Source organism: Zootoca vivipara, chromosome 3, assembly GCF_963506605.1.
Source record: "Zootoca vivipara chromosome 3, rZooViv1.1, whole genome shotgun sequence".
Lineage (NCBI taxonomy): Eukaryota > Metazoa > Chordata > Lepidosauria > Squamata > Lacertidae > Zootoca > Zootoca vivipara.
In genome coordinates, this window is record NC_083278.1 from 52,581,656 (window position 1) to 52,725,834 (window position 144,179).

Genomic DNA, 144,179 nt, shown 5'->3' on the forward strand with positions numbered 1-144,179 from the left:
AGTTGTCAATCTAGTGCTTGGAGATGCTTGCTGTGGCACCCACGAAAAGTCACAGGAAATGTCCTGTCACAATCCACAATGCATGAGAGGCTGCACTTCCTGTTTACACTGCCTTGCTCTCTCCAACACGGAACCCCACCCTGATTCAGCATGCCCACATTTCAATAGATGCTAGGATTGGACACTAACCCTTCTGTCTGCTCTGAACTGAAGAGAGGTGCAAAAGCTTCTCTCGGTAAGGGAGCACGTCCATGCCTTTCTCCTGTTGATTGGGGGGGGGTGTACCTGCATCGTTTTGTATTCCCATCTCTTTTACTGCTCCTTTTAAAGATGTGACAGTGTATCACATCCCCACAGAAGCCATTTTGTGTTGTGATTAAGTTCCATTGGAAGCAGTGGGACTGCCTTCTTCAATACATTCCTCTCAATGTGCTCCCATCATTATCCGAGGCCCTGCTCTAGATCCCTTGACCTTGTGAAGAAACAGAGTGGGTGGCAACAATGGCCAGAGCATTTTCTGTGGATAACCCATGGAATGCCTGGTCAAGCGAGTGGCACAATGCCCCATCACTCTATGGTTTGAAGTAGCAGGAAGAGATGTGCTTTTGCAAAAAGGACTTGGGCTGATTATCTTTCTGCTTGGTGCTTGGCAGTGTTGGAACTATTACTGAGCTTCCTTTTGTTTTCAATTTGAAGATAGTTTGTAGTTGAAATACTGTTTTGGTATTGTGACTTCTTACCTTCCTTGAGTTCCTTTGAAAGTAGGTGGGATATATGCTAAAAACAAATAAAATAAGTGGAAGGTGACTTGATTGTGGCTCCATTAAATTCTATTGATTTCAATGGAATTAATCATCATTTGCTGGATTTTGGCCTCTGTAGACAAAACAAAAATTGTCTGGTTTGGTTGCTACTAACCACTTTATTAGCATCTGATCATCATACTACCTTTTGTTGGCATATTGTTTTTATATGCCCCCCCCCCAAAAGCATAGAGTGCGTTTCTAGATGGGAGCTTAAATACTGCAGATGGGTCATTCAGATATCATAATTTATGTTTTTAAGAAGGGAGGGGAGTGAAATCTGAATTAAAGGGGGGGGATATGGGCCAGCATTCTTATGCCAATGATGTTGGGTGAATCTCATGCAAAATTTGCATGTATGAATTGTACCGACCCCTCAGTAAAAGCCCATTTGGAAGCACCCCTAGAGTGCACTGGTATAATAGCAATGGAATAATAGTAATTCTTTCAGTGAGTCAATAGTTAAAACTATGCTTAAGTGTAGCTCTTTCTTGCTCACTCTTTCTCTTTGTCAACATTTATGCATTTCAGTTGCTTGCTTAATGCTGCTCTTGGGCCACACACCGAAAGTTCAGAAAACTATTGCATAATCTTTGTTCAGTCAAAGGAAACTCATGCAGAGTTTAATAGATGAGGAGATTGTGTCCTGCAAATGTAAACTGTGTGAGGGGAGACTTATTATCTCATAAGCCCAAGGGCACAATTTCTTTTTACAGCTCCTCCTATTCTCTCAAAATATAGATCCACCACTACATCGTACACAAATGCTAAGAGAATGAACACATTTGCCACTTATTAATTCAAGCACAACAGAAAACAAGCACAGTTCAACTTCGTGGGGGGTTGAAGGGAGGGGGCAGACTCTGAACTTACTGCATTAAAGCTTGGTGTTGCACTAATCTAATGAGTTTTCCAACAAATGAGGCATGAAATATAATGCTGGAATATATACTCAGTAAAATATCCAAATTACTGCATAATGCCACTGTGTGTTTTATCGTGTTGGAGGACCTAGTAATAAATGCATTATTCTTAAATTTCCACTACCAGCAGAATAAAAGGGGGTTGACACACAATAACCCAACACCTTATTTTATGAAGTAATTTGCTATTCGTATATGTTGCTAATAAATGCACATTACAAGCTATCCCTATGCGAGAAACATACCTGCACCATTTTCAGGAACACACATTTAAGACTTCAGTTTGGTGTTTTATTTACAATTCTTGTTTACTTTTCTATGTCATGAGATAATCTTCTCTAACAGAGAACAAAAGGTACTTGTTTTCTCAGATTGCCTCATGCAAATAGGAACTTTTGCAATGCACACTGCTAGCACTTTTGTGGAAAAAAAGATCCCAGATGACCAGTGTATTCCTTCTGCTCCCCTATATTCTGTGGTTGCTAATTCAGCCTCCCCAAGAAATAAACTGGTCCTCTAGTAATATAACATGGGTTTCATTTATGCAGCCCTTAGACTGGGAATGGGTATCCTGTGGCTCTCCAGATGTGTCACACTATAACTCCCATCATCCCTTACTGACGGTCATGTTGGCTGGATCTGATGGGACAACTTATGGAGGGCCACAGATTCCACATTCTCAGTCTAGATCACAAAAAGGGATTGGTGGGCTTCCAAACTCTAGTACTGAGAAAAAAAAAGAAATTAGCCAACTCTGCCAAAACTCTAGAATAGATCATAGAAAGGCTTTCACAGTTAGCTAGGGAATAGTGTTGTGGTGGCCTCTTGTTGCGTCAGAGAGTCCTTGGATTGTGAAGCAATTCCTATCCTGGTAGCTCTGTTGCACTGTGATGAGAGGAGCATTTTGGATTTTTAAAATCTACATTTCCTTGCTGCGTAGTAAATGGACTCTCCTAGCACTCCACATGCTAGGAAGAGAGGCCCCCAGATCGCTAATGTAGGGATGGGTAACTTTTTTTTCAGGACAAGGGCTGCATTCCCTTCTGGGTATGCCAAAAAGTGGGTGTAGAATTTAATATGAACTTTACCTTTATACAGCAGGTTACTTTCTATACACACTTCTCAATCCTCCATCCATCCAGGCAAAAGGCATTTTCAGGGTTCAAGGACATATTCCAGGATGATGTGAAGCAGGGATAATAGGAAGTGTGGAGAGGGTATGACCTGGGGAGAGTCTTGGGGGGGGGGTCAGAAAGAGAGGTCTTAGGAGGTTCCCCATACTTGCAGTAAGGGTTAAGTAATTAATATCCTCTACTGTTGTCCAGATCAGTGGTGTTGGGAGGAGAGGATGGGCTTAAACACAGCCAACTATCTTTGTCTTGATTGTTTGAGGAGCACTTAAGAGCTTGTGTGGACAATTCTCCGTAGAATGCAAGGACAAAAGCTTTAATTTGAGTGTGCGTATGATTAGAATGTCAAAAGCAGATAATCTCTTCAACAATAGTGCTGATGTCACGATGGGACTTGTATGATAAACAGAATCAGTCGCAAGAGTGTTGGGAGATCTTGTATAAATAAAAGAAAAACCAGTGAAGGTTAATGCTGAAGCATATGGATTGTTGGGGGTGGTGGTGGTGGTACCTCTGGTGGGGGACATGTCATGCTCCTTCTGGGGTAGTTTGTCTACCTTTGGTCCCCACCCTACACTCAGCTCTCATCTGCGGCTCCTGGAAGCTGTCAGATTGCAACAGCAGCCACACCCCAGGTAACAGCTTTGACTGGCTGGCTAAACCAGTTGAGGGTAGCCGATGGGTCTCAAACCCTCAGTGAGTTAGGGACTTTTTCTGCATGTGAAAACAGGCTCTGCTGCCTTGCATGATATCTTCAGGGGAAGAAAAGGCTAAGGAGTAAGCCCCACACTAATCCAGTGGAGTCTCTAAGATGGTTGGATGGCACCTTGTACACTTCCTTCCAGCAACTCCTGCAGCCAAGCTGGTGCCAAACATATTGCTCTGCTTTCCTTTGAACCACATCAGCAAGGCCAAGAGGGGGGTGTCTTGTCATCTGGACAGCCCAGGACCTCCATTCACACTGCCCAGGTTTGTGTCCCAGGGAGGTTACTTTGGTGCTGCTAATGCAGAGGTTTGGCTTCACTCCCAGAGGCACTCTTTTGAGACAGACAGATGCCAACAACAACAATGCTGAACCATATAATATGCATTCACTTCAGATAATTAATATTCCATTGCAATGGGATTGAGTTAAATAGAATGGTGGTAGGATGAGGTGTATCTAAGAAATAAAAGTCAACTGCATAGTGTTAAAAAAAGACTGAACTAGATTATTCATAGTTTTTAAGAAAGACCGACTGAAGGTTACAGGAAGGTTTCTCTGAGTCTGGAAGTTCCCCCCCGAAAGATAGCAGTTACAGCTGCAATTACAGCTGCAGTTACAGCCCATCTAAATGGGAAGCTTCTGGTATATTGTGGCAAATTCATCTAGCTAAAAGAGTGCCAAACCAACTGCAATCATATATAGTCAGTTTGGAAATGTACTTGATGTACTGCTGTTTAACTTTGGGTCACTAGTGCCACTCTGAGATCTTCCAAAGAAAAAAATAAAGATTTTCCCAGGAAGATAGATCACTGAAGACAGTGGACTTGACCTCTGCGTAAATATGGACATCAAAAATACTATTGTTTCAATGGATAAAAATATGGTGAAACTCCCATGGAAGCAGAATTGGATAGTTAGGACTCAAGCTTAAAAAAATGCAATCTCTGCATCAGTTTTACTTTGGGAACAAACAAGAAGCAGGGACAAAGTGATTTGAGACAAGGCATGCACCAGGCCCCCTTCATGGATCACTGCTTTGTTGTGGCGAAGGGGCTTGAATAACTCCAAGAAGCTATGAGCTATGCCATGCAGGGCCACTGAAGACGGACAGGTCATAGCTGAAAGTTTAGACTAAATGTGATCCACGTAGAGAAGGAAATGGGAAACCACTCCAGTATTTTGCCAAGAAAACTCCATGGACATAAAAAATAATATAATAATTTATTATTTATACCACGCCCATCTGACTGGGTTTCCCAGCCACTCTTCCAACAGAACACCGAAATACAATAATCTATTAAACATTAAAAGCTTCCCTAAACAGGGCTGCCTTCAGATGTCTTCTAAAAGTCTGGTAGTTGTTTTTCTCTTTGACATCTGGTGAGAGAAGCTTTGAGAAGAAAGTGAGAGTTTCCAAGGCATGCTCTGGTTCATGGGGTCACAGAGAGTCGAACACAACTAAGACGACTAAACAACAACAACAGGCACCAGGATCAGTATTGGAGGAGGAACAGAGCAGCCACGATCTCCAAGACCCTGCATATTTGCTCATTTGTGCTAAGCCACACCTTAGCTTAGTCTTAACTATGAATTGGGCCTATGGTATGAATTCATGAAATGCTGACTAAGATGGCAAACATGCCGTAATGGTGATGCTGCTGTTTCCCACCCGTTGTTGCAGAGCAAGCTTGATCATGTACTCCAATTCTTTCGCGTCATTCTCTACAATTAAATCCTTTGTACTACTTTTATTGGAAGGATACACAATCAAAGGGACCGTGGGCGACCCTGAACGGGAGTCCACCCAGGCTTAGACTCATGCTGTGCAAGCGTGTGATAAAGGAATAATTGCTTTGGAACAACATCCTTAGTTCTGTCTTTGAACAGTAGGCATGATCATATCCAGTCCAGCATCAAAACAAATAGATTTTCTGTATATCCTGCTAATTGAAAACAGAGTTTTAAATGTTGTTCCCCTGCAGTGAAGTGTTTCATGCCAGTTTCATATAAAAGCCTCTTAAGTAGCGCCATCTCACAGCTAGCTTTGTTCAACATTTCTATGTGGGAAAACTATATATATGAATATTAGCTCCTTTAGCAGAATAAATGGTTCGTGAACTTTTATACTTGGAACAATCACTGGTGTGGGTATCAGAATTCGAGACTAGCTAGTTGAAATCCTTGTACAAATCAACATATTTCAAACAGAACACCAGAAATATAGAATGCGTAGAGCCTTATTGGCTTATCCTGTGATTTAGAATTTTATTTTCATAGAGAAGTTAGGTTTTCTCTTTCCTGCTCAGCACAATGAAAATTGTATTTTGCAGTAACAGTAATTGCCTTTGTGAGCTTTCTGCTTCATCTGGCATGATATCATGCATTCCAATGAGATTATTTGAAACACAGGCATTTTCCTTGTTTTTTATATGACGATGGTTGCATTTATAGGCACCCCACCACAAATAATCCTGTGCATGGCTGTAGGCGCTACATTCATATAAGGAGAATGTTGGACAATTTTGAAAGGATTCAGTGGAGACATAAAAGGATGATGAATGATGTGGGTAGAAAGTTATTTCGAGAAAGGCTGGAATTACAGAGTATGTATTTTAGTTTGAAGAAAATGCTGTGTGGGTCAAGAACACAATTGTTATCCACATGCAACAACGAATAGGATAAAAGTGCTGGGCTTGAATTACAGACAGGGGACTGTTTCTCAACCATTCAGCAATAGAACAAGCTGGATTCAAATGCTCTGCTATGGACCTCGTAGACCAACTTTGAAGCAATCTCTCATGAAGCCTATTCTACCTCACAAGGTTATTGTGAGGATGGGAGCAGGGGAGACAATGAGCCTTGAACTTTTCCAAGGCTGAAAATGCAATTAATCAATTGACTTGGAAATGAAGTGCAATCCTAAGGCTTTTTATTGAAAAGTCCCCCTGAGTTAAAGGTAAAGGTAAAGGGACCCCTGACAGTTAGGTCCAGTCGTGACTGACTGGGGTTGCGGCACTCATCTTGTGTTATTGCCTGAGGGAGCCGGCGTACAGCTTCCAAGTCATGTGGCCAGCATGACAAAGCCGCTTCTGGAAAACCAGAGCAGCACACGGATATGCCGTTTGCCTTCCTCCTGTAACGGTCGGTACCTATTTATCTGCTTGCACTTTGACGTGCTTTTGAACTGCTAGGTGGGCAGGAGCTGGGACCGAACAATGGGAGCTCACCCTGTCGCGGGGATTCGAACCGCCAACCTTCTGATTGGCAAGCGCTAGGATCAGTGGTTTAACCCACAGCGCCACCTACCCCTTGAGTTACATGAACCCTATTAAGGTGTTGTTTTTTTGAGTGTGTAGTCTTAAATGCTTATTTGGCAGAGCAATGCCCTCTAATTTCTCTGCAAAGTCCTTAACTGCAAGGTGGCCACTCTCTGCAGTGAGTGGCACCACAAAAGGGGGTATTATGCAGCATAATCGGTCCCTGGGTACCAAGACTGGCCTTTGCCGGGAGCATACTGGATCAGGAGGCATGGCCCATTATCTCCCCTTTACAGAAGTTCCCCTGAAGCTTTATGAAAGATGCTTGCTTTGTATTTATAGATCAAAAAGCAATTGTGCTAAATGAACCTCACAAAAACATTTTCCCTGCACTTGGGTATTCAGTACGTTGTTCTGAAGGTCAGCCCCATCACTGACATTTAGCTAAATGCATGGCAGACTCATATTTCATAAACAAATTACCTTTGGACAGCAGAGGTGGGCACAATTGGCAAAGCACATTGCCCTGCGTCTCTTGTTGCAACACCATGCAAATGTGTATAAAGCAGATCAGGCCTCACAACATAGGGTTCCCTAAATGATGTTTCCTGCTCTCCCCCACCCCAGTCCCAAGGTGAGGTGCATAGATCCCAAAGCCAGTTAAGTAATTTTGGCACCTGAGGCAGAAAATCCCACATGCACCCCCCCCCGGCTGGCAGTGAATACAATAGCAATGAATTAAACAACTCACAGTTTGTTGCTCTTTTATAAAGTCAGCTTCATAGGGTCGATCAAGAGGCTGCTATGGAGTGCAGAGAGGGATAACAGTTAATAGACAGAAAAACAAATGCTGGGTTAAAATGGCAAAACAAATATACTCCAGGTACTGATGTGACCCTCCATAAATACATTAAAATGGCCCTCGGAGTGCTTTGAATTGTCCACCCAGCAAGTAGATCAACAGGAATTCTCCATCTTCAAATACAGCTCAATCAATAGTCTATTTCTGTAGTTCGAATCCTACTGCTAACGTGTGTAGTTCATCAGTGTTTAAATTAGGCATGTGAGGAGCAAGAACTGTTACCATCTGTTTTTTATGTATGGAACACACACACATATAGGCCATATTCTCAGAAAGGCAGGTTCCCAAACCATTGTCTCTTAGGGGAGCTTAAAGTTGCTAACTAAGATTTGGGGGAAACAGTGTTGCTGTTGTTTTGGTGTTTGGTTTGACTGTTTGCTTTTTCTTATAAGAAACCGTTTCATTCCAGTGCCTTATTTATGTTGCATTGTCTTTCAATACTGGCACAAGTGCCTAGTGCTTAGGATAAACCAGGGGTCAGCAAACTTTTTCAGCAGGGGGCCGGTCCACTGTCCCTCAGACCTTGTGGGGGGCTGGACTATATTTTGAAAAAAATATATGAACGAATTCCTATGCCACACAAATAACCCAGAGATGCATTTTAAATAAAAGGACACATTCTACTCATGTAAAAACACCAGGCAGGCCCCACAAATAACCCAGAGATGCATTTTAAATAAAAGGACACATTGTACTCATGTAAAAACATGCTGATTCCCGGACCAGTTTGGGGACCTCAGTTTGGGGACCCCTGGGATAAACCTTGCAGTGCTTTGGTGATCCAGCCTAGCATTCTGTTCCCGGGAAACATCTGCAAAGTTAGATAAGAATTTCCAAAATACTAGTTATTTTTTTTAAAGGGTGGTGGTGATGGGTGACCCGGTTAAATTTCTCTAGGTAAAGTTCAGTAAACAAGCCACACAGATAATGTTTGTGCAAGCCAGACTGAGATGCTCCATTACATATGGATGCTCTTAATTATACAGTGCAATGTTTCATTATAAATTATTGTAGGGCAATATGAGGATTTTTTTTTAAAAAAGTTAGGTGTTTATGTCTAAACCTCCAATTCCTGGTAATAAAAGCTTTCAGAAGTTCAAGCTCTGAAGGGTGGAAATGTTCATTATGCTTGTCAGATAGTAATTTCTTACTAGAGTGAAAAATGTCATGACATGTTGTTCATTAACAGAGAGAAACAAAAAGGAGAGACGTCAAAGAAGCAAAATGTACATTGTGAGCAAGATATTGTTTGAATATTGTGGTGTGTGTGTGCTTTGTGGAAATGCAGCTTCTTTGTCATCACCCCTGGCACAACAAAACCTAATTGGCATCAATTTGTGGATATTGTTATAGGTTTGTGTGTGCTAAATGCCTGGGCTCAGTAAACGTTAGAATTTAATCACAGTTTGTGTGTTAAAATGGCATGTCAGACCTGTGTGTCTTAAGATATGTGTTAGAAGCTTTAATCCTTTGATTACATTAGGCAAACTTATGACATTGTGTATTAGACCTTTTCTAATCCTAAGGAATCCACATGTGAAAGGCTAATTAAGCGAGGACTAGCCTCCTGCAGAGGTGTTAGCACGAGGGTGCAGGGTCCTTAGCAGGACACAGGAGCAAAGCAAGTTAGCAAGCAGTTTGCTGGCTGGAGAGGCAGAGAAATGGCTGGTGTCTGTTGAAAGCCAAAGCTGTATTTATGGAGGAGGCAAAACCCTTGTGTAATGCTGGGTACCCCCCCCCCCCCCGCTCAGGTGTGTGTGTAAATAAACCACATATCACAAAGACATATCACATCCTCTTCAACTGCCCCCCAAATGCCGGGACTGCCAGAAAAACCATTAAGCCACCATGGCGTCTCACTTTGTCACACGGAATCCTGAATTTCCATTTTTGTTGAGGTACACTAACTGGAAATGGCTTCATTTGGGGGGAAGCGGAGGGAAGAGGTACTTGCTGACTGAGGCCACCTCCTCCTCCTTTGCCACCTCCTTTGCTGCCTCTCCCGGGAGTCGGAGAAGGTGGGGTGGACGGAATAGAGAAGAGTCTTACTCTGGGTCTGAAGGAGGAAGCCAGGCAGGCAGGCAGGCAGGCAGCAGCAGCACCAGTAGCGGCAGAAGGAGGAAGGGGGAGCAAGGCAACAGGGACGCCACCAATGTCTCCACCATCCCTGTTGTAGGAGGCTCTGGCCTCGCAGGCCCCCAGCCACCCATCTAGCTGGCCATGCCAAATAAAAACAAGGAGGAGAAAGTGAGCCAGGTTAAGCCTGCAGAGAGGGCGTCAGCTGGAGGAGACCCTGGGGAGAAGCAGGCCCTTGGGTGTGGGTGTGGGGGTGATGTGGAAGGGTGTAGCTGACAAGGTGCAGGCAGGCCTGTTGGGGCTCAAGTTTGAGGGGTGGGGGCAAAGTGGTTATAGGGGTGGAGGGTGGGTGAGGGAGCTAACTGGGCTTCAGTCGGGGTATTGTTTGTATCATGAAAAACTTTAATAAAACTTAGCCTGCAACCCCCCCCCTCAAAAAAAGCAGTGTTACTGTTGTAGAATAGAATGTCCCTATTTTCATCGGTGGGTATGATATCATAATACATATGAAGCTCTGGAATCAACTGGTGCTTGGAGGTAAGATTCAAATGCTATTGTCCCAGCTGGTTTGTCCCTCCCTTACCTGGCCATCCCCTGGCAACACCTCCCCAGGCAGGATTGGATGCCAGGCTTGAGTAGGCGGAGACCCCTGGCATCCTACCTGGGAAGGCGGTGCCAGTCCTGAACTTCCAGGGAGCCGCCCTCTGGGATCAGGGGGCTGCGCGCGTCCACACAAAAAGGGCCCCCCATTGATGTTTGGAGCAGTCATTATCCTCTGTTATAGTTGCCCTTTCTCCCTTCCTGCCTCTCCTGCTGAAGAAGGGAAGGGATTTCTCTCTCCCCACCCTCTGTTTGATTTCGTGCTTCTGTGTGAATTGATGGTTCTTTAATGCAGCTGGAGCAGGGAGGCTTCAGGGCTGGAATCATGGAGCTGGATGGAAGGAGCAACTGAAAACATGATAATAAACAACCAGGAACCAAATTGGGAATCAGCCAGTTGAGATGATGTTCACAAATTATGTCACAGTGAGTCTTTCTCAAACGAAAGAAAACAGCTGGAGTGGGGCCTCTTCAGATGTAGCTAATAAAAAACAAGCACACCGATGACTCATTGACTGGCAGTGCTCATTCTCATTGTAGAACCGTAGCCTGGTAGAGCAAAGGATATAGGCCTTGAGTTTTGTCCTCAGTGTCAGAGTAATAACATCTGCTATATCTTATTAGCTAATGCATCAACTTACAGCATTACATTCATGGTGTATATTGTGAAGCTAGTCTTAGTGCTTTTGCCACCCAGCATACAGTTTCAGTTCCTGCTCCCTGGTGGAATCTAAAAAATGCTGTGAAAATGTTTTTTTAAAAAAAACGTTTTGAAAAATATTGAATTTGCCATAAGCTCACCATCACCATCTAGTGTCAAATTTGTATAATGCACTTAAAACGTTATACTTGCAGCTGTAAAACTGAGTCCCTAGCTGTGGTGCACTTGACAGTGGATTGTGTTGGCACCCTTGTTGGCTGGCAGGCTATGGCATCAGGCTACCATGTTCTGCCCTATCCCCTCTCACACAAGAACATTCTATTTCCCTCTGTGGAATACTGCAGGATATGATACCTTGACTGCTCCAGAAGGTAAGAAGCATGCTCCCTCCTTTCCTGCTTCAGTCAAGTGCAGACAGGAATGTGAGCTGTATTGCTCTATTAAGTACAAAGTGCGGGTTGCTGTCATTCACCACTGAGTCACTTTCTGTGCAGAGACACATAAGCAAACTAATTCCAAAGTCCATTAACTTACTGGAAAGCACTAAAGCTTTTTATAATAGGCAGATTATCTCACCTTCAGAATGCAGAAATAAACCATTTCAAACCTATTGCCATCATATATAAAAAGCATCCAGAATTCAAGATCCAGGAACAGTCCTTAGGTAGAAGCTGCCTTAAAACTTTGCGTTGAAAATCTTCCAGTTTTTAGTATAGGGAACAGTTAGGTACGTTATAATGTATAGAAGACAACATGATTTCTCTACCTTTCAATTTGTCCCTAGCAGATTATTAACTCATGCTTAATTTGTTACATATTATTCATTTCTTTCAAATATTTATGCATCACCCTTTAGCAATGTATCCAGAGTGGTTTGCAAAGACATGATTTTTAAAAATCAAACAAAAAATGTAGTTAATTGTAGGATGTTAAAATGATAATACATAAAGAAGCTTGGGAATACAAAGCATCTTTGCTTGGCGCTGACAATGTTGTAGCATTGGTGCCAAGCAAACCTTTTGGGGAGGGAATTCCATAAATGAGGTGCCACCACCAATAAGGCCTTTTCTCTAGTTGCCACCTGCCTCACCTGAGATGCTTGGGGCATCTGGAGGAAAGCCTCTGCAGATGACCTCAAGATTTGGGAGCATCTGTCTCTTCAGGTACTTTTTCTCTAAGGAATTTAAGGCAATGTACACATTTCTCTTCTTTGTTATCCTTATAGCAACTCTGTGAAGTAAGGTGGGCTGAGAGATACATTAAATAGCTCAAGGTCACCCAGTGAGCTAAATGGTTGACTGGGGATCTGAATCTGGATGTTCCCAGTCCAATATAGCAATCTCACTACACTGATGGCCAAATTTCTTCTCCATCCACCTGGCTTAGAGATCAGTCACACTCTGAGCATGAGGAAAATCCACAGTTTATTCAAAGCAATTGTATTGGGTGCAGCCTCTGCTTTAGAGCATCCCTCAACCTTTCAGAAGTGCAAAGGAGAGAGGAAAGGAAGGCGGTGTTCTGTTGCACAAATGCAAGTCCCTTCTGCTGGAAGATGGATACCATTGGCTGTCATTCAGAAACTTGTATGGTGCAAAAAATTATGCATTTTTATTTGGAAGAAAATCCCATTGAAAATCCCATTGCTTCCGAAAACACAAGTTACCACTGACCAGTTGGGAAGGAAAAAAAATGCTTGGGGTATACATTAATCTAGAAAACAGCCCCCAAAGGGGAATTTTGTACGTCCCAGTTCACGTTTGTGCATCTTTGGGCATAACCTGGTGTTCTGAGAATGCTAGCAATAGAGTTGTTTTAGCTGTTTTCAGAACTACATCTGGAGATCAACCCACTCTAATCCTCCTTTGTCCTTGAATATATTCACTCCACATTAATACTATATGTATGCATGCAGGGTTCCATAAAAAAGATAGCAAAGAAAATAACTGGAGACTCTATATACCGGTATGTTAAAATACAAAACAGAAAAGATATGCTATTAGGATAAGAAGCTGAAAGTTAGGCGGGATAACTTTGATAATGTAATACAGACAGACAGGAATAGGATGCCATGATTATGTGCTAAGAAGGTAAAAATGTTTTGAGAGGTGGGATGTGAGCATTGAGGCAGGGCATGTGAGTTTGCAAAATAATAGGATAGCGCAATGGGAGGAGAAAATCAGTCAGGATTGTAAGTAAATGAAAGCTTACAAAATAGCAAGAGTTGGTTTAAATTCTGCATTGTTCTGCTAATAGTCTTTGACAAAAGTGGCTTGGAGGCACCTGAGGGTTTCATAAAATCCTATCCGCCATTACCCGAGGGCTTGAAAGAATCTCTCTTTTGTTCAGAACAAAGGTATTTTGTCACACTAAAAATAGTACAGAATAATGAATTAAGCAAAGGTAAGATGCTCCGGCACAATTTAAAGCATTTGTGCCTTCCTGTTTTTCTTGGGGAAAAATAAGATCCAGAGGAGTGTTAAAATGATATGCAGACAACATTATATGTGTATAGTATTATAGGTAAAGGTAAAGGGTAAAGGGACCCCTGACCATTAGGTCCAGTCGTGACCAACTCTGGGGTTGCGCGCTCATCTCGCATTATAGGCCGAGGGAGCCGGCGTACAGCTTCCAGGTCATGTGGCCAGCATGACAAAGCCACTTCTGGCAAACCAGAGCAGCACATGGAAACGCCGTTTACCTTCCCGCTGTAGCGGTTCCTATTTATCTACTTGCATTTTGATGTGCTTTCGAACTGCTAGGTTGGCAGGAGCTGGGACCAAGCAACGGGAGCTCACCCCGTCACAGGGATTCGAACTGCCGACCTTCTGATCAGCAAGCCCTAGGCTCAGTGGTTTAACCACAGCGCCACCTGGGTCCCCTAATAGTATTATAAGAGATTATTAAATATGACTAATGGTAGTCTCAGGGGTAGGCCAACTGGTGCCTTCTGGATATTGTAGGATTCCATCTTCCACTGTCCCTAACAATTAGCCATGCTGGTTGAGCATGATGGGAGTTGGGGGCCAAGACAATCTGGAGGGCACCGTGTTGGCTATCCCAAAATATAGGTAATATTATCGCCGTAATTGGCAGGGTGGGTTTCCTTTGCCCTCTGTCACCATTACCACTACCCTCGTAAAATTGCAAGGCTCATTTCTGGAGCAGGAAGCCTTCCCTACTCATGTAGGCGTCCAGCACTGTTTAGAACTTTGGAAAACCAGGAGTCTAAATCATGTAGGAAGCCTATGAAATCAGGCTCCCCACTGCAGAAGTTCTCTCTCCAAGAAATGGAGGGCACCAGGGAGTAGAACTAACATCACATGGCAGATCTAGAATGCCTGAATTAAACTTGAATGTGGCATTTGAGCCACAGACTGAGCCTTTCCTTGTTTACTCATGAGTAGATCACATCATGGTTCCTAATCCCAGGTAGGTGCGCACATGATTATATATGTAAATGTTCTGAAAAATTGAAAGGCAAAACCCTGTTGTTGTTGTTGCTTTTTTTAAAAAAAAGGAGTGGCAGAAATAAACACTTGGCCCTATCAATAGCTTGGCAATAGATTGATCTCCATCACTGCAGAGTTACTTTATGGAAGAGATCCAGAAGAAGGCATTTAATAGTTGGAACATTATGTGTAAAAGAAAAAGGTAGGTTACATCACCTGGGGATTTAGTATAACATAAAATAAAATAATATATTTTCAACAAAAAGGTACATTGAAAACATGCCAACAGTCTATGCTTAGCGTCTCGAAGAGACAGATATTAAAACTGAGTTGGGGATGTCAAAAGTTCAAGCATTTCCTTCTCAATTAAAATGCTAAGATGAGCATTCCCATGTGAAGAGCACAAGTGGAACTTACTTATGCTATTGTTTGCGTTGGGAACCTCAGGCCTGTGGCCTGGAATAGGTCTCAATTTTGCCTGTGATGCTCTTTCAACCGAACCATGCCCACTTGCCCAACACCTGATGTCATATGTCTGGATGGCTACAGGGTCTAAACTCTGGCACCTGTTTTTAGTGCCAGGGCATGGGGAACCTTGCAACCAGGAATTAGAGGGGAATCATCTAGATCAGGCATGTCAAACCTGCGGCCCTCCAGATGTTTTGGCCTACAACTCCCATAATCCCCAGCTAGCAGGACCAGTGGTTGGGGAAGATGGGAATTGTAGTCCAAAACATCTGGAGGGCCGCAGGTTTGACATGCCTGATCTAGATCAACAGGTGCTGTGTCAGACAAAACAAACTTGCGTCCTGCCATCTTCCCTGCACCCTATCACATAAACCAAACCTTGACAACAAGCTTAGAAATACAACTGTGGTCTACCCCAATAACTTACAACCTGATCAAAGCCATGTGTTAATGACATTTACTAAGGAAGATATTTCTTTCTTTCTTTCAAATAACCCTTTCAACACAGAAGGGGGCCTTGTTGGGGTTCAATGCAAATGTCATGAAAGCACTCTCTTGCTCAACTTATCCACTCCTTCTTTCTTGTCTGTTCATGGCATTGGCAGCAGCAGTGACTGTGCTCCTGAAAACTTTACGTTGCCAGGTTTTTCTTCTTCTTTTATTCACAAAATGTGTGGACAGGAACCCTTTGTTTTCCATCTAGTTTGGCTTCAGGGAGCATCATGTAGCCAAATAAATTAGCTATGTGCCATTATCCCCAAGCCAAAGCAGAGTGAGGCGATGTTGTTTTTTGTCTTCAGTCTGTTTTGGCTTCATTGACAACTCCATATAGCCAATGAGATTTGGCTTGGTGATGACATCTGAAGGAAAATCGAGGGGTGGGGATGGACTATAATGTTTCCTGCCTTCATTCTGGCATTTTGTAGTCTGAAAAACAAAACAAAACTGTGCGCAGCAGGAGCAGACCATTTCCATCTCTCTCTCTCTCTCTCTCTCTCTCTCTCTCTCTCTCTCTCTCTCTCTCTCTCTCTGGTATATTTTGACAATCCCCAATTTAAGGCAATCCTTGTGCAACTCCTTTTTGTGAGAGGAAGTTACATTGAAATTAATTGGACATGCAGGACCAGGCTTAATGGCTGTCAATTAAAAATAATTCTTACAGAAATAGTTTTTGCAAACCTGTATAAATATTTCATTCTTGACCTAAAATTTAGATTTCTGATCTTTGGGATACAATGATTTTAGAAGAGAGTCGAAATGCAAGGTGGGATTGGAGCCACTGATTTGCACGGCATAAAGTTCATTTTGGAGCAAGACGCTGCAAAGGTTGCAAATGCTTAGATCTGTAACTTCTTTCACAATCTTGTCCCCTTGACCCTTACCTTGTTTTCTGACTATGGACTTCTTTACAGCCTTGTACTCAAAGTTACCACCTTATCCTTTCTGGCAACTGTCAGAAACATTTCCCTTACAACTAAGTGCTAGCCACTTAACTAGTGTGTTCGTTGCTTTGTGCCTACCTTTTTCTTGAAAGGTTTTCTTCAGTGCCTGAGTACGCTCCATCTTCTTCTGTGCAATGCTGAGCTTGTGAGATCAACAAGCTTTCGCATACGGAATTGGCCTATTTCAGAAACAAGACATTTCTTGAGCTCATGAGCATACACCCAAGGCTTAGTACACAGATGATACACATAACCAATTGTCATGGACTGGTTGGACACAGAGGAATGGTGGGAGGAACCAGCTGGAGAACCCAGCTCCTGACCAACAGGGTGGGAGCCAGTTCCTCATGCAATAATCTCTCTTGCATAAGGCTACTCCAGTTGCATAAGAGTCACATGGGTCTTGCCAGCCAGGTGGGAAAGATCCATGTAATTGGCTGAGATATTGGTCTGAATATTGGTTGCCAATTCTTTTCTGGGCCCAATTCAAGGTGTTCACATTAGTGTTTAAAGGCCCCAATGGCTTATGCTTCAAATATCTGAAAGACTAATTCCTTTGCTAAAGAGACTCTTGTGTGTTGAGATTATTCGTGGCAGCCCTCTTTGTAGTTCTACCACCTTCAAAAGTTAAAGGAATGGCTGCCTGGTAGAGGGCATTCTCTGTGGAATCTCAAAGGCTGTGGCAATCCTTCCTCACAGAGGTGCATCTGGCACCTTCAGTATATAGTTTCTGCTGTATGCTGGAGATGAACCTCATTACCTTGGCCTCTGACACCTGAAATACGGTTTTTCAAAACTCACCATATTCCTGTAATTGCAATTTGTTCGAACTGCTTTTAATATTCAATTTTACATGGTTGTAACCTGCCACAGTTAACTGTTGTTTAGGGTTGCCATATTTCAAAAAGTAAAATTCCTGACACACAAACAAAAAGACCCCAAAATTGTTGAGTTTTATTTGGGAACAAACCCAAATTGTTAAGCTTCTTTGGGGAAACCCAAAATTAGTGATTTTAAGCTTTTGGAACTGTTTCTGCTGCTTTTTTCGTTGCCATACATCTGGGTTTCCCCTGACATTACCGTTTCGGCAAATTTCCCCCCTGACACCATTTTTACAACCAAAAACCAGGACATGTCAGGATTTTTCCTGATGTATGGCAAGCCTGCTGTGGTTACCTGATGATAACCCACTGTGGGACCTGATGATGAAGGGTGGGTAATTAATTGAAATAACAACAACAGCACAAATTCTCCAGTAGTGTAGGACTGCATGAGGAGGAAGTGATTCTGTGTGTATCTAGGGGTTGAAATATGTCTTTAGTTGTGGATATCTGTGTAAGTGATTAGAATTAATGATATAAAGGTTGCAATTCTTCCTATTTTACCCATTCCCGCCCCCCCCGCCCCCGAGTAAACATGCCTAAGATTGTGCTGCAAGTTCATAGCATTATGTCGCTCACACACAATAACTTTCCAAGGCAATAAGCAAACCAAAACAAGTCATTCTTTAAAATACGCACTTCACTGAATTTTGCAATGAAGTTCTCCAGCCGAGTAATGGACACATATATGCATATACCTCAGGAAGGTATGCATAAAATGCATATATTGATGAAAATAACATATGGATATGCATTGTATTAGGGGAAATTGCTTCGCAGAAATTGTGTATATTAGTCAAAGTTGCACACAAACAGGTGCATATTGTGAGAAATCAGCACTGATGAAATTTCACGAGGACTTATTCTTTTAATTGCAAATAGATGTGGAAATATGGAGAACTGAACTTAAGGCTGGAACAATCAGAACTGGAGAGAAGCCTAAATCTATGAGTACAGGTAAGAGTCAACCTTGAACTTGGGTTGCGCCACAAGGAAGGGAGTCTGCAGCTGATATATCCATATATGCTCCTCCCTCCTCTTCTGTTTCTCTAACTCCAACTATGAATGCATGAATAAGGCTCTTTCCTGATTTTTATTATATTAACCATTGGTGGTCAGAGAAATAAATGGGAGAATTAACAAACTGAGTGAAAAGCACCCAGATACTAGGCCTGTGCATGTGGGCTAGTTTTGTATGAGCTGAGAAAGTGGAGAGCTCTCAGGGGACTGAGTATATACCTTAAAAACAATCAAAGGATTTGAAAATGTGAATCCACTTCATAAACATGAAAACGGCTGTTCATTATTTCATCTCTACTTTTACACTTCAATTACCAGTCCTAGGCCATGACAAAAACTCTGCGATGCTATGTTTCCTTTGTTTGAGTGTGTTTGAGAAGAAAACTTGCCAATTTCTTCTTCTTCCAGAATGCATATTAAAGATGTATCAGGAGTCATGTGAGAGAAAACTGATTAGAAATCCTGTCAGCCGATAACTTTCCATCTTCCCTTCAGCGATATGTATCTCTGAATGTGTTTGATGTTATGAAATGCATTTTGGTTAAATGCTGGAATGCCGAATGGGCTGTCAATAGCCTGAAGGGATGCTACATTTAAGGCATGAATCAATTCCTAGAATCTTTAAAAGTAGAAGTGTAGGGAATTAAAGTGCCTAAGGGCACAATCCTAAACATTCTTGCCAGGAAGGGAGCCTCATTGAACTCGGCAGGGCTTACCTCTGTGTAAACATGTCTAGGGCTGGGCTGTAAATATGTTATTGGATAGAACAGAAGATTTTTAAGGTCAGTTTAACTCTCTTGTTGAGATTTCTCTCTCTCTCTCTCTTTTTTTTAAGAGTGGCCTGCAGGTACAGCACGTTCTACATCAGCCGGCTAGGATGAAGCAATATTGTAAAAATAGTCCAGAAGCTCTAATAGTGCAGCATTTTGCCACTGGAGACATGTCTCATACCCATTAGCCAATCCTAGCATCCCAGGGATGTGGAACTGGTGCGAAGTGAAAACAGGGTCAGTCTGAAATGTCAGGGTTGAAAAACTCGGATCCAAATAGCTTTGAACTTTGGGGATTAGGAGAGGTTGTGGAGATGTTAAGAAACAGCACGTTATTGAAGGAAAAGGTGATAATTGTGATCCCTGGTTTGTTTGAAGGGCTACGTCTTACAAGTAGTTTTTCAGTGTTCTATTTTCCTGAAGTCTGTTCATCACTGGGATTTGGGTTTCCATTATGTAAGGTGCCATAATATCCCAGGGAGCCACAGAAGAACAGTTAGGAATCTATTTTCTATCAACTCACAAGAACTCTGTATCGGCACCTATAATAGCCCTGGATTGTTTGCTATTTGATGAGGGTTAGCAATTCTCACAGCTATGGCAATACTTCTTGGAGCTATTGTTGTTTTTCAATGCTCTGATGCGGGCCAATTTCTCTTCATGCAGGATAGTTCGCAATGACTACACAGAACATCTATAGTAGGTTCATAGGCAACATGCCATTGAATACTAGCTGATGGAAAACAACCATTGGTGTAGGCTGTTGCTTTCAAACTGTCGGTTATGGGCTTCCCCGATGCATCTGGGTGGCCACTGTGGGAAGCAGCATGCTGAACCTCGATGGTCCTGTGTTCTGTTATCCTGCGGGGCTCTTTTTACATTTTTATGTAGATATCTGCATGGATGTGTTGCACCACCTGTAAACAGAGGCACAGTGCATGCTTTACATTTGAGGACTGGCTAATGTGGTTGTGAAGCTGTACCTAAAACACATTGCAGTCACCCATACCAGCATGCTGTTTTCCCACCAGATCCATCGCGCTGTAGAACAGGGGGAGTGAGGTCGGATTGTGCCCCTCTAACTGTTCCTTTCTTTCCTCCCTCCACGTAACACGGATCTGAATCAAAGCTCAGAATTTGCTTTCTTATCAAGTACTTTGCAAGCTTTTTCTGTACCCCAATCTGGAGCAGGACCTTTCTGTGTGTGTGGTGTGTGGGTAGGAGGGATTGAACCTTTTGGTCCTCATCTGGGTCAGCACCCCTGCCTTCTATTTGCAAAGGAAGGAAAGTTCCCATTCACTTCAATGGAAGTTCTCCATAAACAACCCCCCCACTGCAGTTATAAGGGGTCTGATTTGGATCAAGACCACAGGTGAGGGCAAAGTGTTAAAGCCCCACCCCCAACCTCCACACCAGGGTCCTGATTTGCACAGCCCCTTGTCCCAGGCTGGAAATTTATGAAACAAAAAGCTTGCAAACTGCATGATAAATGTCAAGTGTCGTTTGGCTTTACAATACAAAAAAAAAAGGAAGAAGCTTGCACTCAAGGGCAAACTGTGTGATTTATGCTGCCCAGTTTTATGGATGTTGATGTTTTACAATGTTTTATCTGCTGTTTTAGAGTTTTATACCTCATACATTATTTAACTGTCTTCTGATTTTTTTTTCTGCCTGCAAAACTGCTTTGAGAGCTTCATGATGAAAAGTGGCATATAAATAAATAAATAAATAAATAAATAAATAAATAGATAAATAAATAAATAAATAAACTGAACACCATGCATGGTTTGGTTGCTGGCATGCTGGCTGGTGATGGCACTGCACCATAAGCAATAAAAATATGGCTCTCTAGCATCATTGGGTACAAAAACCAGCAGAAAGGATGGCATTTCTGGTTTTTTGAACCCCATGTAATATGTCCATCGGAAATCCATCTATTGATTTCAAGCTGTGGCAGATTTGTTTGAGTTTTTCTTTTCTTTTCTCTCTCTTTAAGAATCCCTGCAGATCTCAGTTTCTGCTTCTTCCCAGTGGGTGGAAGCCTTTAAAGGAGAAGTCCAGCCTGGAACGTCACATTCTACTTAGGTTTCTCCAGGCTGTTTGCCAGTGTTGATGGAAAGGTGTGTGTGAGTGAGATCCTGTCGTAGGTGTTCCAGTTATGAGGCCCCTGGTTTTATGAGCTCCTAACTGCCATGCTGTGGCAGGATGTTGGGCTCTGGGTTGGTATCCAACACCTCTGTCTCTCCGTGGTGGCTGGTGCTCCTTGGGACTGGGGAGGTGGAAGGCAGCCAGAGCCAATACAGTATAGGCTGAGCCAATGAACTCTAGTTTTGCCCCTCTCCTGTCCTCTCTCGCTGAGCTCTACAAGGACAAAACTGAGACTAAGGAGAAGGAAGCTGGCAGGCTAGCCCCTTGTTGCAAGTGAGATAGTAGTCAGGCAGATCCTGGCTAAGTGTAGGTGTGAGGTTGATGGGAGAATGTCTCAGTGGCTCTAATGGACCAGCCACCACTGTTGCCTCTGGTATCACTATCCTGACTGGCCCCTACTAATGCGGCTCAGGGTCAGGGTTCTAGCTGCTGTTCAGAGTGGGGGCTGATGGTGACAAGATGGGGGTACCAAATACACCCTTCCGTGCTAGTCTTCTACTCTCTTCTTCCTGGCAAAGTGCAAGGGGAAATGCATTCCTGGTAATCTATTTTGACATCTTCCGAAAGCTTGCTCATAATTAAATGGGAGAAATGGTGATTAAAAACTGTGACCATAAGGTTGTTATAAATTGCTTGGTAAACAAATTAATAACAAACTGTCAAACAGGGAGGAGGCAGTTAAAAGTAGTGCGATGCCACATTTTTCATTTTCCCCCCAATTATTTCCATGACAAATTTTTGCATTTTTTAAAAAAACCCTTCTTGTATCGACAGCTCCCCTTACACAGAACATGCAAAATAGCCCCACATTCAAGCTGCCCATTTCCTTTCCCATATACTGCCTCCCTTTTAATAAAATTCAGACTTGTCTGTTAGACACAGGCAGCCCACCACCCTCAGGTGGGTCTTCCAGAGCATATTTATTTATTGCATTTATATCCCACCTTTTTCCAAGGAGCATATGGTGGGCATATACAGGTTCTGGACTTTTCTACTTTTCCACACTGGGCTTGCATAGATTTGATGTTGAGAGAGGGCTGCTTGCTTGTGCCAGATAGGACGAGTTGTTGGCATAAGTGCTAGTCTCCTTGGACTGAGCTGAAATTTTTACTGCCGTCACAATGCATATAGACTCAAAGCATCAGCATGCTTAGATAATACGTGAAACACTGGCGTGCATTGTGCAAATTTGATATTAATAAGAAGGTACCTTTTATGCACAGCCCTTTTTCAAAAGGGAACAGTGTTTCCAAGAAGAAAGGCACTCCTGCACTATGTATTATTAACTAAACTGCTTTTGTCTCTCCTATATCTATATATGTATTGCTTGCACAGCCCCAGGTGTGCTTTCTTGTTCCTCCTGCTTGCAGTGTTTCTCCTATTTGTGTTGATCAACTCCCCCTCCCTCCTTTTTTGGTATGTGCCTCCAGGGCTTCTAACCTTGTCATGAAAATGCTCCCTTATTGTTTAATGCACTCTGCTTTGCTTGCTTCCTGCCTTTTGTCTTTACAAACCCCTCTGCGATCTGTGCCTTTGTAACAAAATGTACGGCGTGTGCGTACAACCTCTCTGCTCTCTGACAATGCATGTCAGCACTGTACATTTTGCTCTCCCATTTAAAAATCGCCCTCCCTCCTTACATAGCATATAGCACATTAACCCAGTATGGTAGGAGGGAGGATTGTGGTAGTGAAGAGAGGGCCAATGTATATGCTGCTTTGGTGACATGGCAACAGAGAGCCTTAAAAAATGATCAAATTCATCACGTGAGTAGGCTCTTTGTTGTTTTTGCTGCAACCAACTAACACAATGACTTCCTCTGGAACTTGGTAACATGGTAGCTGCTTAAAAAACATCAAAGTTCTGTATGCTCAACTCCCATATGCAAATATCAGTCCATTCTTTGAAATCTCCACCCATGGTGTGCCATGCATCAGAATCCCCCCATTGCTTTTCATAAAACTTATTCCCAGGTAAGTCAGTTTAGATGGGACCGTTGGATCCCTTCCAGGACTTTGATCCTGTGTCCAGGATTAGACAATGGCTTTAGCTGGCCACTTACGCAAGTGTCCTTATCAACATCTCAAAGACAAAGCTAGGTTGCAATAGCTACGATTAAATGATGGAGAACAATAAGCCAGAGTTGTGTGAGAGGTGAAAGCAGGCTAGAAGCTGCTCTGTGCTGCATTTTGGGGGATTCCTGGAAACCAAAAGGCACAGCAAGATAGATGGGGTTTTTAATGCTGTGAGCCCCTCCATTCTATGCTCAGTTTGTATATATGTGTAAATAAAACCTTATATCCAAGGACACCACAGTCTCTGTTCACCTTCATTCCAAAGAAAACAGAATCCTGGGTAAAGTACTTGGAACCGCTAGAGTCTCTCAGCACTTGGAGATTGGGGTGAAGTGCAATTTATATTATTTATCACATTTTTATCTCACCCTTCCTCCAAGTTGCTCAGAGTGGTATGTATGCATGCGGATGTGACGTGTTGTTCACTCCACGAGGCAGGCTAGCCTGCAGCCTATGCATCATTTGTATTTTGCATCTGAGGGGGGATTTGAACCTAGCTAAGCCTGGGCTGCCATCCAGCATTCTAGCAACTGTGCTTATGTTGGTTATCATTGTGGTGAAAGGAAATCTCCATCAAGGGGATTGACTGGTATTACTGACTTCCTTCAGAATGAGAGAATAAAGAGCAGCTCCTGGTTGCTGATCTCCCACAGTCAACATGGGCAGATGGGCTTCCCACTTTGGTCTGGCCTTCTGCCAAATTGCCTAGACCTTTGGACAGGTGCAGCAGTAAATCCTGGCCTCCCAAGGAGCAGGCCAATTACATGGGATACAAAGAAAGAAAGGGCAAACACTACGTTATGTAAAAGGAAAAATAATAACCCTTTTAGGAGAGCACGGATTATAGAAGCTGATTTTGTCAGATAATTTTGTCTCAGTCCACCATTCTGTGGTGATTTCCAGACGGGTGGCCACTATCCCATCTGTCTCTTTGAAGGTGATTCCAAAATGCTTCTCTTTCAGGTAATTAAGAGGACCAGGGATTAATGAGCAGCTTTCTTCTACCCTCTGGCTCACTGAAAAGTGGCTTTGCTCTGAAGAAATGCCTTAGGGAATTGATGTAGCAATCAATGCCAGACTGGTAAGGCTACATTTCAAGAAGGCATGATAGGCTTTCAAAGCCTTATTGGGCAAGAAGGGACCTGCAGGGCATTTCCCTCACTGCACAACCCACATTCATCCATAAGACAGTGGTGCCAAAAGCAGATAATAGACGCAGCCACAAGGCAGAGAGCCAACAGGCCCTTTAGCGTAAGAATCAGCTAAGGCAAAACAAGCAGGAAAAATGTGTTGTTGTATACAGTGGTACCTCGTTTTATGAACACAATTGGTTCCGGAAGTCTGTTCATAAACTGAAGCGTTCATAAACTGAAGCGAACTTTCCCATTGAAAGTAATGGAAAGTGGATTAATCTGTTCCAGACGGTCCGCGGAGTACTTAAACTGAAGCGTTCATAAACTGAAGCGAACTTTCCCATTGAAACTAATGGAAAGTGGATTAAACCGTTACAGACGGGTCCGCGGAGTACTCAACCTGAAGCGTACTTAACCCTTAAGCATGGGTGTAATTGGTTCCGGAAGTCTCTTCATAAACTGAACTGTTCATAAACTGAAGCGAAAGTAATGGAAAGTGAATTAATCCGTTCCAGATGGGTCCGCGGTGTTCGTAAACCAAAAATTCGTAAACCGAGGTGTTCATAAACCGAGGTTCCACTGTACTGTATAGCTAACCTGCCAATGATAAAATAAACCAAAGTGCCAGTTACACATATTCATGGCCAATAATGAGTAGTAGTTGTTGATAGGGAGGGGTGCCACCATGCATCTGACCTCCTTGCAACAGCAATGCTGCAGTTTACTGGGAGGGGCAAGGTGGCAAGGATGGTATTGTGCGTATTCACTGGTGGGAGCACTGGATTTGCTCTGTTACTGCATCCATACAGCGCTGACATCTTCACAGTTTTCTCATCTCCTTGAAGCTGCAGTGATGTTGCAGCCAGGAGGTCAGGTGTGTGATAGTACCCCTTCCTGCTGGCCATTAGTGATAGTGTGGCAAAATTCTACCCTAGGTAGAATTAAGAAATAGACCTTATTCTTCTGGGACATTGTTATTAATGTTGTCAACAATGTTGTTAACATTGTCCCCAAATTTCAGTTATTTACCATTTTCAGTTTTATTTTTGTACACAAAGAGTGCCTAGGAAATAAGAATAAGAATATCCTATGAATCCTGACAGATTCTTATGTTTGGGCTGCTTTTTTTGTTCCTGGTCAGGGAAGTGCCCATATATGGAGCTTTCTTCCCCAAAACAAAACAAAAACGCTTAGGGGGAAAAAATCCCAAGAAGTCTATTGATTGTTGCCACTGGGGTGATTTCTGACACAATCAATGGCATTGGGATAAAAATACCCCCATTGGTTGTTTTGAAACAAAAAGTGATCCAGGGAAACAGCCTTGAGTGTCCATAGCTTTCTACTGACATTTGGCTTGGGGAAGTAAAATACCCTAACATTATTTGTGTACTTTTTATAATTTTGGTTTCATGAATTAAGAAAAAAGGCGAAATAGTCAAAAGTGCCTAGGTAAGGAAAGAATGTTGGGTTATGCCAGCTAATATGTGTCCTTAGGTCTGCGTCCTTTGAGATGATGTGAATTCAAGGGTTTGGGGACAGAATGACTGGGCTGGGGGAGAGGGTGTTTTAACCCTCACCCCCAAGGTCATTTTCCTCTCCAGACAGGCTCATTTCCACTCTTGGAGCCCTGCTGGGAAGGCAGGGAAGAAACAGACTAAAAATAGCCTGGAAGGGTTTTGCAGGGAGTGAATTTTCAGCAAATTCTCCTCTGCCTTTGTCCTTCCCCACTCCCCCCCCCATAGGAATAACATAGGATGCTTCCTAAAGTGTAGCTCCACCTAAAGACCTTCATGCAGTCAAAATTCCTTTTTGGATGGTGCGTTTTCACACCTTTGCTATTGCCATTCATTTGCCATTTTAATGCTCTGCTGCATCCATCATGGATGTTGGCAGCATAGCACCACCATAGCATCAATCTGTCCTTTCTTACCAGCATGATGTTCTGTTGAGTAGTGGAGCCAATGCAATGCAATATAGACCATAATGTTTAATTGGCCAAGCATTATTGTGGTCCACTCCCCCCGTACACCCTTACTATGCCTTTGGCTGAATGACCAATTGGATTAGGCCCTAGGTTTCCTTGTAGGAAGAGATTGTAGCTCTGCAAAACCACTTTCCCTGTTGCAGCTCTGGGGCTTCCTTAATAGGCATGGTTATGAGTCATCTGCTGAGCAAGAGGTTGGGAACTGTAGATTTCAGTAGTTAAGCTGGTATCTAAGTTGCTTTTATGGTTATTGAAAGGAGTGATAAAATCCTCTTAGCAGATCATGAATTTTATATACTGAATCTGTTTGATGGATGGAAATAATCATCTTATCTCAGTTCAATCTAGCTGTAAACTGGCTACCGTCCCATTTGCCTCTTGGGATATGTCTCCGAGCTCACTCAGTGCATCTGAGGCACATGAGTCCTCCTCAGCTGAGCCTACACAGACCTCTCCTCATAGCAGACGAAAGCAGTCTCGGTGTGGATATCCTTGTCCACACAGCTGCAGGTAAGATGTGGAAACGAAATTCTGCATGACCTCTGCTTTGAGGATGGGCACGTGAAGGACTGCTGATTGCCTATTATTTTACTGAAATGTGCGTTTGAGAGATGAATGGCCTGCCCTCCTGGGTGTTTCTGTGTGAGTCACTGTTCTCAGCATGTCTTTCTGAAGGCAAGCAATTCTGCAGTGTCTTTGCACTGGGAATGACTGAATGATACAGAGATGCAGCAAAATTACCCCCTGGAGCTCAGGGGAGCCTGATTGGATGGCAACAGTGCCAGAACTGTGGTTCATGTAGGGATGGAACAGGCAGCCTCTTTGGACTTGCAGGTAACTTTATTGAATGCAATCATTGCACACTTAGAAGATTTTGTAATGGTGCACAGATTAGCAACAACAGCAACAACAACAACTGTTGCTGTTTATTTCATATATGCTTTTTGGCAAGAACAATCCACCCAGAGTCTGGGCTAAAAAGGATATGGTCCTTGCCTCCATGCCTCCAGTAGTGATCCCTCAGTTATGGTGGCTATCCAAAATATGCCCTAACCACTCCTGAATTACTGGTCTAGACAATATCAAATTACTGTACTGAGGTGGCATGCGAAAACATTCCTCTTCAACCAGGCCTTTGCCTGATTAAGCAATCTATGGCCTTTTAAATGTGTTGTGTGTGTGAATAATAATAATAATAATAATAATAATAATAATAATAATAATCATTGATACTGGATATGACAGGCTCTGGTTGGTTTGTACATGCATATGGGAATACAGTGGTACCTCAAGTTACAAAGACCTCAGGTTACAAAATCCGCTAACCTGGAAGAGTTACCTCCAGTTGAGAACTTTGCCCCAGGATGAGAATGGAAATCGTTTGCCAGTGGTGCAGCGGCAGGAAGAGGCCCTATTAGTGAAAGCACGCCTCTAGTTAAGAACTGTTTCAGGTTAAGAATGGACCTCTGGAACGAATTAAGTCCGTAACTAGAGGTACCACTGTACTCTGCTGAGTGCTTGTGGCATATTTGTGTAACCACTAAAACTGTATTTAAATTGGACTGTATTTAAACTGGACGCAGGTGGCGTGTGGTCTAAACCACTGAGCCTCTTGGGCTCGCTTGCTGATCAGAAGGTTGGTGGTTCGTATCCCCGTGACGGGGGGAGCTCCCATTGCTCAGTCCCAGCTCCTACCAACCTAGCAGTTCAAAAGCATGCCAAAAAGTGCAAGTAGATAAATAGGTACCGCTCTAGCGGTAAGGTAAACAGCATTTCCATGTGCTGTTCTGGTTTTGCCAGAAGCGGCATAGTCATGCTGGCCACATGACCCGGAAAAACTGTCTGCGGACAAACACTGGCTCCCTCGGCCTGTAAAGCAAGATGAGCACCGCAACCCCAGAGTCGTCTGTGACTGGACTTAACTGTCAGGGGTCCTTTACCTTTACCTTTTTATAGTCCCTATGGTCAAAAAGACATAGTAATACTACATCTAATAATAATAATAATTGGCGGGTCATTATTTTGAATCTATGACCATGATATTCACATACATTCTAGCCCTAAACCTATACATGCAAGCTACCTGGCCTTCAACCATATGATTTTAAACTATGAGGTAAACCCACTTTGATTCATACTTGAATACATTTTTTTTGAAAGGATGAGTGCTGCTATTATAATGACAACAGTACTTTCAGAGTAATTAGTGTACTGCAAAAAGAAAGAAAGAGGGGTTAGGTTTATCAAGGGAATCTGAAGGGACAACCCACTTCATGATATATTTGATACTACAGTATAATATAAAGCATTTTTAGTAGTGACACTTGCCAACAAAAGACTTGGAGAAGTCACTTGTGGTTCCACCACTTGCAACCAATGCACACATCTCAAACACACAGTAATAATTTTTTTTATAGCACCTCACAAAGTAAGGTGAGTTATAAAGATTTTATCACTATGCATTTGGGACAGCCATATTACATCACCACATATCCCCTCCATAAACATTCTGGCTCGCTATCTCTGCTAGGTGAGTAATCTTGTTCCATACAGATGACTTCTGAAGTTAGCTGTAGCATTTAACTTATCACTGCAATATGGTTTGCTCTGCATTGTGAATTCAGCTTTATTTTATTTTTTTATGCAGTGCTGGGAAGGTCTATCATAATGTAGGAGAAGGACTTGCAACCAAATTTTGCACTGAGGAGTGCTTTGGGTTCTAGCTCTCCATTCCAATACTCCTCAGGCTTCCATCCACCCAAATTTCCCCTGAACATTGTACAACCTCTATCTGTTAGGGCCCTGTGGAATGAACCTTGAAAAAACAATCAAAGTGAAGAACATTTATTTAGTTGGAACCATCATTATACAGACAAATAAAAAGTTGCCCACAAATAAATAAATGCATAAGCAATCTGGATGAACCTAAGTGATGCCACAAATAGTTCGTCTGAGCCCAGGGAGAAGGTCTGGTAACATTTGTTTGCCAACTTTGTAGTCAGCCAGTCCAAATGATAATCTAATCAACCAAAGTTCTGGTCACTCCACAATTGCTATCTCTGCAAACAGCTTTACAAAGCAGTGGGACAAAACGGCAAATAGCAACTTGGACATTGCAACTCGAAGGATGGGGCTGTAGCTCATTGGTAGAGCACTTGCATTGCATGCAGAAGGTCCCTGGTTCAATCCCTGGCATCTCCAGGAAGGATTGGGAAAAGACTGCTGCCAGTCATAGTAGGCATGGACCAATGGTCTGACTCAGAATGAGGTAGTTTCCTGTGATCCTTTGACATAGCCCTGCAGTCACAATACAAATATAACAAAGAATGCTAGATATACAAGAGCCATAGCTGCCAAGTTATCCCTTTTTTAAAGGGATTTTCCTTTATGCTGAATAGGCTTCCTCGCGAGAAAAGGGAAAACTTGGCAGCTATGACAAGAGCTGATTCCCATCTCTTTGCATGCATAAACACACATTCAATAACACATGTCAATGAATTCAGTTTAGCTTATACAAGGCAGGAGTCCAGAAATAGAGTTCACTTCACCAGCAGAAGAAGCTTCCATCACTTTCCAGACCTTCCCTCCAGGACTTTGCCCTTATAGAGCCTAACCATTTAGTTCATGGTGATATACATGCTCTGTTCTCATTGGGCTGGTCCTCCCATCCCTTTAGTCTTTCCCCCCTTTTTGTACATCTCTAAACCTTGGAGTTCTCATGAGCCTTCTGATATTTCCCTCTTGTGCATGGATGATGCAGTTTTGGCTATGTAATAAGGCTTGGCGCTTGTAGTCCTGAGTTACCAATTGTGGCTGCGGATACACTATAACTCAGGCACCCCCAAACTGCGGCCCTCCAGATGTTTTGGCCTACAACTCCCATGATCCCTAGCTAACAGGACCAGTGGTCAGGGATGATGGGAATTGTAGTCCAAAACATCTGGAGGGCCGAAGTTTGGGGATGCCTGCTGTAACTTAAAGTCATAGTCTTTCCCTCAGAGAATTCTGGGAACTGTAATTTATACCTCACAGAGTTACAATTCCCAGCAACCCTTAACAAACTACAGTGCCCATAATTCTTTGAGGGAAAGAATATGATTTGAATGTGCTTTAAAGGTATAGGATACACACACAGAGACACACATATATATAGAGCGCACAACAAGGAACCATGTGCCCCATTTCTAATCTTTCCTTAGTTATTTTTATTATTTCATGCAAGATCCAATAATAATAATAATAATAATAATAATAATAATAATAATAATAATTTTTTATTACTTATACCCCGCCCATCTGGCCAGGCCTCCCCAGCCACTCTGGGCAGCTCCCAACAGAATATTAAAAACACGATAAAACATCAAACATTAAAAACTTCCCTAAACAGGGCTCCTGTCCCAGAGCTCCTATTTGATGCTGAAGCCATATATTGGTAGTACTAATCTATTTAAAATACCTCTTCAGAAATAGTTCCTTTCTTTCAGCTTTAGAATTTGACCCACTTGGAAAAATATCTTCAACATGAAAGTATATTCCATGTTATAATACTGTTTTAAAATTATCCACTGTATCACTAATCATTTTGGTATAAAGTGCTAATTTGGGAAAAGATAAAATATCAGAAGCATGATGAAGAGCAGGTGAAATTATTTCCCATCCTTAATCCAATAAAATACAATGAATTATTGAGTACTTCACAGAAATTTCATTTTGTCTGATATGAACGATAGATTGTATATATTTTTTCCAATACCAAATATAGTTACCACTTTTTCTCTTATAAGCATTTGTCTCTCATAATTACAGTGTCAGATGAGTGGACTAAAATTACAAAATTTGGTTGCATAAAATTTCAAGTGCTACATATTTTCAAAAATGTATAAGTGAAATGAGCTATATTTTCACAAATCCAGATACTAGAGAAAAGGCGCTCTGGTTGGGCTTCAACCAGGAACATTTCAGGAATATTTCAGGTGGGGAACCTCCAGATGTCATTGGACTCCAACTCCCATCGCGCCCAGCCAGCATAGCCAATGGTCAGTAATGATGGAAGTCATAGTCCAGCAACATCTGGAAAGTTGCATTCCCACCTGGGAGTTCCCATCCCTGGAATATTCCAACAAATAGGAGGACAGACACTTTGATGAATTTGATGCTGAAGTGGACATGAGTGACAAACTTCAGAGGTGAATCAGGCCTACTTCCTGGGTGTTTTTATGGTAATAATTGTCCTTGAAAATGACATTCATCCAGGAAGGATCTTTTAAAAGGAAAATATGTTGATAAACTGGCTGTCAGTATGGAGTGCAGACACTGTCAAGATATTCACCCCTAACTGCAGGGCCGGCCCTACGGCCAGGCTGGGTGCCGCAGGGCACCAGGGCGCCCGCCCGCCAGGGGGGCGCAGCTCAGCTCGGTGGGGTGCTGGGGAGTTTCATCCCTCCAGGAAGCCGGGCTCCATCCCTCTGCGCTCTCGGGCTCTGCTCGCCTCTGACTGAGCCGAGGAGAAGGGAGAGAGAGAGAGGCTGGGCTGGGTGCGGGCGGAGAGGCAGCTCCACGCAGTGAGAGACGCCCACCTTCTGGAGCGTGCGGGTGCCTCAGCTCAAAAGGAGGCGGAGAAAACCTGCTCGCCCGCCGCCTGGAGGCTTCGGCAGCACAGCGCCCCCGCCCGCCTCCCTTTTATATTTATATTAAGCTCTCCGGTGTTTTTTCTCTCCCCCCGCACCTTTTCTTTTTTTTACAAGCTGTGCCCGCTGTGGAGCTTTGCCCGCCGGCCGTGCTGGGAAACGGGGCGGGGCAGGGCGGGGCGGGGGCACCGGAGGGAATCCGTTGCACCACGGAGCCAGGGCACCAAGTATACTTAAGACGGCCCTGCCTAACGGAATCCAGCCCAGCAAACATTTAGGGAGAGCTGTTTGTAGATAAGGAGTCAAACACAAAGGTCAGCTACTCAGGGGGTTAAATCTGGCATTTTCAGTCCAAAGCCAACAAGCTAGGAGGCATGGTGTACAAAAGCAAAAGCAAAAACTGCCATTTCCTGAATTAAGGCCAGAATATTGGTCCATTGAGTTTGACACTGTCTACTCTGTATTGACTATCAGAGGTTGTCAGGGTTACACACAGGTGTATTTCCCAGAATTACTTAGAGTTGTCTTTGATTGAAATTGAGAGCTTTTGCATGCAAAACACATTCTCTTACCGCTGAGCCCTTCCACTTGAATGAGACTGGATACGTGGGAAGGAACTAGAGAAATAGGAAGTGGGAGCAAGAGTAGTCGTGAGACTAGGCAAGCCTGGGCAAGAGAGAAGACGCCGCAGGGAGCAACAGCCTCTCTCTTTAAAATGGGGAATAGCATTGCCAGCCTCTTTGCTGACAATACCCTGTTTATGCTAGACAATCCCGACAAAGCTATCCAGTGTTGTAAGAGCAATTGCATGACTTCAAAGAGATAGCAGGTCTTGAGGTAAACTATGAGAAATCTGAACTCATGTGTGTTCTTATCCTTTTGGACACCCAGAAAGAACTGCAACAGCTCTCAGGGCTAACCTTGAAATTTGGGTGCCTTAGATATCCTGGGGTTCTTATTGTGAAAGAGATGTAGCAATTGCAAAAGAGAAACTTTGTCCCTTTATTGCAAACGGTAAACAAGGGATATTTATTGATGGGAATGCTTGAAAATCTCTCGGTTGGCAAAGAATGTGTCACTTCAAATGGCATTGCTCCCCAAGTTCTTATTTCAAACCCTCCCTATTCCTCTGAGTGAGATTCAAAAGTAGCAGCACTTATTTGATATACAGTGGTGCCTCGCAAGACGAAATTAATTCGCTCCGCGAGTCGTTTTGTATTGCGAAAATTTTGTTTTGCGGTTTCCCAATTTAAACAAATCAAAGGAAAAAAATGCAAAAAAAAATCTTGCGAAGCACAGTCATAGAAAAATTCGTCTTGCGAGTCAACAAAAAGATCACAAAATGCTTTCGTCTTGTGAGTTTTTCGTTGCGCAAGGCATTCGTCTTGCAAGGTACCACTGTATTTTAATGGAAGAGGTAACAGACCCAGAGTACAGAAGGTCTGCTGAGGGTGGTTTCAGTGTGCTTCATCTACATATTATAATGAGGCATTTCAGGTGAGAGCACTCATTAGGTTTATTTGGAATAAAAATGACATATTATGTGTAAATATTGGTCCTGTAAATATTGGAGCATCATCCTTTCACTTCTCCCAGAGTAGAGGATTTTGTTCAATTTCCTATCCATTTTTACGGTCTACACCGTGTGGAGTTTTTGGTGAAGTGGGCAAAACAGTTTGCTCATGAATTGCCCCTTCTGCTACCCTTTCTGAACCTCCTGAAATTTAAAGATTCTTTCAGTATCAGGGATTGAAGGCAAGGGGTCTTTGTAGGATACTGTGGGATAATCAGCCTCATATACCCAACACGTTTAAACCTAATTAAAGCATGAAGGGGTTAATACCATAGAGTAAGCTGTCCTGCCTGGCTTAGTTATGCCCACTTTCTCTCAGCTTGGGAGGAACTATGTAATCAAGACTTTGTTCAACCCCTAAGTCTACTTGAGAAGCTCAACATGTGAAGAGGTTTGAGCTAATTGCTGCAGCTCAGACCACATGGCTCGCACAAGCACTCTTGAGTTCCTGGATCTATACCAATAATTTAGGAACTCTGATTGCTTTGTAACTAAGCTAAGTTTTACTGCCTGTGCAATCTTTTCTGAAGCACATGAATCTGACCTTTGGAGAGTTTGTAAATTTGTAAGTAAACCATTTCAATTTCAAACTTACCAAATGTGTGCTCTTTTCCATACTGGGAGAAGTAAGAAACTTTGGAAAGAAGTTTTTAAGGAGACATTTTGAAACTCACTTTTAAGGGCACATTTTAAGGTTTTGCAGCCTATATTTCCATGCTTTACTCTGCTGCATGTTTTGTGCTTTTAAATCTCCGCAGGGGTTTTCTCACTAAAGAGCACTTGCCCCAAAATTGGATCTCGGCACCCAGAACTTCTCCTTTCTCTCTATACTGTATATTGCAGGACTTCTTTACTAGGGGCAGACCTTTAATGTTGCAAGAACTGGAGATTTAGCTGGGGGATCACAATCAGGATTGGTTTCAGAAGGCGTGAACACAGTCTTTCATGACCATGTTGTCTCAAGCATATGGTACATTTAGGGTTGCCAGACTCAACAGAGGACAGGACTTCTGTGCCTTTAATTGCCCTGCTCTCTTTTGAGTCTAGAAGCCTTAAAGAGAAACCAGCAGACCCTTTGCTTGGAAATTAAACAAAGGGTCTGCTGGTTTCTCTTTAAGGTTTCCAGACTCAAAAGAGAGCAGGGCAATTAAAGGCACAGGAGTCCTGTCCTCTGTTGAGTCTGGCAACCCTAGGTACAATGTGCTCACCAATCCTATTTGAGAAACTGTATGAGACTAGCTCTGGAATGACAAAAGGAGTAACAGGTGTGTATAAAATGATGACTGACCACCTGTATGGTGAGAGGGGAGGTTTAAAACATCTGTGGAAAATGGACTTTAGGGGTGCAATTCTTGATGGAGATTGAAAGGCAATGTGGAGCATAGCTGCCAAGTTTTCCCTTTTCTCACGAGGAAGCCTATTCAGCATAAGGGAAAATCCCTTTAAAAAAGGGATAACTTGGCAGCTATGATGTGGAGAGTTCCATGCAATAAATCTGTGTTAGCTAAGATGGAAGAATCTGTGCTCAAGCTGGTGCAAAGATGGCACTGATCTGATTTAGCTGTCACCATAATCTGGAGGGGGTGTCCGACCCCAGGTATGCTTATTCACCTCAGGTGGGAATGCTCAGGAGTGAACCAGTTCTGGTCTTCACAGGTATTTCAGATATTTTTCATTTGGAGCTGGAGGTTGAACCATCTTTGGCCTTGCTGTCTTTATTTTGTGGGCAAAACAAGTCCGTAGCATATTAAAGCTGGATAACTAACTTAGTAGCAGCTGCCCAAATGGAGATCAATCGCCACTGGGAAGCTGCAGGGGAGTGCACATTAAGATGTGGTCGAGTTTGGGATTTGGCATTAGTTGATAAGCTCACACAAGAGATGTAAACGTTCCAGAGGTGACATAACACAAGGCACTTTTGGCACCTGATTGGTTTCCTTTTATTTCATATGTGAACTCCAGTGCAGGAGAATGTAAACCGCCTAATCTTCAGAGCTCTTTTTGGAGGGATTATCTGTCCTGATGCGTTTGATATGCTTTGTCTGCCTCCTTGTAAATTGCTCTGACTACTCTATATACAGCCTCACATGTGGTGGCTTGTTATTGACCTGTTACTGCGGTCACAGACTGCTATGCGGTATACAACCTGTAAACTGTCTTGTAAGTTTCTTACGCTGGGTTGTTGGTTTATGGGATTATTCATTTCAAAAAGAAAAAAGAAAAGAAGAAGAAGAAGAAAACAGACTATCAAGAGAATTTCCTTCTGCTTGCTGCTTGCAGCATAGACACCTGCTATGAAAGCTGTCAGTCTTAGTTCTCTATAGATAACATTTAAAAAACAACAACAACATGCACACTTTTATACATGAATAGATATGTAAACTGCTTTGCAATGACTGCTCACCAGTCATGTTGGTGGACAGCTTTTGCGACCCGGCATGGGCACCGCCAGCCTCCGAAGCAACACTATGGATGCTGGCCATTTGCTCCATCTCCTGGGCTGGCTGTCAAGGCTGCAAGGCTCCCACCAAGCCCCTGTTTAAATCAGCCAATCGGTGGCGCGGAGCAATGGCCATGTAAGGAGGCTCCAGCCGATGTTGTTAACATATTCACTGATGTACAGAGGTGCCTCTTTTCTTTTTTGAAGTTTTTGCACCCCTCACCATCCTCTTTCAGAAATGGGGGAAGAAGTGATCAATTTAGTTGTTCTAAGAACAGTCAGACATCACATTCCCTATGGGAGCGCCTTGGATGGCTCTGGACCATCTGGGAGTATGTGCCAGAGGAGAAAGGGAAAAGTCCCATTGCAGAAGCAGAAATTGTTGTGCAGAGTTGCCACTGACAGGCCTGAAGAGGTGAATTTGACTATCCATTTGTGACCACCCTAAATATTCATTTTAAAGGCAAGATTGAATTTAAAATTCATTTCCTCCACCCCACTCCACTGGTGGTTTCTTCTGTCCTTCCCTGATGTCTGAGCGAAGGAAATGAGATAGGATGACTGAATGTGAAATCAAGGGTATATTCACACTGAATGTGAAATCAAGGGTATATTCACATTAGCATTTACTGCAGCTCCAGTGTGTACACAACAAAAGAGGTTTAAAGACTCAAGGCAAATCTAAAACAATGTAGTATTAACACCGACAATTGGGAAACACTGGCCTGCGAGTGCTTCAATTGGAGAACCCTCACCATGATCAACTCCTGCCCGGAAATCTATGTCCCCTGTGGAAGGACATGTGAATCCAAAATCGGCCTCCACAGTCACCTACGGATACACTGTTAAGACCGTGTTCATGGAAGACAATGAACGTGTGATTGTCAAAGAAGAAGACATGATTGCTAAAGAAGAAGAAGAAGGGTACACAGTTCCAGATGTGTCCCATATCTTTAAGGGAAATACTCCTCTTTGATGCATTTTTTTCTTGAAGCCAGCTTTCATCTGATTTGAAAACAGAAGCCATGGTTCCCGTTGTGCCCTGAACAGATCTTTACTCAGCTTTACAAAGCTTTACTCAGTGCGATGAAAGAAATTGCTGAGTAAAGACATCCCTGCACCTGCTCTGGTGTGAATAATGGCAGGAGAAAGACACTGGGAAATGCAGCAGTGTGTGTGAACATAACCCAAGGTGGCAAGAGTGGCTGCAATCCCACTTATCAGGGAGAAGTGGCATAGTGTGTCGGGGGGGGGGGTACAGGGATGGTTGCCATGAGTGCAAAATTCTTAGGGGAAGAAAATGTCAACACCTGAGGCTGCCTCAATACAAGTTGCACACCTCCATTGCTGGGCTCGGTTGAAAACGGCTTCTTCATGCAAAGCAGGAAGTGACCTCTCTATACAACAGAATGACTCTTCTTTTCTTCTCTCTGCAGCTACAATCTCCTGGGTGATGCAGACACCATTAGACCATTGAATGCACATGTCTACTCCATCCGTTTCCCTCCTTCCCTCCCACCCCCTGGGTGCTATCAACCCATGCTATGCCACTGCCAGGGAGTAAGCCTAAATTCAACAGAACTTGAATTCCCGATGACATAATTAGGTTTGCAGCCCAGGGGTGGCTTGGGGAAAGGCCATTGGCCACTTCATTAACTTTGTCTTTAAGGTGTCACAGTGTTGTTGGTTGTTTTGCTGCAAAAGACTAGCTGGGCTTCCCCTCTGGAAATCCATTAACTTTGAAAAGGAGCACACAGGGAAGGTAATTGATTTGTAAGTATCTGTTGATGCCCGAGATATGCAGGTCGATTGTCTACTAGTAAAGAATAAGTTACAATATGTATATTTCTATATCTGCGGATGGCAAAACAGAACACAGAGCTGTGCAAATGAAATCTATTGCAGCAGAACAGAAAATACCACATGAATGTGCAAATGAATATAAGAACAGATTGAGACATGTTTGTAGATCCCTGGTTAGGAGTCACGCCAAGGAGCTGAATAAAATCTTGTAGAAAACCGCTCAAGTCACTGTATGGAGTCTGAATGCTATAATCAAGGTTCAACAAAGACCACAGGGAAATTCTCCCAGTTCCACGGCATTCCAACAAAATTAAACAGAGCCCTCTGACTATCATGTTTCTTCTTTTCCTCTTGCTGTTCCTTATTTTCACAGATTCAAATATAGAGATACAGTAGGGTGCGGCAGGAAAGTATTACCAGCTAGGACACACTTTTCACCGATCCAAATGTCTCCTATTATGGAAGTAGGAGAGGTGGAAGCTGAAGGTTGCTGGGGATGTCCTCCCTCCCTCTGAGAAGCTGTGTGTTGGACCACACAACTGCTGATGGAAAAATAAATTGGACACCTTCCCTCACTGGCAAGATTGAGCCTAAAAGATACAGGGGAAGCTGGAAACGTAACAGCTCCTCTGTGCTTCTCTTGTTACTACTCAGGCTATGACTGGGAATGCTGGGTAATAAGGGAGCATCTCTCAGGAGATTGCACCCACAGAAAATTAGGGAGAAAGAGAGAGAGAGAGATTGGTGGGTGTCAACACCTTGGGCATAGCCAGAATTTATTTGGGGAGGCAGGCTTTATGTTGGGGGTGGGGGGGCAGAACCGTGTTATCAGCAATGTGATTGGTCAGTTAGTTAAGTATTTTTTTTCTTTGATGGGGGGCAGCTTCCCCCTGCACCCCCTGACTATGCCCATGCTATACATGCATAATGGAACACACCACATGCAATTTTCGGAAGAGTGGTGTAGCACTGTGATTGCAAGATATGGTGTGTAGCTTTGCTGTGTGTGTGCATATGTGGACCACGCAGTTCTAGGGATTTAAAAATCTGTAAGTATGGATATGACCACAGAAAGGAAACATGGTCAGAATAAAGCCATAGAACTATCTTTTTTTTTATTAAAAAAAATCATTTTTATTAAATTTTCCGTTTTAACAATCCAATCCAATCACATCAAATGTTCCACATTATACATATACATATCAAATAATCCAAATATTCTGCCAAGTTATAATTTTGGGGGGACTCCCCATGCTTCGAAACTTTGGAGGGCCATAGAACTATCGACAGTACTGTGGTTTTCTGTGATCACATCCACAACATCCATTTAAAGTAATCATACTACCTTAATAGTCATGGCTGCCCCCAAAGTATCTTGTTCATCCTGAGAGGAGTTAGGAGACCTGTCACAGAACTACAGTTCCCAGGGTGCTTTGGGTGTGTGTGTGTGTGTGTGTGTCACAACTTTTAAAGTGGTATAAGAGTGCTTTAAATATATGGTGTGGATGTGATATACAATGATAGGGAAAAGCCACCTGAGCTCGCTGTATCTTCAGAACTATGAAAACAACCTCTACTTTGGAGGCATCATAAATTAAAAGAAAAACAGAAAACATCAGCATAAAGTGATGCATGAGCTTCATATCTCCAGTACTGGTAGCTAATAAATCATTTTTCTACTGGCTTACAATTGCCAGGCAAAATCACAAAGGGCAAAGAATGAGTCCTAGTGAACTAAAGAGCTATTAAAAATACAGCCAGTATGGCTGAACTGACCTAAGCCCTGGCAGTGCTATTGCTATGTCCAAATGGGTAATGACAATGGAGATCTCCAGTGACACCCGTTGTCTCTCAGTCCTCTGATTCAGACTCAACAGATGTCAAGAAAGCCTCTGCATTGTTGATGCTGATATTCTATTAGTGGAATCTTACTCATAACAAAGAATAAATTCATTTGAACGAGCTCAGAAAAGAATGGTGTGATGTTCTTTACAATGTTAAAAGAGAATACAAACACAAAATTTGACAGCATAGCAATAAACAATATAAAGAGCAAGACAACATGGAACCGAACAGCATTAATTTGTGTTGATTATAGACAAGGCATCTTAACCCTAGCAACAAAGGATGAAACTATTCCAGCACACTTGTTCAAACTACTAAGCAAGAATTCTAAGCTGTTAAAATTCCAATGTACATTAAATGCTTCCTGCAAAAATATTATGAACATTTCGGGTATTGTTGTTAACCCCTTCATCAGATATCCATACAACCCAAACTTGAAGATATAGTTTGGTGCAACTTCTCTCACTTAGGCTAGTGAGCATGAAGCTCTGAAAGCAACCTGTGACTCTCCAGATGTTGTTGGACTCCAAGTGTTGGATTTGACCTATCAAGTCCTAAATGGCTTAAGACCGCAATACCTCTAGGACTGCCATGCTCCATAGGAACCTGCCCAGACCCTGAGATCACTCTCTGAAGCCCTTCTTTGTGTGCCTCCTCTATGAGAGGTCTGGAGAGTGGCAATGCAAGAATGGGCCTTTTCTGCAGTGGCTTGCTGTTTCTTGAATGCAATCCTCAGGGAGGTTCACCTGGTGCCTTCATTATACACCTTTAGGCGCCAGGCAAAAATGTTCCTCTTCAACCAGGCCTTTGGCTGATTGACATCCGATGCCCTTTAAAATGTGTTGTGGGAAGGGGAATTTTTAGTTTGTTTTCTTCTTATTTTTATTATGTATTTTGTGTTTTTTACATTGTAATTGTATGTTGTGAACCGCCCTGAGATCTACAGGTGTAGGGTGGTATACAGATTTAATACAGAACAACAGAAACTCCCATCATCTCTGATCATGGGCCATGCTGCCTGGAGCTGATGTGGTCCCAATTCCCGACAGTATCTGGAAGGTCAGACAGGTCTCATTGCTGCTCTAGATGATGGAGAGCTTCAGAAATATGAGATGACAATTACAATACATAGAATCAATTTCTTTCTTTCTTTCTTTCTTTCTTTCTTTCTTTCTTTCTTTCTTTCTTTCTTTCTTGTGTTTACTTCGTGTACATCTTCCAGCTATGATTAGTGATTTTTTTCCCCTTTAGGGAATTAAAAAGAAGCATCCACAATAGTTAAGTGGGCAGCAGTTATGGCAGAAACTTAAGTCTGGGGTACATTTAATAGCTTTCAAAGCAGATCAAAGACTATGTGGCTCCATACGTTTGCTTTAGCCTCAGCCACAAGCAGATTAAATTATTTCTCACCCATCTTCCACAAAGCAGAACTTAGCTGGGGCCCGAGTTTCCAAAATGTGCTCAACAACTGGATGAGTGAAAAAATTTGATTGAATGATGCAGTTTTAACATTTTCAAGATTGGAAGGATTCCCCTCACCCCGTTCACCATGGTCTGCTAGGCATAGCAGAGTGATTTATTTGAAAATGATATATTAAATGATTCCTGCCATCCAATAAGGAAGATATGGTCAGCCATATATGGGTTGATTTTCTATCCTATTCGCTTATGAGTCAAGCGGGAATTAAATAGATTCTGGCAAGATTCTCAACCTGAGTGAAAATGTGTCTTTGTGCTTGTCATAGGACTGGGATTAGATTTCTATAAGGGAAGTACAGATTGGCTCTCTCAAGCACACTTGGAAATACATCCCTGTAAAATCAATGGTACTTTAGATGGTTCATCTTTAACAATGGCCTCCCTATGGAGTCCACAGGGACAGTGCTTATTTCAGGTTTGCAGTGGATGGGCTTTCTGGCCTGAATGGTCCCACCACCTCATCCCTATTGTTGGCTGCCAATCTGCTTGCCTCTCCCTCTGGGCTCAGTTGTACCATATTTCAGAGAGAGTGATGTCATGAGGTGTGAATTTTACTGCTGCTCTTGCTCCCCGCTCACATGAAAAATAGGTAGCGACCGCAAGGAGGAAGAGGAGCAGGGTTAGGCGCCTCCAGGGATTGGCAGTGGTGTAAATCTTGGCATGTGCCCAATGAAGATAACCCTTGGTGCGAGCGTTTCACAGGAAATAATGTTAGCTTGTGGATAGCCTCTGTTCACTTTAGACACACTGTTTGTGTGTGATGGTTCCTTGACATGAGAGCTGAATAAGTGATGGTGAGATTTGCATGATCATAGTGGCTTCAAAAATACTATTGCACTTGTACAATCTGTAGAGTTAGCACCTATGTGGAGGTGTTAGTTGGCACCAGTGACACTTTATGTAAATCTTTGGTCTGGCTACAAGTATGGTGCACACTCCTGACACACTCAAAATTACTTGCAAGCCATTGTGCTGAGGATTTCAATGAGCAGGCGTGTTGGGAAGTCTTTTACAGGATTGCAGCAATTATCCTGCAATGTGCTCAGAATGTTATTAGCACTTAGAATGGATTTACACAAGGTCTACCCTATGGAGGTCACTGGAAAGCAGACCGAGGCTGTAATGTTATTATCTCATAAGTGATTAGTTTGTTTTTTTATTGTTTTATTGTTATAATTTTATTGTTTTATTGTCATAATTTTAAATTGATTCCCTCCCCAAACTACTTCAAGCCAGTTAAATACATTTTTGACTAATGGGTAGGTTAAGTAAAATCAAATCAATATGGAAACTAACATGAAGTACTGGCCCCATTCTTCATCTCTCATATCTTCATGCTCCATTGCTGATGCAGATCATGTTTCTGTGAGGAGAATTAGGAAGTACTACACATTATCTAGCATAGAGAGAAGCACATTTAAGGCAATTGATTTCAATAGGTTTCCATGTACAGGATAGCTGGATTGTTTGGCGCGTGTGTGTGTGTGTGTGTAGTTAAGTCAGATCACAAAGAGGAAGTTTTCCCTTGTCTTCACCTGTCAAGCACTGCTGAATGAATATTAAAAAGTACTGGGGAGTAGCTTAGCAGCTGACAGATGCACGTATACTATCCCTTGGTACAATAATTTAAGACAGCCCATAATAAATTAATTAACTTTATAGTCTTAGCAGAACACCATGAAAATTGTCCTCTACTCTATGAACAAAGAATATGCATATGATAAAGAAATGATTTAGGATTGGATATTGGCCACACTAAAATTAATAAGAGCTTTATTATAGGCACATGAGAGGTCAGAATTTCATCCTAGTGAAGGTAATAACACTTCAATGTTATGTGCCTTATTCATAAATAATAATAGTGTTTCATTTCCCACTCCCTTTGGTAATGGGAAATTCCAGAGCAGCTTTCTATTTCTTCGCCAGTTTTCTACTGGACACTTAATACCTTTTGCAAATGCTTTTTTACAGACCTACTATCACAGCCTGCCCCAGATAAGACACACATCTGATAGTTAACTCTTTATTGGCAGTGAGGGGAGCCACTGGAGCAAGGTGCTTACTATAAACATGCACACGCGCTTCTAGCCTCTGGGCAGCTGTCCACAGGTCTGGACCCTATGGAGCAGTTGCAGCAACAGGGAAGCTCCACCTCTGTGATGGCTTAAATACCCTCCCCTGATGGCTTGCATGCCCTCAACCTGAGACTTCTCCTTCATCTATCTCGGTCTGCCCTGACTCTCCCTCCTCCCCTGGCTCCTGCCTTACGGTTGACATCACACCCGATAAATCACAGCTCCCCTCTTCTGGGCCACTCCCCTGGTCCCCTGCCTCTGCCACACACACTTCGGAGCCCTACCAATCCCTGAAACTTACAGGCTAAACAAGTGGCAAGCAAGCATATTCACAGGCAGATAGCACTAGCTGCAAAACAGATGAGTCCTAAAGCCACGGCAGTGCCCCTAGAGCCCCAAACATAAGAGTTGTGTTTCCATCGCTCTGGAAAAGTTCTTATTTCCCTCCCTTCTCCCATTCCAGGTCTCTTGACCAACGTTCCACATTCAGATGATGTCAACTTATCTCACAAGCTTATCTCCACTTTGAAGGTTGGGTATGATTTGAGATTATCTGTTTCCTTGATTGCTCATTAGTTATCATTCAAAGTTATTGGCCAAACCCTGCCGGCACTAAAGGGAGCTTTTGAATAACAAAGATTGCATGGCACACAATGGTCAAAGCATTAATAAAAGCTGGGCCTTGGACAGAAGGATGCAAAGTAAGAATAATGTTTATCTTGATGGTTTGCATCACTCTCTTTTTAATTGTATTTCAGCGACATATAGTTAATCTTTGGACTGGCTTTGCCTGAAACAAATGTCAGCCACACTCCTGTTTGCATTAGTGATTGCCAAGATCCATTTGCTCATTGTGTAAGCTAGAAGAGGTTTGCCCCTTAATAAAGCTGTCGCTTAATCTCAACTGGCTTTGAAACACTAAATTGCAGTGCTATTTATTGCAAAGTGCCAGGAATATTCATTGCTGTCCAAAGATGCGGCTTCAAACCTGCCAAGGTTTATACATGTGAGAAGCCATGTTCAGTTCAACAGGATTTTGTAGATGCATCCATGCCTTCATTCACACTTCTGAGATTTTTCTGAGAAAATTCCGTTAGGCAGACCTATCTGCAAGCTTCTTCACTAGAGCAAACTGCTGTAAGATGAATTGGGCTTGCTTTCAGTGCCAAATCTGCCATTGGACAATATGAGGCAACAACTCAGATAGCCGATTTGGGATATTATGAAATGACTGCCAATTGTTGCTTACTTAATTCACAGTTACTGTATTTTTACAGCCGGGGGAAGGAGGAGAGGTGCTTATAGGATTTTTGGTCTCAGATGCCATACTAATGTGACTGTGTCGGGACATTCTGCATCTTTGCTTGGAAGTGGAGTGGGAGACACCATCTGCAAATGTACCTCAGGCAAAAAAAAAAAAAGTCCTGGGCTGGCTATATGTGAGAAAATCAAAATGAAAACCCCTAATATCCTCAACTAAGCCATTATTTTGAGATTAAAGAAAATCAAACTCTTAGGTCACATAAGCACTCAACAGCTTACCAGCTGTGGTGTCATGTTGCAGAAAACAGCATGAGTGATAAAGGAAAGTTGGTGTGCCTTCTCCCCAACTTGGGTTGTATTTGGTACCCCCACTTCTCTCCCCCCCAAGTGAAGGTACCAAGTAGAGACAGGGCTTTTGTTGTTGTTCTGAAAAATGATACTTACTTGGACACCTTAATAGCAGATCCCATGCTTTGCATGGAAAGGGTTCTAGGTTCAACCCTTGGCATATGTCTCATTTAAAAAAGGTCCAGTAGCCATTGATGCAAAATATCTCTTGCTGGAGACCCCAGAGACCTGCTGCCAGACAGAGTAGTTAGACAGTCTTGGGCGAGATGAACAAATAGTCTGACCATTTCATATAGTCCCATGTTATCCCCCAGCAATTTTTTTCATTTCATTTTAGGTGGCATTCAGTTACAGTGGTAGTCAAAGAAGAAAAGCATGCCATAGAATGGCTGAAGATCATATCATGCTATGTGCTATTTTTTTTATAAAAAAAAAGTTGGGGGGAGGGAGAAGAAACCAGGATAAATGTAAAAGAGAATTATGTCCAGCTCTTGTCCTATTATCATTTGTGATTTAGAACACCAATTCATTTTCCAGATTGACACAATTTCATGCTGTGGGAACAGGGGGGAAATGACAAAGAATAAGAACCTAATTAAAGATAACAGAATGTGATCTTTTGGGAAATTACAAGTGCTTCCCCACCTCACTCCTATCGATGTTTACAGATAAGTATGATATCACAATGGTTAAGTGAACATGTGGAAAATGAGATCCTTGTGGGTTTTTTTCTTCTTACAGTTCACTGTCGGCAGCAAACTCTAAAGAAGTGTTAAGATAAGAACCAAGAAGTGCAGTTTGAGACTCTTGCCAATGAAATGATCTACATGTGTATAGGAAGCAAGGAGCTACACTAGATAAGAAAACCTGAGTGATGTATTTATGTAGAACACTCTTTGCCAACCTGGTGCCCATCACACACTTTGGACTACAACTTGTGTCGGTCCCAGCTGGCATGGCTGGGATGACTGGGGTCAATGAGTGTTGTAGTTCAGAACATCTTAAGGACGATAGGTTGGTGGAGGCTGACGTAAAGAAACAGACTGCAGATTTTGCTCATTGAATACACTGGGATCTCTTCACAACATTGATGCAAGATTTTAAGAAGTGTTTAGAGAGCCGAGATCTTTCTTTAGTCTGCTCTGAGACAGTGGCAGACCCCACTGTTGAACCCATACAGCTTAAGATGTCACTTGCTCAGTTCCAGTCCAAACCAGGCTAGTGGATGTGCTATGGCAACTAAAAGAGACACTCTAAAATCATACAGTTTATCACAGCCCAATTGACAAGACACTTTAGGAGATTAACTATGGAACTCCAGAGGCTGTAAAGACACAATAGCATCACATAGAGTTCTGACTGGCAGTATATTGGCTATTAGAGCATGAAGAGTAGTAGTATTTTTTGGACTTCTGATTAAACCTCCTTTCCCTTCTTTTTGTTTTTTCCCCTTTCCCCTTTCTCTGGCCCTATCTGCACTATACATTTAAAGCAGGATCACACCACTTCATAAACAATCATGACTCCCCCCACTGCCAAATTCCCAGGAATGACAGCATGTTAAAGATGCTGAATATTGCCAGGTGCTCCTGTCTCCTGCGCAAACAGCTACAATTTCCCGAGTGGTTTAACAACCAACCCCCCTTCCCAGGGAGCTCTGAGAATTGCACCAGAAGCCAGACCTGAATCAATTTGGTGGTGGTGGGGCCCTAATGTTTAATTAGGGCTTTAAATATCCCAAAGAGTCAGGAAGGTGGTGGAGGAGGGAGATGCTGTGTCTTCTCTTCACCCCTCATGACCACACTGCAGAGGGCAGGAGGGTTTAGTCCTGCTGGGTGTTGCTTTGCCAGCACTTCCTTGGTGGGGTTCAAAAGGGCAAAGCAGACTCCTGCAGCCTGAGGGACCCCACCCTATGTGGTTGGCTCCTGCACTGCTGCATGTGCTCTGCTGCCATGCCAGACTCCCCTCTGTCATGGGTTGGTCAAGACAGGATGATACAGATGGAGGGTTTACTGAGAACCTGTGGTAAGGCTCCTGTGGGATGTGGAGCTCTTTGCCAGAATGATAGTGGGGACCTTGGGAGGGCTCCCTGAATGTGCTCTCTTGCCTCACCTATCTCCATGACGAGAGTGGTGGGCCTACTTCCATCTCCATCGCCACTTCCTTCTCCACAGCTCTCAGAGCCTCTCTCTGATACTTCCACGGCGCGTGCCATGTCACCTACCCTAGTGTGACCAGACATTGGGAACAGCCTTTCCTTTCAAAAGGGGGGCATTTTGTCACCTTTCAGGAGGCAGAGTCATCTCCCCCTCCACCTAGATCAGGGGTCAGCAAACTTTTTCAGCCGTGCTTGGGTCCACTGTCCCTCAGACCTGGGGGGGGGGGCGGACACGGACACGGATTATATTTTGAAAAATATATATGAATGAATTCCTATGCCCCACAAATAACCCAGATGCATTTTAAATAAAAGGACACATTCTACTCATGTAAAAACACACTGATTCCCGGACCATCTGCAGGCTGGATTTAGAAGGCGATTGTGCTGGATCCGGCCCCCGGGCCTTAGTTTGCCTACCCATGACCTAGATCCTGGAGGCACCAAAGGAGGAGAGAATAGATCAGGCATCCCCAAACTGCGGCCCTCCATATGTTTTGGCCTGCAACTCCCATGATCCCTAGCTAGCAGGACCAGTGGTCAGGGATGATGGGGATTGTAGTCCAAAACATCTGGAGGGCCGAAGTTTGGGGGTGCCTGAAATAGATGGTTCTGCCTACTGGATCCGCCTAGGTTGACCTGGTTTTGTTCAGCCCTACAATTTTTCCTGCCAAATTTGGTTAAAATCATTGCAGCCTGAAATGGTTCTGTTGGTCATTTTACTTCAAAATGGCATCTGACAGTATCCAAACATAAACAAAAATCCACTCCTCATTCTCAGGAACCATTACACCAAATTGGGCAATGGCATCTTCGGAGATATCTAAATTGGTGCAGGTTGGAACTTTCATGCCACATAGGTAGGACAACACTATGCCAAATTGGGTGATGATTTCAAAGGCATCAACATCTGAACAGTTTTGAATGGTGTGGTCCACCATCTGAGTTCAAAATAGCACCTGAAGGTATCCAAATAAATAGGCTAAAATTCGCTTTTCAGTTTTGGGAATCATCACAGCAAATTGGGTGATGATATCTCCAGAGGCATCTGAATCAGTGAGGTTTAGATTCATGCCACCATCTTGATTTGAAATGGCATCTGGTAGCCAAACATAGATGACAGCTACCTCCTCCATCTCTGGAACCATTATACCAAGTAGGTGACAATATCTCAAGAAGTATCTGGTGCATAGAGATCAGACAAACCAACCACTTTCCAAAATATATAGTGGATTCTTTCCCTGTCTACTAATAAATAATACAAGATCTATCGTATATAATAGTGTCTGCTGGATGAGGCTTCTGAATGTTGGGAACTTTGTATACAACAGTTTGCTCATGATCAGAATTTACAAGGTTTTTGATATGTGAGGCAAATATCTGAATCAATTTTACTTAGCTCTCATTTTCTCTGACATTTTTATTACAATGTTATGAAAGCATTTTTGATCCTATTAGGATCTTTAAGCTCTTAACTTTATTATATATATTTTTGTGAGGCCTAAATTACTTGGCAGTGTCACTTTCAATTTCAAAATGAGCAAAATAATAGTGAAGAAAGGGAATGAGATCCTCATTTTGATTACATAATCTGATGAGCATATGGGAAAGATATGCAGAGCACTCATCTTAGTAGCATCAAAATGAATGAGTGAGGCAGCACTCCTAAGCTCACTTGCCTGCAAAAAAGTCCCATTGAATTTGATGGGAAGTACTTCAAAGGATAGGGTTGTCCTGCCTGGCTCTCTTGCTGTAGATCAAAGGACAAGAACCAATGAAATGTTTGAATGGTGACATCTATATATCTAAAGTTTGAGTCTAGAAGCCATTTTCAGTTTGAGGCTTAGGATTTGACTTAAGCAACAACAAATTCATTACAATATGGATGAAGGGTGATATACAAATTTAATTATTATTAATAATACATATTCTTGGCAAGATAATGAGGAAAAGCTTTAAAACCACAAGATATTTTTGCACACTGGTGGGATCGTAAAAAACGTGGTGAAAATCCTTTTTAAAAAAAAGGTTTGAAAAATGCATTGAATTTGCTATAGCTCGCCACCGCCATCTAGTGTCACAATTGCTTATTGCACATTACAACACATTCAAAACATTTTATTTTCAGCTGTATAGCTGAGTCCACTGTTTCCCAAGAAAAGTTTTGGATAATATTGTTGAACATAATATAACCAAGCATGTAGAAGGGTAAGGCCTAGAACCAGCCACAGTCAGCCAGGATACTTCTGTCTGGGCTGCCATGCTCCCTATCACTGAATCATCAGCACAGGTACTAAGCCAGGAAAGAATTAATGGACAGGAGTATTGGGTGCTAGGCCAAGAGCTTGACCCTTTAAATAATGTTTGGAAAACCTATGGCTGATAGCCACTTATGGCCCCTGATGCTCTCAGAATGGCCTGTGCCAGTATCCAAGCCCCCTGGTTGAATTACCCTCATTACCAAATTTTGCTGCATCCTGCCTTTCACTCCCTTCAAGTCTATATAGTCCCCAAGCCTGGAAACAGCTGTCAGGTGGGCTGGGGTATAAACATAGTTGTGATGGGAGGATGGCACATGTAGAAGGGAGGATGAATGTGTGTGTATGTTTGTCATGATCATATGTGAATGAATATGAATATATGTGGGAATGGTCCCTCCCACCAACAGCCCAGGCCTTGCCCACTGCCTACTCTGCCCACGGCCAGTGGCACGAGTCCGCCCCTCACCCCACCCTGTTAGATTTGGGTCTCAGGGGGTAGAAAAATCCCCCAGCTGCTTTAATCTCACCACTGTCCTGGAAAAAGGTAAGGCCTGGGAGGGTTAATTTGCATTGAGAATGGCGAAGGGACTCCTTTCATTTGGACACCAGGCCTTGATAGAGCAAGTTGCTCACCTGGAGCTCTCCATGGTCCTGTAACCTCAACCTTACCTGCTAACTTGCTGGACTGCATCTTTCGCCTAATGCGTCCCATGAGCTCAAGGTCAGGGAAGAACTGAAAAGTTGCACAGCTTCATGAATCACAGCAAATGAATAATCAGTCGTGGTGGCTTAATGTCTCAGTTTGAATTTTTAAAGAAGCGTTCAAGCATGCAGCTAGCTTGTAATAACAACAACAACAACAACAATAGAAAAACAATAACTTCTTCTCACTCTGCTCTAACTTACAATCTAGCAAGCAGACTCAAGGTCACTCAGTAAGCTTCATGGCCAAGTAGATATTTGAATCTGGGTCTTCCCTGTCCCTGGCTGCTCTGTTACATCACATATGGATTGGGGAATTAAAGAAAAGAACAGAGAGGCAAGAATAATCTTCTAGACCTCCGCCGCTGTGGCACTAATCATTTTCCTTTGGTATTTGGTGTGTGTGTGGCATTTTGTTGTTCATGCCGCTCCCAGAACTCCCATCATTTGTGGATTTGGCCATTTAGTGGCTTCCTCTTTCTACTGCTTAAGGATCATGCTGTCACTGAGCAATGCAGTGCTACAGGAGTGTGAAAATTCACTCCTGAAAGAGAGGGGGCACCACTGAAAATTAATGAAGTAGGTTATGTTATTCTCCTACAATATACCCAACATAGAATAGGAGAAGCTGTGTGATAAGCATAGGAACATGGGAAGTTGCACCACTGCCTTTGGTCCATCTAGCTCAGTATTGTCTATATTGACCAGGAGCATCTCTCCAGGGATTCAGGCCGAAACCCTTCCCAGCCCTACTTGGAGATGCTGATGATTGAACCAGGGACCCTTTGCGTGCAAAGTAGATGCTCTACCACTGGGCCAAAGCCCTTTCCCCATAACATAAATGTAAAATTGCACTGTAGGAGTGGCAAGCTTTGGAAGGGAAGCCTGTGTGTACTATGTATGATATATTTATCATACAGCTGCTTCTCATCCTGCTTTCTGTGTCTGTGTGTGTGTATGTGTTGTTACAAAATATCTAAAAGCAACTGAAACAAAAATCACGAAAACACAGCAAGAAATTGAGTTGTAAAAATAATGAATAAACACACATAAAAGGTAAAGGGTAAAGGGCCCCCTGACCATTAGGTCCAGTCGTGACCGACTCTGGGGTTGCGCGCTCATCTCGCATTATTGGCCGAGGGAGCCAGCGTACAGCTTCCAGGTCATGTGGCCAGCATGACAAAGCCGCTTCTGGCAAACCAGAGCAGCACACGGAAACGCCGTTTACCTTCCCGCTGTAGCGGTTCCTATTTATCTACTTGCATTTTGACGTGCTTTCGAACTGCTAGGTTGGCAGGAGCTGGGACCAAGCAACGGGAGCTCACCCCGTCACAGGGATTCGAACCGCCGACCTTCTGATCAGCAAGCCCTAGGCTCTGTGGTTTAACCACAGCGCCAACCCAGATGCCTTTCCTGATAATCACTTGGTGAAGGATTGAGATGTTTGTGAATGATGTGGTAATTCTAGAAGAGACATGTATCATCCTAAAACCTCCACTGCCTGGAGGCAGTAAGCCTCTGAATACCAGGGAATTGCGGGTGAGGAGAGTGCTGTTTGGCTCAGGTCCTGCTTGCAGCCTTTCCACAGGCGTTTGGTTGGCCACTGTGAAAAGAAGGATGCTGGACTCAATGTGCCATTGGCCTGACTCAGCAGGGCTCTTCATATGTTTGGAAGATGATGAAGTGAGATTTGGATAGGATAGCCTTATTACCAGAACGTGCTGGCATTATGTTTCATTAAAAAGAAAGCAGCTCTTACTCATGGTCAGGAATTTTCAGGTGAATCATCTTCTTCTTCTTCTTCTTCTTCTTCTTCTTCTTCTTCTTCTTCTTCTTCTTCTTCTTCTTCTTCTTCTTCTTCTTCTTCTTCTTCTTCTTCTTCTTCTTCTTCTTTGTAAACTGCTCTAGGTATAAATATTTCAACAACAATAAAATTAATCCAGTAAAAATCATTCAGTCTTGGGTGTACTTCTCCACTGCCCTCCAAGGACGTCTCTTTAGATATCCATGCCTGGGAGTAGAGGCTACATGTGTTGAAGGAGGTACAGATCCAGGCAATCCAAAAACTACGTCCAGCCAGTTGTCTGACAGGAGATTCAAGCGGTCACCATGCGGTTGCTGCCCATAGTGACTGGTAGGGTGGAAGGCTTGGAGACCAACAGTAGATGGTGCCAAAAGCCATGATAGACAGATTCAGCTACAGTGCTACCTCGGTAGACGAACACCTCGCAGCATGAAAAATTGCAAAATGAAAACGTTTTGCAATTTTTTTTGCAGACTCGCAAGACGAAGCAGGGCGCTGTGAGGAAAAAGTCAGACCGAGAGCCCGCCCGCCTTGCGCTTTTGTTGCCGCCATCGCCTGGCTTCCACAGCATCCGGATCCCCCCTCACTCACCTTAAGCCAGCCTGCCTACGCACGAATGGGCTGTCTGTCTGGTTGGGCGCGAGGGTCCAGCTGCTGGGGAAGGAGGGAAGGAGCCTCTCCCTGGCCCTCCTCCTGCTTCCCCCTGAAAAACTTCCAGCCGTGGTGGGTGAGTCAGCACCTTTTTTTGTGCTCCCCCCCATAGGTACGCATGAATTAAATTTCAATGCATTCCTATGGGAAACTGCGCTTCGCAAGACGAAATTATCGCAACACGAAATGACTCGTGGAACGAATTAATTTCGTCTTGCAATGTACCACTGTAATTCTAGTCTAGCTCGCCTCCCCACATGCTGAGTTCTACATGGACAATGCCAAGAATAAGGAGGAGGAAGCTGATACAGGCATTGCCAGCTCCTGGGCAGTTAGCAAGTAGGAAGGAAGGCTAGTGAAGGCTAGGTAAGGGCAGAATGAGAATAGTGAGTAATGCCCCACTCACCCTAATGGTCCCGTGTCTGCTACCAATTGCAGTTCACTGCAAATCTTAGACGACTGAGCAGTTTGTGTGCCATGGTCTCAGCTCTTCATGCACTGCCCTGTTCTGAAAATATAGAAATGATTCAAGTCTGATTAGAAATAAGTGGTTCCTATAACCAGAACAAAAGATTCAAGGTTGAATCTGTCCATGTAAGAACTCTTCAGTCACTATCTGAGAAAGAGCGAATAAACTCATAAAGAAGATAAAGATCCAGCTATTGATCCTTGTATGTGTTCCTTAATGGAACACAACTCCAAAAGGAATACAATAAGCACTGATGGGGAAATAAATAACAAATAATCCGGCTATCAGTTTACAAGCTGCATATTAGAAAGGTCATGGAGGCTAAAGGGATTTATCTACTGTTAAGAGATCTTTGTGGAAAACAATCCAAATGATAACCAGCCCCAGGAACTCCTAATAAGGACTCTCTCAGCCCCTAAAACAGCAACTGGAGAGAATCATCAAGGAACCTGACGAAATACTATCCTTGGCTGCCAAAAGATCTCGAGAGGAACCTGGACATGGCACAGCCAAAGACCAAATTCTGGAGAAAATGTGCGGTCACAACCCAAAGTATTGCTGTGCCCATTACTGCTTGAGAGAGGGGGGGAGCTTTTCCTGGAACTTGTCAAAACAGAGATTAATTAGGCTTGGAGAGACATCATAAATGCTGCCATCTGGGGGATTAGATCCCAAGTCCTATACAGATGGTGATGCTGCATTCTCTGCAGACTATCCACCCCAGGTGTTCAAATCCAACAAGCTGAGAGATAATGGTAAAAAAATTAGTGGTCCTCACCTCATCTGTGAGGCTGAATTGTTCCCAGTTGAAGAACACTAATGGAGAAGGTTTGAGCATACTCCAAATCTCAGCCCATTTGCAGCTGTGACATCTGAAGGTGATGGCGTATCTTTTAAAAGAAAACAGGTATGTGGGTTAATCCCAGCTAAGGTGTCAGGAAAAAAAGGGTTAGACATGTGCATAATTTTGCTGCAGCTACTTTGTGGTTTTACTGTTTTGTGATTCTTTTTCAATGAATTATATTGTCAGAGTAATATTCTCTTTTAGAGGGATGCAGGTGGCGCTGTGGTCTAAACCACAGAGTCTAGGGCTTGCTGATCAGAAGGTCGGCAGTTTGAATCCCTGCGACGAGGTGAGCTCCTGTTGCTCAGTCCCAGCTCCTGCCAACCTAGCAGTTCGAAAGCATGTCAAAATGCAAGTAGATAAATAGGTACCACTCTGGCAGGAAGGTAAATGGTGTTTCCGCGCGCTGCTCTGGTTCGCCAAAAGCTGCTTAGTCATGCTGGCCACATGACCCGGAAGCTGTATGTCGGCTCCCTCGGCCTATAGAGCGAGATGAGCGCCGCAATCCCAGAGTCGTCTGCAACTGGACCTAACGGTCAGGGGTACCTTTACCTTTACCTTTAATATTTTCTTTTATTACTTGTGTGTATATATACTCAGCTTTGGGGCTTTAGGGTGAAGGGTTACAAAAAGGTCTTAAAAAGAAAACAAAATAAATGCTTAATCCTCTTAAGCAGAAGTGGGGAACTTTTGGACCACCAGATGTTGTTGGACTGCAACTCTCACCATCCCTGACCATTGGCCATGAAAGCAGGTGCTGATGGGAGTTGTAGTCCAGCAACATCTTGAGAGCCAAGGGTTCCCCATTCCTGCTCTAGAAGTATTACCTGTACATCAGCATGCAGCCGGAAAAAGCCTTGTGTGCTCTTTTTGCAGTGCATAGCTTGTTGCTCCTTTCATGCTACACTATTCAGAGGCTTGCTATTTGTCCCACCACGAGAGGCTTCTCTGGCATGAATAACTACCCACTGAACATGCATATTAATCCAAATGAAACTAACTTCCTCTGGGGGACATATTTAATTCCTGCAGTCAGATCTGTCTGGGCAGAACTACTGAGCCAGGGACCAGTGCACCACTCTGTTTACATGAAGATAAATAATTAAACTACCCTGCTTCAAAATAAACATGAGAGCCATCCCTCCCTTTAAAAGGGGCACAATCTTCAGGAGTTCCTGAAAAAGAAGCGGTAAAGTTATCCCTACTTTCCATTTAAAAATTCTGACTTGATTTGTTACTCAATGGAGGACAGAACATGTTTTTTTTTCCCCCGTAGCAAAGGAAAATGTCCTAGCAAAGAAAAATGATCTGTGCTTTGTAAACATGGCATTCAATGCAGTGGGAACAGAATGGGGGCAAGACATCTTGGTGGGTGGGTATAAACCATGAAGCAGCCCATGGTTTCTAAACACTGAGATCCTGCAGTAAATGATGTGCAATGCTTATTATTTCCCCTTCTTAACAGATGTTCCTTAAGATGTGAATGTGTTCCAGAAAAACTAGATTTGAGCTGCTGGACTTGCCAAGTGCCTGATTTGGTGGCCCACTGCATAGTCACAGGGGGTCAGAGGTGATATTCCTCAAAGCAGAACTTTGGCAGACCGAGGGGATGCACAGAATATGGCTTCACTACAATCTCTTTTATTTGGTTCCTTGTAAATTATGGAATTTACAAGAGGTTGTGATGGCCACCAACTTGAATGGCTTTATAAGGAGGATCAGACAAATTCATGGAGGACAAGGCTATCAGTGGCTGCGTACACTTCTCCCAGGGTCAGAGGTAGTATGCTTCTGTATACCAGTTTGAAGAATCAGAATGCTGATGCATTCATGTCTTGCTTGTGGGCTTCCCATGGGTATCCGGCTGGTCAATGTAAGAACAGGATTCTGGACTAGGTAGGCCTTTGGCCCAACCTACCAGGGCTCTTATGTTCTTACGTTCTCAAATCATCAGACTGCTCTACTGGCATAGCACTCTTTTATTTCACTTGGGCTTGCACTGGCATGGCATGTGAAGATCCGGCTGTTGGGGAGATCAAAGCCTCGGAGCAGATGCAAATTGTTTCTGATTGCCTCGCCTCCATTTGAGAGTAGAATCAAAGATAGTTCCTGTGCAACATCTCCTTTATTGCTGCGAGAAATCCCTCAGAGTTCTGTAATCTCTTATTAATATTTTTGACTATGGATTTGACACAAGTCTCCCATCGTTAAAATGACTTTTCTCTTTTATCAGGAATCTTTAGCTGGCACTTGTAAAAGCCTGGCAGTTTTATATTAATAATTTCCACAGCACTTCTAGAGCACTTTATCATTTTTATAGCACTTTCTTTGTTGCTCTGCAGCGGCAGAAACACAGGGGCAGGGAATCAGTCCTCAGACACTGTCCAGAAGCAGAGGTGCCCTCAAGACTGGACTTTTTTTGGGGGGGGGGCAGATGTGTCCATAGCACTACTCAGCAGAATGAGAAGCAGGGCCCCCAAATTTGTCATGGTTGGCTTCTCACATTTGAAAGTGAAATAATATAACACCTTGCCATGTAAAGAGAGGGAGATCATAAGACCATGAAGGGCTTATGCCGATGATCTGGTTTTTTTTAAGTAGTTATCCTGATTTGCCTGGTGAGCTAATGCAGAGGTTAGATTTCTCATTATAGTGGTACCTTTTGTTCTCAAGCTTAATCCATTCTGGAAGTCCGTTCCAAAACCAAAGCGTTACAAAACCAAGGCGCGCTTTCCCATAGAAAGTAATGCAAAATGCATTAATCCATTCCAGACTTCTAAAAACAACCCCTAAAGCAGCAATTTAACATGAATTTTACTACAGTGGAACCTCGGTTTATGAACACCTCGGTTTATGAATTTTCAGTTTATGAACACCGCGGACCCATCTGGAACGGATTAATTCACTTTCCATTACTTTTAATGGGAAAGTTCGCTTCAGTTTATGAACGCTTCAGTTTATGAACAGACTTCCGGAACCAATTACACTCATGTTTCAGTTTATGAACGCTTCAGTTTAAGTACTCTGCGGACCCGTCTGAAACGGATTAATCCACTTTCCGTTACTTTCAATGGGAAAGTTCGCTTCAGTTTATGAACGGTTACTCCGCAGACCGTCTGGAACGGATTAATCCACTTTCCATTACTTTCAATGGGAAAGTTCGTTTCAGTTTATGAACGCTTCAGTTTATGAACAGACTTCCGGAACCAATTGTGTTCATAAACCGAGGTACCACTGTATCTAACGAGACCATTGATCCATAAAATGAAAGCAACAAACAATGTACTGCAGTCACACAATCAATCAATCAATCAATCAATCAGTAGCTGAATTGGGTTCCACACAGTCACAAAAATAAAAACAAAAGGGCCGCAAAAACGCAAAATAAATAGCAAAATTAGACAGACCTCAGTGTAACACTCCAAATGGAAGCATGGCACTCAAAACGGAGCACGTTCAACTTCCGAAAAAAGTTTGCAAACTGGAACACTTACTTTCGGGTTTGCAGTGTTTGGGTTCCAAGTTGTTTGAGTACCAAGGCATTTGAGAACCAAGGTACCACTGTATTATATTTTCCCCAACCACCACCAGTACACATGCTGAACTTTCATCAGGCACGCTAGGGGCATGTGATTGTTGTTGGCATCTATCTGTCTCCCAGGAGACAATGGCAGGGATGAGAGCGGAACGTAACCTCCACCTGTGTTACAGCATCACACATTCCAGGGTGGAGGAAGGTACACCTGCAGGTTCATCATGCAGAGACCACAATGCAAACTGAGAGAGAGCTTTCCTATCTCTGGCTGAGATTCACCTACCCTGTTCCACTAGTGGAAGCCAACGCAAGGATATCCAGGGACAGGAGACACCCCAGAACAGTGTACGAGGGGATGAGTCAGGCAAGCAGAAATGCTTGCACCGATGCCACAGTTTTCTTTAGTGCTACATTGAGTTTTACCCTCTGAAAGTTATTGTATTTTAATACTTCTGTTGGAAGCCGCCCAGAGTGGCTGGGGAAACCCAGCCAGGTGGGTGGGGTATAAATAATAAATGATGATGATGATGATGATGAAAGCGCCTCTGGCACAAGGCATTTCCAACAGAGGAAATCCACACTTTCAGCTGAAAGAGATGAACCGATGTGCATGGATCTATGTGTGAATCAGGCTTTAGCTGTCAGTTCTCTGCTACCTGGTGAAGTCCATTGCCCACTCCCCCTGGAAATCCTGGTTCCCATTATAATGTGTTCACCCCACAAGTGTCTCACCCAGTCGTCTTTAGGCAGGCAGCTGTCATAGATGCCTCCGGCAGTAAAGCCTCTGTGGCTGCCACTGCTATTTCAATTCTAGGCCGGCACCCTTTTATCAAGAAATCTGTTCTTTCAGTGCTGGGACAGCCTGCACGATAGGCTCTTTTTAAATATATATTAGTGTTATTTGTAGCTTCTGTGTTTTCTCCCTCACCCTCTAGCACCGTTAAACTGTTTACTATGACTGCTGTCTTGCTGCCAGCTTAGATAATCATCACCATCTCGTTTCATCTCATCTCATATTGGAAATGCTCCTCCATGGAGATTTGCAAAGGCTGTCAGATCAAGGCTTCGAAACTAGGAATATACAGCTGTCTCCTGCTTTTAATGACCACAGCGACCACTTTCTCCACATGACAGAGAGGATCATGATGATCAGCGGCACAGAAGAGGCATCCCAGGCGCACTCCTAGTAGCAGGGGCCAAGTTACTCACAGGCAAGGGATGTTAGGTTAATTCAGAAGTGGGCCGCTTATTCAGCACCAGGAAGCCAGGACACATGTCATGAGTCAGAGGGCTCGAGGTGCTTTTCATATTTTTATTTGCATGCAATTAACAAGGCTTGCATAACATTTTGCAAATAGAGTGTGACAGTGTCTGCCTGGATGAGACACATATTGCACGCTCCCCTTTCTTGATGCTTCAGTTTCTACCAGTGACAGAGCAACTGCTTCGCACACAGGAAGTCTCAGGCTCAGCTCCTGGCATCTCCCGGTAGGGAAGGGAAAGACTTTGTGTGTGAAACCCTAAGAGTAGCTGCCAGTCAGTGCAAACAATGCAGAGATAGACTCTGTATAAGGTGGCTTTCTACATTCCACAAATGTTGCCCAGATGTGGTAGTTTTGAGTGGCAGGTGATTATTTCAGTTAATTGAAATTTGAGTTTTACAGACTCTCCATACATTGCTGAAGGAGAATAACCAGTGTGAGTCTGACCCACCAAGTTCCATTTATTCATCAAGTCCAAAGACTGGGATCCCCTGTTCTTTATGTTTTATGGGCAACACAGGTCAGTGAATGGATTATGTGGTTGTGGCATGGCTTTTGCATGTGATGAAATGGAAGTTTCAGTCACAGACAGTTGTAGATAATGCTTCCTTCAGATGTCAGGAACCTTTCATTAAACACCACTAAATCATATCATAGAATCAGGGATGGAGGAAGTAGGAGGAAGTAGGTAATCTATTCCAGTCCCCTGCACAGTGCAAGAAATCCAGAACTAGAGCATCCTTATCAGCTTGAAGGGCATCATCTTGAAGACCTTCAGTGAGAGAGGCCCCCCTCAAAGATAGTTTGTTCCATTGTTAAACTGCTCTTATCATTATGAAATTTTGCCTAAAGCCCAAATGAAACCTATGTTTCTGTAACTTAAACCCGTTAGATTTATTTATTTATAATTTACTTAAAATTCTTACATGCAGACCTCACAGCAATTTCCATAAAGATAAACCTTTATTTCAATAAATTGAAATAAAATACAAAATGGTATCTGAGCAAGGTTAAGATGAATAGAAAAAGCAGAGGGTGGGATTGTTTTTGTTTGCTATCATAGATTGTATTGTTGTGTTTTCATGTTGTGATCCACCCTGTGATCTTCAGATGAAGGGCATTATAGAAATTTAATAAATCACCATCAATATAAGCCTCAACATTCTATAGCTTATAAAACTAACATCTATTGGGTTAATAGCTTGAAACTTGGCATACGCGATCTACCTGATGAAGTCTATGAAAGGGCCAAATGCCAAAGTGATCCAATAAAATTTACCACAGATGCAGCAAGTTAAACACTGCTGAAAGTTGACACATTGACCCTCTTGCTTCCAGAAAGCATATTTATATATTCCTTTCCAATTTTGGTGAAAACTACTGGTGTGCTTCATACAGGCTTTTGGCAGTGGCTACACTTTCATTTGTTTGGTGATATTTTCCACCGGTAGGCACACCACTGCAAGTACAGTCCTGGTTTGGCTCCTCGGGTGTGAGGGGATGGTGCAGACACTCTAGGTTTGAATACACATAGCTGCTAGTGTTTGCATCCGGGACCTGAGATCCCCAGGTTCCCCCTTCCAGGACAGTCTCATAGCCAGGAAATGTGCTTTCCTAGTCATTGGCAAAGCTGCTCCATATCCTAGTTGTGATGTGTCAAGCAAACCCATACCTAAAACTGTCCTTCCATACATGTCTGGACTTCAGATAATATCTATGCAGCCACATTCTAATGGGAGAAGTCCATTCTTAGGAGATGCATTTGCAGTCTAGGTCAAATGGTGGTGGTCACCCCATTAAGCCATATCTCAAGGGCTGAGAAGATGATAGGCTGTTCATGTAGTGGCCTCCTGATTCTAACCACCTCTCTGGTGGTCATGTTTGATGGTGGAACCAGGAGGCCACCAGGTGGTAACTCCATCTCCTTATTTTCTCCCTTTTGTGTCCAGATCCAAAAATAATCCCTTTGTCCCCGACTGCCAGAGACGTCTGTGCCACCGTCATCCTCCTTTCTGCCAGCGGCTTGTTCTCCCCACCTCTAAAACAAGAAACTCGTAATATTCCACTTTGTCCTCACTTGACTCTTGGCTCAGAATTTATTGCATAAAGCCTGCCAATATTTAAATGAAAGATGTGTTTACACCGCTGATACATGGCCTTTTACTTATGGCTGGGCTCTCAATTTCATTTCCTTAATTGTTTTTGTACCTTTTTCTTGTTTTGCTTTGTTCACTTGTCTCCATAACGGGAACATGAAGGAGAAAGTACATCTCATTCCATTCGATACAAAGGACCCCATGACCACGTCCTCCCTTGGAAATAATCTGGGACGGAGGCCAGTGGGCAGCTCCATGACGTCTGACGATGACTCCTAACCAACAACTCTGAATTCCAAACTGGGGCACAGTTACCCCATTCAGGACCAGGGAGTCCTCCATACCTGCCCGCCTCCTGTCCCTCCAAAAAAGTACTTCTGTCGTGTCAGGATTCAACCTCAATCTGCCATCCATCCTCCAACCACCTCCAGGCACTCACACAGGACCTTCACTGCCTTCACTGGTTCCGATTTAAAAGAGAGGGTATCATCCGCATATTGATGGACACCCAGCCCAAACCCCTGATGATCTCTCCCAGCTGCTGTGTGTAGATGTTGAAAAGCATGGGGGAGAGGACAGAACCCTGAGGCACCCCACAAGTGAGAGGCCAGGGGTTTGAACACTCACCCCCCCCTTTCTGAACACGGCCCAGGAGGAAGGAGCGGAACCACTGTATGACAGTGCCTCCAGCTCCCATCCCCTCTAGATGTCCAGAAGGATGTTATGGTTGATGGTGTCAAAAGCTGCTGAGAGATCCAGCAGAACAGCTCTCACCTTTGTCCCTAGCCCGACTAAGGCAGTTTCAGTCCCATGATGAGGCCTGAATGGTCTGAGGGATCCAAATGGTCCGCTTCTTCCAGGCGTGCCTGGAGTTGTTCAGCAACCACTCGCTCAATCACCTTGCCCAAGAATGGAAGATTTGGGACCGGGCAATAGTTGGCCATATTGGCCGCATCTAAAGATGGTTTATTTAAGAAGCGGTTTGATAACCGCCTCTTTCAGCAGGTCTGGGAAGGCTCCCTCACAGAGAGAAGCATTCACCACCCCGCGAAGCCCATCGCTCAGCCCTTCCCGGCTAGCTTTTATAAGCCAGGATGGGCAAGGATCAAGGAGACAGGTGGCTGGTTTCACTCGTCCAAGCAGCCTGTCCACATCCTCAGAGGTAACAGCTTATTTCAGTGACAATCCAAAGTGAGCCACACATTACCAAGTCACCTCTAATGTTTATTTAAAAACAATGGAGAGACAAATCATTGCCTTGCTCTTTTTCTTTTCAGGTGTCACTCCCCCCTTCCCCCCCCCCCAAAGTAGATCAGAAGAAAACTAGGATATTCCCACAAAACGTCACTGAACATTGTGGAGAAATAGTGGGAAATTGATTTTAGAGTCTTATCCACTTGCAAGCACTACAGAAGTACGCCCTGGACTTCTAAACAGCCCCCAGGCTTGTGCTGTTGACTTCTGTTCATATGAATATTATTCATTCATGCGGTACAGTGACAATACACAGAACACTTTCTCAAGCACTGTAAGCAAAATGAGAGCCAGGTCTCTGCCCCCAAGAAGATTACAGTTTACTGATAGTGGAGTGAGGAGGGACAAAAAGGACAGCATGAGATGACATCACAGGCCATAGTATATTCTCAGATATTAATCTCAGCTGAACTACATGTAGTGTCTAACCTTGTTCACTGCTTTTCTTATAGATACAGACATGGGAGAAAAAGCAAAGCTGACACTTAGTGCATCCAGCTGATTCATCGATTGTTTGTGGCTTATGCCTTTATGCTCTTTTTGGGAACAACCAGCAGCTGCTTCCTGAACTGAACTTCAGGTGGACCCAGCCAAGATGAGTCAGCTCATGAGCTGCTGTAATGCTTTCTGGCAAATGCTCCTCTGAAAAGAAAAGAAAAATCCCCGGCTGCATCGCTCTCACGCCCTCTCTCTCACACACATGTGAACTTCACTCTTCAGCCAAAAAGGCATCCTGAGTGGCTTGCATAGGTCCAGTTGGGGATGACTCTGGGGTTGCGCACTCATCTCGCTCTATAGGCCAAGGGAGCCAGCGTTTGTCCGCAGACAGCTTCCGGGTCATGTGGCCAGCATGACTAAGCTGCTTCTGGCGAACCAGAGCAGAGCACGGAAGCCGTTTACCTTCCCGCATATAAACAGGTAAATCAAAAGAGTTTCTGCCTGCAGGTTTACAATCTAAAAGACATGAGCCCCTAGATGTCCACTTCACTGCTTTGATTTGCAGTACTGTTACTTTTACTGTTACTGTTACTGGTGGTGGGCAATACCAACTCTGCTCTTGTAAGTGTAAATCTCAGCACCTACACTTTGGAACTCTCTGCCTATTGACACCAGGCAGCCACCTTTCAATGCTTTTTGTCACCTGCTTAAAATATTTTTGCTTGACCTAAAAGGCAGTGTAGAAAATATTATTATTAATAATAAAAATACCAATAATAAAAATAATGGTGTCAAATGATAAAAGTAAGGTGAATCTTATTTTTTTTGGGGGGGGGAGGGGGTTATCTTGAAAAAATGGCAAGTTTTCTACCTGAAAATCTAGATCACTGAATATTTGGTATACTGCTTGTTTTTGACATAGTGCTTATTCTTGTTTACTACCTGATAAGTTGAAAGAAACCTCAGGGGCTCTGCAAATTAAAGGGACCACTTTCTGTATTTGCATTTATCTTGATTTAAATCCATTTTTAATGGTATTCCCCCCCCCCTAATACTTCTGCATGAACATTTTCTGTCACTCAGTTAACCAAGGCAAAACTACTAATCAGCTTCAGGGATAGGAATGTTTTCCCTCCAGTATAGCAAAGTATGAGTTAGGTTAAGACCCCAATAGTCTCTGTTGTTTTGGTTCTTGCAACTGATGTGTGGATAATGATTTCAGGTTATTGAATTCTTTTTGTGCTAGCAAACTATGAAACAAGTAAAATGTCTCAACACCATCTAAAACCTTCGGGAGCTATGGGTCTCCATGACACACTGTTTCAAAATAATGCTTTTTCATCTTTCACATTATTAAAATAAATCCTTACTTTGAAGAAATATATTCCCTAGAAGAAGTTCAGGCTAAGAATGGATTTTAAAAGAAAAAGGTCATGGCTTTCTCTCATTGTAAAAATTAATTTGTTGGTCTTGACATTAGTGAATGTCAGACTAATGACTGAATGAGATCCTAAAAATCCAGCAGTTTTCCATCAAATTTATAGACTCAAGAGCCCATGCAAAATAAATTCTTTTTTTATAGTCTATTTCAACAAGTTAGTGCAAATAAGGACAGAGCTTCTGAATAAAGAAATCAAATATATGCAATATTTCTTGCATGTTTTCAGGAATAAGAGACAAAGATTGCCCCCACTGTCACTATTTTGTGGGAGGGCTTCCAGCACAAGCCAGAAATTTAGGCTCGTACTTTCAAAGTGGATTAAAGGGTTCTGTGAACCTTGTGAAGCAAAACTACATTTTTTTAAAAAGGACTTTTTGCAGCTAGAAAAGTGATGGAGAAAGGCACTGAAAAGTGTGAGATGAAAGGTTGTTCAATATGAAGATGTATCAACATCCAGAAAGCAATTCAAGGGTGAAAGCTCATTGCCTGTCCTGCAAACAAAGGGGGATGAATGCTCAATAAAAACTGAGTACAACCTAAACTCCATGTAAGCTTTGTGCAAACATACCAATATGAATGCCCAGCAAACAGATTGTCTGAAAGAGCCCACAGTTGCATACAACATGACCGACCCTTGAACTAAAAAAGCTTAGCTACCCCTAGGCTACACATTTAGCAGGATTGTATTAAGTGGCTAAGATTCAGTCATAAAATGGCTTGTGATGTACCAGATTAAGACAACATGCAGGACATGCAAATACACGAGAAGTCTATAATCTTAACAGAGGTGGAGCTAGCTGCTCTGGCACCCAGAGCGGTGCACATGCTGTGTACCCGGGGACGGGGCTAGCCGCCTGCTGGGGTGGGGTGAGCGTCCCAGGGGGGCGGGGGGCAATGTCACCCCCAAGGGATGACACCTGGGGCGGACCGCACCCACCGCACCCCCTTCCTCTGCCAGTGAATCTTAATGATTGCCACATCCAGTCCTAACATTAGGCGGAGTGAAGCAGCTACATCAGTTGACAGATAATGAGGGGTGGGGAGTGGACAGAGCTGTGCGTGCCATGCAGTATTCCCGGAACTCTCCAAAGTAGCTTGTTGCCCTCACGTGAAGTGAAAGATACTGTCTTTGTACCAGTGTTGAAGTAAGATTCAACTGCCAGTCTGATTCAGCTTCTGTATCTGGCATATAGTTCTTTTGTCACTGCCTTAGGGCATGGATGAAAAATGTCTTGAGGTTATGGTCCTAATTGTAGATCTATCTCAGTCAGGCCGAAGGTGAAGCCATCACTTAAGAGGTTTGAGATCGAACAGATTCATAGGCTGCAGAAGAAGGAAAGTTCATTGATAAAATAGTTCATCATTTCGAAAATCTATGAATGATTTTGGACCTTTCTTACGCTGGATAGAAAAGCCTACCTGCACTGCTTCATTTTTACTGTCAAAAGTCAATTATTCATATAATTGTAGTGCTAAAAGAAAATGTATTGTCTTGCTGATGATCACAAAATCTGCAGAGTAAATTGATTCATGTGTACATTATCACATTTAGCTGTTACTAAAAGGTAGAAGAAGAAGAAGAGTTTGGATTTGATATCCCGCTTTATCACTACCCGAAAGAGTCTCAAAGCGGCTAACATTCTCCTTTCCCTTCCTCCCCTGCAACAAACACTCTGTGAGGTGAGTGGGGCTGAGAGACTTCAGAGAAGTGTGACTAGCCCAAGGTCACCCAGCAGCTGCATGTGGAGGAGCGGAGACGCGAACCCGGTTCCCCAGATTACGAGTCTTCCACTCTTAACCACTACACCACACTGGCTCTCTAGAGGTCATTGTTTTGTTTGCATTTTAATTTCCATGTTCCTTGTCTTAGTTTGTTGGGGGCATGCTCACTAGAAAAATCAGAGATGCCCCCAGTAGCAATAATCCTATTTGGGAGTCATAGACAGAATAATAATAATAATAATAATAATAATAATAATAAATTCAGCACCATAGCTGCCAAGTTTTCCCTTTTCTCGTGAGGAAGCCTATTCAGCATAAGGGAAAATCCCTTTAAAAAAGGGATAACTTGGCAGCTATGTTCAGCACATAGAACAAGTTAGTTAGACTAAAATAAACTGTCTTAAACTGGCTTAAAGACAGACTCAGAAGATGGTATTCAACTAAGTTGGAATCACAGTAGACCCATTGACATTAGTTGACCTAACTTAGTCATGTCCATTAATTTTAGTGTCCCTATCCTGAATAAAACTTCATTGCCATAAATATCAGAAGATCATGTGCTGGCCTTGAGAACCTGGTTTCAACACATTGCTGAGCTAGCAACTCCCAAGAGCCTTAGCTGGATTCTTACCTACTCCAGTTTCTCATGTGCAAAATGGGACCAAATGATAAGTGGTCTAATAACCTTGACATGAGAATGATAAAGTTAATGTATTACTTTAGGTACAATTGAAATAAATAAGAGTTGGCAGTCACTGCCAGCTCGGACCCCATTGATGTATATGTCAAGTTAAGATTTATCACTTTACACTCATTTATATTGGCCCACATTTGTGATTTTCATGCCCAGTTTGGAGAAATAATTTTAGAGCTCTTCACAACTCTTCCTTTTAATTTCCCTGAATAGTTTGGTGTCATCTGGAAACATGGCACCTCAGTGCAGAACGTTATATCAACAAATCCCAATACAGATCCTTTAGGAGGCACCACTTGTTACGTCCCCCACATTGTGAGAACTATCTATTTATTCCTACTCTCTCCTTCCTGTTATTGAACTTCTGATTCATAAGATGATTTCTAAATTTGTTCAGGAGCCACTGGTGAGGGACTTTAGCCCTATATGGGCATTCCAAAACAACTGGCCATAATCACATAGGTGGGAAGAGCAAGGCTGGATGTGCTTCTCCCACTCTCAATACCTTCTGTATTGCTTCTATCTGCCTGCTTGTTGACACTCTCAGTGAACTCTAAAAGCTTAGTGAGACCATACCTGCAGAAGCCAGAAGCCAAGTTGTTACTTCTTCAGCAAGACTAAATATAGATGACAACTCATCAGGCTGTGTCACGCCACTTCCCAAGGCTATCTCGTCCATCCTACACAGCTACCTGATTCTTCTTGATATTAGTCTTAGCTTGGTGTCGCTTGTCTATTGCGCCAACACAAAACTAATCCCAATACTGTACACAAAGGAGAGAAGCTGCAAGGCTGGTAGATTTGAGGCTAAGACTTAACCAATGATGTCCTTTATGAGAGGCCTCCAAAACTGCCGAGGTGGTTGGAGAGACTTCCCTGGTGGAGCCTGCCCTGCAAATAAAGCACATTTCTTTCGTTAATTCAGATATGAGCTCTGCGTTTCACCCCTCTTCTTTTTGTCTTCTAAAATTTGCTTTCTGCTTTCTCGGTCTACAATTCCCAGTGCTTCCTTGAGACACTGATGACTTCCCTTGGCATACGGTTGCTGAGCTGGCCTCTGGCTGAGTTCTCCACCCCAGCCCCTGCACTGAGATCACATTCAGTGCTTATGCTTGCTTCAAAAACGCTGGATAAACAAGATTACCCCCTTGACACACTTCCCCCTTTCTGCCACTTTACAGCTGCGAATGGGCTTGGCTGCAGACCTTCCTCGGGGCAGAGGTTAGTCTGAAAAGCCTCGACAGAGCCCTCCCGTTCACCCCTGTAGTTCATCTTCCCAACTGAAATGAAGCTGGTGCAGTCAGGTGTTGCTCTGTTTGGGCTGTGCTGCTGAAAATCTGAAGAGAATGTCACAGCTGTTCAGTTCTGCTTGCACAGAAGACATTGGGCTCCCAGCCATGTGGGCATAATAGCAAGGCTACGTGCCACCTGCAAAAGGCACCTGATCATTGTGAGTTCCTCTTCTCTCCCTCCAACCCCCCTCCCCCGTCTCTTCTGCAGCTAACTGGCAATATTCCACTATTACTGTATTCATAAAGATTCAAGGTTAAAAGAAATCCATCAATGTTACGTACAGAAGCTGAAGGTGAAGCTTTTTAAATACCAAGGATATTAAAAGAGAAATGACACCAAATAATGTCATACATGCACCTTGTAGCGTCTCCCTTATGGGCCTGTCAAATTAAGTTCCGTTAGAAGCAGCAGTTATCTTGCACAGTTTTTTTTTTATTGTAGGTTGTTTGTCACTCAGGCACTTTGCCCTGATGAAATACTATTCCCCGAACTAATGTTTTTTACTAGGAGAGAGGGGTTGAAATCATATCAGAGAAGTGCTATATGCTCCAGGATGACAGAAACAGTTATGATTATGGCTTACGGCAGTTACCAAATTGCCCCAAAATGGGCAGGGTGACTTCCTTGTGAAAAGGAGATGTTTCACCCAAAGTTAATGTTTATACGAACAGGCGGCTTTCTGCAATTTAAAAAAAGTGTTTCTCAGAAGGCAGGTTTACCTAAAAACTGTAGGGATTGACAATAGATAAATGGCTGTTAGAAAATGTGAAAAGTGGCTTTTCTAAGCCAGGCTGGCAATTTTCCTGTTACTGCCGCCGCCCTTACACTATGCTGGCTGTAAAATGACGAGAGCTTTCGCTGAGATTAATTAAATCAATCAAAATAATATTTGTTTTCTTGGCCATTTTACTGAGATCTCGAAATGGGCCTGCTGAGACCTCCCCCTCCCCAAGCAGTTGTTTGCTACGGTATTATGCTTAGGACGTATCAGTGACTTCCAGTGCTAATAGCTTCCCTCCTGCTGGTTGCGTTATCAACAAAGGTTTTTGCACAGCCCTGATTGTCAGAGTTGAGGTACTTTACTGCTTCTTCAGCACTGTTCCTTTGAAGACAGGACCGCATTTGGCATGTCAGAAGAACACATTAGAGAAAATCACTTTTCACAGAGTTGTGTACAAAGTCATTCGTTAACTGGCTCTAATCCAAGACAGTTCCTTGTTTCTGAAGGAGGGTGACCTGGCCCTCTCTGTATTTGTTATCCTCGTCTGCCTTGACTGCCTTTCATGAGAGCACTTGGAAGAATGGGGACGATTACTGCTATGATTACTAATTTATTTATTTACTGTATTTATATACCACCATTACCTTCTAAGGATCTTAAGGTGGTGTACATGGTTCTCTTCCTCCTCATTTCATCCCCATAACAACCCTGTGAGGTAGGTTAGGCTGAGAGGTAGTGACAGGCCCAAAGTGAGCATTATGGCAGAGCCAGGAGCCGAAAGCTGCTCTCTCAGGTCCTAGTGCAATGCTCTAACCATTACGCCACACTGGCTCATGGTGATGCTGTCAGTTAAATTAAGTAATGGTCGTAGCTCAGTAGCAGAGCACATGCTTTGTTCATCCTATGTTCATCGCTAGCATGAGTCAAGGTAGGATGGGGAAAAGACCTTTGTCTGAAACCTGGGAGAGCCTGAGGCAAATGTACCGCACTGTCACCTCCCTTACCTGGGTTGTGTGGTGAGATCTCACCAATATATTGTGAGATGTCATGCACTCTATGAGATCTCGTGAGAACTCCACAGAAGCTGGTGGCGGAGCATGCTTACAGGAGAACCGCCTCTTGGGCTTCTGCTGCCTGAGGCGGCTTCCTCACCCTGTTGTTTGGGTGGGCTGGCCCTGTTCCTTTGGAACCATCATTTCTGTGGCTTGTAGTTTAGCTCATTCCAGAGAAACCATGAGCTGTAGTCAAGGTTTCTTCAATGGTTTATCGCTCAGCACAGCGCAGCAACAGAAGTATAGGAGGAACAGAGCAGCCATGATCTCTTCACTGAAAATCTGCTCGTCACACAAAATGATAGTTCAGCTTGGTGTTATGTCTGGACATGGTGGGACTTCAATGGGCTATAGGAACTGCACGTTAAAATAATAATAATAATAATAATAATAATAATAATAATAATAATAATAATTTATTACATATCTGGCTGGGTTTCTTAAGAATTTCTTACATTAAGAGAATAAATTATAGCTTCCTGGTTAACAGAGGAGAACACAGTTCAATCAGGCTTTTCAGCCTTGGACTCCTAGTACCTTGTATCAGGGAGATTTTATCTGGTAAGAGGATTGTTCCTCAGTCTTAACATTTGAATTACTTTCTTTCTTTTCTAAGTATCCTTGTGGTAAAAAATCCTGTTATCAGTAGCAAATCTGGAATGGTTGCTGCTGCTGTAATTACCTCGATTTCCCTCCAAAGTTGCTTGTGATGTTGTAGCACCGCTAAAGCAAAAGATTTTGCTCCCTCTCAGGTAGAATCTATCAAGTCTCTTAGAGATTACTTTTTAAAGATGTTGTTTTACCTCTTGGAATCACAGAATTTAAGGCCCTGGGGATTGCCTGAGTTGCCACAGAATTCTGCTTAAGGGCAGTTGAAGCCGACTAGTGACTCTGAGGACAAAAGAAGGCTTACACTGTGAGGGAAGGTAACACAATTTCTGTAATAACATCAAATTATTTTGGGTTTATACTCAGCCCTGTAGCTGTGAGCCTTTGGGGGAATGTTTGCAGAGGCCTACGAGGAGACAAACAGAAATAATTGGGAAGAAAAGCAACCACGAGGCGTTTGGTGATATGGGATATATACCAACAGTGAAAGTAGTTGTGACTTCCCTGAATTTTTCATTGTCTATGTACTGTATTGTTCTGGGAAAAGCTTCTCTCAGTACTTTACACAATTAGCATCCATTGAATAATCAGCAGGATCTACAATACAAAGGTGCTCCTGGATCCAGCTCTGAACCTGGATGTCCCAGTGGTGCTTATGGCCAAGAGTGCTTTTGCCCAGCTTACAGTAGGCTGTTGTGCCAGTTATGCCTTTCCCCGAACAGATCTGGCCATGATGACACACACAATGCGCTGTATGTGGAGCTGCCTTTACAAAGTCTCTGGAAACTTCAGCCAGGCTGTTGACATGAGCCAGTTATCAGCAACATGTGGCTGCCATGCTGCCATATCACCACCAGCTTCCAGACCATTTCTGGGCCCAATTCAAAGTGCTACTTTCCCCTCTACAACCCTAAATGGCTTGAGACCAGAACATCAAGAAGGATCCCCCTCCTCATACTCAACTTTAAAAATCTTCAGAGGTTTCTGCTTTGCATCCCAATTACTGCTGCTACTATTGCTGCTGCTGCTGCTACTGTTATTATTACCTGCTGTTCACCAACAGGTCCCAAGGTGGGTTACAACAATTTAAAAATCAGTGTTAAAATACAAATCACAGTCACAGGAATATCTAAGATGCATTTGGGTTGTGGTTTGAAAGAGGATCTTTTCTGTAGTTGCTCTGGAACTTCCTTCTGAAGAGGTCTTCCTTCCTTCCTTCCTTCCTTCCTTCCTTCCTTCCTTCCTTCCTTCCTTCCTTCCTTCCTTTAGGTATATTTTTATTGATTTTTTCATGTAGTAGTATTTATTTATCCACCAAAGACAGTCTTCACAAGGCACCTACAGAAGAGCAGGTTGCTATGTTTCTTTGCAACTGCAGTGGTACCTTGGTACTAAAATGGCTTGGCTCCCAAACAAATCGGCTCCTGAACGCTGCAAACCCGGAAGTGTTCAGGTTTGTGAACGTTTTTTGGAAGCTGAACATCCGACGCGGCTTCCAATTGAGTGCAGGAAGCTCCCGCAGCCAACTGGAAGCTGTACCTTGATTTTCGAACAGTTTTGGGAGTCAAACGGACTCCTGGAACAGATTAAGTTCGAGAACCAAGGTACCACTGTAGTTTGTTTGGTTTCTGATTCTAGGTGCCTGAAGAAGAAAATTTACACCAAGTCATCTTTGCAAATGGTCAATAGGCTAAATTTTGCATCAGGTGCCACAAAGTGCTGAAAAAGGTTATTGAAAGACTTCTTTCTCAACATTTTCTTGCCAGGTTTCACAACCAACACATGTGGTGGAAAATTCTCCTGAGAGTTCTGAAGCGTAAGGTAGGGCAAAATGTTATTTAATACAAGCATGCCTGTTTCTTCCAATGTCATTCCCTGGCCACAATGTGAGTTCAAAGGGAACGTCTCAGTTACAGTTCGTATGGCAGATTGTTCTCAGATTAGGTGATGTAGCTATGTTCACATGAAATGGTTGGAGACTCATGGACAATTTACCAGGATGTCTTTATGAATCCTGAGGGGATCTGGAAACAATTGTTTCATCATTAAACTCACAGTTTGTCTGCATATGCTCCATCTGGGGCTAGTCAGGAGCTTAAAAGCCCTTCTGGATGTAATTGAAACTCTCAGGAATTCACTACCCCCCCCCCCCCGAGCTGCCATCCAGTGTTTTCATGGGTGGAATCAATGAATGGTGGCACAAGTTAACATGGTAAGTTAAGCGCTGGTGTCTTAAAATTACATCCTGGAAGTTGATTGCTTAGAACAAGCCCAACATAATTTAGCCCAGAAGATGGAAAAGGATAAATAAGATGACTGCCTTATTGAACAGGCTAGAGAAAAGGCTTTAGGGGGAAACTAACTGAATAAAAGTATACTGAGATCGTTAGGAAATGAAACTTTGTATAAAACAGAGTGTAAACAGATTAATAATGAATGCCTATTCTTCAACATTTCCCCCTCTCTCTGTTCAGTAGTTTTCTTATTCTAGCCATGCACAAAGAGTTCCAAAGGATAACTCTGGTTGGAAAATAGAAAAATACCAGTGAATAGCTGCAATATAAAAAGGTTCAGCCAACTCTACCTCTGTGTAGGACTGGTTGCTTAGTACTGAGAAACACTTTAGGTGAATGTGGCCAAGAACTGATAGCATGTTAATAATATCTATCAGTTGCCAATGTTGTGCCATACCACAGCTTAGCCTTCCAAAGAAAAAGCAAGCAAGCAAGCAGTGAAGTTCTGTAAGTATGTTTTTAAAACTATTCACTGCATAAGATTATATTGTCCCATCTGTCTCTGTCCCCATTCTCATTTTTCAAATGCATTTGGGCAGTGATTTTCATATTTAACTTGACATATTTTGTGGGTAATTATCCTTTTTAAAAAAAGAAGCATGGTTGCTCCCTTCCTTTGCTTACCTATGTGCGGCTCAGACCTTGCCTCTGCATGTAGGGGTGTTGCGGAGTTTGGTGTTGCCAAGTCACCTCTGAGAGGTCTCCACATTTTCATTGTGATATCACACCAGCATGGCCACATAGAACTCTAATTGGTGGCCACTGATGTATGCAGTCTGTTGGGGAAGTGTCCTCAATGCGCTCTTTCCATGTTCTAATCTTTCCTGTGTTATGCAAAGTGCTCCTCCCTCTTTGTGCAAAGTGCCTTTCTCTATATTTTCAGCCACTGGGCTTTTCCCTTGTGTGCTCTAAGTGTCTGTGACATGCAGCCAGTCTGATATAGCTCCAGGCTATATTACCCAGGGTTGGGTGGGTGTTCATATGCAGAATTATGTCATATCCTGTCCTCTGTTGCATTGATGTGCAGTATGGGGGATGAGTTGAATGGAAGGTTTTTTTCTTCTTACATCAGCTCTTTCATAAAGTTCCACCATCTTTGGGGACAAGTTTGAGATCTGAAGGCACAGGAATTGACATAGGTTTATGCCTACCCTATCCTGACCATCCATGTCAACACCCTATTTAAAATTCTACATTGGTAGAGTTGTGTTAATGTAGCACAGAACTGCACTGCACTGGCATATCTTTGCAGTTGTGCTGGCATATCTCATGTGGCGCCAACATTCCTCATGTTCCACACATGCATTGTGGGGCTTCTGCAACTTCCCATAGCCCCTTTAGCTGGTGTGCCTTAAGATGGTGATAATGAAGAAGGATTTATTAGTCATTCAGTATCAAATGGTCTCCAGGCAACTTGCAACTGATTTAAAAACATAAAAATATTTAAAGCAAGAACCATTATTGATGAACTTTATAATGTTACAAATCCATACCAACCTTCAGTCCCCCACTGCAATATTATTAGCAGTTCAAAACATCATCTAAATAAAAAGAAGAGGCCAGCCCATATTATACCAAAAGAAACCACAGGAATAAGCCTATCATGCAGAATTGCACCTTTTGTGTCATAGTAACTGTTGAAATCAATACGTATATGAGCTCCTTGGATACATTCAGATTCAGGGCAGGGAAACCCGTGGCTCTTCAATTGTTGCTGGAGCTGATGGGAGATGGCTCCAGCAGTATCTGGAGGGTCACAGCTTCCTCACCCTAATGGGTAAATTGAGCTATTTCTTTTCTTACAGTGTGGATGGCTTGCAAAGGTGGGTAAAATGAATTCAAACTCATCCAGTTGTTGCCCCAAATGTATTGCAAACTGCTCACCAGTTTGTCAAAGGGATCTTGGGAATGGCAAGTTGCAGAGGGTATTTGGGAGTCTTTTATGAGACCAGAGACTGCTCTGGGTGATCAGAATCACTTTAGGATGATTTAAAACACTAAAAACCTAACAAAACAGTATTTGAGGCTTTTGTGATACTGTATTCTACCTTCACTGTTGAAGGCAGTATACCACAAGTGGAGAGAGTTTGTTGAGCTCAGGTTCTGCTTCTGGGTTTCCCATAAGCATCTGGTTGTCCACTTGGAGACAAGTGGGCAGTAGACAGATCTAGCAGGGCTCCTCTTTTTTCCTAAGGTAACCACCATCGCCTCATTACCTTTCTTTGCAACCAGGTTGATATTAGCTCAGAAGAAAAGGTGGCCATGGGATTTAACTGATTTCTTACCTTTTGGAGCTGGTCAAATTATGGGAACGTAGCCCAACAGGAGACAGTTGTTGGTTCTCAAAGGCTTTCCTCTCAGTAGCAGGTACATTTATAATTCAATTGACTCTTTTTGGTACGCCTTCTTCTAATTTTGTTTTCCAGAGGAAAGATTAACTGTGGAAGTGAGAATTTGCCCCTTATAGGTTAAAATAATGATTATACTTGACAAGAAAATAACTTGCTGCATGCAGCCTTGTTATTTTGTAAATTTATTTAATGGGCTTCATTTTTCCTACCTGGCACATTTGCCTGTTGAGGATATACCCAAGTTTAAGTGCATTTTTAATGGTTTAAGCAGTTTCTGATTCCTTACATAAACATGATAGAATGCACCTCTTTTCGTCTGATTTCTGGAAAACATGCATTAAGGGAGGAAAAAACAGCATTAGCAACAATAATGGGAAAATAGTGCACCTGTGAAGAGAGTCTTCCCACTTCTCAAGTGCCTTTGGCCTTCATTGTTGTTAATAAAGGGACCCCTGATCATTGACCGACTCTGGGGTTGCGGCGCTCATCTCGCGTTATTGGCTGAGGGAGCTGGCGTACAGCTTCCAGGTCATGTGGCCAGCATGACAAAGCCGCTTCTGGCGAACCAGAGGAGCACACGGAAACAGGGCCGTCTTAAGCATATCTGGCGCCCTGGTGCAAAGATCCCTCCGGCACCCCCCCCGCCCCGTTTCCCAGCGCGGCTGTCTGGCAGGCGCAGTGTGTAGCGCATTGCGCCACCCAGCCTTGCCTTAGGGCCGGCCCTGCACGGAAATGCCATTGACCATCCCGCTGTAGCGGTACCTATTTATCTACTTGCACTTTGACGTGCTTTCAAACTGCTAGGTTGGCAGGAGCTGGGACTGAGCAACGGGAACTCACCCCGTCGTGGGGATTCGAACCGCCGACCTTCTGATCGGCAAGCCCTAGGCTCTGTGGTTTAACCCACAGAGCCACCCGCGTCCCACCATTATTGTTATTACAGTACTATTTTGCTAATAATAACCGCAACAGACCTGGATGACCAGAGGTACAGTGCCAAGACGAGAATGTTGGCAGTGCAGATCAACTAATGGACTAGGGTGGGGTAATCGGTGTGTGAGAAATCCTGACAGAAGGTTCATAGGTGAGCCTAGTCAGGCAAGGAGAATCACCCATACTACCTCCTTTTACATTAAGGAAAAGGACCACATTTCAGGGGTCGAGTATATGTGTTGCATATAAAAGATTCCAGCTTCATTTCCTTGCACCTGCTATTAAAAGATTCAGGCAGCAAGTCATGGGGAAGTTATTATTGAGACCGCAGAGCAGGGGTTAGGAACCTGTGGTCCTCGAGATGTTGTTGGACTCCAACTCTGAACATTGGATTTGCTGGAGAAGGTTGGAATTGGAACCCAACAACATCTGGAAGGCTACAGTGCACCACCCTAGGAAACTGCTGCCAGACAATATGGGCTAAATGGACAAATATACTGATAGAAGGTGGCTTCCAATACAGAGGACCCAATCTCTTAAAGGAGCCAGGTACTATTGGGTTGAACTAAATGTAAATAATGTTGTACAGTTTGTGTCACATATTATGCAGTGACCTAAGTATTTTAGCAATAGTCTAATCTCTCACTCATTTTCTTTATGCACCTAAAATATTGTGATACTGCCTTTTCATAACTCCAGGCAGCCAACAAAGGGGCAGATGGGTATCAAAATAATAGAAGCCAATAATCATATCTGAAACAGCTAAATTCATAACAATGAAAACTAGGCAGACAGAAAAACATAATAATAACTATCCACCCAATCTCCACAGTTGAATGCCCTCGAGAGTAAACATGTCTTATGTCCTTTCCAGAAGCAGATGAGAGGCATAAGCTCCAATTGTCCCTATTTTAAAAAGACAGTCTCTATTTTCTGGTTGCTCTTAATTAATCATTGTCCCTACCTTTGCATCCAATTTTGCCCTTTCAGGATGCCTTGTTAAGAGCTTGTTAGTGTGAACTGTTACAATGGTCGTTCTTGAGGATTCAGCTGCTTCTGGCGGATGCCTTAAAGTTAAATCTCTGACGAGGTGGGTGGTTGTGGTTGAGGATATCTCTTATCTCATACACATTAATGCACACCACATGAACCCAAATATTCCATGCAGTGAATAACACCCTAATTCACATAGTGGTGACTCTTACTTGAACTGTCAGATAACGGTTTGTAGGGCAAGTTTTTGTGAGCTTGGTGCCTTCAATAGGTTGGGGCAGGAACTCCTTCAGCATGCAAGCTGCTCTTAGTCTTGAGGCTGAAGTCCTTGGCCTGGTTTCCCCAGTACCTTTCAGCTAGAAAGTGGGCTGGAGTATCATATCACCCAGCTCTTAGTTCAAGCAAGCAAGCAAGCAAGCAAGCAAGCAAGCAAGCAAGCAAGCAAGCTGCAAGGCAAATATACAGTACCAGTCTTCCAAGAAAGATGGAAACAGCTTTAACAAACCGAACAAATTACTTTATTCCCATTTTGATATCATTTGACATCTGCTTGCCATACAAATATTGCTTTTCAGCATATACATCCTGAGTGTCAAAGCAATAAATCATTTTGTTGAATAAAATGGGCGCTTCCTTTGAACCTTACTTTTGATGCTATAAAACTGCATCTTTGTGTGTGTGTGTGTGTGCGCACGCACACGAATACAGACTGGTTAATTCAAACAAGAGGGTAGTAGAAAGAGCTTAAGCATGGCTGAGCTTCTCTATTTTCAATTGAGTTTATCAAGTAAAAATGACTTTGGCTCACATATACTTAAACCCTACACATTTGGCCACAATCTAGAGGTGCTTGAATGAGGATGTGTGAGATGGGCATACGGACGAAAACCATGTAGTCATTTTCAGCTTGATGCAGGAGCAAAAAAAAAAAAGCATATGTACATCTTTTTATTATTTCTGCCCCAGAGCTTTCTTCAGTCATTTTCTTCAATGTGTGTATACTAATGCTGTCCGGGGGGGGGGGGGGTAGGGCCCTGCCTGATGCTGTACTCCGTGCTGACCTTGATCTCATGAATGTTTTAAAGGACTGCAATTCATATTTTATTGTTTTATTTGCTTGTCTTATGGTGAGCGTATTGTTTCCACATGTTGTATGCACACTGCCTTGGCAGCACTTGTTCACAAAGGCATGACAGAGATTGTTGCAACTGATGATGATGATGATAATCACTGAAAGCAAGTTGCAAAAAGGAAAAGAGAAGCATTTCTATTTTATTTTATGGCTGTTGGATCAAATTGCACTTGCTTGGCAGTGCACGGACAAAAATAATTTTAGCTAGGATTCCAGCGGTCGTTTTGGATCTTATCTTATCCTAGGGTTAGAAAAGGATAATAAATTAATAACTTGAAGGAACTATAATAATTTAGTACTGTATTGCCTAAAAGACAAACACAGACCTTCAGATTTAGCATCTCTCTCTCTCTCTCTCTCTCTCTCTCTCTCTCTCTCTCTCTCTCTCTCTCTCTCTCTCTCACACACACACACACACACACACACACACACACACATGGTAAGTAGCATTTTCCGTTTGCAACATCATTTTTTTATTTCTTCTCACTCAGACTCTGCCAGTATCATGTTAATCAAGTGCATGTAAAATCATGATCTAATTTTCAAAGCACAGCAGAGCAGATTGTTTGTAACAAGGAAAGCGTGCTAAGGGAAATGTGAAGTTGATTTCACTCTTGCCGCAGGAGACTCTCTTTCCACTTTGTCTTGATGTCGGGTCACCCAGGGGTCACCCAACACAGAGACATCCCTAGGCAGGCAAATCAGGAGTGCCTTTTTAGAAAGAGTTAAGTCAGCTGGGAGCTGGGCCACAGTAATCTTATATTCTACATCTCTCCAAAACCAGCCAACTAACTAATCGTGTGTGTGTGTGTGTGCACACACACACAAACATCTGTGCTTATTTTTGCATTACCAAAGTGCCTTTAACAGAAATATAGTCATTGCGTTTTCGCTATTACCTCCATCAGATTCTAAGCACCCCTCTCATATGTCATAGCCAGGCATCATTATAGTCCTGCTTTCTATTCATGGATATGCTGATTTAAGCATTTGGCAAACCTTTCTGAATTTTAATTCCAGTCAATGCACATATTCCAAATATTTAGAGAAAGCAACTCCTTTATGGCAAATCTTCCTCTCAGCAAAACGAAAGTAATTTAATAGCCCTGTCCTGTATTTGTTGTTCATTCCCTCTTGTCTCTGCAAATGCTTCGTCTGGTTTTCTAAACAGCTTATCATGTAATAGTAGCACATTTCTATTGATCATCAAAATTTATAATAGAGCTGAGTAATACTTTCTGTTGTAGCAGGACTAATACTCATGCCTAATTGGCCACATAGATCCAGCATTTAGTATCTCAGCTGAATAAATTCAAAAACAGCTGTTGTTAAGGTACCATTTCCTATTGGAGGTTGTGTGTGTGTTCGTGTACGTATGTGTGTGCACACATGGATGTTGTAGGAACTGGACATGGAAGAAGGGGTTAATTTCCTTCATGAGCACAAACCACCCCATGTATGAGATAAGCCAACTGGTTCAAGGTAAGCGAAGCCAGTTGCTATGGCAATGACCCAATGCCATCTATATAAGTGATTAAGGAACATCAGCTCACTGGGTCTGGGGTCTTGTTTTGTGTGTCAATGAGTCTGTCCATGAGTCAGAGTCAGTGTTGTCTTGAATTGCTGGAGCAAAAGGAATACTTTGTACTTGTATATATCTGTATCTGCAAAGCCTACAAGGTGTATGTATATATCAACATCTGCAGCTGTATTATTGAAGTCTAATCTTCTGCAGCAGTAAATTATTTGGACCTTAAGTTGCCACTGTTCAGTGACTGAAACTGGGGACAACTTCACTGTGTGGTTATCTCACCTAAGATTCGAAACAATGGACACAAAATACACTAAACCCCAGTAAGTGGAAATGCCCCTTGCCCAAAATAATTAATGCAGGCAGATAGTCTTCTGTAAACCTGCTATTCTGCAAGATTGGTGCAACCCAAGCATCTCATATTATTTACCAAGTTGTTCCACTTATTTCAATGAGGAACCAAAGGAACCCCCAAAAATACAATGTTCAAAATTCAGTTTTGTTTTTGTGTTTGTTTTGCAATGAGATGCGCATGCACAGACACAAAAGTTCTATGGACACTGATCGATCGAGTCTCTCTCCTATTCATGTGCAAAGTTCATCATCCCAGTTTCCCAGAGTGTGGATTACAGTCTAAATAGTTTTTTCTCACAAGGCTTTGCTTTAGCAAGTGTAGTGCTTCAGTGATCCAGAACAACAGCAGTAGCAACAACAGCCATCCTGTCTTTTGGAATCTTAATGAACAAGGGAGAATGTTCCATTCATGCACAAAGGGCACAGAAGGATCAAGGCGTCTAAGGAAGATCCCTTATTTTCACTTTATACAGCAATTCACCTGGTAGAAGCCGGACAAGAGGCAGTTCTAAAACTGAACAGGAGGTCTTCCTACATTTTGACCCTCACATACTAGCAAGTCACCTCCTTCTGCATCACCAACACCATCATATATTAATTATTTATACTCAACACACTGTACAGAAATAGAAAGGAAAGGTACACAGGCTCTCAGTCTAAAGAAAGTATATGGCTGGTGCATGTAGTGTAGCTACCTTGCCCACAATGATGATACTGGAGGAGTTATAAAATAAACAAATGAGTCTTGAATCTCACCCAGCAGAACCATCAAACAAGTGACATGCTTAGAGAAGAAGTCACACCCAGCCTCCATTTCTGGTTTTACACTGAAAGTCATCATCATGAGAGATAACACTTTGTGGGTGTCAGTAGGGACACCACCTGCAGTTCTATATATCTGGGATTAGCCATTAGGGTAGAAAACAGTTTAGAAGTGCCAATAAGGACGGTGTTGGGACTGAATCCCCTCTTGGAATTAATAACTAACAATCTCTTTCTGTATCTTGTGGCTGGAGGTGTCAGAATGCTGAGCCGATGGCAGCAGGGCACAACTGAGACCCCCTTGGGTACCTGTGCTAGGTGCATCTAGACTGCTCTTGTGGACCTCAGCATGGATCATGAGAAACATAGGAAGCTGCCTTATACTGAGTAAGGCCATTAGTCTTCTTAGCTTAGTATGGTCCACACGATCCAGCAGTGATTCACCAGGGTGTCAGATAGGGGTCTCTTCCTGGTCTACCTGTACAAGCTGGAGATTGAACTTGGAAACATCTACATGTGAGAAAGATGCTTGGCTGCAGCCTTTTACGTTCTGTTAATGATGGATGTCTGGCACAGTCCCTAGGTTTTCATTTTCAGCAGTATTTACTGATGAAAAAAAGATTAACACAAATCCCTGGATGTTTGGTTTGATTTTTTTTTAAAATGACAAAATCTGTTTGCACAGGTTTTTCTTTTAACTTCTTGGTTGTTTTGCTTTGGGTTCTGGGGTGACTTGGAATAATGTGACAAAATTAACTTCTCAGCAGAAGGCAAACTATCTTTCTTTCTTTCTTTCTTTCTTTCTTTCTTTCTTTCTTTCTTTCTTTCTTTCTTTCTTTCTTTGAAAAGATACATTTCCCATTCTTCCCTGTGGCTCCTCAGCAACTCTGCCCCATCGCTACAACTGCCTGCTTTCCTCTCTGATTGCCTCCTGACCCTCATCTTCACACCCGTGCCATTGTTGAAGCTTCCTATGGTGTTTAATAAATGGACTGCCTTCTAACGTTGATACTCATTTGATTCTCACAGCTTCATTCTGAGCACATAACTAGTCATTATGTGGCTTGTTATTTATATTCCACATTGACCAGGTCTAAGACTCAGAAGTATGTCAAATTTCACAGAAAGAACAGAAATGTTCAATTCAGGCGTGCTTCTGTGTGCACACACATCTAACTCTCAAAAACCACTGGCTGGTATACCCCCACTATGCTATTAAATAATAAATTCAAATCTCTCTCAGGCTGATGGATTGCTTCCACTCCCCCCCCCCAAATGCACTAAGTTCTTGGGGGTTCTATTTTATATTTTATGGCATCAATTTTAAGTTTACAAGTGTCCCTTGCTGCAACAAATATTTCTGTGCTGAGTGCTTCTGTTCAGAGTTCCAGCTAGTCATGCTCTCTTCTCAATTACTCAATTCATTCACCACCTCCTGTTTTTCCCCTCCTTTCTTCTCCAACAGCCAGTCAGTTCCAGAGCACAATTGCTTTCACACTGAAGTTGTGGCTCCTTGCAAATTGGGAATAAACATTGTGTGGTGCTTGTAATAGTGCCAGTTCTGCAGATCAAACCCAAGTGCATTTTCATGTGTTAACGGTTCCGTATGCCACCCTTGCTGAACATTTTTGGATTGGCTCAATTATTGTGAGCCTGAGGTGAGAGCAAACAGGAGTGAAACCCGGAGCAGTAGGAGTCGTGCCTGTGATGGATATTCTTATGTTGTCTGAGCTGTGCATGTCCAGAATTTGACTCTCTCGGTTTGTGCTTTCACTTAGTGCAGGTGAAGCAACTTCCAGTAGTTGAGAACTACCAGAAGTGCTATGGATTGAATCATACAGGGGGTTGTTGGCTGCTCTGTGGCCCTGTGTGCAAATAGTTGGGAAGAGAAAGCAGAGGACGATGTCTCTGGTGTGGAAGGAATGTGGACAGCAGGCCTATGAGAAAGCTGCTTCCCTTTCTTGCTGCCAAAAGGTACACTGTAAAAGAGTGAAGTGTGGACACATGGGCATAGGAAAGTCCCTTATACTGTGTCAGGCCAATGGTCCATCCAACTCAGTATTGTCTACCCCAGAGTTCTTCAATCTTGGGTCTACAGGGTTGTTGGACTTCAACTCCCATCATCCCTGGCCACCTTAGATAATTGTTAGGGATGCTGGGAATTGCAGTCCAACAACAAATGGGTATCCAAGTTGAAGAACTCTTGTCTATACTGACTGGCAGTGGCTCTCCAGGATTTCACACAGGAGTCTCCCCCAGGCCTACCTAGAGAATTGAACTTTGGACCTTCTACATGAAAAATATGCTCTACCACTGAATCATGGCCATTCTCTGTGGGAGAGGGGAAGATTACCTCTCTGTTCCGAAGACTGTTCTTCAAGGGACTAGGATGCCTGTTGGACTGTTGTGCTGATGGCACAAACCAAGTTGGTCAAATTTTGAGATACATTACAGATGGGGAGAATGCATGTTCAACAAACAAACAAACAAACAAACAAACAAACAAACAAGCAAGCAAACGATATAGATAGAATCATAGATGATGCCAGGCCAAATAATACAGCATCTTCTTTGCATATGTTTTAGTGGCTTCTGCAATGAAAGGAGGACTTAGGTGTGGTTAACTGAAATTGCACAAAGCTTCTCTGTTTTAATAAATAATATATCTGATCTCTTTGTTAATGGTGGTATACATATAGACTGTATGCATTTTCATTGTAGTCGAAGATCAGTGTCATGATTTATTGGTTTTTCTATCACAGTGAAAATGTTCTATTGCAGCCCATGATATTTGGAGGATTTTACTGTCTGGAAAAGCCTCTCGTATTACCAACACACAAATCATAGTTGACTGTTGTAGAGTAGATTGCCAAATTGCAGAGGCTAAGCAGAAAAGACTGTGCATGATTGAATATTGGGGAGGGGGTATCTGGGTGTGGTAGGAGGAAGAGAGTGCCCTCCGTTGCATGCACCAGCGGCTTCTGGTGATGTGTGTGCAATGATTCAGCAATACACAAAAGAAGAGACCCTAAATAACCCTAAATCCTGTTTCTTACAGTGGCCAAACAGATGCCTCTAGGAAGCCCACAGGCAGACATGAACATACAAGTCCTTCCTGATGGTTGCTTCCCAGCAACTTGTTCTCAGAAGAAAGCAGCTTCTAGCCATTGTAACAAGCCCCCAGAGGGCTATCATATGTAGCTGGCGGGACACGATCTTGCTCTGTGTATGTGTGAGTGCATGCTCCTTCTTTTGTGCACATAGGCAAGAACAGAAGGAAGATTTCTTTCCTAACTCATATAGTTAATCAGTTTATGCCCTGAAGGCCGAGATTCAATTAACTGCCTTATTTGTAGCTATGCAAGCTAAAAACATTATTAGCTATCATAAAATGATGGAGCCATAGTACTTGACCCTTTAGCCCCGAGTAATATTATGCATAAGAATACATTTATCTGTGGAAATTAGTTTAGTGTGGCGCCGTGACCAGGAACTTTTTTTAAAAAAAGAAAAGAAAAGATTTAACACAAAGAAATAAATGAGATTGTGACTGCCGGCACTAGTGTTGTAGGCCCTTCTAAATCATAAAACTCCAATAAAGCAGGAGTCGGGGTATTTGAGCTGCAAAGTTATGAAGATCCCAGCACCCTCATATCAGCTTCCCAAACTGGATGGGGAAATGAGGGCCAAGTAGTCAGTCATGAAGCAAGGGTCTCCTTGTTTTGAATATATATTATGTGTTGCATATGGTAATTTCTTTCTTAGTGGAAGGCTCAAAACGTTGACCTGATACTCCAGCCTCACAGGCCACACCCCCAACAGCTGCTAGTGGTGAAAGTGCTTCAGAGATTCCTTTCTCACAAGGAGACCCCTGGCTCTTGATGAACCCCCTGTTGCCGAGTTGCATGATGACTCCCTAGGAGGGAGGAGGTCAACTCCCAGTAGACCTTGTTTCTTTAGCTAGTGGCAAAGGCCAGAGTGTCCTTTGCCTTGATTTTTCCAGTTCCAGAGCAACTACCAGTTGAAGCAGAGGGTTTGTAGGAATGGACTTGATGTATGTTTTGTGTGAAGCTGCAGCGGGGATTCCCTGGGCTTGTACATTGGGCAGTTTGCTGGGCATCATTAGGGCAGCCACTGCAAAACAACTTTGAGCACCGTGTGCTTCAACTGATGACATTGAACAATATTTTACAGATTGGATGGTAACCATTGCTCCCCCCCCCCCGAAAAATAGGTGCCAGTACCACAAAGTTGTTACAGTAAGTACCACACTGCTTAACAACAACAACAAAAGAGGTGCACGTACTGCGTACCCTGGGGAAAAAAGCTCTGGGTGTGTAAAAGAAGCACACCCAGCCACCCACCTGAAATTTTCTTAGAGAATCTGTTTTCTCAGAATAGTGAATGTGACCGTTTCATCAAATCATATAGGATGCCTGGTTCTTTAGCTAAAGCAAGTACCCATCCATCTGAAACTCACACCTGTCCTTTTAAACAAACCCCCACTTTATGTGAAATGGTACTTTGTACTTTGCAGTCTACTGAATCATTGCTGGACGTTTGATCCACTGTGCCTATGTAAATACGCCCTCGCTTCATGCAAGTCGCTGTATTTGCACAAGTATTAGCAGCAGCAGTTATTAATCTACTGGCCTTTCTTGAGCTTATGGAGAACTGAAGAAATTCCTCCCACCAGCTTGGAAACATCCCTACTTTATCATATTGCGGACAAATCTTCAATAAGCATTAGAATCAATTAGTATCTGTCTAATTGCAAAAGTCAAAACTTTTGTATTTTATTTGCTTGATCTGATTAAATTCCGATTTTGGAATGGTTCTGTTCCGGTTTCCACCACCCGTGGAAGACAAGAGCGAGTTCATTCATGCAGGTCTCATGTTTGACTACTTCAGGGTTCTCTAGCCACAATGTGCTACTTCTGTCACTTTTTATGAAGATACTGATTAGCATGATAGAAACAACGCACTTGTCCTCTAGGAATGTGCCCATAATCAGCACTGTCATTGCTGATCACATTAGAACTCAATGCTTACAGTCCAGGGGACTCTCCGCATCTGGATTCCTCATCAGAGGCAGAGTAATTTGCAATTAGTCTCTGAACATTCCAGGTGAGAAGGCCAACCCTCGAGGGCTGTTTCTCCCAGAGAGAGAAAAGTTATTCAGAAAATTAGTCCAATACATTGATTTTTTTTTCCCTTTCCAAAGAAGTGTTAGAGACAAAATAAATGTCTTTCATTTCACCTGTGTGGGATGGCCATTAGAACTCTAGATAAAAACAATATTAATAAAAGGAGACAGTTATTACCAGTGCAGCTGCCAAAAGCAAGGAGCGGTAAACTCAATTCTGGCATAGTTCTTAAGAGGACACTTCCTCCGGGAGATCCCTGTATAGAAATAAGTAGAAATCTAAGCACAGCTACAAGCAGGGATGTAGAAACCTGCCTTGTATTCTTCTGACATTCTTTTGCACTTTCACCTGGTATTTTCTGTTCCGCTGCAATTGCTTTATTTTACACAGGGCTTTCTTCTTTTTCTTGTTCTCTGACACATTTTGATGCATATATAATGTGTATCATAGCACACAATGGCCATGCATATTTTAGCTATCTATAGATATTTACAAATTAATTACCTTCCCTGTGTGTTTCCTTTCAAAGTTAATGAATTTCTAGAGGGGTAGCTCTCTTAGTCCTTTGAAGCAAAAAGAGAAAGTTAATAACCCTTCACAAATCCATCTCTGGCTGCAATTCTAATCATATATACTCAGATACAAATCTCACTGAATTCAATTGGGCTTACTCCTGGGTAAGAGAGGTGTGTACTGCAGCCCATCTTGCTACCTAGATTTCACAGTTCAGTATAAATTTGTCATCCTGGCTCATTTCCCTCACTCATGGATTAGGGAGGTTAGTTTAGCATTCTTCTTCCCTTTTTTTGCTCTTTTTGTCCTGGATTATCTGAGTTACTCCTCCACTGTGTAATGCCAGTTAACCACACATAAATCCTTTTATTGAGAAGTTTTATTTCATAAATGTTTATTTTATTCAGAAAATGGTGCCCGTCAATGATTTGTGGGTCTGATTTTGTATGTCTGATTTATTTATTATTTATCAGACATTTATGTGTCTGATTTATGTTTCATAAACATATTTATAAGTGAAGCCTAATAATTTAATTTCTAAATTTATCATTTGATTCTCTAGTTTGTGATTTTTAAAAATACACCTAGTGATACTTTGACCTCCACATTTTGCAACATGTCTACCTGCACTACTTCACTGACTGTGTATTGCACTGCTTCATTATGCCATTTTAAAACAAAGTTTTTGAAACAAAGATTTAGGGGGTGGATAGATGGTAAAAATGAGCAGTCAAATCCAGTTTAACTTTAACTGAGGAGCACAGATAAAAGAACTATAGCTAATAAAAGATGTAACTTCTTTCCATGAGAAAAGAATAATGAACAATGTATTCCTCTTGTTTTTAAAAATAACAGTAGGAATTGGATTAAGGCTACAATTCTAAAACCATTTACCTGGGAGTAAGAACCACTGACTCCAGTGGGGTTTACTTCTGAGTAGAGACTGCGGCCTTAGAGCATAGATGCTGTCTTTAGCAATGAATAACCAATTCAGGGAAGCAGCAACAATGGACAGCAGCATTTACACACCCATGAATATGTAAATTGCAAGCAATTATGATTCAATTTATGTATGGTGTCTGCATATTAAAAACAACTATTTTTGTAGAGAACAAAAGTGAAAAATATTGATAGCAAGAGTCTATTCCATGATGGATTTAAAACAGGCAGATGGAAGGAAATCTGCTTGATGGTCCATTTTCAACAGATTCCTCTGACATCCTTTGTGAAAAGTGAATGTTGGCCTTTTGCATTTAGCTCCTCATTATCAAGCAAAGTAAAATATGCAGCTTGCTGTCTCTCCCCCCCCCCCCGTTTTGAAATATATTCATGCTAGAAAAATTTCAAGACTGGCATCCAAGGCTACAGTCTTATAGTTAGGAGTAAGCCCCACTGAAGTCACCTTCTATTACTTGTATACATTGTATACAATATGCATACTGACCCCTTTGGCACATAAGATTCTCAGTGTTGGCGGAGATGCCTCCATCTTGAAATGAATAGTCAGACCTTGTAAGTGAGAAGATTTTGTCGATATCAGAGTGCCTTTGCTCACAGAATCAGGACCTCACATGACTGGAGCAAGGGGTAAATAAAATAAAATAAAATAAAATGCTTTCAGCATTTCTGACTTGGAATTTCAAGGTTACCTCTGTGATAATTTCTTTAAAAAATATTGTTATGATACAGCTCATAACAATCTTAGAAGAACATTTCTGGTATTGTGTGAACACCACAGCTCTTCAAGTTCTCAGCATGGCAGACATGGGGAACCTTTGACCCCCTCCCCCAATGCTGCTCTTCATCCCTGGCCATTGCATAGCTGCCAAGTTTTCCCTTTTCTCGCGAGGAAGCCTATTCAGCATAAGGGAAAATCCCTTTAAAAAGGGGATAACTTGGCAGCTATGGGCCATTGGCTATGCTTGCTAGAGCTAACGGGAGTTGTAGTTCAGGAATATCTGGTGGGCTGAAGGTTCCCCAGTCCTATGCTATGGTCTGCTATTGCTATCTGGAAGCAGTGTGTGTGTGTATGTGTGTCTGTCTGTCTGTCTGTCTGTCTGATCTGCCTAAGCTGAACTCAATAGTGCTCTTAGGGATAAAACATGTAATGCTTCAAATCCCTGAAGAAAAGTCCTGTGGAAGTGGTGCAAGTGCAACAACTAGATACAGGGTTGGATACAGAGAAGAGTGAGCAAGAACTCTGCTTCCACAATGGGACTTTCCTGGCTCCTCCCAAAAGCTCCTTTTGAGGGTTAAGGGGCCCCTTGGAACAGCACGGGAAGGGGTGTGGGGAACTGCAGCAGGACAGGGGAAAGAAGAATTTGGATGGAGTGCCTTGTGCAAAAGGAAGCGCCTTCTGTATGTACAAATAAATTACTAATGGGAGAATTGGGTTTCCTTGTTGATTAGCATCCCTCCTCCTGCGATAGATCACACCTCTCCCCTGCGCCTCTTTCTTCAAACAGCAAACACATTCACCTCTCCCTTGTCCCTGCCACTGCAAGGCATTCCTCGCTATGAGCAAGCTTCTCTCCTTGTTGGCCATATTCCTCTTGTATGATCAGAGTTAGATGTGCTAAGGGGAAAGTTTGCTGTTGCCTTGCAGGTGGGGGAGAAGCAATAATGATGATTGTCTGTACCAAACCTGAGCATGAGAGTGCGAAACTGTGATTGCTGCAGTGGAAGGCCTGGTTTATTAACTTTCTTCTGGCTGCTCAGAAAGGGTGCCAGAGGGCAAGAGAACTATACCGTATCAATGTTTCTCTCAAGGTGCCTCACATGCCTGAATCTGGGATTTATTCACAACAGGAGAAGCAAGGCAGCAAATAAGCCCATTCAGCTCAAGAATCTTATCCAGCAGAAGGGAGCTAGTAGATAAGGGAGCCTGCTGTCCTGTCCAATAAGAAGATAATGATAGCTAAAAAGACTTAGCTGGCTAAAGTGAGCGCTTAGGGCCGGGATCGCTTATGGATGTGCCATGATCTTGGTCTTGGAAAACAAAACACAACAAACCAAAGTAGACCATGGGGGTTTCTTCTGCTGGTGGGCTGGGTCCTTTTCTCTTTTTGTTATACTAATTAAAAAGCAACAGAGCACACCGGCTCTCTGTGAAGGTGTCAAAAATAAGCTAAGGTAGCCCTCTATTGTAAGATTGTAACTAGAATGCAACCAGCATGTATCTGGCAGACGTTTGTTTTTTGATTCAACAGATTAGCCAAATGACTCTGCTTGGCAAGCTGTGCTACAGGGGAAAGGAATCTGTGTCCTTTCCTCTTCTGTTCCGTCGTCCATTTACCAAGAGAGGCAGTAGCATGGTGCAGTGGTCAGGGTGTTGGAGCAGGAGAGGACCAGGGTTCAAATCCTTAAAGGTAAAGGTAAAGGGACCCCTGACCATTAGGTCCAGTTGTGACCGACTCTGGGGTTGCGGCGCTCATCTCGCGTTATTGGCCGAGGGAGCCGGTGTACAGCTGGTCATGTGGCCAGCATGACAAAGCTGCTTCTGGCGAACCAGAGCAGCACATGGAAACGCCCTTTACCTTCCCGCTGTAGCGGTACCTATTTATCTACTTGCACTTTGACGCAGGGCCAGCCCTACGGCCAGGCTGGGTGGTGCAGGGTGCCACGGCGCCGGCCCACCAGGGGGACACTGCACAGTTGTGCCCGCCTGCCGGCCGCTCCGTCACACAGCTACGCCCGCCCGCCGCGCAAGAACGCCCACCCACCCACCCGCCGGAGGGATCCGTCGCACCATGGCGCCAGGGCGCCAGAGGTGCTTAAGACGGCCCTGCTTTGACGTGCTTTTGAACTGCTAGGTTGGCAGCCATGAATCTCAGCAGGCCAGTGTGACTCTTGGGCCAGTCACAGCCCTGCATTCGAACCCCCTTCAGAGGGTTGTTGGGGGAATAAAATGGAGAGGGGGAGAAACATGCATGCCACCTTGAGTTCCTTGGAGGAAAGGTAGGATGTGAATGTAAAAGGAAATAAATAGGCAGCCTCACCATAATGTGCATATGATCACTTGGTTAGCTAGTTATCTCAGTGGCCACTGATAGCCCTTTCAGTGCACATTTGACTACTTATGATGTTAGCTGCTCTGGGGGGGATACCAATAAAAATTTATTGTTATTTATTATTACTTACTTACTTTCACCTGATGTTAGGAAAAATAATATTGTAATTTCTAGGGAAATAAAGATGATCATGCCACCCCAGTGTAAAGAGCTCACATCCAGGGTTGCTTGATCATCTTGTATATACAGTGGTACCTCTGGTTATGAACTTAATTTGTTCCGGAGGTCTGTTTTTAACCTGAGGTACCACTTTAGCTAATGGGGCCTCCTGCTGCCGCTGCGCTGCCGGCGTGCAATTTCTGTTCTCATTCTCAGGTAAAGTTCTTAACCCGAGGTACTTCTTCCGGGTTAGTGGAGTCTGTAACCCGAAGTGTTTGTAACCCAAGGTGTTTGTAATCCAAGGTACCACTGTATTTAGTTATGACCCACTTTTAAGACAGTCTTTTAGGATTCAGGTACCCCTTCAAGGTGGGATACAAGAGTCCATAAATAACCAGTAATCGTCACCATAAAACATAATTAGATAACCATCCAATTCAAACACATTACACCTCCCTTAAAACGGAGTAGGGCAAGTTAATGCCAACAGCAATGAATGCTATGCAGTCTGAAATGAAAATGTTCTTTCAAACGTCCAAAGAATTCCAAAAATGTGGGGCCACCATTCAAAAGCCCTGTCCTTGGTATCTTGTATCAAGAGGCCTGGGAGCAGGACTGCAGTAGCTAATTGTAAAGGCTGAGCAGATTCATTTAGGTACAGATGGTCTTTCAGATAATCTAATCTCAAACTGTTTAGATGCTTGAAGGCCTGTGAATTGGGCCAGGGAACAAGCAGCCAGCCAGTATAACCAGCGCAGAATTGGTGTGGTATGTTCTGATTGTTTGACCCAGTGCTTTTGCTACCACATTCCCCCCCGTCCCCCGCCCAGTTAGAATCTCTGGACTGGCATTAGAGACAGGGGAGGATTCCAGTTTGCTCCACTGAACCTGTTTGGTTTGGATCCCACACACCATGCTTGGATTAGAATATGGACTAGATTGCCCGCCTGTGAATTTTTCCAAGCACGGTTTAGATTTCTGCCTTTTTACCTCACACCTGGAGTGAAGACCCAGCACTTTAGCATTTGGTTAAAGGTAATATCTATTAAAATGTGAAAGAGAAGAACTAGGAAAGAGTGACCCATCACAATGTGCTGCTGATTCCAGGAGCCTTGTACTCAGACCTTTTGAATAAGCATGGTAAGTCCTGTGCTTTCCAGCTGCTTCATGTGACTAGAAACAGCTTAAGAACAAGGAAGGAAAGAATCATGAAAGCCCTCAGATCACATCTGAGCACTTCTAACTCAAGTGTTTTGAAAGCATGCAGTTTTTCCCCCTAAAAAAAGTATTGACATAGATTTGCCAATCCACTTGTGTTTGTGCAAGGGATGCAGACTGGATCAACACACCCATTCCTAAGTGCCATTAAAGGAGGGCCCACAGAGACCATTTTAGTAATCCAGCCTGGATGCAATCAGGGTATGTTATATGGGTGCTATGAATCAGCCTACCAAGTGGCAAAGATTTTTTTAAATAAAAAAACCTCCTATATAGCAGTTACGGAGATGTTCACTAAAATGATCACATGTGGGGAAATGATTGGTTGTGCCTGAATCATTGAGAAATCTGCACTGACTGTTTTTTGCTCTTGACCATCGTTCTAGTTATCTCCACCACCGCCACATGGTGTCATGAAATCAAATGGGTTTCTGGCCTCTTCACAAGGACTCTTTGCAGCTTCCTGTCTGCTGCTATCTGCTGATCATTGTTCATGCCCAAATTCATTTTCTCAACACTGTTTTATCACCTAGGGCAGGTTCCAAATTCATTAGAAAACAACAATTCCGTTTCTCTATTCATTCTTTCTAATAAAGACCTGCCTTATGTACCGTGTCAAGTCAATGGTCCTCTAGCTGTAAAAGACCAGCCTAGAATGGAAATATAGTTTCTCTAGGTCTCTGTAGAGGTATTCCTGCCATGATCAGATACGGTGCTCCAAGGAGGTTGAGGCAAACCCAGCTCCTGGTATGCAAAGCATGTGCTTGATCACTGAGTTACAGCTCATACCTATACAGATTATCTCATTCCTGACTAGATACAGTAATTAGAAGGTGATTCATGCTGAACTGCTTATTTTGGCAGTGTGATTTACTGTATTAAGAGTAGAAGAAATGAAAAGGAGAAAGTAATTAATTATTATTCCCCGAATACCATTCCATCCTGTCCCCTCCCCTTGTGTGTGTATGTTTTTTTTTAAAAAAAACCCACAGATGACTGATGCTGCTACAGAAACATTGTGTACCTATCTAATCACTTATTACAGCTGATGAAATAAAAGCCGTTGTCCCATTGGCCCCGTGCAAATTATTCTTGTTAATTATTTTTTAATTATCCTTCCATCACGGCTGTTGGTGCTAGTCATAATTTCCACATCGGTGGAGACAGACGTGGCATCTGCAAATAATCTTCCTAAGGAAGGGCTTCCATTGTGGAAGGGAACAAGAGGTGTGTTCCTTGCCCGTCGTATTACCAGAGCTCTTTCAGAAGGTGATTCTCTGAACTTAATGCCATTAATTGTTCCTTATTGGTGTGTGGGTGTGGGCGTATGCACACACTCACCAAAACAGCCTAATTAGTTCAGGTTTCAGACAACCCGTTTAATGTCTCTGTATTGCCAGAATGCCTAACGGCGTATTAATCAGGCCCGTGTTCAAACAGATGGGTAGGGTTGCATATTACTCAGGTCCAAACAATGACAAATGCGTCCCTGTGGCATATGTGGAGATTATACACTGTGGTGGCTCCTGGTGAGCGGAAAGAAAAGGATCTTTCGAGCCATAACAGAGAGACACTGGAAAATGTTCTCTTTCTACTTCAGAACCGTTAATGGGGAGGAAATGTAATGGGTATTTGGGGAACACCATCTAATTTAAGGCCTGGCAAATGATCCTGCTGGGAGGGGTGAAGGAACAGCAATAAATGCGGCATCCAGAGAAGGAAATGAAAATTATTAAATGCCTCTGCCCGTGGGTGAAGAATCTGTGAAACAAAATATTCTCAGCATGGGTGACAAAAAGTAAATTATTTAGCAGGCGGGTTGCTGGGTTCACAGTTCACAGTGTACAATTTAATTGATAAACTCGGCTCATATTTAGTAGCAAGTTATCTGTATACATACTAATTTGTTATTTATCCAGCATGATTTGACAAATGTTATGTTCAAATGTGTTGACCTGTGCATTGTTTGATATCTTCTTTATGGGCTAAACACACAATTGTAATGTGTTTTTTTTTAAAAGTAATTCCTAATTTATTTGAAATGTTCATATTTTTGGCACACGACTTTCCCTAAGCATTTCCACGACTCTAACCCTCCCTTCTTTTCTAGCATACAATTGCATGGTTTGCATAGTTTGGTCTGAGCACAGTAGTAGGGGATTCTTCAGTGCTGCCGGTTACGCAAAATGCTTGATGTTTTTGGTACTGAGCATCATCACCTGCCTTTGCTACAGGTAGATTAATAAATACTGAACCTGATTAACTGTAAGAACTGTAAGAAGCTTTCTTGTAGATTGTTGTAGCACTTTATTTGCAAAAAGGGGTCCTGCAGCAAGCTGAAGTTTGCAGAAGAAAAGTTTCCCCTCCTTCCCAACTCTATCATTCTTTGTGGAACCCAGTTGGGTCCTTGAGATGTAGAATCATAGCCGCTTCAGTCACATGGTAGCTTCAGTTGCAAAGACTCCATGTGGTTATTGCAGTGAATGGAAAAATCTGATCCACCACTAACAACCAAGAACGTGGGGAAGCTGGCATTTAAAACAGAATAGGATGGCATACCATGTCACATCAATATTGCCTAAATATCATGTCTGTTAAGGCATGACACTTAAAAGCTGTAATTTCCCAGATTTTTGAAGCTTGAGTGAACATAGAAAGCCCTTAATGCGACATGTTAAACTGAATTTTTTATTTTTTTATTTGTTAATTGAATTATAAGCCGAAAGGCAAAAACCTGTGTCTCAGATTGATTTATGTGCAATGTGTAGTTAATGAAAACTATAAATGAATGAATACATGTATGAAGGCTGACAACTCAGTCCTCTCTATGCATGATAGCTGAGCTGTGGGCCACAGATGTTAACATCCATCCTTGCAGCTAGTTTTGCACCCTAAGCCTCCAAAGTGAGACTCACAAGGTTTTCCTTGTGCCTTATTATTACTGGTGCACTATACTATTATTAGTGTGCATTATGAAAGTCCAGAGGATAGTTTTGTTGGTCTCACTGGCTCTCTATAAGACGTTGTGCAAAGCCAGAGTGCTGGAAGAGCCGTCTCGCTGCCATATCTTTTGTATTCAGAATAATATTGTAGAAGTAAGGATCAGTTGCCTGTGCAGGCGTCCCCCTGGCTGCTGCTATATAAGCAGTTGACTAAGTGTTTCGTCCAGGGCCTATACTAAACTACCAGCATTACAAGATTAGACTACAAAGCAACTACTACCGTAGTGTCTCATAAGAGGTTTTTTTTTTGCTATTTCCAGTGTTTTTTTCTGGGAGGATGCAGGGGTATGCATACCCCTAAACATTTTGTGAATCTAACGGAATAAGGAACTAATTTTTATTCAAAATTTTTAGTTTCTTCTGTAGCACGGTGAATTGTCAGTTCCGTTGCTACCCCCCAATGGCAGCTTCATTTCCTTTCCCGGTGTTTCCTGAGTCTCAGACGGAAGTGAGCTTGTAATGTGTGAAGCAGTGTGGCGTGTGGATTTAATTAGAGGTAATGCATGTTCTTTGTACTTTTGTCTATTTACTGTATTTATTTTTTCTGATTTGAACTATAAAATGGTGATTTTCTTGAGTCAAAAGGGGGGGTACCCCTAAACATTTTAAAGAAAAAAAGCACTGGCTATTTCTACCCATACAGCCACCATCACTCCTATGTCAATGTCACTCTTTTGTTTGTTTTCTGCTTCCACAAAAGGACTTACGAGGTCTTTTCTGACAGTTTGCTGCAGGCCCGTCTTAACCACATCGAGCACCGTGGCACAAAGGTCCCTCCGCTGCCCCCTGGACTCACCGCGGATGCAGAGAAGGGACATGGCATGGGCGTGTTAGCCGAGGGAGGGTCGGGCTCAGGGACGTCGCAGTGGGCGGGCCGGGCTACCCGGTTGTCCTCCTGGGCGCTGCCGCCTCCTTCTCCGGCGCGGAGGCCTCTGCTGGGGGGGGGGGCGCGGTGCCACACAGCGCTCAGCCTCTCGTCCTCCTCATGCCCCCCGACCCGACCCGCCAGGCCGAGGTTGGGACTCAAACCCACGGTGGGAGGGAGGCAGGCAAGGAGCAGGGCGAGCAGGAGGGCGGCTGGGCAGCCGGCGCCGGCGCCTGAGGGCGAGACCCCATTGCGAAGGGCGATGCCGCTATGCAGCCAATCGCCGCGCCCGGCCAGCACGGGAGGGGCGGGGCCACGCCGGGAGAGAGAAAGGGCACTCTGCGCAAGCTCAGGAGTCCCCTTGCCCACCCTGCTGCATGCCCGGCTCGCCGCTGGTGTCCTCCAGCACCCGGCGCCATGGTTCACCACTCCACTAGCCTCTATGGCTAGGACGGGCCTGGTCTGCTGTACAGAGGGATGCTAGGTGGTGCTTAGTAGTGCTCATGTAGTTTTTACCTGCTGCTTTCTTGTCTGAAAGATTCTCTTTCTTTCCTATGATTCTTCAATATTCATTGGATTATTAAAATGTGAGATGTCAGTGAATGACTAAGATTCTTGTTAAACTGTCATTGCTCCTATCATGCAAATGTTTGTTCCTCCCTTCTCAATACTGGCCAACTCCCTTGGTTTTTTTCTCCTTCCTCTGGAGAGTTCGGCTCATATTTATGATCTTGAGATCAAACAAGCAACTCTTGTCTTTATCATAGCTGCTCGCAATAAGACATCAAACTTGTCATACAGAGGATGGAATTAAATGCCAACCAAAGGATGATGTACAATGCACGGTGGCCATATTTTTGGACATCACATTATAAAATAGCATTTGAAACTGGAATGGGGCGCTTGGGAATGATTTTATTTTCTCTTGGCAGTGCTTGGACCACCCTAAGTTATTGTTTTCTGAGTAGTCACTTTTTACATCTCTAATCGAATCCTTGAAGAAGGGAGTGCTTTCCAAATCAGTGTCACAACAGGGTTCTTTCTTGCTGTCAACCTTACAGCATAAAGATTAGAGGTGAACTGAAACAGGGCACTTTCTGTGACTATTTTCAGCCACATTGAAAAGTATCCTCTCTTACAGCTAGGGCTAGAAAGATCCCACCCCCCTTTTCATTTGTCCAGTCAGTTCCCCACATGTCTGAAGAAATCTATGATTTTACTTTTTTAAAAGTCCTGATGAAAATTATTCAGCATTTTTGTACAATTTTCTCTGAAGTTTCCTCCAAGCATCGTCTTCTAAAATAATGCATTTATGTAAACATCGGTTGGAGAACTGAATCACAAACTCTGGATGTGTGTCTTTCAAAGGGTGAAACAAAATAAAAAAAATTCCTTCCAGCAGCACCTTAGAGACCAACTAAGTTTGTCATTGGTATGAGCGTTCGTGTGCATGAACACTTCTTCAGATTCTTTTTACTTTTTGTTTCGACTACGTCAGACCAACACGGCTACCTACCTGTAACTATTTCAAAGGGTGACTATGTTACGGTTTTTATATTGTTTCAGAAAGTGCAAATTTCATACATTTGGCTTTAAATGCGAACTGAATCAAATTTCTCCCCCATTTCTAATTGCAGCTGTGTTTTGCTTATTGTGTTGCAAGGATGTGAAAGCATTCGAAGTGAGGACAACACGTCTTGAAGTGGCTTTGTTTGCTTTCAGTGACATCAACCAAATTTCTTATGCTTGAACAGCTGTGCTTGCTGCACACTCCTCAAATACCAGTTGAAGCTATACGCCGGCTCCCTCGGCCAATAATGCGAGATGAGCGCGCAACCCCAGAGTCGGTCACGACTGGACCTAATGGTCAGGGGTCCCTTTACCTTTACCTTTATGGAAAAGATGACCAGTAAGCACCTTTCTTTAAATACAAGGAAGGTCATACCTTAATAATAATAATAATAATAATAATAATAATAATAATAATAAATCCTGGAAATGACGCTCTCTTGCCTTTCCCAGTCTACCCAAGGAATGCCATTTTCTTCCAGATTTTTTTGTTCTCACCCTGATTGTTCCCAGAGGTCCAAGTTTGTTTCTAACACATTTCATGCAGGATCAACAAAAAAAAAAACCCAATGAAATTTCTCATTTCAACATGCTGCTGATCTCAGAATGCAAGTTATGGGAGGGGGGGAGTACTGTAAATGGCTTTTTGTGTGTAAAGAATACTTTTTTTAACATTTCAAGCTTGCTCCTTGATTTTGTCTCCCTTTATAATTTTAATAGAACACTATGAAATCTTTCCTGAGTTGCACGCTCTGGCACCTCAAAACTAGATTGCCAACAAAGTGATGATAAATGCATTTCCAAGTCAATGTTGTTTGTATAAAATCGAAGCCAGGAACGCAAATGCCACACTTTAGCAGAGAATCTAAGCGTGACCTTGTATAGCACTATTGACTTCAGTTGATGTACTCAGGTGTTTAAACACTCTTTCAAAATAGGGTAAAAATACAAAACACGTTCTCTTGCTTTTGGACAGGGATCATTTAAGGTAGTATCTGTGGCATGTAGCATAATAATAATAATAATAATAATAATAATAATAATAATAATAATAAAAAATAAATAATAATAATAATATATCGCCCTATACCCGGAGGTCTCAGGGTGGTTCACGGAAAAGATAGATCAACATAAAAACCACAATATATATAATCAAAATAAAAACAACAATCCAATAACCCCCCACCCCAAAAGAGCCACATTTTAAAAGGGTGTAGCATATCAATCAGATCAAGGCCTGGTTAAAAAGGAACGTTTTTGCCTGGCGCCTAAAGGTGTATAATGAAGGCACCAGGCGAACTTCCCTGGGAACAGCATTCCACAGGCGGGAATTCCACCTTTCACTGACTTTGGTTGGTGCAATGTTGGGTTGGGGTATTGTTGAAGGGTTTTTGTTAGGAGGAGGCCTATTGCTGTTTTTGATATATATTTTTGTATCTTTATTTTAGATCTTATTATGATTTATGTGGAAATTGTTTGATTTGCTTGTGTACTTTTTGATGTTTGATTTATTGTTTGTGACTGCTTTTGTTATGTTTGTTGTAACTACTGTATGTAAATTTTTCCATGCTGTAAGCTGCCTTGGGCATGGCTTTAACTGTGGAAAAATAGCATATAAATAAAATTATGTATGTATGTACATTCCAGTTGATGCCCTTTGGGGGAGAAACATGGTCTTACCAGTTATCCATTCCTTGATAATGCCTTGTTAAGCCTGCTGATGAAGATGGTTCAGAAATTCCAACCAGTCTAAAGTTCAGCAGCGGGGCTGTAACTGAGATCTTAGGACACATTTCAGGGGATAAAGATTTGCAGTTTTGACTCCGTGTCAACAGCCCAGAAGACTTTGTTGATTGGATGGTCACCAAATAATCAGTTTTTTTCACTACACATTTCCACGTACTGTTTTTGACCCATAAAAGTTTAAATGGTCTGGGACTGGAGAATCTGAAGGGCTGCTTCCTCATCTATTAATGTACCTGCTGTGGAGGCCTCACTCAGAGGTGATGAAGAGAGGTACTACCAGGGCCGGCTCTAGGTAGAGTCCCGGTGGCGCTGGACCGGTAGGCGGGGTGCTGCACGGCGAGGCCGCACAGAAGCCATGCTGCGCCCTGCGAGGGCGGGGCCGCCGGAGCGATCTCCGCCCCTCAGCGCCAGGGCGCCTGACCTGCTCGAGACTGCCCTGGGTACTACCATGACTAGGCCCCTGTGGTGGAACTGCCTCCTTGAAACAATTTGGCCCCAGTGCTATTAGCCCTGAAGCACTAGATTAAAACAGTGTTGTATTTTGCTTCGTGGTCTCTTTAACTGTAGATTTGTGATGCTTCATTATTACTGGTTTTAATGGAGCTGGCCTTTGTGGAGTAGAAGATATTCTGTTTGATTAGTCATCTGAATTCTGCACAGCAAGGATTGTGCTTTCCCTGAGGATGGGCCTTGAACTGAATGGCAACATAATGCAGTGGCCCTTAAAAAAAAAAAAACGTCTACAGCAACTGCAATATTCCCTCCTGTTTCCTTGTACTTGGTATAGATAGGAAGTAGGCTGAATCCTGATTAATCTGGTTGCTAACTTACCTAAGATTCTATATAGGATTATGCAGGTAGTTTCATGACCTGGAAAGTTAACTGCAGTACTCCTTCTGCCCAACGTGGCTGCAGTTCTTACCCTGCTCACTGTGGCTGCAGTTCTCACTCAGGTCCACAATGGGTGTTATGTATTAAGTTAACTGCAGTACTCTTTCTGGCCAACGTGGCTGCAGTTCTTACCCTGCCCACTGTGGCTGCAGTTCTCACTCAGGTCCACAACATGCAAATGAAGGATTGAGAGTGCTGTTCACGGATTGGGTAGCTAGGGGAAGTTTGTTACTGTTGCAAGTTACTGAGTACTATACAAGCCACTTGGCTAAGCTACTGTTCAGTCTGGATTCAGAGCTAGAATAAAGAGCTGGTTGTTTTGAGAGCTGTGTCTTCATCCTTCTTACCCACTATTTTACAGCTGAATCCTGATTAATCTGGTTGCTAACTTACCTAAGATTCTATATAGGATTATGCAGGTAGTTTCATGACCTGGAATGTTTTAGATTCTATAATTCTTCTCTTTAGTTTATCCCTAGTTTCAGTTTTGAGGAAGCCAAAGGATGCTGAGCCTCTTATGCTCTTGCATGTTAATGAAGCAAACAACAATACTTTAGCCATTATGTTGGTGTTGTGCAGTGATTTAAGTCTTAGAGACTGAAGTTCCCTGGTTGAAATCTCACCTCTGCCATGAAGTTTCTATGTGGCCTTAGTCAAACCACTCTCTCAGTTGCCTCAGGATGCCTTACTGGGTTGTTGCAAAGATTACTTCTAGACGATGCATGTGAAGTACTTTAAATACTCGAAAACAGTATTAAAAATTACTGTCACTAGTATGTTTGTGATGCTGCTGCTGCTGTGGTGAAGACAGCGTAATGTAGTGATTAGAGTATTAGAGCAAATCGTGAGAGACCAGGGTTCAAATCCCCATTCAGCCACAAAGCTCACTGGGTGACCCTTGGGCTCATCACAATTTCTCAGCCTAACCTGCCTTATTGTGAGGAGAAAATGGGAAGGAGAACCAAGGATGTCACGCTAAGCTCCTCTGATTCTCAACACAGCAAACAGAGTTGCATTTAATTATATAGAAAGTGGTACCTTGGGTTACAAACACCTTGGGTTACAAACACTTCAGGTTACAGACTCCACTAACCTGGAAGTAGTACCTCGGGTTAAGAACTTTACCTCAGGATGAGAACAGAAATCATGCTCTGGCGGCGGGGCGGCAGCGGGAGGCCCCATTAGCTAATGTGGTACCTCAGGTTAAGAATGGTTTCAGTTTAAGAACGGACCTCCAAAATGAATTAAGTTCGTAACCAGAGGTACCACTGTATATTGAAAGCTTTCTTGATAGTGTAAGCACATCTAGGCCAGAATCAAATATCCCAGGGCTTTATACTGTGCTACACTTGAAAGCCTATGGGCTTGTAATCCATGTGTTAGGTTCCACTGCCCACACTCCTACTTGCACACACGGAGACCTAAACATATAGAAGGAGGCAGCAATTTCTAGTGGAACAGCTTGCTGGCAAAGAAACTGCTGGCCATTACTGCAAGGTAATCAATGGGAGAGCAGAAAGCATGCAATTGCTGACTGGATGGCAGCCCTTGGACTGCTGATATCAGCATAGGCTGAGTCTGTTAAGCACAGGCTTCACTCCAAAAGCAGCAGAAGATCTCAATGAACTTTAGCTGAAGACTGATAGCAAGAAAACAAGAACTAAGCAACAAAGTAGGCTTGTAGCCTCCTGTTACCTGCAGATTCACGGTTCGCCTTCTCTAGACCTATTAACAGGAAATGATCCTCGAGGACAGATAAAGCGACACTCTTTTGCACATCTGTTCCATACCCCACAGATGCAATCGGCAAACATGTGTTCATTGCCCTATCTCCACTGCCACCTCCAGACAGTTTCCTCTTGATTTCCTCTAGTAGCAGGTGACTTTTGCCAGTTAAATGCCTCACTGGTCTCTGCTGGAAGCAGACATTCTTTTCATTTCCTGCTGATCTGTTCCCTGTCATTTTCAACAGCAGAAAGATCATGTGCTGAGCATGATGGCAGTATCTTAAAAAAATTTCTAGGCACGTGGGAAGCAGCCATTTCTCTTTAGCTATTCAGTAGGAAATCTTTACTGCTTCATATGAAGATTCCAATCCAGGGGTTCCCAAACTAAGGCCTGGGGGCCGGATGCGGCCCAATTGCCTCCTAAATCCGGCCCGCGGACGGTCTGGTAATCAGCATGTTTTTACATGAGTAGAATGTGTCCTTTTATTTAAAATGCACCTCTGGGTTATTTGTGGGGCATAGGAATTCATTATTTTTTCTTTCTTTTTTCCAAATATAGTCTGGCCCCCCACAAGGTCTGAGGGAAAGTGGACCGGCCCCCTGCTGAAAAAGTTTGCTGACCCTTGAATCTGTGGCATACCTCAGATGACAGATACCAATCAATCCAGCCTACCAGGCTTCATGGTGCAATCACAGAAGGGAACAATGCAGTTAGTAGAATACCACTATATTTTAACTCATTGAAATGGATTTGTTTGGAATTTTGGGAGGACGCTGAAGATTCTGTGCTTCTTCATAATACTACAGTTCCCAGTGTTTCTTAGTTGGAAGCCATGACAATAAAACAATACCCCACCTCCCATTGTGTGTTCCATCAATCATATCAATAAGTGTGCTGTGGCAGACATTATAGATGTTGACTTCTGGCTGGGAAAATGTATAGTTCCTGCATGTATGCTAGTGGACAATGTTTGGAGTGCTATACAACAGTACCAATCATATATGGGGGGGGGGGAGAGAGGATTGCCTGAATCCAAGCTCACTTTTCTTATACTCTTGACAGAAAAGGTGATGGAGCAGGAGAGGATAGATTAGGTCCAGGGCCAGCTCTAGGGGTAGTCTGGGTAGCGCGGGGTGCCAGGGAGCTGGCCCGGTAGGGGGATGCCGTGCAGCGGAGCTGCGCAGAAACCGTGCTGCGTGCTGTGCCCGCCCACCAGCCGCGGCAAGAAACGGAGCAGGGCGGGGGCGCCGGAGCGATCACCACACCACGGCGCCAGGGGGCCCAACGTGCTTGAGACGGCCCTGATTTGGTCCCTCTTTTCCCAGGCAGATGATGAGTACCTGTAGGGTGCTGAGTAACAGCCATAGTTCAGTAATAGACCATGTGCTTAGCAGTAGTAGACCATGTGCTTAGTCACTGTCAATCATTGTAGGCAATATTGAGCTTGACGGATCAATGGTCTAATTTGGTAATAAGGCTGATTCCTATGCAGCACCACAAAAGTTGATGATGTCACTGACCAGCTGTTTGGTTCCACGCACATGCTTCTGAACGCTGTGTCTGGATCCGTGCATGCTAGTGTCCGGTCTGCCATCCAGAACCATGGATGCAGTTCCCATTCCAGCAAGGGATACAAGCTTTGCAAACCCCAGTGAATTTGGGGGATTGTGCTTATTCAGTGTGGAGCACGAGAGGATCTGTTTGACACTGAGAGCCTGCAATTCAGTGAGATTCAAAGTGGCAAGAACAAGCAGTCACTGCAGTAGATATTGCCAGCAAACAGGAAACAGCACTAGAGTTGATTGCTGGCTTCCCACAGCTCTCCTGAAAGCTTCTGACAACAATCCTTCCTTTGGGAATAAGTCCACAAACCTCTGCAGTTATTCAGACAGGCCATTTCCATTTAGGTTTATGGGAAACATGCTGCCACATTTTATTGGCCTGTTGGGACCCCCCCCCCCCCCGTATGGTATAGTGGGAATGCTGGGCACCTACCTCATTTTACCCATTCATACATCTCACTGCAGGGAAGGAGTGTGTGTGTGTGTGTGTGTGTGTGTGTGTGAGAGAGAGAGAGAGAGAGAGAGAGAGAGAGAGAGAGAGAGAGTGACATAGCTGCCAAGTTTTCCCTTTTCTCATGAGGAAGCCTATTCAGCATAAGGGAATTTTCCCTTTAAAAAAGGGAGAACTTGGCAGCTATGGTGCGTGAGTGAGAGGGTTGATATCTTTGGGCAGAAAATATTTTTTCAGCATGGTATAGTGGGGATGGCTGTTTTCTGCTGAAAGAAACAATCTTCCCCTTCTCTCCCTGCAATGAGTAAAATTGGGGGGGGGGAAGAGTCCAACCAAGGAAGTGCTTACTGATTTCTTTGCAATGTTTTCCTCATGGACAGCCAGTTTCTTCTGCCATAGACTGAGCTATAAGAAAAGGAATGGGGTCTGCTACACAGAATGACCCTCTAAATTGGTAGGTATAAATTAAGGGCTTGCCCACACTTCCTCTTGTCTTATTGCTTTGCGCCAGGGAAAACTGCTCTTTAGTGCTCAACCAGAGCAAATGGCAATTTGGGCATTAGAGCTAACGGGTTTTCCCTGGGAAAGCCTTGGGACCCATGCTTTCTAGGTACAGGGCAAGCATAAGGGTGGATGAACCCTAAGACCAGTGCTTTCTTTTCCTAAAAAAATGTTTAGGGGTACAGTCTCATTTTGACTGAAGAAAATCACCATTTTATAGCTCGAATCAGGAAAAATCAATACAGTACTGGTAAATGGACAAAAGTACAAAGATTCACAAAATGTTTAGGGGTATGCGTACCCCTGCGTCCCCCCAGAATAAAAGCACTGCCTAAGACTAAGGATGGCAGAGAAGTCTTTTTATTCAGTTCACATTTTCATTTGTCTTAAAATTAAGATTGGAAAATGAGAAGCTGATATTGACAGATGCATCGAACTCTTTAATGTTTCTCGTCCCATGCTATGGAATACCCTTCCAGTAGAGATTTGGCAGGCATTCTCATTTATTTATTTTTAATACTTTTGGTCATCTCTTGCAAACGTTTTTATGTCAACAGGTCTATGTAGCTGTTTTTTATTATTGATTAGCCAGTCATTTTAATGATCATTCTGTACTGCTTTTTAATGTTTATATCTTGCTGAATGCCTCTCTGAAATTTTATGGTATGGCAGTACGTATACAGAAACACCTCTTATGAATAACTAAACCAAACCCTCACTAAGGCAGAGCCAAAATTTATCCATGGATTTAGAGAGATGAAAGAGAGAGTGCCCTGAAACCACTAAGCATGCCCACTTTTATTTCCGCCGCTTCCTGTTTTGCAAGAGTGGTACTGATTCCGCCAGTTGGCGAATGCCATTCCCATCTCTGCCTCACCCACAATTCCCCTGTGAGTAATGCCACACCATTAGCATGCCATCCCAGCTTAGGCAGAACGTGTTATGATGTGCAACTGGTGTCATATGAAGATGCTTTTGCTCTAGCTAAGGCTCTTAACCTGTCTGGGATTTCATTTACTTTTATTCTCTCTGTGACTGTTTTACGCTGCTCTAATACTTTTGCTTTATTTTTATTTTTCTCTCAAATGTTATATTATTTCATTTGTTGTTGTGAGTCATCCTGAGAACTTTGTTCTGCTGAAGAATTTAGAGCTGCACGCAGTAGTTTACAGAAGGCTGCTGCAAACAAACAAAACTGACATTTTGCCCCACCTCCCAAACAGCCAAAATGCCCACCTTTCATTGCCTGTGAATGGGATGGAAAGAATGGTGGGGGTCATGTTTTTAGCCCTTGGCACAATGAGAGGATCCCTTCCAGTAGAGCCTAAAGGATGAGGATGCAAAAGATGGCAATAGAACCAGTTTGTTGCAGTAGTTGACGTGTGTTGGACTTGGACCAAGAAAACCCAGGTTTAAATCTCCATGCAGCCTGCCCCTCTAGGGGTGCTCACACATTACATTAAATGAGAGTACAGTCTGTGTGCCTGTGTGGATATATAGCTGAGCTCTACATCCATACCATTATTCAGGTGTACAACAAGTGCACAGTCTGTGTACCTTAGTGCAATGAATAAATCACAAATCAACCCTGTACACTGTTATGCGCAAATTCTTGTACATGTGCTGAGACAGCTTGCACCTGTATTCAGTGTTGGAGAACGTCTTCCCTCTCAGAGTAACCTACCTCACAGGGTTGTTGTGAAGATACTGTGTATGTGTGGTATGTGTATGTGGGGAAAGCATGTAACCAGGAAACAGAAATTACAGCTGTATGCAGTTGTTTACAGAAAGATGCTGTAAACACACAAAGCTGATATTTTGATCCCCCTTGATCATCAGCTGGGAGAAAAGTAGTTGCATATTGAGTACTTGTGAATACTTTTGAGGTCACTTTGAGAGCTGCAACTCTACCTAGTGTGTATTGCATATCATACCGCGTTTTGCCCACCTCCCTAAGACACTTCTCTTATAAATAGTTTGTTCTCGGAGCTGTGTCTGTTTGATTGATATGGCACGTTGTCCACTGCTCTGTGTTTTAAGGAGAACAGCTCCAGAACAGACATTTGTTTTCCCTGGAGTGGCTTTTCCACTCCCACTCTTCAGAACAACACTATCAGCACCTGGAGACACTTTTTACACCTTTCCTAATAAATGAAAATTTTGAGATGAAGTTAGGTTACATTTTGCCTGGAAGCGTTTTCATCAATCAATATACTTCCCCCCCCCCCCGTTTGCCCTAGTTGCTTATCAAGGCAAGTCAGCAAAGATTTATTGTAACTACTCCTAGGGGATCTCTCACTTCTATAACTTTCTACCTTAAAGAGACATTCATGGGTATAACAGCTGCGTTCTGCATGGGAGGTTTGCGAAATGCCATCTTCGGAATTACCTGCATAGAATTTATTGGAAATGGTCTACATGTTAATACATTTACTGCAACATTACTTTGGACATCAGGGCTTGTTTATCAAACAATGTTAGTTTATCAAAGCACCTGGAAGATGCAAAAGCATCTCTCTGCTTCCTCCACCTTTTCTCATTACAAAATGCAGTGGCTCATGTTGTTACATTCACATTAGACAAAACTTTAGAGCCCACACATGTTCTCCTAAGAGAAAGGGCATAAATCATTTAGAAATGAGTGGCAGGAGAAACAGGATTATTAGGAAGTGTATTGCTTCCCATGGCATTACAAATTCTGTACTGCGGATTACTCTTCACTGTCTCCTCCTCCTTATCATTTATATTTAGAAGGTTCAAAACACCTCATATACAGTGGGAGGAATTCAACATTGTGCTAAGGTGATTGGTTCATTAGTGCAAGGATTTCTCGTTGCCGGATGGAATTATCCCCTTTGTGCAACTATTAGTGCTTGTGCAGGGCTTCCACAAACAGGACTCAGTTGAATCCCACTCAATTACATACATCAACAACCCAATGTAATTTGGTCCATATTCCCAGAAATATGTGATTATCAAATAATTTTTATACATGACATCTTGCTTTAGAGCAGAGGCTTAGACTACATGAGCCACTGGGATGCTTTGTATTTTTTTCTATTTGGGATGTTTTCATGGTCAAAGATCTCCCTGGGGTGAATCGAAGAGATCAGTTGCGGGGAGTGAGAAACGTCCTTATTTTCATCTGAGGAATGTTGGATGGTATCTGAGTAGATGTAGTTAGGATTGTACTGTTAATAATAATTCAGTGTGAAATGGTGATGGAACGGACTCGGTTATGAACACGTGTGAAAAGGAGTCTATAGGAGTTCTGTGCCATCCCTAAACCCAGCCCTTTCTTTTTAGATATACAGTGGTACCTCGGTTTATGAACACAATTGGTTCCAGAAGTCTGTTCATAAACTGAAGCGAACTTTCCCATTGAAAATAATGGAAAGTGGATTAATCTGTTCTAGACGGTCCGCGGAGTACTTAAACTGAAGCATTCATAAACTGAAGCAAACTTTCCCATTGAAAGTAATGGAAAGTGGATTAATCTGTTCCAGACGGGTCTGCGGAGTACTCAACCTGAAGCGTACTGAACCCGAAGCATGGGTGTAATTGGTTCCGGAAGTCTGTTCATAAACTGAAGCGTTCATAAACTGAAGTGAACTTTCCCATTGAAAATAATGGAAAGTAGATTAATCTGTTCCAGACGGTCCGCGGAGTACTTAAACTGAAGCGTTCATAAACTGAAGCAAACTTTCCCATTGAAAGTAATGGAAAGTGGATTAATCTGTTCCAGACGGGTCCGCGGAGTACTCAACCTGAAGCGTACTTAACCCGAAGCATGGGTGTAATTGGTTCCGGAAGTCAGTTCATAAACTAAAGCGTTCATAAACTGAAGTGAACTTTCCCATTGAAAGTAATGGAAAGTGAATCCATCCATTCCAGATGGGTCCGCGGCGTTCGTAAACCGAAAATTCGTAAACCGAGGTGTTCATAAACTGAGGTTCCACTGTAGTTGAATTGCTACATATCATGTTTACGATTGGTTTGTAATGGGAAGATATCCAGAAGAGAAGTAAGCATGTTACGTGTACAATGTGGAAGTATTAAGCAGGTCCAAAGTAGGAAGGGAACTGGATTATAAGAAGCCAGCTGAAAGGCTGATTTTACTGAACCACATTTTAGAACTTTTTAGTCATACATGTTTTAGCTTCTTGCGATTAACAATAAAGTCATGGTGCAATAACATCAAATGGCTATTGATGTTTACAAAAACAAGCCCCTATTTCATCCTACCTCTTATTGCTCTTTCTTATCCTTTTGTCTCATGGGCACAAGCCTCTCCACTCACTCATTCTTTATCCACGATTCAGGCAGGGCCTGTGGATACTTGTGCACTGCAGAAGAGAAACTGCAGGCTTTAGTTTATTAATCTTTCCCTCCAGCTGTTCAGCTCAGCAGGCGCTGTGCAACAGTGGCTTGCTGAGCATGTGAGAGTCAGCAGGAGGTGTTGGTGCAGAGGGCAGGGGACATGTTCAGTGGGGTTCCCAGGGATCTCAATAAAGCCAGGGTATCTGGGATAATTCACAGCGACTTCCGATGCACAAAAGTACTATAGTGGGGGCGGAGAGGAGGAACACATACTAAGTAATTAAACGACTAAAACGCTGAGCACACTCAGGACAAATTTAAACATGTTTCAGTTCCATTTCCTGTTGGAAATCAGGGGGACTTAAAAGCACCTGACTTTGCCTGGATTGTGTTCATTTTCAAAAACACACAAACTATAATACAAGGAGAAGCACACAGAAGTTCTCTAAGCAATGTTTTGAAGGGGAAAACTTGCACAAGGGTTCCCCAAGCAGGGCCCTTAGTTTTTCGTCTTAGAAGAAAGAACATGACAAGTCAAACTAGAAATGACTTAGAATGCTGGCAACAATTCTGTTCCCATGGTGGTGGTACCTACACATTAAGGTAAAAGGTAAAGGACCCCTGGATGGTTAAGTCCAGTCAAAGGGGACTATGGGGTTGCAGCACTCATCTCGTTTCAGGCCGAGGGAGCCAGCGTTTGTCCACAGCATAGCTGTCAAGTTCTTCCCCTTTTAAAGGGAAATTCCCTTATGCTGAATAAGCTTCCTCACGAGAAAAGGGAGAACTTGACAGCTATGGTCCACAGACAGCTTTCTGGGCCATGTGGCCAGCATGACTAAACTGCTTCTGGCGCAACGGAACACCATGATGGAAACTGGAACGCACAGAAATGCCGTTTACCTTACTGCCGCAGTGGTACCTATATATCTACTTGCTCTGGTGTGCTTTCTAACTGCTAGGTTGGCAGAAGCTGGGAGAGAGCAATGGCAGCTCACCTCGTCATGCAGATTCAAACCACCAACCTTCCTATCAGCAAGCCCAAGAGGCTCAGTGGTTTAGACCACAGCACCACCCGCTCCCCTGACCTACACATTACTGGCTATGGGGTCCTACGACATTTGTAGGGCAGATGGGGTCAAGTTTCTCCTCATTCCATTTCTTTATTGTGCATTCCACTGCTCCTGCCTAGGAGATGAATTTCAAACCTGGAGAACTTTTAACATTAATTCTGGATTTGAAGAAAACGAAGGCAATCCCACCTTGTCATTTTCTTCAGTTCATTTGCATCACTCTATCCCTCCCTGTTACATTTGTGCACACATACATTGCTCAGCCACTCAAGGTGGTGAAGAAGGTTTTTACCCTTCCTTGTTTAATCCCCATTTTGTGAGGTAGGTTAGGATGAGAGGCAGTGACTGACCCAACGTCACCCAGTGCGCTCCATGACCAAGTAGGGAGTCCATTTATGAATTATTTGGTTCCAGTTATGAATTGCTTCCCATAGCACACAACAATTTCACAGTAAGAGACATTAACATTTAATAATAATAATAATAATAATAATAATAATAATAATAATAATAATAATAATTTATTATTTATACCCCGCCCATCTGGCTGGGTTTCCCCAGCCACTCTGGGTGGCTTCCAACAGAAAAATGAAATAAAATAATCTATTAAACATTAAAAGCCTCCCTAAACAGGGCTGCCTTCAGATGTCTTCTAAAAATCTGGTAGCTGTTTTTCTCTTTGACATCTGTTGGGAGGGCGTTCCACAGGGTGGGCACCACCACCGAGAAGGCCCTCTGCCTGGTTCCCTGCAACTTGGCTTCTCGCAACGAGGGAACCGCCAGAAGGCCCTTGGTACTGAACCTCAGTGTCCGGGCAGAACGATGGGGGTGGAGACGCTCCTTCAGGTATACTGGACCGAGGTCATTTAGGGCTTTAAAGGTCAGCACCAACACTTTGAACTGTGCTCGGAAACGTACTGGGAGCCAATGTAGATCTTTCAAGACCGGTGTTATGTGGTCTCATATTAAAACAATTTAAGACAATTCCATATATAAAAACAATTTCACATGTAAAAACAATTCCAAATTGAGTCTGCTCTGGGATAAAGGTCTCAATTACAAAGGCTTGATGAAAAAGAAAGATCTTCAATAGGTGCTGAGAAGAGATGGCACCTGTTTGGTGCATATTGGGAAGGAATTTCAACAGGCAGGGGCCACCACAATAAAGGCCCAGTTACTATACTACACATAATGGACCTCCTGATACAATGGAGTCCCTTTGCAGAGGGCAGCAATAGATTGGATATATAAGACATGAGATGATATGTTTGGTATCTGGCCCAAGCGGTACAGTGGTTTGTACACTAGGCATCTAATGAGAAATCTGGATGAGATATTAGGCAATGGCTGCAGACCAAGAATGGGACCTGTATTGCCTTCAGGGGACAGGAGATCTGACCATCAGATACATATCAGTCCTGAGTAAATGAACTATGAAAGTTTCCAATTCCAGCCTACTACCAGTTTTTTTTATGGCTGCTTATTTATTTTCTCTGCTCCCTGTGGTGTGCCATTAAAGGACAGCAAGAGGGAGCAGTCTCCCTGCCAGTGCTTCAGACTACTTGTGATTTATTCCTTCAGAGCACCTATATTTATGGTGAGTTCCTGGACTCTTTACCTGTGTACTGAGTAAGTGTGCCTAAGGCACAAATCATTGGACTTCAGAAAAGGGGTGCTGAAAAAACAGCTTGTCTTGGATCACCATTGCTGTACTTTAGCATGATGCATTACAAAAAGGGAAATAAATAATCACAATTTATGCTCTTGAAATACCTTGCTTTTTAAAAGCTTCACTTTGAGAGTGTACTTTGAGACCTTGCTTAATGCTGTCCTGCCCCATTGCCCCCAGTCTCCACCCCTCCCCTGGCCTCCTGAAATGCTGCTCCTGTACATATACCTACAATTAAATCGACAGCTGGCAAAGTATGTAACTATCATGGGTTCCGTAAAAGAATCATGAGAATTGCAAATTGGCAAGAATATTGCCTTTTAGTGGGAAGACAGATGCAATATAACATTTCTCTTCTCCCAGGCATTTGGGTAAGTAAACAATCTATGGCCTTTTAAACTTAGTGTGCTGTGGGTGTATTGAGGGTGGCTGGTTTTTTTTTTTTGCTATTATGGTATGTGTTTTTGTGTGTTTCACCCTTTGGATGAAGGGCAGTATAGAAATAAATAATAATAATAATAATAATAATAATAATAATAATAATAAAGATGACTGTAGCACAGCTGAGCTGCCAGCTGAGAATACAGTCTATTCAAATGCTACTTGAAGGCTGCAGACCTTGCTCTCCCTGCCTGCTTCCTTCCTTGCTATCCTTTACCACCTCTGGCTTTGGAAAGTTAACAAAGTGCCCCACAGCTGGGTGCCTGTGATGAAAGCTTCTCACCTCAAATACTCCTCTGCAGGCTGCTTTGTTATGTTTCCTGAGCCAGAACAGGAGGAGGAGGAGGAGGAGGTGGTGGTGGAAGAGGCAGTCAAAAGTGGGTGAGCAAGAGGGTAAATGGATGGGGAGTGGTGGAGTGTTCATTAGCTTGCTCATTTCACAACTCAGTTGTGCAGGAGGTCACAAGAATGTGCTGAGAGTCCTTGGTTATATCTGTCTTCACCCTATAGAGAACTTTAGCCTGGCCCTTTCCTCACAGAATTATGGCTTCTAGGTGTCTTTTGGGACAGGGAATGACTATTCAGAATGCAATCTTATACATATCCACTCCGTAAGTCCAACAGTGTTCCAAGGACCTTACTCTCAGGCAACTGGGTATAGAATTGTTGCCTTGGTTTGTGGTGATTTAACCACACCACTCTTGTACCACACACATCCCTTGCGTACAAAAATCAGCCTCTGTGTTGATTGAAATTTGAGGCATATATATATATATATATATAGAGAGAGAGAGAGAGAGAGAGAGAGCCATTAATCAAATATTTATAATAGTTTTGTTTTACTCCTTTCCAGTCTGCTCCCCTTTCTGACCAATCTAGGCACCTTGTAAGCTTTCTCGAACTGCAAATGATACATTCTCATTTTTGCATTCACCATGTTCTAAATCTTCTTTATTTGAGGCTTGGCAAAAAAATTAAATCAAGCATAGTAGCAAGCAGCGGTGAAGTGATGAAGACATAGTGCCTGCTTTCGAACTTTACCTGAGTCAAGCTGACACAAAATTCAGAATGGTACTAAAGCAGCACCAGAGCTGCTTAGGAATGGTTTTCCCTCATTGTTTTCTTCCTGTAGGCCCAATGGAGCCAACTGATATTTGGTTATTTTCTGGTGCGCTGGATACTTAACATCTCACTAGTTCCATTTAAATAATAGATTGCACTTTCAGCAGTGACTAGAGGAGGAATGACTGCTGGGAGGATTGCAGAGGGGAGAAACGCCACGGTGCATCTGCAGCAACACAACTGGACACCTTCATATGTCCCAGCTGCAACCAAACATCTCTCTCCCACATTGGTCTCTACAGCGCTGCAACCTTCAAACAGTTTAACCTCATCCCCAAAGGCTCACTGCTCAATTGTCTGCTGAGACAGATGGATGCCAACAAACCAACTTTCAGAAATATTTTGATTGAATACTATACAGATCGGGTTTGAGTACTATTACAGTTCTGGTTATTATCGCATAGCAGCTGGTAGCCCTTGGATCTGGTGGGACAGCCTGTGGTCAAGGTCCGGAGGTTATGCAGGCAGGGTCAGTAAGGTCACATGGGTGGCACCAAGGAGGTAACATGGGGAGACGAGCTGTCCTGGCTTTCTTCCCATCTTCATCCCATGCAAAGGAGTAGCCAGTGTGGTACCCTCCATCTTTGACTGAACTATAACCTCATCATCCTTGACCACTGGTGATGTGGGTTTGATGGAAGTTGGAGTCTTGGCTACTCTTGTTTTAGAATGTCTGTCTTCACCCTTAGCCATTTATGACATCATTTTATTCAATTCATTTTTGTTCCAGACTTATTTATTCATGTATTCATAGCTGATAGTATACCAACTATAGTTGATAGTACTGTATAGGGTTTGAATTTTTAGATATTGAATTTGTTTCTTCTGTATCAGTGGTGGGGAGCCTGTGACAATCAAGAGGATGTTGGATTCCCACTCAAATAGTCTCTGACCATTGGCCATGCTGGCTGGGATGCCACAGGTTTCCCATCCATGTTCTAGATAAACATGTATGATCATCTTCTGGCTGATCCTGACAGCATGAAATCAAAATAGTATTGATCTAATATACCACTCCTTAGTAACTAGAAAACAGATATCAATAATATCACAATCGTTTATGGTATTGTTAGTTATTTAGGACACATAGTACACCAAATAACTATTTCTGCATTCACCATGCAATATATACACCAGGTGTATTTTTTTTTACTGTGGTGTAGCTACTTTACATTTGATGAAAAGCAAATAATGAATCCCTTGGTTAAATTCACATAAAATATAAAATTTATATAGCCCAAGAATTGTCATTCAAAATGTCTAATAGAAAACAATAAAAATTTAATTGGCACAAGTAATGATTTGAGCAGCACAGTTGATGCCTATTAGGCAGTAACAGATACAGAAAAGAATTTAGGAAGCAATTATTCATGCTGGGAGTAATAAGTGTATGAAATGGCACACCAGGCATAACCGTTCAAGCAAAAGACAAGGAGAGGAAGGAAGAGCATCAGAATGAGCCTTAGCTATCTGCCTCTGTCAGTGAACGCTAAAAAGAGGGCAGGTCCTAAAATAATATGTCAGCTCTCCTTATTCCCTCTGAGAGATGTGTCTCTGTGTTTGCTGTCTCTCTGTGTTTGATGCATATCAAAGTTTAATGATTACTTCAATAATCCCAATCATATAGGGCAAATAATACAGATTTATCTTCCTCCTTATTTTCTTCTCCTTCTTGGTGAGCGTACTTATTTGTATTTACTGGTATTTGTTGCACTCGTATCTCATCTTTTTCTCTACTTTGGTCATGGTGCATCCCGGTTGATTTAATCCCTACAACAAGCCTGTGAAGTAGATTAGGCTGAGAGGCAGCGATTGGCCCAAGGTCACTCAGTGAACTTCATGGCCAAGCGGGAGATTAGAACCCTGGTCTCCCAGGTCCTAGTTTGACTGTGACATGAGGTTGTAAGAGACTCAAGGTGTTGGATGTATATGACGTCTATGTGTGAGAGAGATCAAACACGGGGGAAGCTTCCTGATATAGAATAGAATGTCCCTATTTTCATCTGAGAAATGTTGGAGGGTATGTCCTTATGCCAAACCTTATACCAAACCTATTTCCCATCACAGAAAGAGGGCGGCAAATCAGCAGTTCGTTCTGCTGCCAACCTGCTGCCACAATGCTGCTTGGAAACCACAATGCTGGTTTCTTTTGGATTAGCAGTAAAAAAGAGAAAAAGGCTGATATTGTTAGCTGATCTTAATGGACTGGAAGGGCCTTGTGAGCATGAAGGGTGCTGGTTGTTTTCCTGGAGATCTGAGGTGGGAGCAGTGGACTTTGGTGGTCTCTTAGATTGTTTAAACTGTGCCTCCACTCATCTTCAACCTGTGTGTGTTAGGCATCTGCATCAGTTCTGGGTGGAGCCTGAATTATGATGCTAATAGATGTAATTCAGGTGAGATTTTCAGATTGTGCCATTAATAAGGCCCCTCGAGTCAGATCAGAGATTGGCTAAACTCCTGAGTTGCTCTATAGACTTGGGTACCTGCTACCCAATATGGTATTTCATCATTTAAATAAACCAACAGCTGTCTATTTAATTATTTTTAAAAAGTGTAACCAAGCTCACTAGGGAAACACTCTGATCTTGAGTGGGGTGTGGTTGGAGAGGTAGGTGGTGAAGAGATGGGGAGGATGTTTCATTTAGATGGACAGGTCTGGGTTTTAATCACTGAATTATTTCCTCAGGACATTCCAGTCACAGTGATTTTGGGGAGGGGTGTTGCAATAAGGTAGAACCTTTGGTATTTTTTTTTTAAAAGAAGAGGCCTTGGGCTGGACTTTCCTTTGTCTATAGGCCTGCTGAAACTTGCAACTGTAATTTTAAGAAGGTAAGAAGAATTGCAGGTTTGTCAAACTAAATACAGTTGTGAATTTGTCACTGTCAATAGGATTGCAAAACACCCCCATCATTATTTCGGCAAGCGTTGTGTCTTTAACCTACAGTGGCAGGAATATGCCTGTTAAGTCACTTAGCTAGCATTATACTATATTAGTGCAAATCAATCCCTATTTATCCTTAATGCCTTCTCCAATACTTTTACATTCAGTCAAGAAAAAAATGTTTGTTTGGCCTGTGTCAGAGATCTATAATGGAATCTTGTGCTTTTATTCCATCAATGAAAATGACAGATACGAAAAGCAATTCAAGATCTAGCCTGCTTTTGAGATAGTGCCTAGCCCTTAATATGTGGCACCATAAAGAAGGGATGAGGATTTCCCGATGAACATGGCAGGAAGCGGCTACCAGTCATGGTGCCTCTATGCTACCTCCAGTATCCAAGACAGGGTGCTTTTGAATGCCAGTAGCTGGGGAACATGAGCAGGACAGAGTTATTGAGCTCATATCCTGCTCCTCATAAGCTGGCAAAACTAAGGAGATGCTAGGTTCCTTGCAGTTCAGCAGCTTGTAGCACCATTTGTGACAAAAAATCTTTTAAAAAATAAAACCAATTATTAATTGTATGAATGAAATGTAATTTTAATACACCAGACATGATGATCCTGTGGTTCTCCAAGATTTACAGCCCCAAATGTCAGTGTTCTGTGATGTTCAGGTGGAGACAGAAGATCTGTAGAAGCATGCCATTGTTCCTTATGAAATCATCAGGCAGGTAGGATCTGTTGATGGAGCTGTTTTACAAGACCTCTGTGTTGTTCTTCTCCTGGGTGCTTAATTCACAAAGCCTTTATTTATTTATTTTAAAAAAAGCATGGTAGATACTGCAAGTCACTGACAGGCCTAGCTTCTCCTCCTCGGGCAATGTGTGCAGCCTGTCATTCACTACCAGGTATAAATACTTGCTTGCACACAATTACTGACGGCTGGAGCTCCTGATTACCAGGTGCAGATGGGCAAAGCAGTTTACAGGGGAATTTGCACACTAATGATGCCTACGTCATGGTGCACTGAGGAGAGAAAACTTGACAGTCAGCACTTTCATCATGGCACAAAGGACTTGGGAAGCCATCCCCCACCCTCTCTCCGTTTTAGCTAGCTAATTAATTGGGGCCACATAGAGTGAACTGATCTAAAGCTAAGGCTCAGTCTCATTTTCCATAAACAAACTCAGTAAAAAGGGCAGTCCACCAAACAAAGTTTCCTTGTCTTCCACTCCTTGAGTTTACTGGAATTAACCATGTAAATGTTGTATAATGAGTTTCTCTCTGCCTGCCCTTCCATCTGCTTTCTGAAAGACTGTCCCCCGTTTCCCCACAGATGAATCCTTTAGCATGGATTCTGACATTCATATTTCTCCCATATTTGCAGCTGTCCCATAATCCCCAGCCATAAGGGCATAAGAAGAGCCCATTAAGTTGTTCTCACAGTGGACAACCACATGCCTGTAGGAAACCCACAAGGAGGACCCAAACACAAAGGCACTCTCCCCTCCTGTGGTTTCCAGTGATTTGTATTCCCCTCACATTGAGCAAAAGATTACTGCTGTGCGGGGGGGTTGAAGTAGATGACCCTCATGGTCCCTTCCAACTCTATGATTCTCTGAGCTTTTCTCCTACCTCCCACCTGTACCAGCGCTTTCTCTGGGAAAACCTGCATTTTACCTCTGAATCGGAGCAAATGGCAATCTGTGATAAACTTGATTGCTGTTTGATCTGATCCAACAGTAAAACACAGGTTTTCCTGTGGACAGTGCTGGGACAAATAGAAAAATGCTCAGATATGGACCTTTAAAGTCCAGACCTGTGCCTAGAAATACAGCACAAAGGATGTTTGGATGAGCCCTAAGTCCAAGGCCACTGACCCTCGGGTTGCTGTTCCAATCAACAGTCCCAATTAGCCCCTGTCCCAATCGCCAGTATGTGTTGTCGCTACTCATGGGTTCCAGAACCGTGCCCCAATAATCATTTCGAATTCTTCTATATAAGTTAACAGCACAGCTTCCCTGCCTACTGAAGCCAATTGAACTTTTAATAACTTCTTGTTTCTCCTTTCCAGCCGCAATGGTTTTTGATTGCACTTTATGCGTGCAAACGGATGACTTTTTTTTTGCCCCATTGAAGAATATAATTAATGCACCAGACATTTGTTCTTAATTTATTCAGTATGGTTAAAGACTCAAAAGTACCATCAAGCTGATAAGATAATGTTATGCATGCCTTTACACTTCAGCCTTCAAGTTGAAGTATTGCTGAGTTCCAGTGAGCATTGTGAGCCCTGAATGGAATGTCTAATCATTCCAGGGGGATTTTTTTCTTTCCTTTTTTTAAATTCCAAGTGGATTCTTATGCTGTTCTTGTGATTGTTATTCATTTGAGCAAATCATTGTTGCTTTGCTGCTTTATTAAGGCTCCTAATGTTTGTCAGGACATCTGCCTCAAAAGCTGACATATTCATGATGGATGCTGGCAAAGTCCCCCCCCCCTTGTTTTTGTAAAAATTGAGGCACTGGTATTCATTTCTTGATAAATTCAAAGATGCATCTCCCAACCATCTCCTTTGAATTTGGGCTTATAATTTGGCCCGCCAAATGCAATCCGGCTGCAACTTTTCACATTGAAAATTGGTCTTCATCCAAATGTCTTTGCCTCTCAACCCCCTTTAAAGTAGGCTGACCTGACAGTTCCAAGGAAAAAGGGGAGGAGGGAGAAAAAGAAGGGTGAACATTTTTTTTATTTCTATTTTTTTGCAGTGGTGGCTGCTTTTCAACTGAATAATGGGGTGGTTATGGTGACGGCGGCCCCTTTGAGTAGAAAGGCCTCTGAGCGAATTCAGAAATCTAGCAAGGGGGAAAAGGAAATGAACCAAGTATAAACAGAGCTTCCCCATCTTAAGGTTGCCAAGTTGCAATACTTTAATATCGGGGGGTGGGGGGGAGAGAATGAGCTGTCAGTACTTCATCTTGGCACATGCCATCAGCAAAAGAGCAGTAGATATTATGGGTTTTTTTTGTTTTTGTTTAAGATTCACAGCAGATAGAGACTTGCTATCTTGATTACATTTGCCTTGATGATCTGTGTGTACTGTGGAACTTGTTGGGTTAATTGTCACATTTCCCCCATTATTAACGAGAAACTTTGGCTGCCATACCACCTTTCTAGGGAAAGAGGGCCAGTGGCTCCCCATACCTGGACCATGGATTAATCTAATGGTCTGACTCGGTAAAAGGCAGCTTCCTATGTTCCTGGGAAATATTCCCATTCATGTAGGAGAAACCACAATTTTGATTGAGTTCTTCTCTTTTATTATTATCATACTGCTCAAAGAAGTAGACCTCCTGCATGAAGAGCTTATTCATGAGGATTTGCCTGTTGCTCATATTCAGTACATTTGTAGGGTTTCTCTCTGTCTCACTCTCTCCTGTGACCTTCTCTCTCAGTATCTGATCACGCTCACTTTGCCATGAAAAGCATTGAATATGGGTAGGGAAGAAGGAAACCTCAAGAGCAGAGGAGTTGGACAAGTTGACCCTAAAACTTGTGGGATTTCATACACAGTACTAAAAATAAGGTTAGGTCTTTGAAAATGAATTGTTATTTGTTTGCATACATGAACGTTGTTAATGGAAGTTCTCTAATGCTGCCATTATCCTCAAGTTACAGATATGAGATGTAGAAAAATAAAAGCAAAGCCCCCAATCCCGATTAACTATGCAGTCCTATGGTAGCAAGTCCCACTGCATCCAATGGGGCTTAGAGTAGGCCCATTGAATTCAATAGATGACTTTGTGCTCGCTGATCACTCATTATCAAGTATTTTTATAGGATGGTCGACCAGACATTCCTTTAAACTGGCCCTTAATTTAGAAGAAGAGAACTGAGATGAAAGCCATTTGTGAATGCTGAGAATTCAGCCTCTGAAATGAAACAAAGTTTTCATTAAAACAGACGAGAAGCCAGAATAACTGAAGCAGCAAATAAAAGAAGAGAGTGGGGGGAAAGTATTGATTGTTATGCTGAAGTAAAAAAGAAAACTGTGCATAAAATGTGATAACTTAACAAAACAGATTAAGATGGAACAGAGCAAATGGTTTATGGGCTACTAGCTGCAGTAGATCATACAATTTGGGAATTGAGGCTTTGTAATGGTAATGGATTTAGAGGGAACATTTGGTTATTACTATTGATGTAGCATATCTTTTCGAATAATTGCTTTACAGTTCTTAATTATTTCATTTTCAAAAATGTATTGGGAGGCAGTTCGTTAAGAGGGTGATCCTAGAGTTACTGGAAGAACCGCAGTATCAGACAGGGATATCTGATCTCAGAAGAGCTTACCTTTCTAATGCTATTGACACCTCCAAAGCATTGGTTCAGCTGGTGTCAGAACTCTGATATCAGAAATGCCCCAAAGAAGGAATTATGGGATATGTGTGTGTGTTGTGCATGTGTGCTGAGGCATGCCAGGAAGTAGATGGGCTCTAAAAGATCCTAAGTCCTCATAGTCCCCTGGCATGCCCCTAAAGCAGAAGAAAAATTAGGCACGCTTTCTAAATTTCTCAACACTCTTTCCCTCACATTGTTTCCAATGTGAAAGAAAGAGGAAAGTGGTTTTTTGAGGGTTTCTTTAAGGTTGGAAATGGCTGGAGGAATGCAGATGACAGTAGCCTGGAAACCAGCCCGTAGCCACCTATTGCACCTACGGTTAGTGGAAGCTAGATTTTGGTCTTTCTCCCTCTCCACAGGACTACACTGAAGCACTGATTTAATTTTATAAGTATTGCATAAGAAGAGTCCTCAGGTTCAGACCAAAGGCCCGCCTAGTCTAGCATCCTGTTCTCAGAGTGGTCAACCAGATGCTTTTGATAAGCCCACAAGCAAGACAAGAGCACAAGAGCAGTGTCCCCACTTGTCATCCCTAACAACTACTGTTTAGAGCAGGTCCCCAAACTAAGGCCCGGCGGCCGGATGCGGCCCAATCACCTTCTAAATCCGGCCCACGGACTCAGCATGTTTTTACATGAGTAGAATGTGTCCTTTTATTTAAAATGCATCTCTGGGTTATTTGTGGGGCATAGGAATTCGTTCATTTTTTCTCTCCAAAATATAGTCCGGCCCCCCCACAGGTTCTGAGGGACAGTGGACCGACCCCCTGCTGAAAAAGTTTGCTGACCCCTGGTTTAGTTTGCTGACCCCTGGTCTTATTATATATATAATAAGAATAATATTGGAGAAAACTGGGTATTGAAACTTGCTTAACCTAAATCATATATCCCAGTTTCCAGCAGCCCTTTAAAGTACGCTTCACGCAGAGTATACGCAGTCAGAAAAAACACCACCAAGAGCGTAGGGAATTATCGGTTCCGGTTTCCGCCTGCAGGAATGGCGGACCTGTTTTCCATCCCTCTGACCTTCGTGAGGAATTTGGCGGATGCTAGGGGAGTAAATGGCAACCCCCTACCCTCTCCGGGGGTTACGGAGAGGGGCCGCTGGCCCGCGATGCCCCCAGACCCACTCCGACTGTTTATGGAGTGGGGGGAGCTTGGGCTGAAGCACTTACGAGGGCCAGGACTCCCGGACGCTAATCTGCATGGCGGGGATTTCCATGATTAAAGAAGATAATTAGGCTTAAATCTATGGACATACTTCAGAAGGAGGGGCAGAAGCGCTGTTTACTGCCGAGAAATCTATGCTGCTGAGGGTGAGGAGTTAAAGGCTGTATTTCATCTGGAAGAAGGATTGATGGGGACGGAGCGATAAGGGAAGCGAGTCTTTTTTATTTTTTTTCATATGAGTTACTTCGTACCTTCCCAGACGTGATGTCCTGGCTTGTTTGGAGTGAAAGAGAAGCAAAAGACTGTGTGAGTTGAACTTTATAAACTGTTGTTATTGAGTATATTTTTTGAAGATGAGGAGCTGCTGACGAGAAAAGCCCCCCTCTAGTTGGATGGGAGGAGTGCCTGGACGCGTTCGGAGGATTTATGAGTTGTGACGCACTTTGAATTGGAGCAGCGACCTGAAGCTAAGTTCAGCTATAGGGCAAGGAAATCCATTAATTTACCAAGAGTCTATGCATGGTGTGAGGTCTGGTTCTTCTGCCTGGAAAAGCTGTAAATTTTATAAAGATCGTTAATCTATGAAAGAAAACGAAAGTGATTTGAGTTTTTTTAAAGATGGCGCTGCTTCGTGTTGAGAGTCGACGCAATAGGGACGCTCCAGACCAAGAAGATTTATGGGGAGGCTGGACTGATTAACTCACACAGGAGAAAGAACATTTGTGAAACTTTGTTTGACATTTATCTCAGCAGCTGGGAAATAATCGGTTGAAAGAGGAAAACATCTATGTGACTGTAAGGGAAAGATCTGGATTATTATGAACTCGGAGAGACGATTTGAACTTTAGAAAAAAGACAGCAGTGGACGGTTGCGAGGAATCCCCAATTTCTTGAAGCATGGGAACCCAAAAAAATTTTCTAGATGATTTGGCATAACATTCGGTTTGATTGATATATATGTGTATAATTTGAAATAATGAATGTGATATAATTGGTTTTAATTGGAAAATTAATAAAAATATATTTTTTTTAAAAAAAAAAGAGCGTAGGGAATTATCTCCCTTATATGAAACCCCTTACTAGCTGCACACTTGCAAAAGTATACAGATGAAAATACAAATGGTTGGGTTTTTTTAACTGAAAAACAAACTGACTCAAAAGAGACTTTAAACTAAAGATAAATGCTTTCTCTCTTAGCAACTTTAACTACCCACATTCCAACCTTCAATCCATTCCAAACCTCCCACAAACTCCCACATAACTCCCATTAAACTACCCAAGAATTAATAGCAAACTAGCTTTATAACTAAACAACTCTCATACTAAGATTCAACTAAGGAATCACTTAAACTGAGAGTCTCTCTTACTAAGATTCAACTTGGAATCTCTTAAACTAAGGTACTGATCTCACTGAGAGCTACAGTTCTCCTAAGAGATACATTCAACTGAGAGAGTGATCTACTAAGAGATACAGAAGGCTTTCTGGCAGAGCCTTATATACAAGGAGCAGAGCCCACGCCTGTGAGCAATTAACAGAAATCACCGGCACCTGTTTCTCTTAAACAGACAGTATTTACATTAGACCGGCTCTAAAGTAACTTGACTATTCAAAATATCCAACAAGCAGCCCGCCTTCTTTAAGTAGCCGGCCTATTACCACGCCTCTTACGAGCTTTCCCCTTACCTTGTTAATTCTGATATTGGTTGCTGAATTAAGATAGGCCTTTGGTCTTATCTTATGGTTATAGCACCTCTTGCTTTCATTGGACACAATTGATGTCACTTATTTTATTCATTGTAGTTTTAGCAAGCAGCAATTAAAAGAAGGATACATCACCAGCAGAAGATAGCAGATCAATACAAAATATAAAATAAATGCTTATTCAACACAATGAAACTATAATAACTGTAATTTAAAAAGCAACAAGAAGAATTAGCTTATGAGTCATTATGTACCAAACAGATGAATCCACCATCATGCAAGTATCTGTAGAGGAAAATAGAAAGAGATGTCTAAGAACTGGAAAGATATTAGAAATTTGTCAAAAGATCAATAAGCTAAACTAATGACATTTGGGCGGCTTGGCAAGGTACAAAACTTGATTTCCTACCTGAATTACAAACTGGAGCCATTGCACAAAAGCTTCCAGACTACAGTTGCCTGAATCAATTAATCTTTGATGGACTAATTGTCTGCCTAAAACTTAGCCCCACACTTCAGCTAACCAGTGAACCTCATTAGATCAAAAGCACTCCACATACCAGCTATGGTAGCTTTCATTGTTGCTAACAAATACATGTCAATATTTTTCTATCAGCAGACAAAGTGGCCTTTCCCAGGTTATTTTTATTTATGTACTTATTTATAAGAAGTGAAGTGTGTAATAGAAATAAAGACATACACCAAGATTCAAAAACAAATCTTGAAAACATCAATGTATTTTTTAAAAAGTTTTTTATTGTTTAAAATAAAGAACATGCATATTTACAACAAACCTTACATGAACATACATACATTACACAAATAAACATCTTTAAAACATCAATGTCAGCTGCGTTCGATTGCTGACAGAGGGGGAGAGTGTGGAAAGACAGGTGGAAGTAATTAGGCAGGAATGCGGAAGGGGGAGGAGCTGCCAATTTGCAGTAGAAGCCTGAGTGCCGAGAACAAGGAGAAGGGAGGGAGGAGTTCAAGGGAGAAGATGCAGACTGACAGCTGTAGCTCAGACTCAGAGGGAGAGCTACTGGGAATTGACCACCCCCAGGTGCATAGACTCGCAAAGATTAATGAAAGGCATGAACAGGAAAGGAAGTGTAAGTGGGGGTTTAATAGAGGGAGGAGGAAAGGGTGTACCTCAGACTCCGCCAGCCGTGGAGCTTCATGCTCCGCCACCGGGGGCGGAGGGCAGGCGCGCCGCCCCCAGGGATGTGGTGCGCGTTCTGGGGGCGGGGCATGCATTTTGAAGGCGTGTCGTGTCATGCGCAGGGGTGGGGCACGCGTTTTGGGGGCGGGGCGGGCAGCGGCGATGGCGCCCCTGGGATCGCGCTGCTCAGGGCAGCCCGCCCCCGCCGCTCCTATCTTCCTATGCCCCTGGACTCTGCAACAGCAAACTTGGAAGCCGCTGAGTGACTGAGCTCCAGAGTGGTATGTGTGTTTTGAGCAATAAAACCTGAGTTAATTGCGGCCAGCGTTGTCTTGCTTCTGTGGGAGCGACCCAAGCAGAACAATCAAGTTGCACAATTTCAGCGCACATTACAAAATGACTGAATCATACTCAAGGAAGGTCTAGAGGGCACTAGGTTGGGGAAGCGCGGCTTGCCAATATATAAAAACCTTTGGCCAGTATATGAAAAGTTTTCTACAGTACACAGGTACTGTTTGAAAGAAGAACAAACACTTTGGAATAAAAGCTGTCATTTTTAATGCATTTATCCTACCTAACCATGGAAGATTTAATTACTTCCATTGTTAAGAAAGCTTGTCAAGTATTTTCAGATGATTACGCCTCACTAAACCAGTGGTGTCAAAAGTGAGTCTGACATCCAAATGCTTCCATGCACCCTGGATCCAATTATAGGAACATTTCTCAGAAATATGTTGCTTAACCTGAAATGAAGCATACATTACTAATATAATTTTTAATTGGTTATAATTAATCATTAAGCTGGATACAGAACGATGCTCTGTTTTTGCAAAGGTAGATCTTGTTGCCAAGGGAGCACATTTCTTTGCCACCCTGCGTGTTTCTCTAGCACCTTGACTCAAAAAGTTTCTATTTTGTCTGAAACAGTGATCTAGCAAGCAGCAAGGTAACATTGGCTGTTCCCTAGGACCATGGACCATGGGAGTAGTTTCCACTTCAGTTCAGCAGACATAGAATGTATACATGCCTTCCTCTTCACTGGTTCCAATCTATTTAAGCTATATGACATAGCTATTGACTGGCTTCCTAGAGCCCCAAGGAGCAAAAGCATCATACAGGAAGCACTGTGGAACCTTCATTAGCACCCATTAAGGTTAGGCACCCACATCCTGAAGGATCCTGAAGGATACAAAAAACACAAACTTTTGCACTCACATCCCATAATGGGATAAGGAAAAACCCCACTGGCATCCCATTCCCTTCATTTCCCATTCCTTTTGTTCACCAAGCAGTCTTCATAAAAATATAAGAATGCAAAAAAAGGCTGTTGGATCAGGCCAGTGACATATAGCTCAGCATCCTGTTCTTACAGTAGCCAACCAGATGCCTGTGGGAAACCCATAAGTAGGACCCAAGCACGAGAGGTAGATTTAGGAAAACGTGATCATTGTGGTCACACTGGGCATGGAGTCTTGCATGCAGAGAAGTGCAGGAGCACAGATTTTTGGCATCGCATGGGGTGCTGCTGAAATCTGAGGCCCCTAAGATCTGCCACTGCAAGCACAAGAGCAATCTTCCCTCCCATGGTTTCCAGCAACTGGTATTCAAAACTGGTATTTCTGCCTTTGACTGTGGAGGCAGAACAGAGCCATCGGCGCTAGTATTTGACACCCTTGCACTCCTAGGAATTCCACTACCGGAAGTACTGCTTTGTTACACCAGAAGTAAGTTCTTTCCCCACTCTGAAGTTCCTACTTGCCCCCCCCCATAGGATTCCCTCTTCCCCTGAGTTCAGTTAGGAACTTAGAAAGTGACCTTATATGGAATCTGGCCATTGGCCAGCCAAGTACTGTACAGGTACCTCTCTCTGATGCTGAGAGAGCTATTGCCATGGTGCAGGACAGGAACTGGAAGCTGCATGAGATTCTTTACCACCGAGCAACAGCTCTTCCCCATAATTCTCTCCACCCCACTTCCTTTACATTCCCTCTGTGCATTTGAAAGTTCCCAGTTGGAGCCTGTTTGCACTCCTTGAATCTCTTCCTTCCTTCTCTTTTCAGATGACAACAGATCTCTGGTTGCTTTTGAGCACATTCATTTTTTTATTAGGTCATGCTGTCTGGGGCTGATGGAGTTCAACAACTTCTGGAAGGCCAAAGGCTCCCCATTGGTGATGCAAACTATGCACATTTGGCTGTATATACAGAGCAAACGACACACTTGAATGTGCTGAGGCTGCAGCTGGAGCCAGTAGATGTGACCTCAGCCAGTCCTTCCCTGTGCCCCTGTACACAATTGAATGAGGTTCATATTATTACACAGCACCACTTCTGCATCAACAATCAGTCTGGCAGCAACAGGAGCACACTGCTACAGAAGAGCCCTGTAAGTCAGCTAAAGTTGCAGATATAGATTTTAATCCATTCAGAGTGGAGTTTTTCAAGTAACCATGTTAGATAACCAATCTATTTAGAATGCCCCACCTGATGCCATTGGATCTCCTATTGCTCACTGTCAAAATACTTTTCCACTAAAAAAAAAACCACACGTGTTTGTCTATACGAATGTCCCTGTACTTTGTGCATAGCCACTTAAGTTCTCAGTGTTGCGTTTTCGAATACACCAAGGGGATTAGGCTTGCAGTTGCATCTTGCTGGTCTCATCAGGACTGAGGCATGCATTGCCAAGTACCATAAAAATGTCTCACTGTCCCTAACTCACTTTTAATACAGAATCATGGCTTTGTTATTTTCCTTATTTTGGTTTTGATCTTAATTTGCTATGCCTTGACAAGCCTTTCCAAGCTTGTGTGTGTGTGTGTGTGTGTGTGTGTGTGTGTGTGTGTGTGTGTGTCTTTAGGAAAATATAAGTCTCTTTAGGAAAGGTAACCATTGAGACTGGCTTTTCTTAATGTTGGATATCTAGAAAAAAAGGGATTGCTAATGCACAAAGTGCAGAAGGAAGAAGGAATCACTCCCTTTCCCTAAGCAGGAAATGTGGGATTCAAAGGCAAATGACACTATTGTTTTCCATTGTTTAACACTAGGATGCTGCTAGGCACAGAAGAAATCAAGAGCAAGATGTATTATTGGCCCAGAATGCATTTGAAAAGAAGGAACTACAGCAGCATGAATTTCTTCCTAGCCACCAATCCTCGAGATCTCAGGGGAAGTACATCCTAATCAAGTAATAAAACATTCTCTACCGTGACCAGGAGAGACAAGTGAGCAAACCGAAAAGGAATAACTCAACCAAATAATGCAAAACATCCAAGAAAATGGTTTGGATTACAAGTGTGCATCTTGGGATGGAGGAATGCTTATGATGGCAATCCTATAGCTGTCTACGGTACCTGAGAGGGATTACTATTAAGCAGACATGTTTAGGTTTGTGATACAAGTTGCTGATCTGGAATTTTGTCCAGTGTTCCTTCTCTTTATTTGTTCAGTGTTGCTTCTTTCCATTTATTCTATTTAATGTGAGACATTCAAGGATTTTCAAAGCTCTGGCCAGTTTATATGTAATGCAAGTACCTGTGGCCAGATAGTTCTTACTCCACAAAAATGGCTGCATGTGTAACAATGATTGCATGGGATTGTCCAAAATGTTGTTCAAAGATTCAGAGTTTGGATAGGAGAGGGTTAAGTGGCCATGTTTCCAGGCACAACTTTTGTTAGGATTAATAGTCCAAGTTATTCAACCCAGAATTAATGGTCTGCTTCTTGATACAGGATGATGCTAGAAAAAGTTTCTTTCAGAGATGAACTGCTAAGGGTAATGCTGTGTGTGTGTGTGTGTGTGTGTGTGTGAGAGAGAGAGAGAGAGAGAGAAGGGACACCATTTCATTTGAAAACACAGAGAACTGTGCTGGAAGTTCTGGAAGCATGGTGTGGGAAAACTCCCTTTCTCTTTGGAGATCAGATGTAGGGCAGTAGCTTTTGCTGTCCATTGGGAGTGCTTAAACCATGCCTCTATCTATGCTCAACCTGTATATTTGTGAATACGGTACTCAATTATTGCAAAACACCAAAAGCTTCAGTGGCCTCTTTCCAAAGAAACTCAAACCTCAGCAAGTGCTGCACCCCCAAAACTTTACCTTGCCTGGAGAAGAGAGGAGAGTGTAACACCATCACATCAAAGGCTATCCTTGCAGCAAGGATTGTGACTGACCTTCTTTTTAAGCTGCTGTGATCATCACCCAAAATATGGACATGGAGATGTCCCTTGTATGGAGATGATTTCTCACAAGTGGTGCCTATGCATTAACATGGCCCAATCATTCACATTCTGTTCAGCAGCTCCTACTTGGCATATGAATGGGCTTTCTGGTTGTTATTTATAGTGGTCATCAACTCTAAGAAAGGTAAGATTTTTTTCTGTAGGCCGTGAAGAAAGGTAAATGTCTATGTAAGAAAAATGACCTAAGCTTAGAAGAAGAAGAACCAGCAGAGTGGGCTTTGTACTTTCAGGCAACAGTATAAGAAGAGAGGGATGTGTTTCTCTTCTAGGAGTTGTGAAGTGAAGGAAATGACAGTGCCTGTCTCCCCGAGCATTAGATCTGTGTCTTTGCAAATTCTGTGTTTTCATGAGGGTCTCTGCACTATGGAAGTGAATGGACAATTGAGCTGCAGGACCCATCATTGCCACTGATGCAATTAATGCTCTGAGATCTGCCCGACTATGAGAGCAATATTGGCACCAGCTTGTTCAATGCCATGCTGCTCCTGATTTGGCAGTTACAAATTACCTTGTAAATTTCCTTTCTACTTTCTGTTCACATATGAGTGGCAGCTTTCGTTAGAATTTGGTTGTCCTACTTTCCCTACTTCAGCATTCTGACTGTCTTTCTGCATTGCTATTCAAAGATTGTATATTTAAAATTTGCCTTTTAATTTCATTTGTTCTGAGACTGGCTGAATTCTATGGCCCATAAGACCAAATAAAGGGGGGGATTACTTTCCCTTTTTTATGATAGCTAACCAGCCAATCAATCTGTTTCTGCCAGTGTGGCGCACTGGCTGCTACTGATGGATCACATTCTAGTCTATTTTTTCCTGATCCAGCCATACTGCACCACTTTCCACTTGTCTGAATGGTGTATACAGTACAGTGAAAACCATGGAAGGGGAGAGATTACACCCAACCTGTGTGTGTTCTTTAAACTTTCTGCCTAAACATGCATTAACTATGTCTGGATATGCTCATAGCTCATAGCGTATGCTGCATATTCTCATGCCTGATAATGATGCACACAGAAGAAGTGTATGTGTTTACTTATTTGTGTGCATCTTGGTTTCCTGAGCACTTTCATCACTCTGTTCTTTAGACACCCCTCATTAAATGCCGTTGCTGGTTTCCTTCCTGCTCCCAAATCCACCATCAGCTCCTAGTCCTTATTTTCAAAGCTTTCGGTGGTTCTTGCATCTAGCAGCACCACTCTCAGTGATCCAAAGGTCTCCACCTCCTTCAAAAGACTCTGCCCTTTCTCCCTTGCTGCTGCTGCTGCTTGAAACTGCCTCTCTGAACACCTCTTTTACTTTTTTCAGATAGTTCTTCAAAACCCATATTTTCTTTGGCTCAGTTCCTTAGTTCTCCCACCCTACTGCAATTAAACCTGTATCCATGCAGTACACCTGTGTGACTCATCATCGTTTGACTGAAACAATCACATATCCTTCCTTAGTTTATACCTGCCTCCATTTTCCATTTCCTTCCCTGCACCTACTGGATCAAACAAAGGGAAGTCCCACATAGAGTGCATTGCAATAATCCAGTCTCGAAGTAACCGGTGCATTAGTTACTGTGGCCAGACTCTCTTGGTCCAAGAATGGCTGTAGCTATCATGGGCGTACCCAGCGAGGGGCGGGGGGGGGCAGCTGCCCCCCGAAGCAAAACAAAAATCACCGTATTTTACGGACCATAACCTGCACTTTTCCCCTCTGAAAACTGAAGGGGAAAAGTCGCTGCAGGTTATGGAAATCAGGCTGTTTCCGCCCCCTCCGTGGCTGCAGCCAGCGACAGGAACGTGGGAGGGGGGAGGAGCAGCCTGAGCTGGGGGCGGCGGACGGAAGCTCCATCCTTCCTTCCATCCCTCCTCCCCCCCTTCCTTCCTTCCTTTTTCTGTCTCTCTCCCTCCCTTCTCTCTCTCTCACCCCTTCCTTCCTTCCTTCCTTCCTTCCTTCCTTCCTTCCTTCCTTCCTTCCTTCCTTCCTTCCTTCCTTCCTTCCTTCCTTCCTTCCTTCCTTCCTTCCTTCCTTCTCTGTCTCCCACCCCTTCCTTCCTCCCTCCCTCCCTCCCTCCCTCCCTCCCTCCCTTCCTTCCTTCCTTTTTCTGTCTCTCTCCCTCCCTTCTCTCTCTCTCACCCCTTCCTTCCTTCCTTCCTTCCTTCCTTCCTTCCTTCCTTCCTTCCTTCCTTCCTTCCTTCCTTCCTTCCTTCCTTCCTTCCTTCTCTGTCTCCCCTCCCTCCCTCCCTCCCTCCCTCCCTCCCTCCCTCCCTCCCTCCCTCCCTTCCTTCTCTCTCTTCCCTCCCTCCTTCCTTCACTCTCTCTTTCCTTCTCTTGCCCTTCCTTCCTTCCTTCCTTCCTTCCTTCCTTCCCTCCCTCTCTCTCCCCTCCCTCCCTCCCTTCCTTCTCTCTCTTTCCCCCTCCCTCCTTCCTTCCCTCTCTCTTTCCCTCTCTCCCCCCCCCTAGTTTTGATCCTGGGTACACCCCTGGTAGCTATCAAGCCAGTCACAGTTGGTCAAAGGCATTTCTAGCCACTGAGATTACTGAGCCTCCAGTGACAGATCCATAAGCATCCCCAAATGGCACACCATTAAAATTCCATTTAATTCCATTAAAAGGTTGTTTTAAAAACCCAACTCATTGTCACACATGCTGCAATATGCATGTTCAGACATTAGTCTTTTGATGCTCACAGAAGCATTATAACAAGAGGAAGCTATGATACCATCATATGTATATCAGTACTATGTTTATCATTACCAAAAGTTGTGATAATACTGATGTAACCATAGTGTTGCTCTTAAATAGCACCTCTTTTCCAAGATCTGGGAAATGCACACCCAACACGAAAATTGAAGACAGGAGTGCCTGCCGTGCTATGGTCCATGGGGTCACGAAGAGTCGGACACGACTAAACAACAACAACAATACTTGCTTCCTACATTAAATGCTGTATTAAGTATATATTCTTGATTATTATTATTTTTAAAAAACCTTGCATCACTTTTGAAAGCACCTAACCCTTTTACATTTGTGCAAAAATATAACTGATTTAAAAATATAACAAAAAGCCCTTTCTACTTACAGAATAATAGAAAAACTAGTCTAATAACAACAACTTAAACATTAAATCTTTGCTATGTGAAAAATGAGGCTGTGTAGTGTGCTAGTAGTAATTATCTTGTCTAATGTGACTCAGAGACTCCAGCAAATGGAAGATGCTTGAATCTTACTTGACTGTTCTGCTCATCATAGAATTACCTGCTCATCAAACGCCATTCAAATCATTATTATGTGGTCTACAAACCTACCATTTGATGTCTGGAAAACAGAATTTTTAAAATTATACTGATAGAATCCTTGCTTTGGCGGTGCACAAAATGAAATTGGAACGATATAGAAAAGATTAGCAGGTACCTGTGAGGGGATAGCACACAAATTCATGAAGTATTCCAGATAGAAATATGGTAGGTAGATGATAGATAGATAGATGACGGACAGACAGACGGACAGACAGACAGACACAAACAAACAAACAAACAAACAAACAAACAAACAAACAGGCTTTACGAGAGATTGCACAATATGTAACCCTCAAGAAGATTATATAGCATTTTGGATTATCTGTCTAATTCTGTTCTCCAAAATACATAATTATCACCTCCATTTCATTGACTGTTGCTCATTCATTTCATTGCTGCTTTTGAGAGAGAAATGGCTCGAATACAGTACCTTTGACAGCTGATGAACTTTCCAATTTTTTAATTGTATAAATGAAGATTTGAACATAGCTCTGTAAATAAAAGCCAAATGACACAATAGAAGAGGCCCAGAGCTGGTACAGCTCCGTTTCTATAACTCAAACAAATGTCATATAATAACTAGGGATGTGTGAATCCCCACCACCACTTGCCTCTCCACTTGTCCTTGCCCCACATACAAAGGTAATATTTGTCCTGTCCTTTTTTCAAGCAGCAAATCATTTTCTAACACAATGAATTGTGTTTCTGTGCTGATCATTGTGCTTAGGTGCCTCTGTTACACTTTTATTACATGGGGGATCACGTTCAACACCCAGTTTCTTTTGTTACATTGAAATTATTAAGTAGATACCCTGTGTCTTTTGTTAAGTGCATAGCTTGGTACATTCTCTTTTGTTGGGAAAATGGGCCTTGAGTAGGCCATGTATAGATGATTTTTGTGCCATGGGAACTAATGGTTAGAGATGGAAGGAGCAACATCAGAAAAACATACACTATGTCATTAGATTCACTGCCTCCTTTCTGCAGAACAAAAACAACTCATTAATTTGTCATGAGAACTGCCACGGTCATTATGCGCCCGTGCCAGCAAACTATCCAGCCAAGTACTGCATCTTCCTATTGATATCAAGTGGGTGAAATATAAGAATGTGCTTAACTGTTCCAGTGGACCCAACTTTTAGAACTGGGATGGAGGTGGTGGATAGGTTGGAAGAGGAAATCTCCAAGTTTGGAAATCCAAAACCCCATTAGGAGCTGGGTCCAAACCTCGCTGAATTTGACGCCTGCCCAAATTCTCAAGGGAGGCACAACAAAACTGCCACTCCTGTGTGCCCTGATAAGAAAAGCTGTTGAGCATGCTCAGGTCAAGATCATGTAGTCAAGCATAGGAGATGCCTGTAGGGTCTCTTTTCCCTGCTTCTGGTCTTCTTGCCACTTTGCCAGGGTATGTAGGCTGCTGGGGTCACGTCAGTTCAATCTGCTGTGAGTCAGTTTCCATGTCGTGAGTTGTTCCAAGCTTGCTCAGAAAAAGCTCAGAACAACATGTACCTTTCTTGGGATTTCTCCCAGAAATTCAGATTCAAATGAGGCGAGCTGGAGAAACAAGCATGCTACCCAAAATTGCTTATGTTGAAACGATTAGGCCCTTGCTTTCTCCCATGAGCTTGTATCAAGCTAGGTGATCAGCATAAACTTTGATGCTAAAGTTGTTATTATTATTTATTTATTGATAGCAGCATCAAGTGTACAGGGCCATTTATACAACACTAAAGGGCAGTTGCCTGCCCAGACCACTCTAAAATCCAATGCATATATTTTATGTTTCAGAGATATTGCCAGCATAGCAGTACTTCTTATTAAAATAACATACATCAATTGCCCAAAAAGGTGTTTCTGCAAATAAAAAGGTTTGCCTGTTAGTTTGTGGATATTGTCTCAACAGACTTATTTTAATTGGAGACAGTAGAATTATTTAAGGTTAATTTATAATGGCGCTACAGATGGAAAAGTACAATCAGCTGAAATCTGAATAGTAATTTTTGCATAACCTTGCAGCAGCAGAAGCTTTATGGGATGCAATAAAACCCTCAATTTATATATATTTTAATTAGGTAGTAATGATAACAATACAAGACTTTGTTTATGAACTAGTCGGAAGGTCCTAATGAGCTGTGCATTTCTGATGGTGCAGAAAATGTAAGTGAGAGAGGATAATTCTCTGTTAAGTATGGAAGTAGTTCTACAATTGTAGTGTAAAGCTTCAAAATAAAAATAATTAATTTTTTTCCAGAGAGGATTACTTTCAACACTGCTAAGGATGTTTATCCAGAGATGCTTTGAAAATAACAAACAAAACATTTGATAGAGGATTAGACACACATGCCCTGTCCTGGATTCAACTAGGTGATTGTTTGGCATTTCCTACTGGATTGCGAAGCATCTGAGCAAATACATGCAGAGAGTGGAATTCAACATCACACTATGATGAATGTTCAATCCCATGTGCTGTACTGGGGTTTCTCCTGACACCTTCCCTGTTAGGATCTCTGACTCATGAGTAGGGCCTTGGTAAAGACACATGCTCGACTAGCATGTTCTCTCCCTCCTGGTCGATCGTTCGGGAGCTTCAAAAGCTTTCTCCAGCCCGAACATCACAGCGACTGATGCCAAGAAGCATCAGCACACGGATCTGCAGAGTTTGCGCTGTTGCATAACAGAACTCAGCATTTTGGCCAGTCTACTTTTATTTACATATAAACAGACATGGTGCACTGCAACATGGCTCCCTTTCTCTCTAGCATCAGGCAGCAAAGAGAAAGAACAAAGGACAATAGTCCCACTTCAGGGAACATCAGGGAACACAAACATCCTGTCTCCATCACGTCCCACTCTGTGGAATGAAAACATATACCATCATGTGATAGAGAACAATCCCATGACTGCAGACACGGGGAATGAATCTCCAACACTCCCTCCCCCAAGCCAATGTCAGGGGGATGCATGGGCATGTAGGGAAGAAGAGTGGGGAAAGCCCCATTGCACAAGTGGAAGTCCTTGTGCTGGGCTTCTGCTGATGGGTCACATTAGGTGCCTCCTGCCCTATGTGTTGTACTCAACTGATTCCTACTCAGAGTAGACTCACTAAAATTAATAAACCTTAGTTAGTCAGCTCCATTAAGTTCAATGGGTCTATGCAGAATAGGACTAGTACTGAATATGTTTGGATCCTTGTTTGGGGGGCAAAAAGGGATGAACTCAGCCCTCACTCCACACTTCTAAATAAGGTGACTGGCAATGTCAGAGATGACAGCAGCAAGCTCCTAAATCAGCAGGTTGAGGCATACAGCCAGAGATGCACCTACGTTGCACAATGAATTAACGATGCATGGAGCAGCTCATTTATTACTCAATTCCCAAATGAAAGGGAAGGGCCAATTGGAGCTCCTCCATGTGTACATGTTTAGCACATACGGTTGGCAGGGAAGACGTTTTGCAATCTGTGCATTGACCGTGGCATGTATGTGACAATGTACAAACCAACCCTTAACCTACACTGTGATGGCTGAGGCTGAGATGGGTACAACGTAGGAAGCTAAATAAAAAAAAAATCTAGGGCTGTCAGCAAATTAATGATTTTGAAATCAGTTTAACGGGCTTGTTTTAAGCAATCGATCAGTTAATTAATGTTGTTTAAATAAATTGCACATGTTTCAAAACCACAATAGAGTTGCTTTTCTGGGGTCCTAAGAGAAGGACAGCTTCCATTAATAACTTTGGACCAGACTAGATGAGTTGTTGGAGATCATGATCGGATCTCACATCTCATTAAATTTATTTTAAAAGCAATTTATGGTCTGCGTATGAACAGCTCAAGAACCACAGAAAAAAATTCCTTGATGTCGTTTAAGTGAATCCTTAGTCAATCACCCTAGTTCAATCGCAGAGATCACCTGTAGGAATGTCACTGGTTTTCCCCAAATTTGGTGAGTATCATTTGACCTCAAGACAAAACCAAGCCTTAAATATTATTGTCCAACACCTGTGGAATGCTCTTCCAATAGAGATTTGTCAGGCACCTTCAATATTAACTTTCAAACATTTTCTTTGCTGCCAGACTTATGAGATAATTAGGAAAATACATTTTTCTGCACTGGTCAGCTGGTGATCCATTTTGATTTCTCTCCCCCCCCCCCCATTACAATTGATGTGAGTCCCTTTAGTATTTTTTTGAGATTGCATTATACAAATTATTTATAAGTAAATGAATAAAATAAATAGATTTTACTCATGTAACCCTGCCCCCCAAAGTCAAAGTGTGTTTCCTCTTATGGGCAAATAATGCAAGCCCTGTTCGGTCTGTTCCATAAAGATTTAAGGAACGGAAGGATCCAAAATGAATCAATTGAAAGGCACAACTCCATTTCCCTGGGGGTGAACCAGACTGGCTAATCTCCTGTTGCCTACCCCCTGCCATCTCTGCCTGTGGTGGCACCAAAATCGCTACATTGATGCCTCATGTTTGGCCTACATTTATACACTTACTCTACATGTGTTGCTCATTCAGTTCAAACATCTCCCTTCAGACCTCCCCCACAATGCACGAATGTATGATGCGACAGCTGGTGGGGGCAAGGACAATGTGGCAAAGCAATCATGTTTCACCCTACTTCTCCCTGAATACTGTGGTAACATATTGTCTCATTTGGCTGTTGTGGTAAGTTTGGAGTGCTGGATCATTTCTTTTTCATCACTTTTCATACAAGGAGAATGCAGGTGGCATGCATGATTGGATTTGAGGACTCCCACTTGGTTTATATAAGGAATTCAAATCTGCAATGGAAGCTTTAGTTGCCTAATTACACCAGTTAATTGATTAGTGCATGTAGGTTTAGTAAAGCCTCATTGCACTTATGGGGAAATGTGGTCTTTAAAATATTTGCTACACATTCCAAAAGATTTCCTGCACGGCCTTCTCCAACCAGGAGTCCCCCTGATGTTTTGGAACTACAGCTCCCATTGCCCTTGACCAATAACGGGAGTTGTAGTCCAAAACATTGGCTAAAATAACTAACAATAAATAATTTGAAAATACATTTTAAATGTGAGAGTTTTTTTAAAGTGTTTCAAAATGTGGTTTTTTAAAAGGGGAAATATGTTTTAGATAAGAAGATTATAGAAATTGTGGATGAACACAGGATGGAATTGTTTATTTATTCAGATTATCTGCAGTGTGACTGTGTGGGAACCTAGTTGTTAACCAGTCAGGTAAGGCCAATCATAACACATAAATTGAGGTGGTCTTTCAATCCACCCCTTTCTCTCCACCACACACCAAAGGGTGGGCAGGGAGGGTTTCCTGATCCACTCCTTCTTAGAGACTCACAACTATGAACAGATGTCACAGGTTAGCCCCAGACAACAAGGCCTGCAAATGCAGAAGATATAATTTCCCCCCGAGGAATACTATAATCATGTATGGTCTAAAAGAAAGTTATTAACTATGAACCCATGAATTTGGCATCCCCTCCAAACCTATGTCAACATTTTGAGCTAGTGTGATGTCCCAATCTTAGAGTTTTGTGCTGTCACCCATGAGTTTGAAACTGATGTTGCCCAGACTGGTGCTGTGGGGTGGTGTTCCTAGTGAGCACTCAGAAATCACCCTTGTCACATCTCTTTTGAACCTATGCCAAAGTTGGGAGCTGGAATTCAACAGCTTCTGAAGGGTGTCATGTTGTCTGTCCCTGGAATGGCCTGTGCCAGGATCATCCATCTACTGGCTGGCTTCTGGACCGGCACATCAACAGCTGGCTGTTTCTTGGATTGAAAGAGGAAGTTGTGAATTTAATCAATTTATTAGGATGGTAGTTGGAAGGGGCTTAATAATAATAACAATAACACTACAGTTTCAGTTGCTTAAAAGTAAAATGAAATAGAACATTGTGGTTTGTTTTTCTCCTTTCCACGGGCAATTCTGCCACACCTTTGCTTGTTTTCTAATGCAATCATTTGATCCAATTATTCACTAGATACCTTTGGTGCTACTAACACAGCAAAATCAATGCAGGAGGCAGCAGTTACGAGTTACAAGTCTCTGCAGCCACAGCAGGTGCTGTGATTCTCCAGTGGCTTGATTTCACACCTGGGGGCGCACTCCATTGTCTTTAGAGACAAATGGATGGCAGCAGCAGCAGCAACAACAGCTAATAAAGCTGAACGAAGCTGCAAACTCAGAAAACAGAAGATGTTTCTTTAAAGTAAATCTCATCCAACAAAAGTATTGATGTGCCAGCAGCTGTAACAGCAGCAGTAACAGAAGTTGCCTGCCCTCAATATTGCCTATCCTTCTTTTATTGTATCAACAGATATATTGTAGGTGGGTGCATCCAAATGTTAGGGGCTGTTATCCTTGAGCTGTGACCTCCCACTATTATCTGAAGCAGACCAAAGGTATTTTTCTTCTTTGCACTTTCCCCACCAAAGGGATGTGTCAGAAAAAAGGTCAGTTTTTAGCACAGAAGATCAAAGTAGTGTGAAGTGCCATCAAAAGATGGGGGAAGGACAAGCTTCTTCCTAGAGAACATAAGAGCCATCTAATTTGCTGTTCTTTTCCTTTTCAATTACATGACCTGATCTTATTCTTGGTTACAGCAGGGAGAAGTAGAACACTTCAAGAGAACTACCGGTAGCTTCTGGCAGGAGAATACATGGAAGAGTTCTCTTTCAGCCAAGTGCAAAGAAGACAGTGGCATGACCAGATGTAAGTGTGATCAAGGGACAAACAGATCTATCAATTTCATTTTTTCATTTTTCCAATCCTAAATTCAGTTCTAAACATTTTTGCAGCAATTTGCAATTTCTTTAAAAGTCCATGTGATTCCCTCCCCAGTCTTTCAGAGCAGATTTCTCCTAATATACAAATTGACTAAAAGAAACATTTTGGCAAGCCATATCCATTAATACAGGTCAGGCATCCCCAAACTTCGGCCCACCAGATGTTTTGGACTACAATTCCCATCATCCCTGACCACTGGTCCTGTTAGCTTGGGATCATGGGAGTTGTAGGCCAAAACATCTGGAGGGCCGCGGTTTGGGGATGCCCGATAGAGGTGGTGGGGATCCTTTGGTCCTTCAGATGTTGCCAAACTAAAGCTCCCATCATCCCTGGCCTGATGGGATTTGTAGTTCAGCTGCACCTGGAGCGCTAAGGGCTCCCCACTCCTGACTTAATATGATGCATTTTTGTACATTGTTTTCATGAATGTATGCATTTTTGTGAACTTTTTGTCTAATATATACATTTTTGCACATATTGGTTGGCAAATTGCAGCACAAAATTTTGAAATATGATTGTGTTTTGGTGCATATATGGGTTTGAAAAATGCAAATTAGACGGTTTCTCATTAGTATGCAAACAAAATCAAAATCCTGCCCTATTCCTAGTCAGATCAATATAATCTTATATTCCTTGAATATCATGCACTTAAAAGTCCCACTGTGTCTCATTAAGTCGATTAAAATGAAAAAAAAAAATGCTCAGATGTACCCTTTGTATATTTCTTTTCCAGTCGGAGCTTTGAGAAACCAAGACCACCTTATGAAGTGATGGAAAGATGTGTAGGTAGCCAAAGTGTTCTTAAACTATGTCACTGTTTAAGAAGAAGATGGCATGATTTATTACAACAGAACCAGGAGAGTAGGCAATATAGACACTGTCTGTCAGCTTATTCTAATTCACAGGGGGGTTATGAGGATAAAATGGAATGCAGACTCATGTACACCACCTTTAGCTCCCTGGAAGTTAAAAAAAAAGGTATTAAATTCTATGATAATAACTTATTTGGTTTCCGGAGACAAAATGTCAACTATAGTAAATGCCAAGTGCTTGGTGTATCAAGGGAGTTTCCCTATTCCATTGCTGTCCATGGATTGTGCTTTGGTTGTTTGTGGGTTGCGTTCCATGGTGCATTTTGGTTTTCACAATGGCCTCCCTTCTCTCCCCCTCTCATCCCACCAACCCAGAAGCTCATTCTCTCTCATGCTTCTGCAGTATGTTTTACGAGCGGAAAGAGCATGGTTGACAAATCTATCTCCCTTTAGTAGCTGTGATATTATACATTTGTCTGCCAAAGCAAGCTCACTTTTAATCTTCAGCCTAAGTAGTGAGGGAAGGGGGAAAGCATGCTAACTGACAAAAATATAAAGCTTGTTAGATAATGTGGGTAATATTGGCAACTGTGCTGGTTCCACTGTAATAAATCATGTCTTCTTATTAAGCAGTGAGTTATATTGTTTCAGATGAAAATACTCTGTTGCAGAGATTAAGACAGTTATGAGATCTTTGCACAGAGTTCCAAATTGAATGTTTATCCTGGTAAAGATTTTTGCCACTGCGTTAGAAATTCTAAGCTATGTCTAGTCATAAAGCCAGATGTTGTATGACAAACAGCTGAAAAACAGAACAAGAAGCTGCCTGTTATTTTATGGAAAGTCTTCAGAGCTTTGGGGCAACAATTCTGCCAAGATTTCAGAAGGAGAGTTAAGCATGTGCGTCATCCCCCTGCCCCCCCATCAGTGTGACTTAAAAGTGTTTCATGTCACATTTTGATTTGTCTTTTTGGGGGAGGAAAGTGTCTTTCATACCAGATATGCATCATCTCTCCCACTACCTACAATAAAGTACAAAGTTTTCTGTAATACTGAATATACACCAGGCACAATCCGACTAGAGTTACACTGCTTAAAGGCCCATTGACTTTACAATGACAAGGAAATCTCACCTGTTCAAATTAGTAGGCTGTAAAAGTGTTTTATTTTGGCCAGATAGTGTACGTGTGTTTCATGCATGAGGCTATGGTGCTGATTAAGTCAAAGAGTAAACAAATGCTGGCTCTGTGCTATTTCCAAATGCGTGCTTCTTAAATGTAATGAAAGCATCCCAAGTATTATTAAAGGGTACTGGTTTTGTAATCTCAGAAGAATTCTGCAGATTGATTTAAATTACTCATAGATATATACTGTAGTTACCAAACCTACTTAGCCAATCACTCATATGATGTGTATCTATCAGTTTCCTCTCCCCACCCCAACATAAGTGGATTGCTGAGAGGGGTTTGTTTGTGCTTATCTGAGAATTATATCTGGATTCCATAACGGTGTTTTAGGGTAAAGTAAAATCTATCCTACGCTGTTTCAAGGTGTTACCGTAATACATTCTACACTATTTCAGTCAGCCATGAACTACACTATTTCAGTCAGCCATGCACTTTTGCCTTCCCCCTTGTCCGCCTTTCAGCTAACAGTGCTTTTATATCACATCTTCAACTGATAGTTTGAACCACCATCAGTAAATGCAAGGGAATACTGGTCACATTAAAATCTTACAACTCCAATGCCCCTTTCACCTGCCCTGCCCCTCCTTGAGATGCAACTTTTCATACCACTGCCTTTGTATCCTCCTAGTTGAAATTCAGCTGTAACAGCGCAAGAGCTGCCAAATTCAGACTTCTAACCCACAAGGGACTTCATTAGTAGATGTCTTTTTCAGTTCAAAGATGGCACTTGAGAGTTTTAAAACTCTCTAGTTTACTAATTAGTTTACCTCCAAGGACTGTGTTTAACATTGTACAAACCACTTTTATATTATTATTGATGTGGGCATTTGCGCACAAATCCATTCAACTTGAAGTACTCCAGTCCCCAGATGTATTCAAGGACAAATGCATAAAAATAGCCCTTCGGTACATGAAAGAGAAGGGGCTTTCTAATCCATGAACTTTGCATTGAAACTTCCTTTCTGAGAATAGCACTTCTTTTCTTATTCAACAAAATAATGGCACCAACACAAATGATATCAGAATGGACATTTTGCACAAAAGTTCTGAAACATTCTGTATCGTTTTCAGGTTTTAAAATGATTAGCACGTTCCTCCTTTCACGTAAAGTTATACACTCAATGCCTGGTGGAATACTAATTGCAAACCTTTGGCGTGAAGTTACAGGTAGGTAGCCGTGTTGGTCTGAGTCGAAGCAAAATAAAGAAATTCCTTCAGTAGCACCTTACATTTTGGTATGAGCTTTCGTGTGCATGCACACTTCTTCAGATACCAGTGAAGTTCAGTTGATCAGATATGATTCTAGGGATTGTATGTCTTCCATGCTGATTGGGACTGTGTACTCAATCATGTCCTTTAGAAACTGTCCGTCTTGCAAAATGTCTATGGATACATATACGTGTGTGTGTGCCCATTCTAGCTCATAAAAGCAAGCCAGACAGGGCTGGACAAAGGCTCTGTGGGGCGGCGAATGCTTCCCTCTTGGAGGGAGCCTTTCCAGCAGTGGCGGAGCTTCATGCTCTGGCACAGGGGGGTGGAGAGCAGGCGGGGCAGGGCTGGCACACGTCCCGGGTGCGCGACGTGCCGCCCGCAGGGGTATGGTGTGCGTCCTGGCAGCGTGGCATGCTGCCTGCAGGGATGTGGTGCCCAGCGTGGGCAGGAGGGGGAGCAGCGATGGCACCCCACTGGGACCGCGCTGCCAGGGGTGGTGTGCTCCCCCCGCACTCCTCTTCCTCCATCAGTGCTTCCCAGGACCCCTTAAAAAGGTGGTTATCAAATCAGTTATTTTAAAAAATGTATCTTTGGACCTGGCCACTATGGCCAATTATCGCCCAGTCTCAAATCTTCCATTCCTAGGCAAGGTGATCAAGCGGGTGGTTGCAGAACAACTCTAGGCACACCTGGAGGATGCAGATTATTTGGACCCCTTCCAATTGGGCTTCAGGCCCCATCATGGCGCTATATGCTTCTTTATTCCCATAGTGCCTTATATTGGATCATCTGTCAGTTGTGCACATGATCGCAATGCATATTTCAGAAAGCAGGCACTCAGCAAAGAAATAGACTAAGTTACTGTAAACCAGGGAATCCCCTGAGACAATTGAAAGTTCCTTGAATTGAAAATACAATTGAAAATACAAGGAAGAGTCACCCAAGGGAAATAAGCCAGTGGGTCAAATTACAATAAATAAATCTCTCTGAGATTTGTGAGACTCCAATTATTACTGGAGACCCTTGATATTTGTAAAGATAACCAAAATCCAAAATACCTATATTTTTTAGGATTCAACAGCTTCTCTGTCTTGAGACCCATTTTACCCTATTATTCAGATGGTTAATCTCTTCTCATCTTCGAGGTGTGTGTGTATTCAATGCAGTCAAGGAGCTTTGACGACGGATAGGGCTACCTCACTGTACAAATCCTTTATTCAATGCTGTGAAAAAGGTTCAGGAAAGGCATTTTTGGTAATATGCAGAGTGCCCATCAGCAGTTCCCATTGACAGCCCCACACACCTTATTGCAATCATCTCATTAAATTGGGTTTGTAATTCATGCCATGTGAACAGATGGGCACAAATGCATCTTGCCAAGGAAGCACTTATGTTTCTAAAGTGTGAATACCTAGGGATACAATTCTTTGTGAGGATTAGATGGACAATTCTTTCTTAGTCCCACATTTTCACATTAAAGAAGGTATGGGAAACTTGGGCATTCAAACTTAAGTTTGGACTCACTTTAAAAAAGGGTTAGCTATTTTTCAGTCAGCATATTTTGGCTAGTACAATATCTTATCATTTACTATCCTATATAATAAAGTCCCTGTGTCTCTGCATCCAGATTCCGTGTGTCCCGTTTTCCGCGCTACTGAGCATGTGCCCCACGGACACAGGGATTGGACGCAGAGACTGGACGCACACAGAGCCGGGGGGGGGGGGCGGAATGCGGTTCTCTCTCCCTCAACGGCTTCCCCTCCAAACTGCCGTTCCCCGCCTCGCCTCCCGATTAATGGCGCGAGGGGAAGAGGGGAAGGGACCGTGAGGGATTGAGACGCGAGCGCGCGTTCCCCGCCGCTGCCGCCGCCGCCAGTACATTCGTGTCCCCGCCGCCGCCGGGGCATTTGTGTCCCCGCCGCCGCCGTTCCCCACCCCCACCCCATCGCCGCATCTCAACCCCTCCCCCCACCCGGCTTGTGGCGGGCTCAGCTCTGGGTAGGTTGGGAAAGGCGAGGAGAAGGAGGCTGCTTTCCCCCCTTTTTTCCTCTCCTACGCTCCCCCCGACGACCAGCAGCAAGCGGGCGTCACGCACACGCGCTCTCTCTCTCCCCCCCACCCCTCTGCCTACCGTTTCCCTCGCGGTGCAGGGTCAGAGGCAGACAGAAGCGGGGACAGTGCATGGGGGGGGAGGAAGAGCAGCCCGGGGGGGAGGAGATGTTTGACAGGGAGCAGGGAAGGAGGGGCGGGTGGCAGCCGCCCGCCGCCCGCCCCTGTTTCCCTGCTCCGTGAAGCATCTCCTCTGCTACCCCATGCCTCCGCTGCGTTCAGCAAGAAGCCGGTGGCAGCGGAGGGATGCTGCTCATTCTTCCCCGCTAACCCTTCGCAAAAGCAGGCTCGAGCCCAGGGGGGGGGCAGGAAGGAAAGAGGGCCCTGGCCGCCCCTACCTTCTCCCCTCCCCTGCCTAGGCATGGACGGCAGCAGCGGAGGAGGAGGAGGAGCAGCGACAGAGGAGCAGCGCCGGTGGCAGCCCAGGAGAGTCCCGGCACGTGTGGGTGGAGAAAAGAAGGGAGGGGGAGAGAGGGGGGAATGGGCGGGGGAAATTGCATGTTCTAGCACCCGTTAATTTAACGGGCTTCAAGATACTAGTTTCCCTATAAATCGCACACAGAGCAATAGGGGAGATTTAGTGCATGCATTTTTAACTACCCCAACATTGGAAAGGCTGCTCTTGCAGGAAAACAAGAGAAGCTAACCTTCTGAATTAAGTAAGATTCATCTCTTTCACAGGTGCTAACAAGTCTACAAATTCCATCCAATTCACCAAAATTATTTGCGAGCCCATGCGCTTAACCCCCCGGCCCAGGAGCCAGCCTGTAAATAAAGAGACATGACAATGATGTATGGGATAAAATGATGTATGGGATTATATTAGCAATACCTAGGTTTAGGACTGAGGAGACAGGAATACATTTTCTCCCTTTGAAAGAGTTCATTCTTGGGAAGCTCTGGTGATATCCCATATCTCCTCTCCATCCTTTGTTGCAATAACCATATTTCCTGTTGCAGAATGTTAATGTGATTGCCTCCAGAGGCCATTAGTGTCTCAGGTAAATTGCTGCACTTTGCAGTGGAACTTTCATGTAAGAGC

The 144,179-nt window shown here is 42.9% G+C and overlaps 4 long non-coding RNA genes across 4 annotated transcripts in view; all 4 read left to right on the forward strand.

The window, feature by feature from the left end:
- The first annotated feature begins 211 nt into the window (after positions 1-211).
- On the forward strand, positions 212-44,629 carry LOC118082171 (uncharacterized). The gene is made up of 3 exons (XR_004692200.2): positions 212-235; positions 18,141-18,215; positions 43,694-44,629. It is a non-coding gene; the product is annotated as an uncharacterized LOC118082171 (long non-coding RNA).
- A 9,493-nt stretch (positions 44,630-54,122) lies between these two features.
- On the forward strand, positions 54,123-63,084 carry LOC118082172 (uncharacterized). Its single transcript, XR_004692201.2, has 3 exons — positions 54,123-59,047; positions 60,477-60,994; positions 62,330-63,084. It is a non-coding gene; the product is annotated as an uncharacterized LOC118082172 (long non-coding RNA).
- Positions 63,085-67,310: 4,226 nt separating this feature from the next.
- On the forward strand, positions 67,311-75,128 carry LOC118082174 (uncharacterized). Its single transcript, XR_004692204.2, has 3 exons — positions 67,311-67,622; positions 70,057-70,164; positions 71,614-75,128. It is a non-coding gene; the product is annotated as an uncharacterized LOC118082174 (long non-coding RNA).
- Positions 75,129-136,418: 61,290 nt separating this feature from the next.
- Positions 136,419-144,179, forward strand: part of LOC132591127 (uncharacterized) — a 22,786-nt gene continuing 15,025 nt past the window's right edge. Inside the window, exons 1-2 of the long non-coding RNA XR_004692206.2 lie at positions 136,419-137,742; positions 138,551-138,599. This is a non-coding gene — a long non-coding RNA (uncharacterized LOC132591127). The remainder of the gene's footprint in view (positions 137,743-138,550; positions 138,600-144,179) is intronic.